At 36.5% G+C, this 144179-nt stretch overlaps 1 protein-coding gene across 2 annotated transcripts; it reads left to right on the plus strand.

Annotated features, from left to right (window-relative positions):
* The first annotated feature begins 13669 nt into the window (after positions 1 to 13669).
* Positions 13670 to 97433, plus strand: LOC130146679 (cadherin-7). 2 transcript variants are annotated; one of them, XM_056333084.1, is made up of 13 exons: positions 13670 to 14254; positions 23105 to 23509; positions 54116 to 54410; positions 61880 to 61999; positions 64323 to 64490; positions 65842 to 66029; positions 75754 to 76007; positions 79822 to 79958; positions 81907 to 82028; positions 83476 to 83593; positions 85652 to 85903; positions 88598 to 88739; positions 93789 to 93869. In XM_056333084.1, exons 2-12 carry the CDS (start codon positions 23300 to 23302, stop codon positions 88696 to 88698), a joined length of 1965 nt encoding a protein of 654 aa, XP_056189059.1. In that variant the 5' UTR covers positions 13670 to 14254; positions 23105 to 23299; the 3' UTR covers positions 88699 to 88739; positions 93789 to 93869. The 2 variants fall into 2 exon arrangements, with proteins under 2 accessions (XP_056189059.1, XP_056189058.1); XM_056333083.1 differs by lacking the exon at positions 88598 to 88739 and having other exon boundaries at positions 13671 to 14254; positions 93789 to 97433.
* Positions 97434 to 144179: the final 46746 nt, after the last annotated feature.

Here is a 144179-nt window from a genome sequence, read left to right on the forward strand (position 1 = left end):
TAACACCATGCAACTCGTCTATCTATTTCCCACTTTCACAGTATATTATTTTAAACTATTCAGTAATTAATACAGCCCTCCTCCCTGGGAAAAAATTGCATGAGAGAGCTCATCATCAACTTGTTCTAGACAGGTAAAGAAATTACACTATGTTCACATGATATACACTTAGAAATGTTCCTGCAAATTTACAACTAGTTCTGTGCCTTGTTCTATTATTGCACAGGAATTGCAATACAGATTTAGATCCAAAGCCTACCCTGAGCAGTGTCTCTCTAGAAAATGGCTAGTCTCGGATGCTTTAAAGTTCTGGAGCACCCTCCATAGGCACTCCATATCATATAGCCTGCCCCCACTTTTAACATTTTTTGTGTTTACAAGCAGAGACTGAGCCTTCAAGCTTGAAGTGCTTCAGTATGTCTCAATATACAAAACCCTAATATTGATATCTTGTGTGCAAAAAAGAAAAGTTCTCCCAGTAGAGGTGGGTTTAGAAAAGTTTTTGGCAGTTGTATACAGAGGTAACTGAGTGAACCAGTTGGCTGCCCTAACTCTCATGATCATGTAAGGGATGTTCAAGGAATAAATGGTGTGTGCAAGCTAACTCCAACACTTAGCTGCTTTTCATTCCCTAAAACCATCATCACCTTCATTATCCATCACCTTCTTTTCAGCAAACTAACTTACATCCATGTTCCGATTTTTACTTCTCTGATGTTGTGTTTCATTATATGAGGATCATAGTACAGCATAACCTTATGTATCTATGCTAACCCTTTCACTCATAAATAATTTCTTTATTTTGGGCTTAAAACTAAACCAACATCAAAAACATTCATAATCTTTTGGTTTATGTTTCATTTGGATCATTTTTTGATAGATCTTACAGATACTATCCAAAGGCTAAAAGGATACTGCACAAGTGGGAATGTGTGAACCCCTTTTCTGTGAAAATATGACTGAAGTTGATGCTGAAGTCTTATGTTCCTAATTTGTTGGCATTTCAGTCTATATTCACTGTATCTTTTGACAGGCTCTATTCAGTTTAAAAAAGATGGAGGACAGTAGATTCCTGTACAGTAGAAGGCTTTTTACTTTGTAGAGAAGTTAATTACCTTAGGCTTCTAACTTCATTAGGAGACTAATGGCAGTCAGTGGCCTCAAAGGCCATCAGAGTGAGACCTGTGAAGTAAACTGAGATAATGAGTTATCATGGTTGTGCTCTGTAGCTGCACAGCATTACAAGTATCACCCATGCCTTCAGCATGGCCATATGCAAATGGGTGCCAGAGGTTCCAGTTAGCAAATAATCGTTATTGAAAGGAGCCCCATGAAGGGCTAGAAATGGATGGAGTGAGTGCAGTTTGGCCTGAAGGGTTCTCATGGATCCATAGAGGGCTAAATCTCTGATTTGCTGTCCAGTTGTCTTGAAGGTCCTTGGTTTACCTGAGATTGCCAACCTACCCACGTAAACACCTCATGTAAACACTAAATTAGGAAGGTGATCATCTTGCATGCCAGCTGCTGCCAGTGAAAACTGTGGTCTCTGCAGAGAAGGAAGACACTTCAGAGCTAAATGCTTCCCTTTGGTTTCCATCAGCTTGCTTCAGGTAGAAAAAGAAAGACTATGCTAATGTTGTAATTTCCTTATAACTTCTTTCTTCCAGGTAAATTGTCAAGGACAAAACTATAACACACTGTATCCTTTGGACCAGAACATCACTGTACACCCAGTCTCAGTGAAAAAGTATAGAAGAAAGATTTGAAATAGTGTTTTGATTTGTTGTTCCTTTAATTTGTAAGGATACTGGAGAGCAATGAATGCAGTTTTGTGCAAATAAGTCTTGCTCTGGCACTGCTGTGTGAAGACACTCATTTCTGGGTTGTGAGCTGGAATACATTCCTACTCTGTTTTCTGTCTTCTAATTAGTTTTTAATCCATAACATGACTGTGCATCATCCCCTCTTATTGCTTAATATCCTCAAAAGAAGAAATCTTTAAAAGACTCTTGAAATTCTAAATCAGCTATATTGCTTGCTTCTGTTATATATTTTGTTAACTAACCCTTTCATAATGTAAAAATCTCTGTAACAATAATCTTTGCAGTATTTTTTTTCCTTCTCATCTCCTTTCAGAGATTCTTATGGACCTTTGGTCAGTGATACCAATTAGGAGCTGTACATATAGAGAAGATCAGACTTAGCTCTGTACAGTTCTTGCTTGTTTCTATCAGTACTGAAAGTGCCTGGACTACAATAAATGTAATATGGATAGAACCTTTAGTAAAACATGGCATAGCAATAACCACCCACAAATTCTCTGTAACAATGAGGGGGTTTAATTTTTTTTCTTTAGTAACTTATCTGCTTAAATTTTAAGGGCTTGAGTATTTGGATTTTAGGCTATATTCTGCTGCGGCCTATATACCACCTGAATATTTAGACTTGTACCCTCAAAATGAATATATGGGAACTGATATTAATTTTTTAAATAGGATTTGCTACCCAGAAAGGGCAGGCTCAACCTTTTACACACTCAATTTTTATTTTTTTTTTCATACATAAGAAGAAACAGTGTAGAAGACCAACTGAGGACTTGCTTCCTTCAAAGCATGAATTCAGTCCATTTCTGTTCCCTGGTGCCTGGCTTATTAAAAAGCCTATCACCTCAGACTGACAACTGGCAAATGCCCATACCCTTTCTACTGTTTTCCTCAGCAGTGTTTGACACTGTCTGTCATACATTCCTGCTTACATGCTGTACAAATCTGGCAAGTGTAGGCAGAAGCATGCTGAAGTGACTCTGATCTTTCTTGTCAGATTAATCCCAGAAGGCTCCATTTCCTTTCCAGAAATTGCCATTGAAGAACTTGGAAAGGCTCAATTCCTCCCCCTTCCTCATCCAATATCTATACTTTGGGAAACTATGACTTGGCAAAGGCTTGGGCAAAGACCAGCAAGAAGAAAATATACCCCACTAGCAGAATGAGATAAAAACCAGGTAATATACCAGCAGATGTGCCCAAACACCTTTTATATTGAGCTTCCCAAAGAAGTACGTATAAAGCTTTGAAGGAAACTTAAAGTGTAAGTTTAATTTGCTTGCTTGTGCCCTCCTGTCCTATTTTTTTGTTCTGCAAAATTACATATGGACTTGTGCTGTAAAGTTGATCAGGGAAGCCATCTATGTGAAATAAAACAAATTGGAAACTTCTCTTAAAAAAGTATTTACTGCTTGATTTAATTTGAAGCACTGAACTGATCTGTTTCAAAACATAGCCTCGCACACGTGATGTTGCCCCAACTGACAGGGACCTGAGAGGCAGCCCTGGGAGTAGGAAGAAATGAGAAGGAGAATGTCTCAGCTGGGTTTGTTGTCAGTGACACTGAAACACACAAATCAACCCCTTGCCTAGCTGAAAACCACATCTTACAAATGGGAGTGAGTTTACAGATGCAGCTCTTCAAAACTTGTACACTTAGTATATCCAGTGCCTTAGAGAAAAGAAAGCTTTAAGAAACACTGTGAAGGGGATTACATGATACACATATTTATTAACTTATTTTTTAAAGGAGAAAAAGAGGTGAATTTTCTATTGAAGATACAAGCTTTTCCTGGCCTTTTGTTTTAAAACTCTTCTTTGAGCATAGAGTATTTTGTTTATTTCTTTTCTGTATTAAAACAGTAGTAAGCAGTAGGATGAAATACTAACAAAGGAATATTGAGATGTACTTCAGTGTTGTGTAAGTAATTCAAGGAGTTAAAAGATTATTGGGTTTTGGTTTTGGTTTTGGTTTTGGTTTTGGTTTTGGTTTTGGTTTGGGGTTTTTTTGTGAAGCCATGTATCAGAGGCTCTAGCATACCATTTGCACACTTTCTTTTCTACATCTCAATGTTTTTGAGTCAATGGGCAGATTTTTACCTATGTTTTCCCTTAGCTTCTGTTTCTATACCTGCTAATCGAGTAAATAGTAAGACTTTTTCCTTTCATCTGCACCTTGCTAAGCTACCTCATGGATAACTGTACTTCAAAGGTCACATGTTATACCCAGTCATTACATCTAAATGCAGAGCCAGAATAAATGCTGTAATTCCAAATTTCCCTGATCTTAAATTCATGGGTTTATGAATTAACATAAACATCCATTTTTTGACCGGTCTGGTAAAATTACCTATATATCCATAGAGATTTTGCTTTCCTTTCAGAGGCATCAAAGAGTGCTTCCTTTTGAAGTGGTAAGTGCTTGGTATCATGGCTTAATGCAGTACTGTTTTGTTTTGTTAGGCCCCAGCCTCAGAGAGCTGTTGGTCTGATACTTCACACAGCAGAAAATACTGTGATCTGATATCTGGGACTGAATCAAGTAATTGCAGGAGCTTGACTGCACCAGGGAAAGGGGGAGGGTTATGCCTTCATCTTCCCCTGCTAATGCCTGCTGTGTGGTCTTATCTCATTTGGTAGATTGGAAAGAATTTTAAAAGAAGTAAATACCAAATCTTCATTATTTTTTTTACTTTTTCTCCAGAACACCCCGCCACCCCGCCCCCCAACCCCCTTGGATAGCAGCTATGTAGCAGTTTCCAGTCACTTAAACAGGCTGATAATATTGGAGGAAACGGCAATGGTTTTTATTCTTCTCTGTAAATGAATCTCAGAAATAGTTTAGAGAACTTGCAGATGGTGTTTCAAACAATACTGGGGGCTGGGTGGTGGTGGTGGTGTACAGAGGAAGAGGGGAGCAACACAGCTGATCCTGAATCACATTTACATCAGGAATATTCTTCCAAGGGTTAAACAGCGAGATGTTCCCAAGCCTGAACTGTCAGTGTTACTATTTTAAATGTTCACCAATTAAATAATTAGGTGTAACTTAATAAATGTTTGAACACCATTTTCTCCACTCTTCTTTCAGTCCAACTGTCTCGTAGTTTATGTCACTATGGCCTACTTTTCAGCAAGAGCATGTCTTAATATTGAGTGTATCAAATCTGATCCTACGGTTTATTGTGGGCAGCCCCAGTTGGTCCTATTCTAAGGCTTTCCCTCCCTTTCTGGTGAAAAGCACTTGTACTGTGGCCCTGCTGGTGGCCTGAATCACCTCAATTTGTTCTAGCAATCAGAGGCAGCTGCTCCATGTGAAAGGAGTGTGGACCACTGAACAGAGCATTAGGAGTGACCTCAGGCTGAATGCAAAAAGCTCAGCCTTTTCTGCAAGGCCAGTCAAGCATGTGCAAACAGATTTGCTGAAGTACAAAATGGTCCAGTGATTTAAAGCAAGTTTTCTTCTCTCTTTCTCTCTTTTTCTCTTTCAGAAATGAAACAGGATAGAGGATAGCCTGGGTACAATCTTAGCAACATCTGTTGCCTTTCACTAGGGTCTCAGCCAAGGCCAATATCTATTCAAAGAGGTACTGACATTTTACTGAAAGAGAAAAAAGCCTTAAATAGCGAAGCGTTTGGACATGTTTCCCAACATGCACAGTTGGGTCTTTTTGTGGGTCAGAATGCTTTTGGAGAAACACTTCTTCCCCACAAACCCCCACCTCCCCTTTTCTAGTGAAAGTTTCAGAAAACAAATCTTCAGCAAATTACAGAGCTCAGCGGGCTTATAGCACTGAAGAACAGTTACATTTTCCCTTGATTGCTTTTATTCTCTGAACCAAGGGGTGGTTGACAACTGAAATCTTAAACACACTTAAGAAGTGTGAAGGAATTTATGCTTAAGATTGTTTCACACCTGTTACTTTCTAATTTCCACATTAATTTATCTTTTAAAACAACCAGTAATAGCAGTGGAGCAACTGCAGCATTTTAGCACTGCTGCGATGACTGATATTGTATGAAGATATATTGTGTAAAGTTATTTGTTATGTTTGTTTTCCTGTGTGCTCTCCCCCCATCCACCATAAACATTAATTTCGTCCAGCACTTAGGAAGAGGCAGTTACCTGTTTCTCTCTCCCTTTTTTCCTCACATAGCTTTTCACAGGCAATTTTGCTCTGTCCAACCATGACATGCCTTCATAAAAATGACAGATGAAGCAGCTGAGTAACTGGTGGGTATATTACCCTCCTGCAGGCATCTGCTGCTCAAAAGGCACCTATTCTTTTGTTGGCCTTGAGACTGAGGATGTATATTGCATCCCATAAGTAAAGCCATTCTTATCAATTTCAGATATTTTGAAGATAATCATGATAAATTAAATAAAAGCTACTTAAAAGAAGTCTACTAGAGTTATTCAATTATATAGATTAGCAATAAAGATTTATATAAGTACGAATTTTTAGAAATAGGAGATAGTATTAGAATCCTCAAGAAGAAATTTTGCAATGCCTCCAGTTTTACTGACTTTTGGTTGACCAGGCCATGGTCATTAAGTTCAGAGCAACATGGATATGTATAGATGAAAACAGCTCCATGACATGAGATGACTTAAAGTATCCGACTTATGTGTGTATTGTCTGCATGTGCAAATTAAATTGTTAATATTTATCTGTATGGTGATAATTTACACTGAGATCAATGTGTCTGTGCTCTGTGTATGTCCCATGATTGACCTGAAAAAGCCTTGCCTCAGAAAATTCACAACAGCATGACATAAATGACAAACCTCTGTGACTCAAAGCAAACCAAAAGCAGTGCTTTTTTTCCCAAAAAAAAACACCAGGGCATGTAAGACAGGTGACACTAAGGTCAATGTTTCTGAATGATTAGACACAGCAGCCTAGTGACCAGTGCCTGATGTCTCCAAAGGCCAGGCTGGAGGAAATACACTAAGAGTGAAGGGGATTGAATGGCTTTTTCTTCTTGTGCTAGGGCACTATACTGTTAACCTGCCAAGTATGGGAGGAAGAAGGTTCCAGAGAACTGTTATCTTTTTTTCACCTGCCCTCAGCTCTTTTGTTTTTTCCTTTATACATACAGGCATGGGTAGGAGGAAATAGGAATTAATCAAGCTCTGTTTTCATTCTTGCAACACAACCATTGGTGTAATGCCTTGGGACCTGCATCTTCATAGCAATGAACAAACATTTCCACCACCTTCTGTAGGAGTGGGACAAAGTGTTGTGTTCCATACACTGAGTTAATTTTCTAACCAACAATTACTTAGATCTTTCAAAAAACTTATTCTTCCCTCGTTGAATCAAAAGATGTTTTCCCACTGATTTTAATGAATGCAAACTCTGTCCCAAGAACAGGTAGCAGCTGGATAGGATTAAGGGATTTATAAAGTTTTTGACATTTTAATATAAAAGTAATGCCTGAGTTGTCATTCCTAAGGAATAAAAAAATTGATGGATACATTAGCTGGGTGGAAAATTGACACATCAAATTACGTCTCCTTTGGCGTTCTCACCAAGTCATTGTGAGAGTGGGCAGTTCAAGTTGATGAAGCTAGTTGAACTTTTTCTCTAGTTCACTTGGAAGGTATAGCCATATGCTTCCTATACAATTGTTTACATGTCATTTGAGAACTCTTTATCCATAAATATTCAGGTATAGGAGTTTAGCATTTAGGTTAACATTCAGACATGAAAAGTTTGATTGCCTGAAGGTGAAAAAGAAGCTTCACCAGCATGTTCCTCGTTTGTGGTGTTTCTTGTACTTATAATGCTTAGATTGTACATTTTGTAAATGTTTAGGGTTTGGGGATTATTTTTTTTTTGCTTGGTTTTTACTTTGGTTTGGGGCAAGTTTTTGTTGTTTGGGTTTTTTTTTTCTTTTTCTTTTTTTTTTTTTTAAACTGAGAGTGAGCTTGTCCAATAATTGCTGTGGTCAGGGGAAAAATATAAATAAATAAAATTTGCTTCCTTAGCTAGTGTGTTCACACAGGGAAGGTTACGAGCATCTTGAATACTAGTCATAATGCAGGAGTATACATAATTTGGGTCTATTATTCAGAAAAGTCTTCTAAAATTGCAGCTGTAATCTCTGCTTTTATTCATGCAAGTGTTCAAGCTTGTACTGACAAACTACATAGAAACACTGAAATCTGGTTTGGGTTTAGAGGTCAGTGGAGAAGTTATTCACATTAATTTTGTAAAGTTGATCCAGAGTATAGACACTGACTTGAAGTGATACATCCTGCCATGTATGGTCAGTTACTGGTTTGTGTATATATTGGCATTTTTCACAAGTAACTTAGCTGCAGATTTTTTGATGACTGCTAACAGTAGCAGCCCCCTGAAGTCTGTAAAACTCCCCACAGTCAATTTGACTTCCTATGTATAACTTTTCATAGAATCAGACAAATGTTTTGAGTCTAGATTGCTATTCCTCTGAAAAATTGACCTTAGTTGTGCCACAGTGTGAATGCCCCGCAGGACTGAGCTTAATATTTAGTAACAACTTACCTAACCTTATCTTTTTTTTTTTTTTGGCATACAGAAAAGAGAGGAATGCTTATCATAAAAATGGTGATGTTTCTCCACCAGCAGAATCATGCTGGTATGAAGCATTAATCTGAGACCCAAGTGTTTGTGAATTTCTTTATTTACAGTTGTGTTCATCAAAAGATGCTCATAGATGTTGCTGTGTGAGGTCTGTTTCTACAGACTTTCTACTATAACTTGACACCATTGCAACATTAATGCAGGTCCAAGTATACACAGGTAGTTTGCACTTTGTTTGCTTGCACTTCTCAGAAACTGAACTTCTGCTCCTGCTCTGACACTGCCTTTCCTAGCACTTTTGCTTGAACAATTTCCTTGAATGAGAAAAAAAAAAAAAAAGGCATTTTAAAGCCTTCTTCCTGCCTTTTAATTGCCTTATAATATGCCTTATCTCATTTCCTAGCTCTTGTTCTTAGCTTTTTTTTTTTTTCCTCCTCATGTTTTAAAAATAATCTTTTAATGCTTTTACTCCCAGCATCTTTCTTGGGCTGCTGCTGCTTTTTTTTTTTTTTTTTTTTTTTTTTTTTTCCGCCTTCCCCTGTTGGTAATCCATACTTCTGCAGAGCGCTCAGTGCACTACACTGCCAGCTTTGTCCTGCCGTATTCCATCTCACTGCTGGCCAGCTTGGTACATCCACTTATAATATGATGAATAGCATCTGGAGCCTGGCCACACAGCCTACATTCTGGTCTTAGGGCTTTTTTAAGCCATCTATCCCTGCTTGTACAAATAGCCCATTCCTGTGTGGCCATAATGAAATTCTCCATTTCACTTTTCAGTCTTCTGACAGCCTACTTGCCATTTGCCACCATCTTCTTGTGAGATTTTCAAAATTCTTTCCATGCAGTTCTTTTTCAATTGATATTTCCTGGTGCTGTTCTTACTGCTGTGTGACTAATAAATCACCAACAATAGCAGAATCTTTTTCTTTTCATTTTGGAGCCTCCTTATGATTAAAGAAGCCTGTTTTCTGTCTATTACCTTAGGCAATGGTAACTTCTTCTTACTTTTACAGTCACATTTCCTTAGATTAATGAGATTTACTTCTGAAGAAGAATACCATTCTTGCAAATATATCAGTGTCCCAAATTTGCCAGTATACGTGGGCCAAATATGTTATCAAACGATCATGGAAACTCAAAAGAAGATAAAGAGGAACCAGAGAGGAACAGGTTGAGCCATGATGGTAATATTGAATTGATAAGGTAACACTTCCTAAATGGAGTGGGTGGTTGTGGTTACATAAAGAGACCTCATAAATTCCCCAACTGAATCACCACTATTGCTACTTGCTACAATTTAGTTCATGTTTATCTTTTTAGTTGTCGTATGTTTAGAGGTTATTCTACAAATTATCTGCTAAAGAACAGGTTGCTGAATTTTGGGGGTTATTAGGTAGGTCCCCATAATTACTGTGGCCCCACAGGGGCTGGGAAAAAAGACTGGAATATAGACAACAATGTAATTGTCTCCAAAAATAAGTTTAAATAGGGAATTAAGTCATAACTAAGAGGACACAGAAAAGCAAAGACATTCCTGTGTTGAGTATCTTGTTAAAGGCGGTGAGTGTCTTCAATTTCAATAAGCCTTTTGTTTTTCCTTCTGCTATTTGTAGAAATGAGAACAAAAGAATACTGAAGACAAGCAATGCTCAGTTCTAGATTTGAATCAGAGCTAGTGTAACCACAACAATAGATAATGATTTCCCATGTGATACAAAAGGTGAAAAATTCACATCAGAATTATAGCCACCTGTAAATAATGTCCTGGACAGCAGAAGTCCTTACCTAAGAGTCATTTATAGAGGTGTAAGTACTTGTACAGGGCAACCATGTGCTAATGGTATTAAGAAGTGTTTTTCTTTAAAAAAAGATCTTAAACTGCAAGGTCTCCTACTTGTCTCATGAAAGCCTAATATCACATATACATTTTTAGGAAAAGTAAGGAAAAGTTAGCATTCTGCCTATGAGAGCAATACATTCTCATACTGAAGGAACTCTGCAAGCTGTTGCTGAGTGCATAATGGAAGTTATTTCTGCCCACACAGTCAGTGAGTTACCAGCATCCAGGTAGCAGTTAATAGACATTGCTTTTGTTCAGAATGTATATTATGAATGTACAGGTAGAAATGCTAAAGTTGAGAGACTGTCAGTAGCTCAGAGGACTAATGACAACTATAAAACTTCTCCATTTTCTGTCTCAGGTCAAAATCCTCCCTAAGCAGTGGCCACCAAAGCTGTCATTGTCTAAGGACCATTTGAGAGCATGTTTCAGAGTAGGTTTGGTGGTCCTAAATCTGCCTATGGATCCACTATACAGAACAGCAACACAACTCATACTGTGAAAAGGCACCTTTGACACTTTCAGAAGTGAAAAGATGGGAAAGGTGCCAGTACCAATATATCTTTTGATGCCTGCAGTCAGTCTTTACGGGGCCTACCTAAGAGACAGTCTAGCATTGTTCGTTTTTACAAACCGTAGAATTCCTCCAGAAGCTGTACACCCGTACATTTCAAGATGACTAAATGTACTACAAAACATATAAGAAAGAAATACAACAACACTGTAAGTATGGATTAGAGCCAAAATGATCCAGTCAGTGTATTGGAATGGACTGACTCACTGGCAAAAACTCACAATCAAGACAGTCAAGAATAAATTTTATTAAAAATATATACATTTGCTTATGTTACTAAAAATGGTAGCTTGCCAAAAGTGACTAAGAATAATTGCTTCTTTATATTTTATTCTGCGTGTGTAATGAAATTAAATTGGTCTGCTTAGTCACACTTCTTGCTTGGAGTCACTTGGCTGTTTTGCTCCCATGAAAATCAAAAGGTTTAATAAATTTTATTTTGATATGGCAGCATAAGCATTTAGAAAAATAATCTGACAAAAATATCTATCCTGTTTTCAACATAGTAAAAATAAGTTCAAATGTTTTCACAAACATATAGTTTAATGAAAGGTCTTGCTTGAGAGAATATAGAACTTTGGAACATCCTTGAGAGAAGTCTGCTAAGGTAGTAAGAACATCATGAAATACTCTGCGAAGGACTACGCATGAAAGCTTTTTAATTGGGTGATAATTGGCTATTCCAATTCTCCATTAGTAATATCTGGATCAGAATCAAAATTAATGAGAAAGAACCCTTCCTTTATAAAGATTTTCAGTGATTGTAAAACTATTTAGTCTCTATTTTGAACCTGAAGAGCAAAGAAAAAAATTCAAGATGTTAAGTAAGGTTTATGAAGCTAGCAACCCCTTGTAGATTCTTTTTTTTTGTATCAACTTATTCCCAAACAATGATTTTTTTCTCTCTCTTTTTAAACTGTTCTATTTTCACCATTGAAGTCATAGCTACTGAATTAAGTAGGAAAAGATAAGGTTTCCAAGTACTGGGTACATCTCAGAATGAAAAAAGATAAAGAAGAGGTGTTTGTGATATTTAGTGATGAAAAAAGATAATCTGTCCTTGAACCTTGTCCTCTAAGGATCAGTGCAAAGAGACTTTTTTGTCTTTTTTTGTCTATTTTTTTTTTTTTTTTAATGAACTTGTGAAAGATGAATTAGGGATTGGGGGAAGGAGTACAAAGGAAAGAAGAATCCTTAATTACAATGTTAAGCAACTGTGTGCAATCATGTTTCAGGATTTTCTTGCCTGAATAAATCTTATTAAGTTGTAACCATGCACTCAGGCACTCCATAACTTGGAGAATGAAGATAGCTTCTAGTTGTTCTCTTTAAACCACTTCTCCAGTTCACAAATGCCATGATGCTGAATTGTCTCTCCCTGATTAGAAGGGTGACATTGGAAGTCACGTGTCCGAAAATGAAGCTTAAAGACAAGGAACACATAGCAGTTACCTATTACATTTATTAAAACACCCATGCATGTTTGCATTTGTGTATTCAAAGGCTACAAACAAACACAAGAAATTAAAATTATTTTAAAAAAAATCCTTCATGATCTAAAGCAATTATTTTGTAGGGTTTTTTTAAGTGGCTTTATCTTTACATTATTATGGTTGACATCACACTTCACAGTATAATGTATAATAGGAATGAAAATTAATTATAAATGCACATGATTAGTTTGTTCATATTGTGTTGGGAATGCTTTTCCAGTAAAGTTATAAATCAAAAGACATTGGCCAAGGCTCATTTCTTACCCTTGCCCTTGGTACGATCCATTGTTCTAAAAACAGTAAGTGTTAAAAATATTTTTGCCTGTGGAAAATGTCAGTTCAGCAGCTCCGCCAACACTTGGAACCTCTGCCTGCTTTTTTTGCAGGAGGCGTCCTGACTCCTGGCCGATCACGTTTCAGCCGCAGGTCTGTTTCATTCCGCAGACCCGGAAGGCTTCAGCAGTGCTGAAATGAGGCAGAAAGTTTGCGCTGCCGCTGTCCCAACCGCGCGGCGCCCCAGCACCGCAGGTACTGACCTCCCCCAGCGGCTGGCGCGGGCGGCCGGGCTGCGGGGCTCTGCGGGGCTCTGCGGGGCTCTGCGAGCTCTGCGGGGCTCTGCGGGGCTCTGCGGGCGCTGCCCGGCACCAGCCCCGCCGGACACCGCGCCTGCTCCGCCGGCGGCGCGCACAGCCCCTCCGGGGGCACGGTCCCTCTCCCCACCATTCCTTCTATGAAAGCACTTGGTTTATTTTTTCAATGTATCATTTTTTCATCCTTTCCGCCCACCTCACGCACACACCCCCACCCCCGCCCTCCGGTTTAAACAGGGGGCGGGTAGGAGGGACGGCAGCGCTAGGGAGGGCAGGAGGCAGCCGGGGGCTCGGGGGTTCAGGTCTCCCGTCCAGGTGGGCGGCAGGTCCGTGCCTTGCCCCGGCAGAGCCGCGCCGCGGCCCCGGGACCCGGAGAGGGGACCCCCGCCCGGCCCGCTGGCTGCCCCGCGGCCCCCGGCTGGCCCCCGCCGCCCCGGGGAGGGGGCCGGGGCAGGAGGGGTGGGTTTTGCAAGTGGAAGCAGAGCAGGCTGGGGAAACAAGGCAAAACTGGAAAGCAGGGACCCCGAAAGTTCGGATTAGTTTGGCGACTTTGTCTTCACGCCTCGGGAGCTCAATTGATCGCGGCTTGGGTGGGGTGGGGGGTGGGTGGGAATAAAAACAATACATTCTTAAACTCTCTCCTTCAGCTCCGCGTTTCAAATGCAAATGGAGAGATAGATTGCTTCCCGCCCCACTCCCTAGCCCGGCTCCCAATTCTTATCCAAAGGACTCCATCTGTGTATCCTGTCAAGGAGGAGGAGGAGGAGAAGGAGGAGGAGGAGGAGGAGGAGGAGGAGGAGGAGGTGGAGAGGCGGGGAGGGCAGTGGGGCCGGGCAGGCTGCTTGCTCCCTGGATCCCTTTTCAATAGCCACCGCTGGGTCTTCGGGAGGTACAAAGAGACCCGGTGCCCCCTCCGAGCGCCCTCGGACGGAGCTGGCAGCCGGCTCCGGTCGCCGAGCGGCGATATCCCCTGCCCAGAGCAGCATCCCCACCTCCTCTGCCTTCTTCCCTCCCTCCCCGCTCCTTCCCTCCCTCCTCTTCCTCCTCCTCCCGCAGCCACGATCCGCATCCAGTCGGAGCTGGGCTTGGCACCGGCACCCACTTCTCCCGCCGTGTGCCCAGCGGCTGGCCGCGCCGTACCGTGCGGTGGAGGAGGAGCGGAGCGGCGGCGGCGATCCTGTCTCCGCGGGTGCGGGAGAGTGCGCGGGCGGGCACGCAGCCCCCATGCCAGGAAGGCGCCCCGCCGCCCGCCGCCCGGCCCCCGCCTGGGAGCATCCCGCCAGCGCTTCACAGAGCCACCGCCGGCCCTTGGGATTAAAATACTCATTGAGCTGGGCAGCCGAGGGAGAGGGGCAGCAGGTAAGTGCCGGCTGCACCTGTGCCTTTCCTCGCATCCCTCTCCCTCTGCCCCTCCCGCGCAGGCAGCGGGAGAGCGGAGTTGTTGCGGGAAGGGCTGTGCGCGGTCCGTCTCCCCGCCCCGGCCCCCGAGGTGCTCCCGCGCGGCTGCGGGGCCGCGGCTCTGCGGCGGCAGCGGGGCGGCGCGGCCGCAGGCGCAGCGGTAAGTTTCGTTTTCCCCGGGGCCGGGGCCGGGGCCGGGGGAGCCGGTGCCGCCCGGGCAGCGCGGCTGGGAACGGCTGCCGGGGCGCCGGCACCAGACGTGGCAGGGAAACCGTGGGAAGAGCGAGCGCTGATGCTGTACGCGTGTGTGCACCTTCTGAAAAACGGAAGAACAATAGCATCCCCCTGACTCTTTGGAGAAGTCTCACAGACAAGCGGGGAGGTGGGGTGGGGGAAGGGAGGACCACAGACTTCTGCAAAATATCGGCAGCACTAAGTCCTGACTACCTCGGTCCTTATCTCGGTCCTTTCTGCCAAACCAAAGCGGCTGTCTTGCTTGATCTCAGAGTCCGGCGCTGATGCTACAGAGCAAAAGATTACCGAGGCCAGGAAATTTCCCAGAGTTATTTCCCAGAGCTTTCCTGCTGTTATGTCACGGATATTCTAGAGTTAGTAAATGTTGAAATGACGGGAGCTTATTTCTTTGATTAGTATTCAGCTGGTAAGGCTAGCTCTGCAGTGCTTGGCTGTCTGATACTGACCCTTCTTCCTCCGCCCCGTCCCCCCATCTGTCTACATATCCACGCACGGGCATGTCCTGGCTTCCTGTATAATAGGTTGTGTGCACTGTGATCTGGATCCTCAGACTTCTAGTTGCTAAATGGAGGAAAAGATACGCCCTTTTGAGAGAAGATTTAGCCTTTATTGCACTCATGCTTTCAAAAGGTGAGGTAGTTCAGGTGAGCCAGGGTTCTGCAAACACCCCGGCAAATCAAGGGATTTGGGGAGGGATGGGAGACAGAGACTAGTGAACCATTCTGATTCTGGGAACTGAAATGTTGATACTTTAATCTTTTCTCATTGCAAGGATAAAATCTTGTGTTCTGATAGATAACTTCTCAAGTCAAAGCAGAGACTTGAAAGGGCAGTGTATACTTTATAGTCTCTCTAACAAGACATAGTGCCTTGCCATTTTTCAGCTAAAATATAGATGATTGTACAGCTTTGCAGAAAATAAATCTCTTTTCCAGGACAAATAAGTAAACTCTTAAGGATGCCAGTTTCTGAAACAGTCTCTTCTTGACAGTGATGTGAGACTTTACTTTTCTACCCTTATCATATTTACTAATTGTCCCTCTGTTATATTATTTGAAGTTTGCAGGGAATTGTTACTGGTGAAAAGGTAGATACTTTGTTTTTGAAAAAAGATAGGTCTGCATAATCTCAGATGAAGAGTTATACGGCTGGGCAATAGCATGAAAGTTGCGTTAAATAAATTAAGTTTGCTTAAAATATATTTTCTGAAGGTACAACAGGTCAACAGATAAGGATCAGCAGGGAAATTATGCTGATTGCTCTTAGCAATACTGTAACAGCTTTGAAGATGCAAAAGTAAAGTGAGGGCATTTAGAAATAATACAACTGTGCCTCATTAGAGCTACTTCATTGCAGCGGGTGGAGAAAAAAAGAACAAAAACCCACTAAACAAATTCAGCAGAACTACCTAGGGACCAAATGTGACATCCTGTTTAAAGTCCTTGTACACACTTTTCCAGCTTTCCAGCCCGCAACTACCAGGGGATCTAATCTAGACACACTTCTTTTTTAGGGTCATGAAGGCTAAGTAAGATTTAAAAAACCAACTGCAATGAAATCCACAGCAAGGGGAGAAAAGTAAAGGAGCTAAAGCTAACTCCGACAACTTTTAGTGTTAAGTATGTGAAACATCTTGGATTTGAGTACTCAATATAGATTAAGAACTACTTGGAATATTAGGGAAATATCAAAGGTAATAATGTGAGCTACCGTCTCATGTTAGAAGTGTGTGTCATTTAATGTGAATACAAATACAAAGTTCAGCAATGTAGACCATTTTCTTGCAAAAAGCCATTAAATATTGCAGTTTTAATCAGAGAGCATTTCACCCTTATAATGGGAGACTTTACTGTAATTAAAGGCTGATGCAGGTCATTAGAATTGCGTTGAGTCAGATGACATCCTCACAACTCTCTTAAGTCTACTTTTATTGATTTAATAACAAAGCAGTCTTGATTATTTGCTATTGATTTAATAGCAAAGCATTCTTGTACTTCCATATAAAAGGGTAATTTGTACAATTGTATAACTGCAGATTATCCATGAATTATCTGATGAGAAGAATGGATATAGCATCCATGCAGGTTTTCGCCTATCCTTTATATTTATAATTGTGTGTGTGTGCATGTTGTGTCCATTTTTTTCTATGTGTCTCCAGCAGACTTGACTGATGAAAACCATTATTAATGCAAAGCCTTAGGTTGTTCTGTTCTAAGTTAAAGTTTCACTTTGGTATAAACCTGGCTGAGCTTTTTGTCAAAGGTATTCAGCTCACAAATTGACTACAATGTGCAACGAAAATAGAAAATACATTAAATTTCAAATGGTTTTCAGATGAATATGCTGTTTGGGGAGTCCATCTTAGTGACAAATTGGCTAGTAAGTTTCTGTGTATGTTTTTGGGTATTGGCTTCAGTATCTGATGTGTTCAGTGGTTCTTCATTGAAGGCCTATCCTGAGACATTCAGTTTCCTTTAGTTTATCATGTACATTATTTTTTCATGTATGTTTTCATGCTACTACTGGATATTGTTTTGTTGTGGCAATAAAAATCATTAAATCCTAGCTGAGGAAGGGTGCATAAAATAGATGATGGTTACTTCTGTTCTGCCTGTCAAACCAGGCTCAACTCTAAGCAGCAATACAGGAGTGCCTCCTCTGGGAATTCAGCAGTTCTGCAAGAAAGTCATCCTTAGGTATTATGTGAAGTTCCTCAGCTTAAATGAGGCTGCAGAAATTGAGCTTGTTGCAATTTAAATATTTGACTTGATTGGTCACAGATATACAAATACTGCTAGCCTTTCTTTTCAATAACCGATCAAATTAACATAATCCTTTTCAGCAATTTAGATCTATAAAGTGTACCGTAACAAGGTGAAAAACCAACGAAGTACCTTCGCGTGGAGAAAATTATATTTTAAAAAACCGCAATTGTTTCTTCTGTTAATTTTTCTTGGGGGGAAAAAAGAAACCTACCAACAACCCAAACAACTTAGCACTCCAGCCACATACAATCTTATGATCAACCGCAGAACAGTATGAAAGACCAAAAGCTGTTGCCTGGTTTTCTTTATGCATTTTTTGAAGCCATATCATTTACTGAAGTGTGCCTAGCATTTTCCTGTTGTTTCATCAGGTCCTTTCACCTGAGTCAGAGGGTATTTAAGACAGTTTAGTGTAACATTAGCCATATGTTTGGAGCAGTGATAGTTTTTTACTTGATAACCAGATGCAGACTGCCGGATGTGCACTACATTTAACAGATCTCCCATGTGAATATTTAGGCCAGTTAGTGGCAAGAGGCTGTGGTCTGTAGTTGTAATGTCATCAGCACAGGGAGTTAATAGGTTTCATCATACTGCCTTCACTTACAGAGCGTCATTTCATGGAAGGGTCCCCACCTCACTTGTACCATGGCACCATCCTTTTTACTTTTTTTTTTTCCTTTCTTTCCCTGAACAAAGTGATAACCAGACATTGCAATCTACACCATAATTAGTCATATAATCTTCTCTAAACCCTTTCTTTTAAGGATCACATCGTTCCCATGCCAGTGAAGGATATCCTTCATATCCTAGATATCCTGTGATATCTAGGGTGTGTGTGACATAGAGGAGCTGCAGGGTCATAACAAAGGAACAAAATTCCATAAAAAGGAATTTTCTCTGCCACAGAAAGTGACACCCTTTCCAATAGGTAAAATTGAGTTTCAAAGCAGAAATATTTCATTGAGGTTAGTTCAGCTGGGGCTGTCAAGGGGCTCACCTGCTGATTCCACTGTGTTTAAGGGATCATGGTTCAAGATCAAGTGGCAACAGTCACCCTCAGAATTATCTCAACATGCAAGGTCTTATTTTATTGAATGACTAAAGCAGAGAAAAAACCCAGGCCCCAAACACAGGATAACTGTGCACTATTGACCAAGCTAAAATAAGATTTACCAGCAAATGTCTGGGCTGCACTTTCGGAGACACTGAGGTCCAGGTTTACACAGTAAATTTTGCAATAATATAAAAAAATTGAAGCAATCTGATGAGACAATGATGCGGGTGGTAAGAGGGAAGCAATAGGAGTGGAAAACTCTTCAGTTATACCTTCAATGAATGCTTTGCACTGTCAGCAAGATTTCAAAATAGAGAAATGTAATCCAGACTGGTGGAGTTTAGTAATGGAAAAGGTTTTGGATTTCTACTTCTTCCTGAAGAATTTTGCACATTGGAAAGACATTGGGGTAATATATGGTGAAGGACAAAATTTCCTGTGCGTGTTGAAGAGTTTGACAGGGAAATGACATGGTTCATAGATTAAGCTGGCACTGTGACACTGGTAGCAACGCGTGAGTGGAAGTCTGCAGGAATTTGCACTTTGGCTGCAAAGGTGAGGTTGTATGAAGATGATCCCAAAAGCCTTCAGCAGACTGCCCTAAAAGGCTGGGGAAATCTCAGGGGTGGGGAAAGAGGGCTTCCATGAGGGTATCTAGGAAACTGAAGACATGTTTTGTCCCTATCTACTGGTGGTGCTCACTGCTACATGCAAACAGTAAGGATTAGTCTCGATGTGTTGTTTTAGACATTATGAAGCAAAATATTCAGAGATTTTCAGTGGGTGTAAATTACCCTTAATTGCTTGCAGTGAGGGGAACTATTCCTTAAAGCTGAGGATCTTATTCATGATCTGAATGGTTTCAACAAATCAAGATTGCCCTTCAGAGACAGTGCATAATAGTGCCTTTTTGACACCAGCAGATTATTTTGGTGGAGTAGTAACATTTTTCAGGTTAGTAATGTTCACCAGAACACTTCTGCTACTAGACTGTGGCTTAAATATAGTTCAATTTCTATACAACAGATGGGAGAAAATATAAGTTTTAGCATATATATTGAATTATTTTTTATTTTTTATTATTTTTTCAAATGTATAATCTTCTCTCTGATGTTTTATATATCAACTATCTATTTAAGAACACAAACATGAAAGATTAAATTAGATATTTAGTGGACATTTTTCACGGGTTTGCTTTTTTTTTAATTTTTTTTTACTCATAATTGTTCACATAGCATGTTGCTGCTCTGGTAAGACATACTATATGCACAGTTCAGATCACATAACGTACTCTTAATTACACACCAATTTTTGTATTTTATGCATTTCATATTAGTGATTGTCAGGACTATATGCAAGGTAAATAGGGAGTACAAGTTTAGATGTGAATGGTAGAGCCTAGTACTTTTAATATACCAGTAGACAAATTAATTTCATTTTTAAAGCCTAAATTACCTTTTATGTAGGCAAAGCATGAATAAGGAGACATAACTGCATTTTGCCCCAATTTGAGGAGGGGAGTAGCATTTTGAAGATCCAGAAACAAGATGTAAAGGTGCACTTATGTCCTAAGGTAATTAATTACATCAATTACAATTGAAAATATTTCTCACTTCTCTGTACTCCAAGTCCTGTTTGTGCACAAAGTGATACCATTTTATAAAAGAATATCTTTAAAAACAAAATACAAAATGGTTGCAGGTCAATTTTGCCTTCTCTTCACACTCAAGCCTGTAAACGGAGATGACAGAGAAGGCACTGGAATCAGAACACTGCATGCCCTCAATCGCTGTCAGTGCTAGTCATATTCACCGCTGCAAGTGCAGCCCTGAACACTGAAGTTATACCTTGATGAGGAAAAAAGAAGACCCCATCACCTTTTGGTTTTCAGTTTTATGAATGCCGTGATGTTGATTATGTGGTCTTGTGGACTTCATACTTAGGGACTTTGTAGAACAGGTGACAGTGAAGTGTTAGTTATGCTTGGACAGAAATACAATATTTCATTTTTTTAATAAAAAATCCATAAAATATGTATATGCATATCTATATCAGTAAGAAAGGTAATTAAATGCAATTTAATAAATAAATATTCCCAGAACAGAGAAGATTTTAAAACACCAGACACTTTTACTTCTGCTTTAGGAAGTATCACACTCAAAAGGCAATGTGCTGAAAGAACTATAAATAAAAACCTAAAAAAAAACCAGCTCTAAGAGGAATAGGAAGACTTACCCTGAAGAAGGGGAGGAAGGGAAGGAAGAGTGTTTCAGAGCAGAAAGTGCTTCCACAAAGCTGAATAAAAAGAATTGGAATTCTGGAGACTGTGTGGTGAAAGTGTTTGAGAATGAGTAAATGACAACAATTTTTTTTTCCAGGGGGTGTGAGTACTCTGCTTTTCATCAGATTGTGCTGTCTAGCATATGGACTGTTTTTCAGTTGGTATTTTGGGTGCGTTTTTCTCTTCTGTGCTGTGGTGTGTGGCTGGGGACCATGACACTCCATATGGTGGCTTTCATATTTTCCTGCAGGTGTAAAAGAAAGGATATAAGAGAACACTGTTCAAGCTAAAGGTTAGAGCAACTCTAGGTTTGAAATGTCTGTTCAGAGCAAGAAGAAGACATTTCAAACTGCTTAGTGGAGACTCTAACATATTGTAAATGTTTTACTGACATTTCTTAAGCAAATCCATTTCGTATTTTTATCTGTTAAATAACAATCTGCTGCGTCTTTGAAATAAACTGACAGTTTATCAATATCAGATGTCTTTAACATGGTGTAACTTAGACACAGAGAGGGAAAGTAAAGGGTGCATAAACAGCCTCTACTACAAACAATGCTTATGTGAACTGAGAGGTAGGAAGCGAACACAGAATCAAGGCAGCACAGCTACTCTCCTTAACACTCATGGCAGACCTCTCAGTAATTACTATGTCATATGGTCATGATTTACCCAAAGGGCCAGATCAAAACTGAGCTATGACTAGTTGGGATTAGTCATTTTAAACTATGCTCTGCTAGCGAGCATGACACCTGTGTGTTAATCCCACTGCAAAAATAATCTTGGTATATGTAGGAGAGATGTCTTTTATAACCGTAATATCACATTTTGGAAATTAGGGTCTTTAGGAAAGCTATTGCTTGTTGTCTTTGTTTTGCCTGTAGGGAGACAGTGGATTTTCACATATGGAAGCTTTCAAATTGCTGCTGCTTAGCAAACACGCTCAGTGGGTTTGTGGTTTATCCCACCAGTCTCTAAGCAAAGCCTTTCTGGTGCAGGGCAGTACCACAGAAGGGATTATGATAAAAAGGCTTTAAATACAGTCTGTAATCAGAAGAGCTTTTTATTTGTTTCATGTTTCTGCCCTCTAGGTACCTTTGGCGGTGCGATGCATAGGCATTCTGCAGCTAAAAGGGCCTGACATACTGAAAACAGCAGAGATCACATTTCACTCCATTTTAATTGTAGTGGGTAGGGATATAATGATAATCTATCTAGAGCATTTAATGTGTATGTGACTTAATGTCTAGCCTTTTTAGTTTCATTAAACATAGAAAGGATGAAATCTTTCTTCCACAGCTTTCTAAGTAGCAGTGGTTCACTCCAAGTGAATGCCTTGTTGTCTGTTTTAATTTCATCCTCATTTTCACCTTGTGTTTGGCACTTCTGAAATACTTCTCATCTCCCTTGTTGCTCACTCTTGCTTATTTCAGAGCAAGCATTGCTTACCTGGGGTTAATGCAGGTGATTCCCCTGAAAGATAAAGCTATGTTTGGTTCTGCCTGACAGAACTTATACTTTTAAAAAACATTGCACTAAGCCTACATTGTCATTTGGCCAGAGAAGGCTCGAAATTGTAAAACACAGAAAAAACATTGAATGTTTGGGGTTTTGTTTTTTTTTTATTGATTGGCATTTTTTAAGTGAGTTGAGTTCTACCGGTTATTAAATGATCAAAATTTCAAAATCAAAACATACCAGATGCACAAAAAGATAAAAATTCTATGTGTTAGTGCTGAAAAATCATTAAATCAAGGTTTCATTGAAAACACAAAATTACATTATACTCTGATCTTTCTGAACATAATTGTGTATTGATATATGAACTAGTCTAACATGCTTCTTACTGTGCCTGATATTTGCTTTAGAAATGTAGTAAAAATTAATTGGGAGACTCTGAGTGCTTTTAACAGGTCAGGTTCAGATAAGAACAAACCATAACATCTGGTGTACCGTGACTAAGAATCAATCACATTGTTCCGATTCATCTTATACTCCTTTATTTTACTTTTCAGTTATATAGAGGAGAGTTAAGCTAACATATGTCCTTGCCATTAATATAACTTCCTGCCTGTAGCTGGTTTGGGATTATACCATTGTAATGGCAAGTAAAGCAGACTAGCAGACAGAGGAGGAAAAATCAAACCAAGTAATTGTAAATAGCTACAGTTGTTTTGATTATTTTAAAGAAAAAAAAAATAAGCATTTGTACTGGGGAAACTGGTGTGTTAAGAGAAGAGTCACAAGTAAACTTTATAGCTATGCAGATGTATCAGCAGTAGTAATGCCATCCAAACAGTGTGCTCTAAAGTCTGAGACTTATGTAAACTCAAATGTGTTGCTGACAAGAAAAATCATAAATAAACATTTTTGATGCATTATGTGAAAGCTGCAAAAAATTTGCATTCTGAAAAAAAAGTTCTGACAACTGTTCTTGTTTTTTTCCTGGATAGGTACCTGTTACACCATCTCTTTGGTGAAGGCTATTCAGCAGTGGTGACTTCTTCCAATCGACCACTCCACAAATTATTATCTCTGGATTCCCAGCTGACACCCTTCTGGAGGCTAGAGCTACCAAGACAACAGGAATTGTGCCCACCCTTGTCAAGGTTTTTTCTTTCACAGGGGAAAAAGAAAAAAAAAAAAAGATGAAGTTGGGCAAAGTGGAGTTCTGCCATTTTCTGCAGATACTAGCTCTTTTCCTGTGTCTTTCTGGGATGAATCAAGCAGAGCTCTCAAGGTCCAGGTCAAAGCCTTACATTCAATCAGGGAGGACAAGAACCAAACGCAGCTGGGTGTGGAATCAATTCTTTGTGCTGGAAGAATACATGGGTACAGACCCACTCTATGTAGGAAAGGTAGGGGATTTAAACAAACTTTGTAGGGTGGAGATGCTTGCTTTTTGATGTGTTTATATAGTGCAACCTGAGAACAGTAATTCTCTCAGCATGGTTGACTTAAGCTAGGTTGGGACAAGCTTTCAGTTTGAAAAAAACCCCAAAGTTTAGCACTTCAGAAGAGCAACACATTACATTCCTGATTCCTCTTGCAATTTTCATTAAGAAGTCTACTAGCTATGCTTCTCTAAAGGAGTATGATAATGAAATTGTTCTACCACCATTGATTGAAAGAATATATTTTATTATGAATATCAGATGTATTTTCTACATAAGAATAGAGGAATTTGATGATGAATATTCTTTTTTAAGAGCTAACAGCTAATCCCCAAAAATAAAAGTTCTGTGTTATGTTTTTGCTCCCTAAAGAACAGCACTACTGAAGGCAAGACAGAAAGAATCAGGTGTCTGGGGGTGTGACAAGTGAAAACGGGGGCATGTCTGTATTACTGCTTTGGTTTGACATGGCCTGGCTAGCAGATCGGCACCTTGGGGACCTCACTGTCTCCCGTGCATAGCACAGCCTTGTGGCTTTACCTTCCCTCTGATGGGCACCAGGCCAGTACAGAGCAAGCCCTTACATCAGGGCATCCCAAATGGCTTGTTCTGAGCGCCTGCCGCTGCACGTGGAGCACACTGAGCACAGCTGTGAATCCGGGCCTTAGCTCATTTACTGCCTTGCACTGGGGGGTAATATGCTTCCTTAAGTAATTATGACGTGGAAAATAACCCACCCAAACAAAAAAACTTCTTGTGCTTCTGTTAATTTTATGTGTAAACATCTTGTTGAAAGAAAACCCCATTTTTCTATATAATATCAGAATCAATAAATGGAGTTTCTCATTCAAATATAGCAAATGCGTAGAAAACCAGGGAGTGACCGCTTTTGACAAAATGGCATGCTTACAGAAAAGGAAGTACTTTGAAATCCTCTGCTTCAAATAGATGAGTGCGATGAATTTAATCTTACTTAATACATCCTACTGAGACAAAAGCCTTGATGTTTGTGTTAACACACTTAAGCGTTTAGAATTTAATCATGCCAACTGAATAATCAAGTTAAATGGGGAACTGCTCTCACGATTACAGCTATGGTGTGTTTAGGTGCTTTTCTGAACTGGGTCTGGTACTTTGCACAATTGAGCCCTTAAGAAAGATGTGCTAGAATCAGAAATATCATCTCATATTTCAGTGGTCTTGAAAGCTTTTGTTAAGTTTTAGGTTATGTAGTAGTTTCCATTCTGATGCCATGCAGCTCCTGTTTGGCTTTGGGATTTGTGTTTTAGGCAAATTTGTTCTCAGGTTGGAGCTTCTTTTGTGCCTCTGGAAAATGGCATATTTGGCATTCTTGCCCACTGATAAAAAATGGCTTACAAATTAGAATTTCTTTCCTGGCAAATAAGCATCTTTAAATACTCAACTGAAGACTGGTTTTGACCTGTACCAATTCTCATATACATTCAATTGCTGTATTATGGCCAAAGGTGCTGCAGAAGTGCTAGAGCACATGTTATTTGCATATATGTGGTTATTTTTAGCTTCACAGTCTGCTCTTTCCTGTCCTTTACAGGAGTCCCAGCATTCATAAGCAGACATCTTCTGAAAAACAAACCTTTTTTATTGAAACAGTCTGTGTCCAGCCTGCTTTTGTATCAGCAGTATGAATTGTTGGCTCAGGAGCTCAAACTTGTACAAGCAATTCATTTTGTAGGAAAAGCAGATAAAAATTGGTACTTGCAAAAGGAAGCCCATCTTCCTGGAAACAGAGTCCTTGCTGTTAGGTGTTAGATAAGACATGCCCAGTTCCTAACCTTCTCACTGGAGAGGCTTTTTACTCTGTGGTTCCTGAGGTGCAATCATGACTGAAGCTGTATTCACATGCAGGGGAGCAAAAAGGTGAAGAAACAGTTTTCTTTCTGTATGTTAACATATTATGTGTAGCACCACCCTGGAGTGAGCACCAGTTGCCTTCCTCCCTCTTTTTCAGGCAGGTAGGTACTAAGAATACTGAGATTTGGATAGGAAGGTTGGTTTTTTTGTTGTGCTTTTTGCTGGTGGTGGTGGTGGTGGTGTTTTTGGGGGGGTTCTTTCGGGGTTTTTTTGGGGTTTTTTTGTGGATTTGTTTTTGTTTTTGTTTTTGTTTCTGTTTCTGTTTTTTTCTTTTTCCTTTCCCCTTGGTGCTGAAGCTACAGCAAGGAAAGAGCTTGCTTAACTCACTTCTCTCATCAAGTGAAGTGGAAGCAGCAACCAGACTCTGCCTCATGTTCTGCAGAGTGCTTTGCTCCTGGGGAGTTCAGTCCTGCACTGCCTTACATTCAGGATGCTTTGCAGGGTGCCAATCTAACTGCACATCCAGGAGTGAGGAACCTTCCTCCAGATTTTAAGTGCTGTGAGATAAAAATGTCTCAGAAACACTCAGGCAAATGGAGATGCAATAAGGAATATTTTGTCCTCACCAGTTCTACAAAGCCTAGGCAGTTCTGGTTGAAAGGCAGCATTCAGGGAAGGTTAGGGTTCCACAGCAAATCATTCAAGAGTCATGATATATCATGATACCAATGATGATGATATCAATGATGATATATCAATGATAGATCAAATAACAATTCCATGTTCAGCATTGTTGTGGTTTAACCCCAGCTGGTAGCTAAGCCCCACACAGCCACTCGCTCGCTCCCCTCCAAGGTGGGATGGGGGAGAGAATTGGAAGGGTAAAAGTGAGAAAATTCATGGGTTGAGATAAAGACAGTTTAATAGATAAAGCAAAAGCCACGCATGGAAACAAAGGAAAACAAAGAATTAGTTCAGTGGTTCCCATGGGCAGGCAGGTGTTCAGCCATCCTCAGGAAAGCAGGGCTCCATCACGCTTAACAGTTGCTTGGGAAGACAAACACTGTAACTCCAAACATCCCCCCAACCCCCACCCCCCCACCCCCTTACTTCTTCCCCCAGCTTTATAGCTGACCATGCCATCATATGGTATGGGACATCCCTTTGGTCAGTTGGGGCCAGCTGTCCTGGCTGTGTCCCCTCCCAGCCTCTTGTGCCCCCCCAGCCTGCTCACTGGTGGGGTGGGGTGAGGAGCAGAAAAGCCCCTGGCTCTGGGTAAGCACTGCTCAGCAATAACTAAAACAACCCTAGATTATAAATATTGTTTCCAGCACAAATCCAAAACATAGCAGCATACTAGCTATTGCAAATAAAATTAACTCTCTCCCAGCCAAAACCAGCCCAAGTATTAACTCTGTCCTCCTGGGTGTGCATTCTGACACCATAATTACATGATCAAGCAGGGTAAAATCCTATTCCTTTTAAATAATGTAACAGGATTCCTATTCACCTCAGTAAGCTGAGTCTTTCACTTAAAATAATTTTTCATTGTTCTCATGTTTGTTTAACAAGACTTCATATCCCTACCTGAGATATATTACATCCTTCCTTCTTGCATGCTTGACATCTACTTATTGGCAGAATGAGTTTTGTTTTGTTTTGCTTTTTAAAATATTCATTTTCTTAAGGCGGCAGGGTCCTGTTTCTCATGTCACTCAGGAGAAACCTCTGGAGGACTTCCATTAGTTTTACACTAACAGGAGTCAAAGGTGACTGAGGTTTTCTGCCTTTTTTTTTTTTTTTTTTTTTTTTTTTTTTTTTTTTAATATAGGTCTTTCCTCTCCATGGTATGAATTTTAATCATCTCAGATTCAATCCTGAGTAATTCTGAATGCCTCTTGGGAGGTGCTTAACAAGTAATCAGATTGTGGACTGAACCATATACAATTTCTTTCTGTCCGTCAGCATAGCATATGTTATATTCACTTAAAGGGCTGAATCATTTAACTGTTTAGCCCTTTTACCTGTTCAGGTAGGCACTGTTATCTTCCAGATATGCCGTGCTGGAGATGAGACAGTTAACTATGATGCTAATTTAGCTAGAAGCATAGGTGGCTTCTGTTTTCCAGAAAATGTTTACTATTGCTTGGTAATCTGTTTTGTGAAATTCCTTACTCTGTATTTTCCATATAAATGACTTTAATGGAATCTATTTGGGCATAAAAATAATAGTACAGAACAGTTTTAAATGATTCATTGCACAAACGCCTAAAATTAGGAAAAAGTGGATGCTAGTATATTGAATATTTGAAAAGCTGAATACAATCTTGTAATTAAAGTCTATATAGGTACACATTGGCAAAAAAAGGTGCAATTTAAAATGTTGATGATATCTTTTCAGGTTTTGTTATATAACTGTCAGACACCCTGTGTCTGAAAACTGTCAGGGTTTTTCTTGTTTTTGTTTTATTTTTAAATTATTTTTATATGTTCTGCTGCAAGAGCGTCATCTCCTCAAAAGCACTACAATGACAAAAAGTCTCAGCCAGTAAAACTTTTATTTTTCTTATTTAAAAAATAAAAATAAAAAATTAAGAAGCCACAAATAAACCTGAAGAAGTGAAATAAAGCTGTGAACTCCATGTGAGATGCTGATTAATGGCTGGCTTCACTGTTTTCTTTTGGATCTAAACCAAAACTCCTTTTCCAATGGCTCTAAATTTAATTATAGTTAAAGACAGGGACAGTTTCAAGCTTTCAGCACAAACCCAAGAAGTTAATATGTAGCTTTGAGAAACTCACTGGTACATCTCAAAAATAACACGTGGATTTGGTAAAGGTGCCCTGCATGTAGTTGTTATTCATAATGTATGGGGAAGGAAAGCATAAATCCTAACCTCCACTGTCTAGATGGTAAAATCACAAAAAAAAAGAATGAGTGGACTAAAAGCACATAGTTTGTTAGAGCTCACAGTCAATGCCTTCCAATGCCATTTTACCTGCCTCTTTGTTTGTCTTCTATTTTAAGTTAAAAAGGCTTGTTGGATTCAGTTTTCAAAGATGGACCAAAGTGTATAAAAGCGAATATTTACATTATTATTTTCTGGGTTAGCACAGAATAAATGAAGCTTAGAAAATAATGCAGTGAACCTAAAAATTTCCTAGAAAACTGATGCATTTAAGAGAATTTACAGGTTCACGCCAAGGCAGAGTGGGGAAGGGTTTTCCAAGCAGCAAAATACGAAGAAGTGTATGTCATTGTCAGCATAGACAGTGGGTTATTTTTTCCAGCCTCATTATTTTGGAAGAAAAGAGGTTTTTTGTGTCTGTTTTTTGTTTTTTTCAAAGGTGTTGATGAATGTGTCAACAGGGTGACAGAATTATTCACATATGATATTTATCTGTGGTGTGACCTTATATCAAGCCATACACATGTAGTCAGAGGTAGGGATATTTTTCTGGATCATAGCCTGACTTTTTCAGATGCAGCTGAAGACTTTTTGACTGACTTGGGTAATAAGTGTCTTTGCTAAAATACTTTAAGGGAGTAAGTACTGTGGAAGTGCAAGCCACTCACTCAAACTCAGACTGATATGTGGGAATATCAGCTGCTGAGAAACTGAGGGAACTTCACCTGTGATGAAAGACCTGAGGATCTCTGAATAGAAATTAATCTAAATAGCTTTTCATCTCTCTAGTAACTACACTACAGCAGTTTTATGACACTTTGGGAAACGGGGTGGAGATGGGGTGAAATCAGAAAGGCTAAATGTAGGTAGAAGGCTTGGCTGCCTCACGTGCAGATAACAGAGCAGGAGATGGGTCGGATGAAATTCCCTGGAAGTGTCTGTCCCTCCCACTACATCTGGAGGCAACTCATGGGGATCTGCACTCCCTGCCCAGCCTCAGCCTGGGGTCTTGATCCATCTATTGTGTTTCTCTCCAAGTACTTTTAGGGACAAAAAAAATATGTATCTATACAAACCAACTATTTTTCATCTGTCGTTGTGGACACTATGCAGAAAATAAAGATGGCATAATAACTCAGAGAGAAACTTCCCCTTTGATATATTTTTTGTTCCTTTTCTATTTATGTTATCTTTACTTGTAGCATATTTTTTGAGGCACCATTGTTCTATATACTCCCAAAAGAAAATTTATGAAAGTGCAAAAGCAGATCTGGTGTATTTCTGATATTTATCCATCTCAGGAACTCTGTGGTTCTGTGCTGTGAAAAATTGATAATGGTTGACCTTTGAAGTAAAATGGGACATGCCATTCCTGTCAATGCTTTTTCTACCACAAGTGCTGCAAATGAAACAAATTAACACAAAATATAGTCAAGTCCTGCTTAATGCTTTGTGGATTGAATAAGTCTTGGTGAAAGGATGCTTCAGCTGTACAGCAGTGGCATGAATTTACCGTCTCAGCTTGTATCATGCAGTCACTAGTAGCACACATTTTTCTTCACTGGATAGTCACTGTGGGCTTTGTGTTATTCCATGCTTTTCTTTATTTGGATTACCCTGAATAACTGAGAACTGACTGACAATCTGAATGCTTCCTACTTAGCAGGCAGGGCTAAAGTGTCTCCAGGGAGAATGGTGAGATTAAGGCCCACAGGAAGAATTATCCAAAGGGATAATCTAAAATCTACTGCATTTTCCTGGTTGATTTCATTAGCCTGCACAGCTATAGTGTAATTTCCTCTTTCCCTCTTTATAGGAAGTCATCTTCTCACATAGCTGAACAGATACAGAAATGGGGTTTATGCCAAGGATTTAAAGTGATGACTATTTCACATGCTCAAGCACTGAAAGACAATTTGTGTGTAATTTCATTATTAGAAGTGATAACAGAGTTGAGAGACTTATGGTTGGATACCAAACCAGAACATGCAGCTTTTTGATCTTTTAGTATAATATAAAACATTGATCCTTAACATGTGCCATTATAGAAGATGAAGGTTAGTGAAGGTGATGACAACATCTGTAAATTAAGTAGCCTTCATCGCAGCTTTTTATTCAATGGCACAGCCATGTTATTTACATAATCCTGTAATACCAGTTCTGTATTTCAGTAGACTAATAGGCTCTACCTGCAGTGCTCTGCTCTGAATTTCTTTTGGGCATTATTTAAAACTATGTTTTATGGGTCTCTGACAAAATAGAAAAGCAAGAGTAAAAGCTAATTTTGCAACTATATGTAGATGAAAGTCTCCCGTGTGCTTGGCTGGTTATCAGAAAATGCCTTCTTTTCATGAGAGCATGAGATTTACTGTTCCGATGTCAGTCAGGCTCATGCTGCTTCAGCTGACTTTTTTTTAGCCATGTTCTAACATTCCTTCTCCTTTTCATCTGCTGAATTTGTTTTCAGTCCTCTAGTTCATGCTGTTGGCTGTCATCAACATCTAGTTTTACCTCTGTCCTCTAGTCTCACAGTTGTGTATTAATGATGTTGGAAACGCAGTGCTGTAAAACTAGGGCTACCAAGAACTGTGAGTATTTGCATTATTCTAAGGCTAAGAAAGTCCAGTCATGAACCAAATTCCCACTGTGCTAGGCACAGTGCAAGCAAACACAACCCCTGCCCTGAGGCAGTGGTCTCATAATAGGCAATAGCAGATTAAGAAGAAACATCAGAATCCAGAGAAATACAGAAATGTCAGTCAACATTCCGAAAATAGCTTGAGAACAAGAGCTCACTACTGTTCTTTGCTATGAAGATAGAATATTATTTGTTCTGAAGACAAGAATCATGCAACATTTTTTAACATTATGAAGAGATATCAGGGAGTTCTTTCCTGCCTTTATTTTCCATCCTTTAAGAATGACAAGTTAGTTAAAATTCGTAACCACAGATCTATTTGATATCTGTGTTAGTACAAGGCTACTTCTTTTTTCAGACCAGTGAAGATAAAAGATACTTTTCCATTGCTTTCAAAAGATCAAACCGCATATGCTTTAAGGTTTTACATCTTGTAGCCTGCTATCACACTTCCTTTTCCATGTTGCCTTTTCTCTTATACCTGTACTGTTAGACATAAATGTCTGTCTACAGACTCACTGGGCATTCATTCCATGCATTTAGTGTTTTCCATGTGTCACAGTCTAAAAGTGCTGCCAGGACTATTGCTGCCCTATCACAAATCTGCTGAATTTCTTCTTTGCTCTGCAGTATTGGTTTTTGGGGTCTTTTGTGGTTTGGTTTTTGGTTTTGGTGTTGGTTTTTTTGTGTGGGGGGGTTTGTTTTGGTTTGTTTGTTTGTTTTGTTTGTTTTTAATATTACACTGCACTTCTCAAGTTCCTTGTAGTTTTTCTTTTTCTTTCTTTATTAATCATTTAATAGAATAGTACCTGTGTACACGTCGGTTTTCCAGTGCTAACTTTTACTAGTTAAAAGGGGTGCCTGGGACAACATATTTAGAGATCCTTAAAAAAACAAGGAATGATTCCTTCATGACCAATACATTGACTTTTACAAAAATATACTGGTGATAAGTCCTGGAAAATCTCTGCAGTGTAAGCTTTTTCTCTCAGCATTATGTTTTTCCTTGTAAGAGGTGGCTGAGCTAAGTGCTAGTGGTGGAACTGCTGAGAGAAGAAAGAAGTCAATACACTAGGTCGGGGTCCTCAAACTTTTTAAACAGGGGGCCAGCTCACAGATGAAGTGGCAGGCAGTCATCTGCGGCTGCTTGGTTTCCCCCCCAAACCCCTGGCGGGGGTGGGGTGGGGTTTCTGTAAATACGGGGGGCTGGATTGAGGACCCTGGGGGGCCGTATCTGGCCACCGGGCTGTAGTTTGAGGACCCCTGCACTAGGTTGTTCACTTGTCTTAGAATAACTATTGGCTACTTATACTACCAGCATCTTCTCTGTCACTTTTGCACTGGAAGAGACACTTACTGTCACATATATTAGAGACCAGTAGTTCTTAGAAAAAGTTGTGGAGTTTATACTGTTAGGACATTTTCTAATTCTGTCCCAGCTGTCCAAATCATGTTCATGATATGAATACCAGCCTACACCACAAGCATAAGTGTCCTGGTCTCAGCCGGGATAGAGTTAATTTTTCCTCCTAGTAGCTCATACAATACTGTGTTTCAGATTTAGTATGAGAATAATGTTGATAACACACCCATGTTTTAGATGTTTCTAAGTAGTTCTTACCCTAAGTCAAGGACTTTTCAGTTTCCTGTGCTCTGCCAGTGAGCAGGTGCACAAGAAGCCAGGAGGGAGCAGAGCCAGGACAGCTGGCCTGAACTAGCCAAAGGGATATTCCATACCATAGAATGTTGTGCTTAGTATATAAACTGGGTGAGTTGGCTAGGAGAGGCTAATTGCTGCTCAGGGACTGGCTGGGCATCAGTCAGTGGGTGCTGAGCAACTCTACTGTGCATCACTTGTTTTTCTTGAATGTTATTCCTCTATTCTTATCTATTATTACTATTATTATTATTATTCCTGTTATTATTATCCCTATTATTATTCCTATTAATAGTATTATTATTTCTATTATTATTTATTTCTATTATTATTATTAGAATTAATAATCTGTTCTTATCTGCATCCATGAGTTTTAATTTTTTCCAGAATCTCTTCCCCATCCCATCAGGGTAGGGAGGGAAGGAAGGAGGGAATGGCTTTGTGGTAGTTGTCTGCTGGGGCAGGTCATCACAACAAAAAGTTTGAGGAGATCGTAATGCTTAGTCCGTCATTGCTTCAAGGCTGTAAGAAGGAGGATCAGCCAGTTAAAAATGGTGTGTGTGTGTGTGTTTACGTGACATTAAAAATATGTTGTCAATACCTAACTATAGATCAATTGACCTCAATCTGTAAATGGGAGCCACCTCAACCTTCCCAGGCTAAGTTGTAAACTTAACTAATGAAGAAGCTCCATTGAGAATAGAAGAGCATACCGTGAAAAGATGCTGATCACTAAAATCAATAAATATGCTTATAAAATTATACAATATATTTAGGATCAGTTCTTGTAGATGTTTTTGACTCAGCTGAACCAGTAAGTCTTATTCAAGTATTTGCTGGTGCTACAGGCCTGTGCTGTTGCAATAGTAATATTGTTATTTACGTGGGTGTAAACCACATAGTATGGTAGTAGTACTCTGTAAGCCATAAACCATATAGTGAAGAATAAACATGATATTATCTTTCAGATAAATAGGAATACCAAGGCAAATATAGCTCTTTTGGTATAGTACTTGATGTGCAATGATTCATATGCCAGAAGATACAAAATATGCCTTACTGGCTCAGTCTCGGGCTGACTTTTTCAGAATGCTCCTGCAGGAGAAATAGGTAGTTCTAAACGTTCAAGAACAAGCAAAAGTTTTTTAATCTGTTGTTTATTAGGTTGTGCTGTTCATAAAGTAACTGGAGATTTAATCCAGCATCTTGACATCGGTTTTGCCAACCCTAGAAGGCCATTTCAGAACATTAATTTTGGAGTATAACTATTTGGCTATTTTAAAATTGATTTTTTAACTGACTTTATTCTGTAGGTTAGTAAAAGGGAAATACTGAGGACAGATTGATAACAAGTAGTAACATATTCTACATTTTGACATTGAAAAAATGTGCCTTCCTTTATATAGTGATATAGTATTAGAGCACTGAAGTCCTGCCTTGTGGTGTTTAATATAGATGAGTAGGGTGTATGTTGAGAACTGCTAAAGGCGGTCTGACATAATGTTCTACCTACATCATAGAAGATTCTTTGGCCCTCTCTGAGTAGAAAGAAGTAAATTTCCTGTATTTTTTCAGGTGATATAAGGAGATTTAACTGCATGAATTCCACAAAATGTTGCCGTAGTCATCCCATCCCATTTAGTTTTCCCATTTCTGTAAATCATGAGCAATTGCCTTGAGGACTATAGGGACATGCAATTTTGTTGCTGTGGACTGTGTGTAAGAAGAATCAAGACCACAAAGTTATTCTCCATTTGAAATGCTTCCAAAATATGGAAAATCTGGTTCTTGGATACATGTGTAAGGATAAGCTGCTTAAACATTTCATACTGAGGTACCAAATTGTAACCCTGCTGACTAGGCAATCAAGCAATTAATTTTCTTTACAAGGTAGCCAGTCACTGTGTTAAGCAAAGTTTAGCTTGTTATTCTAAGACAATGGAAAATTTTCAGACATGGTGGGGAAAAGCAGATGGTCAGTTCTTAAGTCTCCATAAACATGGTATAAATGCACTTCCATAACTTAGCAAAATACCTTACTTGCCTGTCTTATATGATTTACACACGTTTTATGGGCAGAGTAGGCATTTTGGGAAAGCACTTGGCATATTATTATGTTTCTTTTCTAACTTGAAGGGCTGTAATGCTGCATAGTGTTTGTAGTAAAAGCTGTTAAATAATTCCTTTTGCTCCTGCATGTTCCTAACCTTCATGCTTATCTAGACTATTGTCTCCCAACCCATCTTTTACCTTTTACCACTTAACTGTTGCTTAACCAAGCAATACATATTTCACACTTTAAAAGGTTTCCTCATTAGTCAGCATTGCAGTCCTGTGTTCACATAAAAGGCTCTTTTATTTATTCCCTCTGTTGTTTTTTTTTTTTTTAATATCTTCCTGAGAGGAAAAAGCTGTGAGCAAAGGCACTCTATTACACCTCCAGCTAAAAAGGAAATAATCCAAGTGAAACTGATATTTCCTGTCTCATTGTATGACTCAAATCACACAATTCATATTTGTTTCTTTCTTTGCAAGATCATGTCCACTACTACTCTGAGGATCTCAAAGCCTTGTTGCTTTACTGTTCTATTCTTTCTGCTGAATCAAGTGTACCTCTGAGTGCGTACCAATCCCTCCTGAAAAATTTGGAGAGCAAAGGATATATTGCTTAAAAGGTTGTTTCAATTTTTCTGTTTGACTGATAAACTGAATTAAGCCATGTCAAAGGAGAGTTTGTGGAGAAAACCAGCAGGAACTGGGGTGATAGCAGTGATAGAATGCATACATAAATGTGTATATATGTGTGTATGTGCAGGAAACAACAGAGGTAGCTTACACTGAAGTATAACTCCCACTTATACTGACACATTTATTCAATTCAGATTTACCTTAAGAAGGAAAGAAAATATAAAGATTCTAGTCTTAATGATTTTAGTATAGGAAAAAAGAGATTGGGAAGGTTTAAGAGAAGAAAAAGCATCCCAAAGAGTAAGTGTAAGAAAGCGAGAACCATGATGAACAATATGTTATGTTTCTCCTCAATACAGAGCCTGATGTAAAGCTGAAAAGAACATATCAAAGCAATCAATTAATACGTTAATTTAGATTAAGGTGTAACAATCATATGTATAGGTCTTGATTCCCTTTTCTCTTTGCTAAGGATGTTATATGTGTGATATATGTGTGTATACAGGGCATGCAATGGTTTAAATCACATCAATCCACCACACAGGGGTTCTAGAAAGAAGGCCTTGTAGGTACCAATGCTAGCTGACTTAGTTATGTTAACACAGATGGGAAAGGAGGGCAGCTAGCCAGAGATGCAGTAACACCTGGGTTTGAGAAACTTGCAGGAGGCTAGGTCTGTTAGCTAGCAGATGCAGTTGAAAGGGTCAAAAAGGTAAGTGAAGCTTATTTGTAATTGAAAGAGGAAGTTGCCATGTATAGCAAGGTAATTTGTGATACAAGAGAACAGCAAAACCAAATATCATCAGGACAAAAACTCATAGAAAAGTGATTTTGTGTTTCTTTTCTGGGAACTCTGAAGCAAATGATAGAAAAAAAAAAAGATTTAAATATTTCTTATAAAACAGTACTGGAGAGGGCTAGAGAATTTGGAAATAAACAAACAAACAAACAAACAACCACATAACAACCTAATACATGAGCGACATAGTGCCAAACAGCACAGGACAAGAAAGAAAAACCTTCCATCCATAGAAGTTCCAAGAATTACTGGGTCAAGATAGAGCGTGGATGAGCAAAAAAGCAACGTGCAAGTCTGGAGGAGACCAAGCAAGTCTGAGCTCTCAGCAGATGGATGGAAGGCTGTGAATATGTGCAGCTGTCAGGGCAGCAATTGGGCCATGTCTAGACTGTTTCCAAATTAAGAGTTGAAAATCAAAAGGATTAATGCTCTGGTCTACCACTAAGGAAGGCAGCCTGCACCTTATAAAGTAAATTTGTTTGGGAGTTAACAGGATGAAACAATAACACTCATGGGTTTTCTAGGTCTTTCTGAACCTCAGTAGACACCTTTCCTTCTAGACTGGTATTTTGACATTCACAATTCCATGTAACTTTGTTTCCTTCAATCTATTTGCAGGCTACATGAGATTTTTTTCCTGCAGACTAATTTCAATGTCCTGTCAAAATTAGATTTTGTTCCATAATATGTAAGCCACAGTATCACATTCAACAATTTCCCTTCATCTGTTAGTTTAGTAAGTAGAGCTAGGTAGAAGATAATGGTCCGTTCTGCTAGTCTGATGGCAGAACCATCTTTCCAGAACTTTTTTTTTTGCCAATTTTATTTCTAGCATCACAAATTACAATCAATGACTGCTTTTCATGTGCGATGATACAGACTGAGGACCCAGGTGCTTTGTTTTGCTTCCCAAATATCCACTAAGCAGGCAATGAGGCTACGAAGAAGACAGATTAAGATCACCTTGATGACAGGTCCTTCTGATACCTTTAGAGATGTAAGGGTCTGTATCTGCAGACTATACTAAAAATTCAAGATATTTACCTTTGCTTCTGAAATAATTTTGTCTTCTGTGTATTAAATACAGTGGCCTGCCTTCCATTTCTGACCATTTCAGGTGTGCTTTGTACTATGCTTAAACTGCAAATATCAATTTGGGACACAGTTTTGGACTGTAACAGGATGAGCTAACTGGTTGTGGATCAGATTCAATTCTCCGGAAAATTACTTTGTTAGGTAATTAGCAAGATACAGGGAGAACCTGCTGCAGCTTAGCCATCAAGGTCAGAAGAGTTAAGTTTATTACAGTGAACAAAGTGGTCCACGATATCGCAAATTTTCCTGGAGCCAGACACTCCTGCACCTGTAAATAGCCTTTACTGATATCAGAACTCTAACAGAACAGATAGGAGTGCCATTGTAGAAAGTAACAGGTGAAACCAGATCTTTTTTCCCCATAATTACTTGGACCTATTGAAAACAAAATACAACCAAAGATGAATATTACATTTAGTACTTTCCTAATGTATTTTCAAAATCAAAGTACACTTTTGGTTTTGTTGGTGCCAACAGAAATGATGCAATAAAATAAGATCGATTTTCTTAAACCCTGAAGCATTAAGATACTATTTAATAATGTTTGGTAGAGGATAACATTATTTTATGAATGATGTTTTGGAAGGCAAAGTAAGAATTTTTCTGTTCTTCATACTCCTGAAGTTGTGTATCTCATTGGTCAATAGACCTTTCCTGATGTTTTACTGTAAGGTTGGGCTCAAGGAAAACATTCAATATTTTTAGGTTTTTTACCTCAACTGAATATTTAAATGCCCTCAGGGTAAAGTGTGGGACTGTCAGAAGAAGCAACAGTTTGCCACGTGGAAAAGGCAGCTCAGGGCCACAAGTCTTCACAATGATTTAGAAACACTGGGTGTCTTCACCAAATACCATATGATGGTCTAATACATGTCAGATTGTTTACAGAGTAGCAGAAAATTTGTTCTTAAAAGTGACTGTAGAAAATTTTACTTCATTACTCAGTAGATGAATTCTACATGTGAGTCACACCTGCATGTTCTGGTGATTTATTTTTTTTTTTCTACTTATTACTGCTATTAGTCCTGCTGGGCCAACACAGCTGAGACAGCAAACTGCATTCTATTATTTCTTGAGTGTCATCCACAGACGTGTTTGCTATGTTCCGCTGACTTACACCTGCACAACCCAGTTGTGAGCTATGGGACCATACATTTTTACAAAGAGAACAGAATCTGAAAATAGCAGGGGTTTTACTTACTTATGTAACTGGAGACATAAATCGTCTCCTGGAAAGAAAAAGCTTGTCTTTACAAGACTTAGTCAAGATTGCAATATGAGCAGTTTACTTTATGACTTGTCCACTGAGGCTCTTTGAAATGCAAGTCACAGAACACCATTGCTGGTTTTTATACTACCACTTTTCAGCATGCAGCACATTAAGAGAAAGCCTGTTTACTGTCTTAATGTCTTTTTTTACGATCAAATTGTTTTACTTGGTTAATTCAGTTTGTTGTTTGCCAGTTAATATTGAATTCATTAGATTTGCCATTGAACAACCACTATCCTTCCACTTGTAGCGCTGTTTTTTGTGTACGTATGGACTCAACAACATGGCTCTATTACTGAACGGGCATGCTTTCTCTTTGATAAAAATTGCAGGATTTAATAGGGTATTCTGATTCCTTTACTCTCTTATATAGCCATTGTTTTTGCCTTCCAGTCTTTCACCTGTTTTAAAACTAGCTGCAGAGCAGACTGAAGGGTATTCCTTACCTTGTGCTGTCATGAACACTGACCACCAGTGTTTGACTACTGTGAACAGCATACTTTAGAATTACTCATGTATTTGTCACTGAAAACAGACATATTAACCACCACCCCAGACAATCTTTTTGCTTTCCTGTAAATTTTATTGAGCAAATACAAATAGAGATTAATGGGGAAAACAGAAGAGGAAGAAGCAATAAAAAGGATGTAAGTAGGAAAAGAATAAGCCAATACTAGACAACCACAAACTCCCAGAAGAACAGGGGATCTGTGGGATCATTAGGATGACAAAAGTTTCACTAGTTAAGAATGTGAGGAATAGAATGTGGTTGAAGAAACACAATAGCCTTTGAAGATGTATATAAACTAGAGACAGGTGGGGGATAAAAATTCCAGCTATGAACTACAAATGAGATTATTAAGTAGAATTTTCTGTCACTTCAGAAAGTTTGACCTTAGTATTTGAAATTCATATATCCTTGATCTTCATTAGTTTGACTAATCTGCTTGTGACTTTTATTTGTGTTATTTTCACAAGCTAGATTTCACCTGTTCATAAGTAATGTAACTTTTTCCTGAACTGTCATTGTATTTAAATGAAATTTTGCACATTTTTGAAGGGGAAAAGTACAGAAAAGTAACATAAATAAGAGATTTCTACTTTGTGTGCAGAAACAGTTACTCTTTGGAAAAATATTTAATGAATTTAACATTTTCCTTTTAAAAGAGATAACATTTTTTGCCAGTACCTATTACGTACAAGGGTCAGAACTTTATGAATGGGAATATAATTCATTATTTGTTTTTCTTTAAAAGTATAGGAGCAGATCCTCAGTGAATGGAAATTGCTCTCTCCTTTCAGTGCACAGAGCTGTGCTGATTTACACCAAGTCATATAGAACTTCCCTAAGGGGGGGATATTTAGCACAGTTTGTTAAATTAAGTGATCATTTTAATGGACCACACAGAAGGTGTGAGACAAAAGTGAAAATGCCTTGAGTATAAAGTTCTGAACATTACAACTGGTGACAGAAGGCCTATCAATGAGACAGTAATCCTATAAAAATACAGAAAGATCAGATTGCTTGTTGAATTAGAATTGCTTTAATATGGATGCATGCAACTGGATAGCAAAGGAGCTGGAAACTTTCCATCTGCTTTGTATACAAAGTGATTAGATTGTGATCACTTAGTCCAAGAGGATAGAAATGATGCACAATTCTGCCAGGAAGAGACATGCAAATTGGATCAATTAAGCTTTGAGAGTGCTCAGACAATCTGGTAGAGAAGTTTACATGCTGTGTCAAGTGAAACTTAGCAAAGATCAGTCTTGAGTGCTGGGGGCAAGTATTACAGTGATTTAAACTCTAATCTCCAAGAGTAATTCATTGGTTTTGGATGCAGTTATAAAACCGATCAGATACTATAATAAAATAATCAGATACTATAACAAAAGTTCCCTTTAGGAGACGTTTGATGGGATACACAAGAAGCATGACAGACAAATTAGTAACAGTCATCTGAGTTGAAACATTTGAGGTAGATGAGAGTAAATTCTGAATGGCTGATTGTGTTTGCAGTTAATGGAATACATAATACTAATAACTCCTGTACCTTCCTGTTGACCACAACGCTTCAGAAGCAGGGAGTGTTCTCATAAGGAAGTCAACGTCTCTTCTATTTTTTATTGAATCAGAGCTCACTCTGAAGGAGAACAATGTGAAAACGATCATTAAGTAAGAATACTCTAATTTCATCAGGGGCCATCTTAAGAATTTGAACTGTGCACCCTGTGCAACATCTTTAGGGTGGCAAAAGGACACATAGTTCCAGATAATCAGAGGGGTCTTTATGTAAATTGAAAGGTCTCAATATATATGAGGTATGGGAACCTTAAGAAAAGAGTTTCTGAAGGAAGACTTTTAACATTTTCAGTAGAATCCAGATGGCTGTCAGAATTAGAAACAGGTCTGCACAATTTGAATTTTAATGTAGATTCAGCAAGTATACATGACCAATGTAAAGTAACACCTGCTATTTCAATATTTTCTCATCATTTGTTTATCAAGGGTGCATAAATTGATTGCATTGTCAGCATTTAATGACAGTGAGTAAGAAACACAGCAAGAATGTGTTCTGGTGAAAAGATGAAAAAAACAGACCAAAAAAATTCTGGGTTGGTATCAGTATTGTACATAGCAAAACTCATATCTATGGATTTTTTTGAAAAAATATAAGTGAATTTCAGTTTTAATCCATAAATATCTTCTCTGTCAGAATATGATTTAAGGAAACAAGGTGTAATGACTGCATTGGAATTTGATGACATTGTCTTTACTAAACAGTCATCATGCTCACCAATGTAGAAAAAAACATCAGGAGAGCACTGTCCTTTACATACAGCTGTTAAAATCCTTCTAAGCTGGAAGGCTTTACAATTAAACTAGTATTGTTCATGTTAAGGCAATTTGTTATGGTTTTGAAATACTAATATATTTTCCTCCCCCTCAAATGTTTTCTGAAAACCAGCACAAAACATAGGCATTAAAAACATTTCTTTCCCAGTCCTTAATCCTATGGTAAAAATGCCTATCAAAATATGAATTACTATCTGGAGGCCAGTCTGGTTATATCTGAAAGCCCTGGCAGACATGTACATTGGAATGGTTACCAAAAAAAAAAAAAAAAAAAAAAAAAAAAAATCAAACCTTTTAAAGTATTTATTCACAAAAAATCATTTAATCATTTTATGTGTTCTGAACAGTTTAAGACAGTCTTTCAAATGTACTTATTTTCTGTGCATACTTCAGCTTGTTCTGAATACTGAAAAGCTACAGTGAGAATTTATGTAATGGAATCACTTAAGCTTCTGCTTCTGCTTCTTACAATTAGTCTATGTGATGGACATTGCCCTTCATTAAAGCACCCTTCCTTTGCACGGGGATTAAGGCTCTATTTCAGAAAGGCGCTTAGGCATATGCTTAGTACCAACTCTCATGAGCGTTAAGTAAGTCCTGACGTGCTGTACATGGATAAGAATGATTTCTTAACTTAGAGAATTCTAAATCAGAGATGTAATTTGAAGTAGCACAGTGTTACTTTGCCTTACTCTTTGAAGTAAATTTTGAGTAATGGGCTGTTAATTAACTAACCAGTGTGTACAGGTGGATGGATATGTATTTTAGAAACACTTTTGGTTAAAAATCAATGTGAGAAACCATCTTCAGTGAAATACATAAAAGTAGGGGGAAAAAAGAAAGAATTGTCTTATAGCCTAATGAAAAAAACCCTAACTTATTTATCATTCAGTGTTTTACCTTTGCTGAACTGTGGTGTTAGTAATCAGTCACAGTAGTGAATAGAAAGAACTACAGAAATGTTAAGGGGTTTAATCAGGCCAGACTGAAATAGAGTTTCTAAATTAAATATAAACACACTGACAACAATAACTTGTGTTTTAAGATAATAAGTTAACCAAGGGATTCTTCTGCTCTTTTTAAGTGAACTCATTTTAAGACACAAAGCAAGTGTCTGTAGGAAGATATGTAATACTGCACTTTTATTTGGTCATGTATTCGTTTTTCATGTTATATTGTCACACTAGCAATGAACCTCTAAGACTTTCCTATGGATTTTCATTGCCACCCTTTTCATATAAAATAAATTACTCATTTAAAAATTTTATAGTAATTTTTTACGTTAAAGATTATTTGGGTTGTATAAAACATTTTATAATATATAACCAATATGATCATACGAAGAACTGTCAATTTCAAGTTGGCTATAAATCTTTCAGGACAGTCAGCACGAAGTATTACATTTATCCAAACATATAAAACTTTATAAAGAAAGACAATAGGGATTTAATTTTTTAAGAAGCAAAGCACAATAACAAACACTTGTGCCCTGACATTTGTATTATAATTTCTGTCCATTAAAAATGAAGAGGTAGACCAACATGTTAACTCTGCTTTATTTTAACAGTTTCATAAATATTATTTATCAAGTCCTTAACTGCTTTCAGGGAAATGTGGCTGTGGACCCAGTTAATTACATGTTTTTGTATTGTTAATATTTCATCATTAAAATGATCAGATTGTGCTTGTTTTTGTAGTACTCTATAAGATTCTACAAACACAATTATTCACAGTGATTCAACTGCTTTACAGTTACATAATTTACCCCTGTGTTCTAGTCTGTCAGGGTTTCAGCACTTCACACTAACACACAAGGTAATAGTATAAGTGGATATTTAGTGTCGTTAAACTTTCAGGAGCAAATGAAATTTGAGGAATTGATACAATATAAAACCAAACCAAACACAACAGAAAAAAAATCTACACCCTCTGGGTTTCTATTCCTTGGTACTAATGTTCTTTGGAAGCAGGTTCCTATAACAAAAATCATTATCAACCAAGCAATGCTGCAAGCTATTTTGGATAGCTGGAGCAGAAACAGGATAATCACTCTAAACTGTAGATCAGTAGTTTGACAAAGAAGAGACAATATGAGAGGTATAATTTCCACTCTAAAATAAAGACGTTCAGTATAAGTACATATGTCAGAAAAGACTTCAATACCAAATGAATTTTTGTTTGTAAATTTGGTGTTATTGATATGGTAGTAAACAAGAAGTGTGTGGGGTTACTTTTCCCTCTCAGTGCTATTACAGATAATTCTTTAGATTACAGAGTTAGATATGAAAAAATACACCCTCTAATATACTCTCATTTTCCATTTCTCATTTTCATTTTCTCATTTCTCATAATCCTAGGCCTGAATATCATGGCTACATAGAAAAAGCAATATGGCAGAAACAACTTTCCAATCAGCATATTTGTGTTCTTTTTTTTTTTTTTCTTATTTTCAAGAACGGGGAAAAAGCAAAATCATTCATTTTGCATTATTGCAGGTGTATAAATTCTGCTGCTGCTTTTTTTGTTTCATCTTCCCTCTTTCCCTCTTTCCTGTGCCATAAGGCAAAGTTTATTCATGCATTCTTTGGTCATAAAAATACATTAATAAGACTTAAAAATAATGAATAATCAATGAAAGGATTAACATGTTTTCACAATGTATAGTGTTATAAGAACATGAGTTATTAATTTCACTACAAATATATATGTATTTATGCATATATACATATATGTATTTCATTCAAGAGAACTGTATGTTCAAGAAACAGTCCTTTACTGAATGTATTATAATTGTGCAAGCAATTGTTTCATGTGTAGTGGGGAAGTAATTTCAGAAGAAGAATGAGTGAAATTTCTTGAGGGCTTTGTTTCTGTTAGCTGCTACACATGCACAAACTTTTCAAGCCTATGGACATCTGCTAGCCTAGAGATATTCTTCTATGAGATATACTAGGGTCACTGGTATTTATTCACCATGTTAGATTTTTTAAGCTTGATCACTTTCATAGAAGCTATATATGGAGATTGCAGGGAGAAAGCATTCTTACACAATTGTATTACACTGCTGAAATAGAGAGTAGTGACTTTAAGAGAATTTTGTCTTATAGCTTCAGTGATTCTTGGCAACAAAATAAATCAAATCACTGGACCAGTAAATACGTTGGTTTAGCATATAGCAGCAAGTAGTATGGTGCATTTTGAATCATGTGAAAATATTGGTATGTACAGAAGACAACTTAGTCACTTTTCTTGGAGAATAAGAAATACAGAGACTCAAGTACAGCTGGTAAGAATAAACATTCAGGATTTTTTAAATAGAATTTCACTGCAGTGGTATTTTCACATGACTTAATTCCGTTAGGTGTTTGTACAGATGAGGTTTGAGTCATTGGTTTCTTGAATCAAAACCTAAATCTATTTGGGTAAAAAGAAGTGTTTTTTTTATATGGTAATTCACATAGCAAATGCACTACTGTGTGGCTTGGTTTGTCAGTGATGCAGTTCTGTTACTGAAATACTCAGAATGAGTACTACAAGGAATAAATACTGATGGACTGAGAGTGGTTTGGTAAATAAAACACCCCAAAACAACAAAGCTAAATATTGAACAGATCTGTAAGGATACCAATGTGCATGTTGTTTACAAATTCTGTGGTCTGTTTCCCTATTCCAGATTCTAGCAGGATAATTTCTGAAAAGCTTGAAGTGTGTGCGCGAGGGGAAAGCAGGTCTCTTTTCCGCACCTATTCTGAACATGTTATGTTGCTTGCAGGCTCTTGGTGGTGCTACAATACAGTATTGCTGCCCCCCCCCCCCCCCAATAAATATTATGCAATTAGTACGTGATGATGCACAGTATACAGATGGCTTTTACTTCCCAAAGCTGCCAAACTGTCTTTTAAAGAGTGTGAATGACAAATAGTCATTTTGGAGAGTGACATGTCATGATGATGGCCCATTAAAACTCCTCAAGAATACTCAGCCAGCTACATATGCCCACTCAGCTCCATCTACAGCAGCAGCTGCTTCTGAGTTCCTCCTGTAGCTGCACTAATCTTAATGGGCTGGCTGCACAATTCTCTGTCGCCACAGGGCATTTCGTGTTCTTATTAAAACGAGGGGGTGGGAGAGGAGCAGATTTGTGAATACAGCATTTGCAGAGATCAGAAAAGAAGAGGACAGTATAAGTAAATGTGCGTATGTGTGCATATGTGTGCATGTGTATGTGTGTATATATATACTTGTCATACATGTGTACATACATTGTATATGTATATAAAATCACTATATCATTGTCTATATAAAGAGCTAAATTATGTAAGTGTACGGAGAGAGGAAAAGAACACTATAGACAGAACTGGGTGTTATTAAGAGAAAAAATGTCATAAAAATGTGACATGGTTGCTCTTATCACATCCAGTTTTCAGTATTTCCTATTAATTATTCAACTCACTAGCCTTTAGACGACAGTATCTCTTTATCCTAGAGGAACCTTTCATCTGAACTTTGTTTTCCACTTAGAAGCCTTGAGGGTTTACTTAGATACTAACTGGAATGTTATGAAGTGTAAGATTTAGAATTTTGGTAATTCTATTTTGAATTTTGTTTGAATAATAACCATCAGGGAACTAAAGAAGTTTCACTGTTCTCTTTCACGTTTAACCCCTCTTTTTCAAATGGTTGAAAAAATTAAATATTCTCTTCACTTCATGTGGCTGAGGTGATAAGGTTATCCTGCTGGAGCATAGATCAGTCACCTAAGAGTATAAGGGCTATATATTTTTTACTAAACTCTTGCACCAACATTATGAACCTTTTATTGGGGAGACAGTAAGGGGAAAGAAATTAATAGTAAAGCCTAACTGCTTATTCCAAGTTTGATCATGGCAGAGAATAAGTCTGAGTAAATGAATAAAATTTATTATTTTATTTCTTATGCACAGAAACATATGTTCTGTAACAGCAAAAAAAGTTCAGAAGCTACATTAATAGTGAAAATAAGGATTTATTTTATCTTTTTTTTTTTTTTAAGAATGATACCTAGTTCATTCAAAACAAGCTGACATTTATGTTACTCTTCCTGTCCATCCTTTATGTTTCTTATGTTTCTGGTTCCAGGACTTTAGAATCAACAACAATTTAAATTGTACCCTCTTTTCTTTTATTCTTTTTTTCTCTCCCCCTCCAGAGTAAGTAGGCTTTTTTTGGGGGTTTTTTTTTGGTTTGTTTTTTTTTTTTTCTGGGTGTGGAGTAGTAGTACACACCCTTAGTTAAATGACACCTAACCAGATTCAGGTTACTAGCCTTTTTAATCCCTGTTGCATTAAAAAGAGCAGGAGAAGAAGATGTTGGTAAAGTTATACAGCTTTACTCTCAAATAGTACTCTAGCCTAACACTGATCAGTCACTGAAGGTCAGCTCCACTTACAACTCAGCATTTTCTTTCATTCGTACTTTTTATTTTTCGTTACTGTTTTATCCCATTTCCACTTGTCATTCTTCCTTTTGCCTGTCTCCTTTTTTCTTCCTCTAGCCCCATCTCCTCTGCTTTGTCACATTCATTTGAGGTCTTTCATCAGTCTATTCTCTATTCCAGTTCTCTCCTGCTCCTTCAGACCTGTCCATGTTCTCATCCACTCTGTTTTTGTTTTTATTTTTTTGATTACATTTTTTTAAAAAAAATCCTCACTTTCCTCTCTTCCTTCTTTATCCTTACTTTTTCCTTTTTATCCTTATTATTTTTTCTCTTATCTTATGCTTTTTAATCATGCACCTGCATGAATACCTTGATTGTAGATGAAACTTTGTTCTCACAGGCTTTATATAAACTGTTGACTATGAAGATCTCAGAGGTCAAAATACACAAAATGACATATGATTTGCCTACAGGAGGGTTATTAAGGACAAGCTGTAGGATGGTACAGCTGGTACTCCCAAAAAGACATGCCCGGGGTTTATCCTGAGTATGAAATACGCCAATATGATAGGTAGTCTCTCATTATCTCATTGCCTTTGTGGTGATCGTGGGTAGATATATTGGCTTGTGGTCATTTGTAGGACTCTAGTATTACCCTTGGTAAGACAAAAGAGGATTTGGAGACAGTCTGAGTTCAGGCAGCTTATATGGACATTGCTGGATGTGAAGAGATCTCAGAAATGACTTGGACCTTGGTTGTCTCACCAGCTCTTGGGTCTTTGGTCAACTCTGAGCACTCCAGAAACAATATTGGGCGTTTTAGACCAATACAGAATGGAAGTTTTGCCTAGGCTGACTGGGTTTTGAGCAAGCCTTTCACCAGCTGCTTGTGTTAGATAAATAGAATGTGGTTATACTGTGGTCTGCAGCACGGACCTTCTTGTATTCCCACATGACTGCCTCTGCACTTGCCTGACAAGGAGAAAGTCTGCAGGCAATAAAACAGTGCATGAGATTGCTAGTATGTCAAAGTGGCAAACTGCGCCGCTGTGGCACAGTTCTCTGTGCCCCTACCCTACTAAACTTACTGCTGAGACAAGAAAACTCTGGCAGCATTACAAGCTTATTCCTTCTTTTCAAACTCTAATTAAAAATATTAAGGTTTTGGGTATAGCTATTTATATTGACTTGATCTCTTCTCTGTATTGTCCATTATGCTGAAAGCACTGAACATAGACCAGCAACTTTCCTTCTGAGCCCTGGCTTGTACTATAGTTTTACATAAATTAATAAAACCAAAAGCAAACAAACCCCCTCCAGGACCTCCTTTATCACTTTCTCAACATTTCTTGGAAAAAAGGCTTTTACAAGAAAATCATTACCTGCTGAATAATACTTTCACTCGTGTCTGGGTGTGAAGTCAATCATATAAATCACAAGCCTTTGCTGACATCAATAAAATGTTGAGGAATCTGTCTCTGTCCCACAGGACTTCTGTAATGAGACTGAAAAGGAAATTAAAGCAGATGTCTGAAGCTGTTGTTATTAAAATATGGTTGCAGTTTACAAGACTGAGAGTTTCATAGATCCCTCTGAAAACAGCAATTGTGTTAGTAACTAATGTGTTTGTGAGGCCCTTAAACACTGGAGAAATGTGGTATGTGCGCACATTGGATTTTACTGAAATGTTAACTCCATTGTCTACGCTGAATTTTAGTTACTATTTGAATTGAAATTGTTCCAAATCAGCAATATTGAACCCTTAGTTACCCTGCTAGATAACAAATATAGTGTTAAACTTAAAAAAAAAAAAAAGAAGAAAAAACCCAACCCAAATGTCTAGTATTTCATCCTAATATTTTATTCAAAACAATCACATGATATCTGAGGGAAAAGTGGTTTCAAAACCACAGTAAATACTGAATCTAAGAACAGAAGTTTTGAGAACCTGGCTGTTGCGATGAATAAGATTTAATAGAAATAGACAAATTAAGTTTTTGTTACAAATCACCTACTTTCTTCCATCTTGTGGCAATTACATGTTTAATCTGTATACACCCAGAAAGCTTCCTTTTGATGTCTTCCCTGAAAACAGGGAGGGCACGCTGCATATGAAGACAAGAGTGTCTTCCTCCCACAATCAATTCTCAGGTGTTTTGTGATAGTAAATTGTTATAAAGCACAAAGGTTGCTTGTGGCTTGGTGCACTTTCTTCCTTTTGCCTTTTTCTGCTTCCTAGTCCCTCCTTGCTTTTAGTGAGAAGGCAGCAATAAAGCTGCAGTTGTGTCAGTTCTGTATCACCAAGATCTATGGATGCCTGCACAGTCACGAGGAGGCAGTTTTCATTCCTATCCTCCCTTTCTAGTTACTTTCACAGTGAGAAAGGAAAAGGTGCAGGCAAGGTAACTCCTTCCTTGAGAAAACTTTTCAGTTGTTCTGCAAATGAGTGCACATTTCTTATGGTCTCAGGGAGCTATGGGGCTAGGCTGTACTGAAGCATCTCTTGTTTGGTCTGTCTTTCTCTTTCTCACCATTTCCTCTGTGATCCAGCTGATGCTGAAAACCTGGCAGCTCCCCAGGTTCTCCCTGTGTTTTTCATCCTCACCCACAATCTGTAAACTCCACAATGAAACATTAGTCATACTGCCACTAGGAGGAACAACTGCAAAGATGGATCTCTGGGGAAAGAAAAATGAAGGGAGGCATATAAGCACTGCACCTGCTTTAAGGAAGCCTGAATTGAAACTCAGAAATGGCACACCTCCCATTCAAAGTTCATACAGATCAGTGGTGGCCACATAAATTGCTTTTAATGCAGTGCAGTATCTCTGCTTACTGATAAAAATAAATGTCCTTCCATACTGAAAATACTTCATTAGCATACTTTAATGGCAAGTGATGCAAAATTACATCAACTTTGGTCGTACAGATCTATACCTACTAACAGAAAAAAATCCAGAAGCTATTGAGTATTAGGGATCTTGAAGGAAATGTTTTATTTAGGTTCATGATTCTAAGGGTCTGCGTAAACATAAATGCATTAGGTGGAACCCTATACTAAGCTGCACTGCTGCAAAGCTAAAAAATGTGAGGACAAAATTAAAGGAGTTGGGGTAATAGTTTCTTTACTACTAAGCTGATTGCTTCCTTCTTTACTGTGATGATGGTGAGACACTGGGCCAGGTTGCCCAGAGAAGTTGTAGATGCCCCATCCCTGGAAGTGTTCAAGGCCAGGCTGGATGGGGCTTTGAGCAACCTGCTGTAGTGGAAGGTATCCCTGACCATGGCAGTGGGCTTGGAACTAGGTGAGCTTTAAGGACCCTTCCAACCCAAACCATTCTATGATTCTATGATATCCAAACAAGCATTTTCTAAAACTAAGAGCAGTTTTAGGAGTTGGGCCTAAGAAGATATGAATGCTTCCTTTTTAGGTTGAGTTCAGACTGTAGAGGTTACTCAGTTAATGATCTTAAAAAACCCAAAACACAACAACAACAACCAAGTGCAGTTCTACACACTGACCTTCTCTGCCTCCACAAGGCTTGTATGGCTTTTCTCATTAGATTTGTTCACTCTTTGCTAACTTTCCTAGAACACCAAAAGCTATTTTCATATTAAAAATACATCATCTCTCTGAAGAAGCTTGCTGCTTCCCTTTTCTGTTCTCATGTACTCTTCCTTGTACCAGATGTATACAGGGGACACCCAACACAATGCTCTTAAAATCTCAGGGTTAAATGTATTTATTTCTTAACAAAGAAGCAATAGGATCAGCATATAGTAATTGGATCATGAATCTCAGATTTGATATAAGGTTACATGAAAGCCAAGGCAAACTGGAGAATGCCCATCATGGATATTGTGTGGAGAAAGCAATGGGTGAAATTAACTGGAAGTATGCAACCGTCTTTACCTATAGCATTCTTCTCTTCGAAAATTTATGGGAAGAATTTTGCTTACAATATTCATTGCAAACTACTTCCGAAAGAATTTTTTTCTGGGATGTTCCAGAATGGGATCAGGTGAGATTTACCCAGTGAATCCTTGAATCCTCCGTGTCTCTTGAAACAAGAATTTTGAAACTGCCTTTGTCTTGATCCTCCCTACTTCTGAAGTCCCAGTCCCCATGTGCAGCTACAGACTGAGCTGCAGTTGTGTCGCCTCCATGAGTGTGGGAGGAACGGTATGAATGTCACCTCTGTAGAATGTGTGAGAAGTGATAGACAAGCTAGTATATGGCACTGCCATAGATGCTTTCTGGAGCCTTCCTGTAAAGTACAAGTGTTCTGAGGACTAATATAATTCTATATAATTGTTACTAAATTAACCACAAGAACAAATAAAAATCCCAGGTCTCGTTCTTAAATGTACTACTTCCTAAGAAAAAAAAAAAGGGGGGTGGGGGGGTGGGACACCCCAAACCAAATAAACAAAAACAACAACAGCAAGAACATGCAAGGTATTTTCTAAAGTCAACGCTACAAGGAAAATATTAGTTCTTACTTCTTAGGTTGTTAAAATAAATAGCTGGAAGGCAGGTGGTTTGAAGTCACATTTGGTAGTAGTAGAGCATTAAATATGGTGCAGGACTGCTGCATTCAAGAATGTTGTTCTTAGTTGCAAATCACTGATGCCTCTACATTAATGACTTTAATGTAGAAGCATGCAACTGCCTCTGGAATAAAGGTGCTGGAACTAGAATAAAGGTGTTAAAACTGCAGCAAACATACACCTGGATCCTGTCAGCCTAGTTTATTTTTGCTTTGTTCTCTTGTACTGTACTTTTAAGTTATCTCAGATGGACACTAAACTACACATAAAAATGGTGAAGAAAATTCTTTAGAGTGCTTTACAAAGAATTGATTGTGCTCTAGTGCCAATCTTGAGCTCTATTACCTTCCTGGATTTCAGTAGGTAGGGAATGGTGCTTTACTAACTTGAGCATGGGCCAGCATTGTATTTTAAAGGCTTAGTAGAACAAAGTTTTAAGAAAAGATATAAAGAAGTTTGCTGTCCCAGAGCCTCATCCTTGGAGTAACAAAGGTCATTGCTAATCACTTTAATAAACCATGAAGTAGCAGTTTTGTACTAAGGCATCATTCCAAAAAGTGGCTTCTGTTCAGCGTTTCACTCCAGGGCACCAGACACTGTAGTGTAATCCATGAGTTGATTTATGGACCTCAGAGGGGGAGTCCTTAAAAAACAATGCTAATCTGTGAGCCACTGAGTGAGCAAATGGGAAATGCTGAAGCTACATCATTTCTTCTTTCTCTGGGATGTGAAACCCTTACTCAGTGCATCTTTGAGGATTTACACTTCTGGCCTCTCCTCTGAAGGTCTCTTTTCTTTCAAAACACTGCTAGAAAGATTCAGAAAGCTGAATCACCAAAAAGACAAAGGCATTGAAACTTGGTCCCATAATTTCAGTTCTTGGGTAATGTCATACTCTGCCTTTCAGTCTAGACTGTAGAATTCTGGCTGTGTAGGGGGACCCACACAATGTCTCTGTAACACATGGGAGACCTGTGCATCCGGAAGTAGATCTTATTAAAAGAAAAGAGGGGGGGGGGGGGGGGGGGGGAAAGGTAAACCAAAACCAAACACAAACCAGACAAATTCTTACTTGCACAGGCCATTGCTTTTTTTTAGGGGACATGGCTACTTCTCTTGAAAAAGCAGCAAGAGCCCAAACTGCCAGATTTGTGAGATGAACAGAGATATAGTTTATGGAATAAACCAACAGCCATTTGGGCTGAGGAATACGTAGTGCTGCAGATCCTGAAAGACCCTGCATGTGAGACATGTTTTACCTTGATCTGCTTACAGTGTCTACATTGACTATTCCTGAGTCTGCTGAGAAGTAGGACTTTAAATGTTCAGGGAACTCCACCAAAGAAATCCTGGGCTCGTTTAGGTATCTCAGAAGTAGCACAAGAATGAGGATAAGCCACATTTTGAAATAATGTCTGACTTAGACACTTCTGTTTTTTGACCCAGTCCAAAGCTCAGACTCCATTTCTGTCTTAAAAGAGAGAGGGAGTGCACTGTAATTGCATAAGTATGAGCTATCCAGACAGTGTAAGTGAAATAATGTGTAAGAAATAAGCAGCTTTTTATCCAGCTGAAAAATTCAAAACTGATCATGAATACTTCCCTGCTGAAATAGGAAAAGGCTTTGCAGCTGTGCTAAGTTATGCCTGAGATAGCAATTTTCTGCATGTATTCTGGCAGTGATTACTATCTTAGCGATACTCCCAGCTGAGATAAAAAAATTGTTGGAGGAAATTATGATGATGATGACAACAGAGTTACCTCCAAACTCAACATGACATGGAGTTGGGACAGGTACAAAATAGATAAGAGACGTAAAGAATCCAAACATCTTTAACAATGTCCTCAGCTATTATCAAGTATTAATCTACTTTTTAACAAGCAAGCAAGTACTTCAGCTTTTACTGATGTTCTTTTTACTTGTACCATATTAAATAGATATTGTGCGATTTACCTTAACATGATATTCAGATCAATTACATTGTTCATGCAAGTTTGAAAAGTATAGGAGAATTGTTTGAGTTGGTGTTCTATTACAAGAAGGTGAGAATCAGTAGACGTAAAAGAGCTACAGAACCTGTGGAATCTTGCTCTGTAACTTAAAATAGCTTGCATGATGAGGAAGAAAGTTTTTTTTTCTGTACATCTGTCGTGCATTTTGACCTACTAAGTTACAGCTGTTCTGTGTCTGCTACAAGTAGCCCCAGGGAAACTACACTAGACTTCAGGTGCGGTGTAGTTCAGCTGGTGCCAGGACACTTCTTGGTCTTTCCGATTCCGCATTTTTCTGAAGTTAGATAATGGAAAGCAAGATATGGAAGTGAAGTTACTGGTCCATCAGATTTTAGTGAGTGATCTATCAACCAATCCATTTTAATTAATTTGCTATGTTTTACTGCTCTACACAGTAAAGACTGAGGAAATCAGTGTCATTTCCCATACATGCACAGGAGCAAACACACACTGACATTGAGTTTATAGCGACATTTATTTGAAGTCTCACCCTTCAGTAGGATAATAAACTGAAACCAACAATGTACTTAAATTCAGCTAAGAATAAAGTCACAGTTGTAATCATATGTGTGCATATGTGTATGTGTGCCTATGGAAAACTCTGGTATAAGAAGACAATATCAAATGCATTTGAAAATTAGATTGTTTGCAGGAAAGAATGAAATTACCTTGCTTGAAAGAGCAAGCTGACGCATTCTAATGGTCTCTCACATGCCTTGCACGATAAACATTTAGCTTATCTTTTCAAGAACAATAAAATTTCATGTACTACTGCTCGACATAAGAATTATTTTTACATATCTCCATGCCACTGACTCTCATTTTCTCATCAATTTTTCACCAGCTTCACTCTGATGTTGATAAAGGAGATGGTTCCATCAAATACATCTTGTCAGGCGAAGGGGCAAGTTCCATTTTCATTATTGATGAGAACACGGGGGATATTCATGCTACAAAGAGGCTGGATCGAGAAGAGCAGGCCTACTACACACTCCGAGCACAAGCGTTAGATAGGCTGACTAATAAACCTGTGGAACCAGAATCTGAGTTCGTCATTAAGATTCAGGACATCAATGACAATGAGCCAAAATTTCTGGATGGTCCTTACACTGCTGGAGTTCCTGAGATGTCTCCTGTGGGTAAGTGCAAAATACACTGTTGGTGTTGCGGGAAATTTGTTCCTATTGCCTTTTTAAAAATTTCATTATTTTTTTCTGTATCACACTAAGCTATTTAATTATCTATGAGGCACCTGCAACAGATATTTCAAGATTTAACTGGAAATAGCATGCTAGATTAAGTATTTACCCTTTCAAAAAATGTGAAACTCAAAGAGCTATGCAGGGATTCAGATAAGCATTTTATGGTGTATTTCTCATTCCAGTGCCCAGGGACTTTTGTTTTATAATTCTCATTAACAATAATAAGTTTCATACCTATGCTACAGCACTCAGAGGTGGTAATTTATCATTTTGTTCAGATAAAGTCTGTTCTTAAAAAACTCTTCACATTCCTGCAATTGCAGAGCATACTTTTTGGGGTAAGTGTTGCTTATATTAGTAACAGTTTACTGTGTATCTTTTCTAATACCGAAATCCAGCTCTCTGGGAAATATATACAAGCAGCAGGGACTGGGGTACAACTTGAGAGAGTTTCAAAATTCCCGTGGAATCAGAGAATGGCTTTTAGAGCCTTCAGACCCTCTGTTGGAAAACAAGAAATGCTAATTTTTCCTAAGTTTGAGTTAGGGAAGAATTTCAACATCAAATCCACTCTCTCTTCATTTTAAACAGACCAAATGCTCATCTGCGGTCAGGCGCCACTGTTCTTTTCAAAGCTGACTGATCCAAACCAGATAGGACTTTGCCCCAGAGACTTTTTGGTAAATTTTGCTTTAACTTGAAATTATAAATGCAAGCATGAAGCTAAAAAAAGAAAAGTTAATCTACTTCAATGGAAATTTGTGTATGGGAAGTCTCACTTCAGGTTAAGAGAGTTATATGGTGAATGAAATTAGAATTCTCTTTGCTTGATTGATTTTAAGTCATAATAAAATTTGATACTCTTATAGCAAGACTGCCTATATAGCATTTGTTATAGTTTCCTTAATACCATCTCTTGTGGTTTTGGATGTTAAACAATACCTCTAAATTAGAGCTAGAGAGAGAAAAAGAATCTTCCCTACCTAAATACCCTGCAGCAATCATTAGTCAACATTGCTTTTATATTTGAAACTCAGCTAAGAAGCCAAGAGTAGATAAGTAAAACATTGCTAATGAGTTTTCTATTTATTTATTTTACTAAGCAGTGAGAATAGACACTATTTCTCATTTGATACTTAGCACTTATTCATTGTCACTTGAACATTATGTGGATGGCTGAAAAGGCAATAGTAGCCTTGGAAAGAAAGATGGGCACCACAGCTTTTGAGGTGTATCGGGGAAGAGGTGAAGTTGTTATGCAGTGCTGAGAACTTTTTACTGCTGTGCTTTTGAAAAACGGAGATAACCAAATAATCTCAGACTATGAAACCTAAATATTCAACACTTCAAAGATATGTTCTGCAAAAAGTATATATATTTTTAATTGTTGTTTTAGTTTAGAATCAAATTATTTAAGTGAACTGTAGCATGTAGCAATTATTAGATTATTGCACTTTTGTCTTGTGCCCTGAAGAGCAGTATTTCCACATTTCCCTTTCTTAGGGAAAGACAATTACTTCTGTCTTGTCCTTTGCTGGCATATTGACATATGGGCAACAACTACAGACCTAGGTAGACGTACATACATACACAAACCCATGGCTCTACCCCTCACCCATGCTCCATTTCTTCCAAAAATATATTGGAAATCAAGCTGTGGGGAGTGCACAGTCTGCAGTGGAGAACATAAGGCTCATTTTTAAATGAGCTTCTTTTGCATGTTGAATCTTTAACACATAAATGACTGAAGGATATTCTCTCCCTTACAGACCACACAGCACCAAATATACATTCAACTTAGCTGGAATGTTATGTAAAATTATTAACTGAGACTTGTGCACTCTCTGGGATTTGGATCTACTAAGGGCAGTTTCATCTTCATGAGCCTCCTGAAACTCTGCATTTTAAATATCTTCATGGGTACTATCACAGAACTACTGAATACTGCATTTTTAATGATTTAAGGATTACCATGTAATGCCTGTGTGGCACTTGTCTTACATGGTCACATCCTTTCATAGTTTATTCATATAGCACAATTTTTAACTAATCACGTAGAGCATTCATGAAATATTAAGGAGAAACAAAGTATCTCTCTCCTATTTTGCTTAAAATTATATCCGTGACAAGGATTTTTAATTGGATATTAAACAAAATGAAAGAGATCACAGGATTATAAACTTAAATTAACTACAAAGCTAGGAGAACTATAACCTTTAACCTAAAGGGTGGTTATTCAAGTATAATTATTCTGTATTTTATTTGACAAATATTTTAGGGCATTATCTAAGGCTAATTGAAGTCAATATTTTCTGTTATTTGAAATGACTTCGGGTCAGGTTCAAATTATATTTGGGTCAGGCCCAATTATATTGATTATCCTGGATAGGGTAAATATCTTGATGGCTTGTAATCTATTCATAGCAAGAACTTCAAAGATATGGCTATTCTGAAAATCATAGGGCTTTTTTTTAAAAAAAGAAAAGTACATCTTTTACTTAAAAAATCTAGAAGTGTTTTATTTCAAACAAACAGATTGCAAATTATAATTAAAAGAATATTAAAAGAGTGTTCCTGTAATGTTGAGCAAAAAAATAGCTTATGTGAGATACTGATCTGTTTGGCTTATAGCTGAGGGAACTGGGGATAAAAATCTAATACCCAACATAGTTTCGGTTTTGCTTAATCTTTACTCTCCAGACATATCAACAGCTTTGCTGCTACCCAGCACAACAAATATATTTCTTGCCACATTTGTTATTTCTGATTGATATGGACAGAAATATTTGACTTTTATATCAAAGGGACCCCCCCCAAAAAAAAACCCCAAACAAAACCAAAAAAACCCAACAAACAAACAACAAACCAACCAAAACAAAACCAAAAGCTTTATATCAAACTCAAATCTTTGGTAAAATTGGATAGGAGATTTTGAAAGCCTGAATGAAGGGACAGTGTCTCTCTCCAGTCGCAAGCCCCTTCTTCTTCACTTTATTGGACCTTGCTGCTGGGCTGAGACTGGTCAGGCTTTGTCCCTAAGTTGATGAGGCTGTAGGAGGAGAGGGAGGAGGTGAAGAGGGCAGAAACTGCCTCTCCCTCTTCACACTCCTGGAGCGGAAAGACAGCATTGCTGCATCAGCTCTGGGTGAGGGATGGTGGCAGAAGCACAGAAACACCAGATGTTATGGAGCAGAACCAGACTGGGTTGTTGCATGTAAGGATCAAGCAGGTGTTAGGGATAACTTAATAGTAAAGGTGTTTAATATTTCTAATAGCAGTTAATATCACATAGAAAAGTAATGCCATCATGGAATTTTGTGTATTACACATATTACACATCATTAATTGGTATCAGTCAATGCCTTTAATAACTGGCTGCCATTAGAGGTCTATTTTTATTTTTTAATATGGCTACAATTCAATTGATAAGGACTTGTCCAGTTTCAATAATAAGCATTTGTTCATCTAGTTTTAGAAACCGGTTTTCCCTTAAATGATCAGCAATTTAGGAACAGAAGTCACATAAACATTTCTTAGACAAGTTTGTTTAAAAACTTCAGTAAAATACCACACGTTACTGGCAAGCTTTTTAAAAGGGTCTGTGCAGAAGTTTCTAGAACAATTAACTCAGAGATTTAAAAAAGACCCCTTTGAAGGATCTCCAACTCAAAATAAACTTCAGCAACCAGTTTACCTTTATACGACCCTGTCACAGAAAAGGTTGATCTCTCCAACATGTCAAAAACATTGCTGAATCTCGACTTGGTTAAATTGAAATACAAATAATGCTTTAAATTCAAGGTCCTCTCTGCAAAAAATCCTCCCTTGCTTTTGCCTTAATATCAGAACTTAAATAGGTCAAGTTCTCAGATTACTGTGATTCTGTAATATTTACCAATATATATTAAAGGTTAGGTTAAAAATGGCAGCTTAAACATTCTGGAAAAAAACCCAAAAATCTATGTCAGCCATACAAAATTCAGTGTCTTGTTAGGCAGTATCAATAAAGAAAAATGTGTAACAACCTTTCATAAGCAGCGGGCATTTTCCCTCAGTAATTGCTGCAATTGCTGAAAAGTTTATGAAGTTGCTACATGCTGAATTATTTTTAATGAACTGATATTCAAGCTTTGTTACAAAGACATGATTTTAGAGAAAAATAATTGTAGAGGAATCCATATCTGAGAGGGAAAGACACTTTTTTTAGCAAATAGCCCCTATTTATTTTTTCCCCGTATCAGGCACACAAACCGTAATTTTTAAAGTTGTAGTTGTGAAGCTACAAGTTATAACAAGTCACTAATGAAAGTTTGGGATAGGGTTAATGTTCTGTTTACATCTGCAGTCTAGGGCTCTGAACAATACTGCCATAAACAAGATTTACTGGGACACTCATTTTGTTGGATGGACTGAAGGTGGGGTGCCGTTTATTGACTGTCTTATGTTACCTGTATGGACACGTGTGACAGGTGACCACCTGTGTCATTAGGTAGGGCAAAGTGTTCAGGAGTAAAAGGAAGACTTAATTTCAGTGCAGCAACACAGTCTCCTCTTGTAGGATGATGTACTTGGAACTACAATACAACTACCCATTCTTCCTCAACCTATGAGTTTCTTGACTGTCCCCGAGTATCCACAGAGCTATACTGGTTACTTGTCTTTTTTTTTAAAGGAAAATAAGCATATAAATTGGACATCAGTCCATTGCAAGAAAAATTAGGACAGCTTTGCGTTGCAATGAACGTCCTCTAAAGGAATTTCTGTTCTTCAAGAGAAACCTGCTTCCTCTAGGAAAATCTCTGGAAATTGTCACATACTGATCTTTCCATGCATTATTTTTCCTTGGAACTATTTCCTGCACATAGGACTTTTCACACAGTTAACACACCTTATGTTAGCTTGCATATTCTTTTTTTTAAAAAAAATATATTATGCAGAAATCTCTCTCATCATTGGACTTCTGTAAACTCAAAGTTTTTTCTGTGCAACTGGTAAAGAATGACAATAGCAGTGGTTTTAAAACATCTTACCCCAATCAGGGTTGAGAGAAATTAATTAGCACAAAGGGACCACAAAAGTATCATCGTTGCTGATTATACTCAAGTGGGATGAGTGCAGAAAGATTTGGTGTTAGAATTTAGAATTTCTACCTAAGGAAAATAACCCAACAAACTCTAGAGGATCTATGTGTTTTAGGAAACAACCAATTCGATTTAGATAATCTCACCGGTTTGTTTGCTACATCAACAGTTTTTTACAGCACACAAGCACTTCTAAGTTTGCAGGATTTCCAAAATGTCTGTGTTGAGGTTGTAGAGCCTGTAGTTTCTTTGATCTTGTATTGGTACAGAGTCCTTGAAAACGGCAAGAGCAAGGAGCAAAGATGTAACTGTGTGTGAGTTGTATAAGCACTTTTGCCAATATTTGCAGACAGTGTAAGCTTCATTGGAGGGCTTAGGGACTTTGTAAATGTGGTAAGCCTGGCTTTCACAAAGAACACAGGATGTCAAATAGTCATTATGGTACCCTTGTACTCAAAAGCTGGAGAAACTGGCAAGTTTAAAATAGGTCCCTGTATGAAATTACATTACAGAGTAATCTGTAAAATCAGTTTGACATACTGAATAAAAGCTCTTAGCTACTGGTGAACAGAAAATTGATGTATTTGAAGTCCCATAACTGATAAATTACTTGATGGATTAACTACCAATTTTCTTTTTAAACTTTCCATCTACTTAATAGTTGCATGTGAAATTTCAGGTTGAGAATAACCTTTTCCCTGTCCAAAAATATTAGACAGTCCACAAGAGAGAAAAATTGCATTTAAAATAGCGTTGCAATCATAATACTTTGTCATGGATACTTTAGGAGGAGAGATCAGGAACATGGTTTAGCTAGGCCATAACTTAAGTGAATAGTTATCTTATGAATGATCATTTATTGTCAGAATTCATTCAAGCAGCTTCCATCCTTTGTCATCTGTACCATTTTATGGGAGGCTGCACTAAATCCTCTCTCTCTCCAAACCTTCAGCCTTGTCCGAGGACCCATTTATGATCCTCTACTTAACTGAGACTTGAGAAGCTGAGGAAAATGGATGGGGGGCATACTATATCAGACATGAAGAATTTCAGAACTTTCTTCCTGTCCATTTCCTGAAAAAATCCAAACAAAACTGACAAGGATACAATTTATGTTAAGTTCACCCTGGACAGTTGTTATTGAAGTTTGTTAAAAAAAAGTAATTTCTAGACATGCTGCTCTCATTTTTGCATGTCAAAAATAGGTTCATTTGGAAAATTAACTCTCTTTAACAAATTTTTTTCTCTAATTTTGTGTCTAAATCCAGTTTATGAAGGAATCTGATCCTCTGTTGAAGACCTTGACTGGGCATCTGCCAAATTGCTGCAGTATTAATTCACAGCCTAACCTCCAAATGCATCCCTAGGGTGTTGAATGCAAAGTCTCAATGTTCCAGACAATCTGCCACTGAGAAAAAAATAATCCTTTCCAGCTATCAAGGGGTGGTGACCATGGCCAAGGCCTTGGCTCTCAAGTGTTCCTTTATTCTGCTTTCAGCATACATCATGGAAGCTGTTGTACAGAACAAAACAAATGGGAACTGATGTAGAGAACATAATGAAAAGGAGCTTGATGCAGAATGAGATCCTTACAAAATATGCCCTTCTTGCTGGCCAGTTGACATTTCCATTTCTTAGTCCTATCAACACAGAGACATTTCTTGCTCAAGAAATGTTTATGCAGCAGATTATTACCATAACTGATATTAAAGTATTGTAGATTATTGAAGGAAATGCATACTTTTGAAAAGGAATTTAGAGGCATCTCTCACCAGTTTTTTTCTGAGCTGAAACAGAATCTCTTCAGCCATTACTTTATACAAGGGTAAATAATTTTATAGATTAAAATTAATTGTATGTATGTGTGTTCAGTTCTCAAAATATATAATACTTGGATATGTATGTATATTTGAATCTCTGACTTCTCATTACAATTTTAACATGCAGACTTCTCTCCAAAGGGAAACTATTACTGTATTTCAACCTTAAGCATACTACAGACATCACCATAATTTAGGAATTGTTGTTTGCATACCCTCCACCAACAAAAGGCAGAGCTAGAGAAAGGCAGCTACTGAGGGAGGTGGTTTTCATTGCTGTGAGTCAAAGGCTGAAGCTATTTGGGAGGACGGAACTCCATAATAACGAATACTCCTGGTTTACAAAGAGGACCTTATACTCAAAGTTGAATAAAAATGGAATGATGAAAAGTTGTGAAAAAGCCACCTCACACTGTTCCAGATACATATTGGCGTAGCATATTGAATAAGTGTAGTTCAGATTTTTGGATCTTTTATGTACAATAGTCCCTTAAACATTTTGCAGGTACCTCTGTGGTTCAAGTGACAGCCACTGATGCAGATGATCCTACTTACGGCAACAGTGCTCGAGTGGTTTACAGCATATTGCAAGGACAACCTTACTTTTCTGTGGAGCCAAAAACAGGTAACTTTCCATAAACTCTTTGCAGTAATGCTGAGAAAACAGAAAATGTGCATTAAACTTGATAGGAACTTACTAATGTGGTGTCTTGGTTAATTGAATACATTTGGATTTTGTTGATCTTTTGATCTCTTATTCCTCATAGTAGATTATGAAAACCACATATCTCAGCTATGTGATAAGCAGACAGTGCTACAATGGAAATTTTTATCTTCTTGTCAATCTACCAGCTCCCTGGTCTTCTGCCTGTTGCCATCTTTCTGATCAATGAAAATTTCAAGATGTTGTGAACAAGTTTTCTTTGCAGATGTTTGTTTTAGAAATATCTAAGTGTCAGATGGCCAGATTTCCTTAAGTATAGATTTATGGCATGATCAGCTCTCCATTCTACTCTTCAAACTGGTTTTGTTGTGGGTAATGTATCTTTTCTTTATTAGTTTGAAGAAGAAAGCACTGTACTTCCTATCTTTAGCTAAAATTTTGCTGCCACTTTCAAAACAAATTACTAGTGGAGCTTTTTGTTACTGTTTTCATGAAATTTTGTGAATATTTTAAGCCACAACAAGATGCAACCTTTAATCCTATGTCAGTTCAATAAACATTACCCATTCTACTGTATTATTCCAGAGAGCAAGAAAATAGGTTCTCACTCTGCTCAGTTTGAGTCAGTGCCTGAACCATCACTTTACACCAACACGGAAAGTAATAATAATCTTAATTTCAGAGGTGGACAAGTTGAGACAAAAGAGAAACAACCTATTTACTCTATTTATTGTAAATAATCTGTGATGTGAATCAGACCTGTATCCCAATGCTATGACCAAAAGGTCACACTCTATTTAACATCTAAATTTGCCGAAATAAGTACTATAATTATCTTCATATTGCAACAGGTCCATCCTCATCAGGGATATATAGCACTTTCTTTCACCCTCCAATGAGCATGATTTATAGTGGTTTTACCTCTGTGTCTCTCTCTCCATGTGTTTGTATGTACAATATATATTGTCATAATGACTGCAGAAAGCCCTTGAACTATAATGTGGTAGTTTCTGCTAAATCAAAACCTTGAGGGACTCCGACTAAAATGTTTGCATACATTTCCAGTTTGATGTGATGATAGTCATATTTTCTGTGTGCATGATAATTAGCTTCCAAATGATTAGTTAACATTGTCTGCAATTCAACAATGATAGAAAAACAAGCAGGCCAGAAAAAGCAATGTGGAAACAATAATGTTATGAAAATTGTATATTAATTGTATTTTAACATGTCTTGTAAAACAGGTGAAATAGTGCCAGACAGTCTGTTTGTGAAATAAATGTTTCAACCCAGAGATGATTAATAGCAAGTCCCACATTCATAAGGGAAGAAAGAAATAAAACTCTAACTAAACATTCAACAAATATCAGATGAAGAGATATGTGTCCCAATGTGCCTCTTCTTTATTTAGTTTGTTTATGTTTCCTTTGCTGCTGACACTAAGTGCTGGTGGAGTAAACAGCTGCCTCTCTGGAAATCAGAGTTAGTAGCTGTACTGCATACTGAGCATGAAATATTCATAAAGTCGTCAAGTTTTGAGAAGGCATATTTATTTTCTGAACTACATCAACAGAACTGAAAGAATAAAAGATGGAGCTTTCTTCCAGTTTTCATTTCAATTAATTACAAATTGTATGCAGATCATCAAATAGACATAACAAAACCTACTTCAGATATTATAGTATTTCCATCAATAAATCAAAAATCTCTTAATTACACTAATGCTTTAGAAGTTTGTGTTGTTAAAGCAAATATATTGTAAAATAAGATAATTTCATATAGATGCAGAGTGTGGCAATATTAGTATAACAATATTAGTAAGAGTTAATGTGGTGAATGACTATTCAAGACATTTTCAAATTATTCAAATGAATCTTGCCCTTGGAATCTTAAAAATTAATACAGAATATTCTGACCATCCTAGCTCTAAAATAGTGGGAAATTAAACACAGAAGATGACATCGTCCAGAGAAGGGAGTACTACCCAAGTTATTTTGAGGTCTGTAGTTCAGGGAGAAGATTTGGAAAACACAGTCATGCATGGCATTATCCAAAGAATCTAGTACTAAGTAAAAACTTAGTGGGTGGGGTTTGGAGACTACTTAAAAGAAGCTTGTAGGAAGTCAGTTCAGTTTGTAGTAAAAAACTATGATATTGTTGTTGAAATTAATTAATTCCTCTCTTGTTGCAATCATGGATCTAGCACTACCTCTTAAAGGTAAACTGAGGTTTCACAGTAGCTTATTTGCCTGTGCAACCTTTGACACAGCTTGTCTCACTGCAGGTGTTATCAAGACTGCCCTTCCGAACATGGATAGAGAAGCCAAGGACCAGTACCTGCTAGTTATTCAAGCAAAGGACATGGTCGGGCAGAATGGTGGATTATCAGGGACTACATCTGTAACTGTCACCCTGACTGATGTTAATGACAACCCACCCCGCTTTCCAAGACGTAAGTTACTTTACAAAAATATGACTTGTAATATTTTTCTAAACATTGTCTTTACATGTCATGCTATTTATAAACAAAACACGATCAGCTTCCGTGTTAAGTACTTTAAGAATCACTGTCAGCAAGGTTGTTTATCTTTATTTTACATTGGAAGAATTGTTTTTCTTTACCTAATGTTTCAGGTCAGTTGAAGTGGTGAATCAGGTGCATTTATTAATGTATTTTACTTCCTCTCTGTGGAGAAAAAGACAAAAAATGGTATAACTTAATAGATATTTAGCTTTTGCCAGGTTGACTTCAGGATGCATAGTTCTTTAACTTGACTCTGTAACCTTCATATTCCTTTGGCATTTTAGCAGAATTTCTCTTATAAAGTATTTCCTAAGGAGTTAATCACAGAAGAGTTGGAAAGTCATCTTCCCTCCATTTACTTTCTTTGACCAAGGTAGCTCTCATTCTAACCAAAGAAAGGAGTACACAGTTGTATACTCAAACCTGAAGAGCTCAGTTTATTACTAGCATTCTGTCTGGGGTGCTTTTTTCTTAAAATAAAATAAAATAAAATAAAATAAAATAAAATAAAATAAAATAAAATAAAATAAAATAAAATAAAATAAAATAAAACAATCCTTGCTAAGTAGAATTAAAGTAATTGAAGAATATAATCACATCTACTCCAGCCTCACCTTCAATGATATAAAAATTGACCTGTACATAATATATTTCGTGTTATTTCAAGCCACTGACTGCTTAAAATAATAATAGAATAACTGAAGTTATTTTTGAAGGTGAGGGTGTTATTGGCTACCGACTGCACTCAGATACCCTTTTGACAGCATATATATAATTTTCTTCTTGAATGAAAAAGCTGGAAATTTCAAGAATGCAGATGATGCACTTACTGTTAAAGAAATTAATATATATCAGTTTGTAGTCATATTCAGATTGCAAAACGCCTGATCAAGATATACAGCTATAAAATAATAAGAGTTTATATTGATATTATTTGACTTGCCTTTTTTCCTCTTCTGTGGAAAACAAAGTAAAAACTTGTTGAATTCCAACATGTGTTGGAATTCTGTAGGAGGCATTCATCTCACGATTTGCACTTAAGTTTTGAAGTTCTCTCATCATAGGAAGAAATTATGCCTGTAGTACTTAGAGTCCATCACAAGGAAAACAGCAAAAAAACCCCCAAGAATTCTATTTTAAACTGAAGAATATATTCTGGTAGCCTGAGTAAAATATTCAAGTGCATGATTTAAAGGAAAGTAGATTTTAAGAAGTTTAGATTTTTTTTAGCCTACAGTCCCAGAAGACTCTGAATTAATCAGATTTTTGAATTTCACAGGATCGTATCAATATAATGTCCCAGAGTCTTTGCCGGTGGCTTCTGTGGTGGCCAGAATAAAAGCTGCAGATGCAGATGTAGGACCTAATGCAGAAATGGAGTATAAGATTGTGGATGGTGATGGTTTGGGAGTGTTCAAAATTTCTGTTGACAAAGACACCCAGGAGGGAATCATAACAATTCAGAAGGTAAGTCTGATTTTTCTCACTGATTCTGTCTGGATCTATGCAAGATAAGAGCAGGTAATGGAGAGTATGAACTTTTGTTTCTAAGAGTCTTCTCTACTGTAAAAGCAGATCCATTGGCATATTTCATGGCATATTTCATCTTGATTTCATTGTGTACGTGTGTGTGTGATCTTAAGCTTTTTAATGACTTACAATTATTGTGTGGGGATTTTGGCAATAGCTATATTGTTTTCATGAGTTTTTTTAAAAGCTCCTGCACATACAAGTTCAGATAGGAATCTAAGCTTTAATCTCATTTTTCCTTGTATTAAAAAGAAAATGTGAAAAGGTATCTTACAGTAAAAATTTAAGCCCCAAATACAAAATGGATCCCAAATGTAAAAAAAATTAAATATCTAATTGTCTTTGGCTGAAGTTGTTCTATTCAAAAGGCACATATTACTAATGTTAAGATTATGCAGCAGCAAGATTAGTTGTTTTACAAGGTAATGTTATAAAAAAATTGAGAAGATGGAAATAATTAAAGAAATATTTTTTTTTCTTACTAGCTTTCTATATGTACAGTTAGAAAGCTAACACCTTAAAACAGAAAAAAACCATGTTTATAAAAATGTTAAAACTCAACATTCTAACCTTGCTGCAGCACATTTTGGACCATCCTTTTACAAAATAAAAGCCTGTTGAAATATTTTGCAAGAAAATTTAAATTTGGAGAACAGGAAAAAACTCCAACACCTTAAGACAGAAGAATGTCCTCTCATATAATTTCATACTCTTAATGTGTGAATTCTTGGTAATGACCGTACTGAATCAATAGCCCTAACTCTGCTAATCAATTTAATACTTACTAAAATGTGGAACTGACTTGGTGTTTTAGAACATATGTAAATATGTTCCTGAACAAGGACCTATGTTTGTAGTTAATATTATTCCATAGAAGATTTTTCTTCTCTATATACTTTTTAATCTCTGTAAACTTTACATACCAGGTGTGGAAATTGTTTGCTTTGGGTGTTTGGGTTTGTTTTTTTTTTTTCCTTCCTCTGGTGCATCAGTTCCTTTCTAAAGCAATATAAAACTTCAGTAACATTTCTCCTTTGAAAGAAGTCAATACTGCAGGATGTTGCAAAGCAATGGGCTAATTCAGATGCCCTGAACACCTGCTGAGAGCTGGTAAGCTTCCATAGATGTCACATTAAATGGAGAATGTTTAGCACCCTTGAAATATCAGGCTCTAATATGTGTAATATGAATCATCTTTTTTCAAAGGAAGAACATCTATCTTAGGCTTCTTGCAAACTGTGCTAATTTCTGCTTAGCACGTTTGAAATACAAGTGATGAAAAGTTAGTCTCTTTGTTCAACAGCCAACTTCATCAAAGCTCCTTCAGTTTGCTTATTTAAGGTTTTTGAGCAAAGATTTGGAAGAAATATGCCTATCGTAGAGGCAGAGAATTTGCCAGTGTCGCAGCGAGCAACACTGAATCAGCTGGGGGCTTCAGCAATCTAATTTGAGAACTAATGTGTTCATTTGAATTTTTAGTATGCTCTTGTAGTCATGGTGTTTGTTCCTGGAATATTCTGATTCCGGTATTGTACAGTGGAAAAAACAATTGCCATTTATTATTTCTGTAATCACATTAGCTAGGGAGGTGAACTGGACTTCCTAAAAAGTGCTCTATGAAATAGCTATTGGACCACGTTAAAAAGGTTACAAAATTTTGACCTGATGAAATGCTCCAATTTGCTCATAATTTTTAAAGCTAGATGCTGCTGTATTTTGACAGAAGGACTCACACTTTTTCTCTGCAGTGTTAGAACTTTTCTCTAATTTTCCTGTTGTTGCTGAATATCCTCTGCCACACCCAAAGGTGAGTGCTAATGCTGAGGGGCACCTGGCAGACCTCTGGATGCCCTTAGTTCTTCATTTGGAGTCCAGGGAACTTAGTGCCTTGCCCAAAGCTGAGATATCCTTCCTGCCAACCCTGTAGAGGACATTGGCTGGGAGGGAAGAAAGTAAGTGAAGAGCTCAAGCACAGTGGCTAACAGACAACTGCACCTTGTTCTTCGCTGGAGAACAAGTACATAGAAGACCGTTAATGACAGTAAACGCAGGTTAAAAGGGTGTCAAGGAGTCAGGCAGAGATTATCCCTGGATGATAATGTGTGCTTGTTAGAGGGGAATCAGGGAAGAAATTAAATCTGCAGCCTGGAATCTGCCTACATATTTTACTATCCAGCACATGACATTCCGTACGCTTCTGAGGGCAGTCAGCTCTCTCCTTTTCATGCCCCTGAAACCAGCTGAGGCACTGAGAAACAGCTCAGCCTCCAAATGCATGCCCATCATTTTAAACTTGTGTGTATTTGTATGCTGAGATGACATGTCTGTGTACACATCAAGCAGTAAAATGCCAAGGCAAAGACTTCTGAAAAGGCACGCTTTGGTTCTAAATGCAAATGCATACTTTAGCTTTGCATACTTTTGCTGCAGTCCTACATACAAATCAGCAGGCTGGCCATGAAATTCACTGCCAGTATTTCTGAGCAGTTGAAGGCACTGCTCCTTTTTTTTTGTGTGCTGACTGTTGTGGAGAAATTTTGGCACCTGGTTGTCGGAGTTCCACACACAAACTGAGGATTTTACATTCTGTTTTCAGAAGGATAACTGTTTTGAGACGATTTGAAAAGTTTACTTCCTCACTAAATCTAAGACTTTTTTTTTAACACATAAAAAGCAGCAAGTAAAAAAAAAAAGTTTTCATAAAAAACCCACCCTAAATTAAGAGCAGTGTAATTTAAGAATTTGGTGAGCAAAGCAGGGTTTTTGTATGCTCTAAGTGGATGCAATATGAAAGAAAATACCCAAGGATTAAGGCAAATTGCAAACAAATCATTTATGTGTATAAATTCAGGAAAATGAACTTTTTAAAAGAAGAGACATACCAAGAATTCTGATATTAGAAAATGTTACATGGCTACGTAATTCCCAGGATTACTTGTGTATAATGGCCTTGACTAATACATATACCGATTTGAAAGGTGGCAAAATTGGTGAATGAGATTTGGGTGTGTTTACTTTTTGGTTTGGTTTGTTTTTCCCATGCATTTGAATACATTTCTTCTCTGCACCCTAAGATGCAGAGATTTCAAAACATGAAAACTCAGCAGAAAAAAAAATAATTGTGGTTTTACTCTAACAGTGATATTCATTGAAATATGGAGTGTATTCTTCCCTCCTTTATATCTCTTCTGCACTACTAAATCCAGGTATCTCTGGCTTGCACAGTTTATTCAGGATGGAGTTTTCTCTGAAGAGTTTAGGAATAGTGCTATTTTTCAAATAGTAGTAGTTCTGCTCATAGTTTTTGAAGCCATGGCAGGACTGGGGATTACATGTTCCTGAACACGCGAGTACTGTTGCTGCCTAGTGCCTAATGTCAGTATATACTAGCTGCTAGACTACATCTCAGTTCAAGGTAACGTTTTGACGGTAGGCTGGTACTCTTAGAATGACTCCCTTGACCATATGTGATCAGACGAGGGAGGAATACTTTCTCTATGTCTTCATCCACTTTGTCTTCCTTCCTCCAAAGAGTAGAGTAGGATTGTACTACCTTACGCAGCACAACTAAGGAGCATGCATGCTGTGCTACTGTACATTATTTGCTGCTATATGGTTTTTCATATGCCTGTGACACCTTATTTTCTTTTGTTCTGCTTAGGATGTTTGAATCTGGATGAGATGAATGAGATGTCAAGTTCATGTATTCCAACACATTGCTTAGATATATGTTAGAAAAAAAGAAACCAACCAACCAAAAAACCCACACCTTTTTCAAAGTATTATTTAGGACAAGGACTAACTTTTGTTCATGAATTTATGTCTGAAATAATAAGTGGTTAAGTCTGGGTAGAACTGAGTTTTTGTGAGATCAGTGAAGCTAGAATTTAATCTTATGACAAGAACTAGTAAAAACAGTATTGAATCTTTTACTTGATTATTGGCACTAAAAAATAATATAATACATTCTTATGTATACTTCTTATGTAATACATTAACTGAATTAATTGACTGAATTCATATGCAAAAAATTTATCCAGCATGTATCTAGGAAGCTATATAAAAGTGTGTCACTTGTTTTTGGGATGCTATGTTCTATTTCCAACCTGCAATAGGATGTAAAAAATCCAGAAGCTGGTATAAACTACAAGAGAATAAGACTCATCAGCACAGTTCAGCGCAGTATTGTCTGCTTACAGGAAGGTGGGAAAGTGGTGGGAAAACTAGTGGGGGTCTTTTCCTGTAACCTGCTATGTTCATACAATTTGTTGCCTAGTAGTTTCAAGTCACTGTGGAAACCTTCCCTTTTTTTTCTTTTCATACTTTCTCTTTTTTTTAAATAATAATAAAAAACAAATGAAATGTTCTTACTTATCAAGTAAAATAGAAGAAAGCTCTTCCTTTATTTTTATCTGGTACAGAGCAGTCTTAAGATACCATCTACTCAAACTTTGTGCTAGAGTTCCGACGCTGCAAATAACCAGAGTGTTTGGCTATTCTCCACCCCATAGGCACCCTGTCTGTAGTGAATTCCTAAGTAAAGCTAAATTGGTTATGTAAGTTACTTTTAAGCAGGATTTAGGAAAACATCCACCTTAGATGACCTTTTCAGAAATAAAAATTACTTTTACCATTTTTGAAGAGGAATTGGGCATTTATATTTCTTAGAAATATTTGAAAATTGTATCCTGGTTCACACTGTGACTCAGTTCTCCATCTGTAGAGTAGGTTCAGTTCCTTTCTGTGGTTTAATTTGTAAGTTACATTTTGCTATCGATGCTCTGTTAGTAAGAACTCAGATCATTTGCATAGCTACATTTCACAGTAGAGAGGGTGTTCGGAGGAAAAGTATAATTTTTCTGAATATATTAGAGTTTTAAAAAATGTGTTTTGGATTTGTCTCTGGAGTAGCAACCTTAGAATTAAAGAAATGTTTATGGAAATGAATGATGAGTCAGTCATTTAATACCACAAATTCTGAAGTGTTCATGCAAACCTATATGTGTGCAATTTCAAAGGGAATTCATGTTGACTGTTCACAGAATCCTGATTGTAATACACAGGAATGGATCTTGGCTTCACTTTCTAAGCAAAATGCATACACGAGACCATATTGTTTGTAGTTTCTAAAGCACTGTTCCTAAAAATAGTGTACTGAACAAGGCATCGTATAAGTATAGATTTCACTTTATTCACAAAGTTGCAGGCTATAGTTAGTCTTCAGTAATAATAAAAGCTTAGTAGCAAAACCTCCTAGGATAAAAACCTGATAGATGATCTGTATCCAGCTACACCTTTATCAAATACATGATGCTTAAAGAAGTAATGGTAACTTAATAATAAAAAAGGCTGCAAGGTATGTTTTTATTATACATGTTATGTGACTTTTTTGAAAGTTATGAAATCTGATGCAAGCCATTTTGAAGTCTGTGGAGAGATTTTAGTGCATGTAAGGGCGGGGTGTGGGGTGTGGGGGTGTGGGGGTGGGGGGGGTGGAGCAGGGGAAGCCCAAAGACTCTCTCTATAGAGGGTGTTGTAATTTCTTACTGTAGCAAGTGATAAGCATTAAGATTTCCCATGGTACAGTTCTTGCCCACTTTGCCTTCATTTCTCCCCCCAATACACAGACCTACCACCAATATCACCAACCAATTTGAATGTTAGAGGGAAGAATGTGAAAATAGTGTTGCAAAGTACTTTTTCATAGAAATTGATGGCTAAGACATTATTCTAAGACCTGACTTTGTTCTGAGAGTAATACTGGTGATTATAAAAACGGGGGGGTTATGCATAAGCTTTTGAGTGAAAAGCTATCTTTCTATTACTGTTAACATTTCACCTTTTTTTGCAGCTAGAAATTTTTCTTTCAATTCTATATCAGAGTTTACAATGTAAGAACTTGAGGCTCCCATAGTTCCTTTGAGAGATAATGTGCATTTGTTTGATGTACTGCAGTTTTCAATATAAAACCTCAACTGGGCTTAAAAATGTGATTTTCACCTCTGAAAGGTATATTATTACAAAGTTGCCATACAATAAAAAATGAACATAACAAAAATGTTATAAGAATTTCATACCCAGCCCCTGTAATATAGGTGACTTTTTTTGTAATTTCCTTCAGACAGCAGAAAATTCTTACTCCTTAAAAGAAAAAAGAAGAAAGACCCCCCAACCCCCAAAATGAGAGATAGATTAATGGATCCTGCACAAGATCTAATAAGATAACACTAATGCACAGATATTAATGAAGCGGTCAAGCTCTATTCACTGTACTGAAGGACTCAAGTATACATTATCCATTTAACCTTCAATGCTGATGTAGTGATTTGTAGTCTGTTGACTTGGTATTCCATTACTGGACTCTTGTGCTTTTGTTATACCAGGAAATAATGGAGGTATGATCTGAAGGCCTGTTAAATAATGCTTTCTGTATAACAGACATCAGTGATAATTAGATAAAAAGGAAAAAAAAACCGGAAATCTTTCCAGTTCACTTTTTCAGTCTTTCATTAGTGTCTGTAGTATGTAATGTCTTTATTATATTATCTACAAATTGTTGAAACATTTCCACCAGGACAAGAACTCTTGCATACTGACCATATCTTAAAGGTTTTGTTTATTTTCCCAGATCACATTCTGCCTCAAACCTGGTCCCTGTTTATACACCATAGGATGTGAGGATATACCTTATAGAAACAGACTGAGGATGACTATAGCTTTTGTAGTCATTGTCACACTCCACAGGAGACAGACTCTGCTACAAAGAACTAAAATAAGACAATATTACTGCCCCTGTGTAACACAATGCCATTTGATGTTGTAAAACCCCTTTGCCAATCCATACTTCTCCATACTGTTCCCCCTGTATATGCACAGATATTAGATATTTTATTTCTTTATTGTTCATTAGCAAGGACCCTTACAGCTTTTGGCAACAATCAGCAGCACTGGGTACCAGAAGATATTTGAGGCAATTCTAGGACAGGATTCCTGTTGCTGAAAGCAGATGTTTACTTCTTCCAGTTATTGAGACTGCCTTACTAGTGACTGGTAAAAACAGGCATTCGTAAGTAGACCAGCTGATTTCTTCCCTAGAAGAACTTTGCTATACTCACAGTAAGCACCATATGGTGATTTTTTCAGATCTGCAAGGCTGTTAGAGAAGGTGAAACAAGCTTTTAGTAAGTAGGCCTGTTTAGTATACACATCTATACCATCACTAGTTTCATCCTTAATTTTGAGGAAATGCCTTTCTAATGAAAGTGGGGTTTGTATGTTCCCTACTAGTCTAACACTCCTGTAATCCAGTCAGATAAAGAATGGTCTCTACATTACAAGAATGAAATATGATTATTTAAATGTGTGTGTCAACCCTTATGATAAACATTCACATTGAAAACACATGTTTTTATGATTTCAATTTTTAATTTAGTCTCCTTTAATCAATATAGAAACATGGGAATGTCATTAATTAAAATTAATATTTCTTCATTGTTTTGCTCACTCTACTCAAAATTTATATAGTTTGTCTAATTACATATATTGTGCTTTATACATTTTATTAAATCAAATTTTCATAATCTTTTTTTCTTAGGATGACTGTGGTGTTGACACTAGTGTATCATAACAAGCTGTCTTGTCTGCATTCTCATGATATATTTCCATGTGTTTAAGTATCATTTTAATCTCAATCATCTAGTTTCAACAGGTATCACTTATTAATGAGAATGAATTAGCCTTCCCTTCTCTGCTACATATTTTTATACATTCTGACTGAAAATGCACCGTTTGCTAAAGGCTTTTTTTAGTTCAATAGATCTCAGCCTTTTGTCTTTGACATTCTTCAGGTTATAATTTCTTTAGTTCCTATGATGCTTGTATTGGAAAATGAGAAGTCTAAAGATATTTGTGTGCTTGGTTGTCTTCTCCTTAACCTTACTGTTCATCTGGTCATGCCAGATGCTTAATTGTTTGCACCATACAACAGAATTTCTGAAACATTTTTCATCATCCTAATACCACACTATATTTTCATTATGGCTGTGAAGTTTGTTTCATAGCAGACATATTGTACTTTAAACATAAACCCAAAATTAAAATTGAAAAAAATCCAAACATGCTTTAGTAATAAATACTGACCAGTGGTATCCAGTATAGTGATCACTATCCAGATAACCTTTCTTTTATGGCATATCTGTCTTTGGAGAGCTATGGATGCTACAGCCCTGATTCCATGCAAGAAGTAAGCACTTGCATAACATGAGGATCACCCATATTCCCTTTTGGAGAAGCCTTTTGCTGCCACATAGTGTTTATAAAAGTTCATTGTCTTTCTGAGTGTGATATGTTGCAGTTCATTTTTCATTTTTAAATCTAGACTGTTTACATCTGTATTGTAACTTCGGCATAATTACTGACTTTAACATGCTCATTTGGGATTTATCCTACTGTAACTCCATGGAGAACTTAGACCCTTGCATTTGTAGGTCAACAGATGTGTGTTTCACCTCTGCTGCTCCTCTGAGTGAATACAGGAATGTTTTGCAGATGCTCTCAGACTATTTTGAAAACACATTTCAGATCCCTATGATGTATCCAGGACCAGAATTGCAAAAAAACTTTTAAAATCTGTTTTATACACTTGGAATTATAGTTTGAAAAGATAGCTGAGTAACCAGACTGCAGTTTTAGGAATGCTTGGGTCTTTTGCTGCTGTTCCTTAATGATTAAATGTGGGATTGCAAAGGAATAGTTAGCTGACATTTGGGGCAAGCTGACAAACTAGGACTATTGATATAGGGCAGATAGTGTTAATATTTACATGTTTCCTTTCAATAATGGTCTGTGAGGTAAGATGCTTTTTTGTTTCCAAAATAATTTTCCTTATAGGGCTGTCCTCCAGATCACAGATGCCCTGTTAGTTGTGGGGGATAATTTTTAATTCCAAGGCACTATTTATTCCTAAAGAAATTATACTTTCATCAAAGAAAATTAAAGCAGAATGAAGATGGAAAAAATTAATGTGCATTCTGTTTTATGAGCAAAACAAAACAATCTCCAGGCTGCATCTCCATACAAAGTATTGTCATATAAACAATGTAGTTTAACAGATTGACACATTGTCTACACAAATTTATACTGATCTTGGAGTAATAATAGATTAGCCAATCCCAATGCTATACAAAAGAATACCACAAAACAAACAAAAACAATTTTCTGAATGAGGTGTTTTCACCAGTGAATATTAGATCAAGTTCTTATGTCTGGGTAGTACATCACATTGTATTGGACATTACCTTAGATATAATACGAATAAGGCAAAAAAAAAATAATTCATTCACAGTGATTAAATAATTGGGGAAATTTGGTCCTCAAAGAAGTCACAGGAAGTTTTGCCATTAACTTAGAAAATTCTTGTTTCATTCAGAGGGTAGAACTACCTCTACCATTAAACTCATTTGAGAATATTCACTAGTGAGACGTTGCAAATAAAGTTTTTAGGAAGCTAAAAAATAAGCCATCAACTATGCTTCGCCCATTGAAAGTGCTGGTTGGATACAAATGGCAAAGTTCATTTTGTACTTACTGACAGTTATAAGCGAAACAGTTTTGTGTCAACATCACTGGGTAGTAAAATTTCCAAATAAATTTACCTGTACAGGAACTGGATTTTGAAGCTAAGACAAGCTATACCCTGAGGATAGAAGCAGCCAATATGCATGTTGACCCTCGCTTCCTGAGTCTGGGACCCTTCAGTGACATGACAACAGTGAAGATAATTGTAGAAGATGTTGATGAGCCACCTGTGTTTACTTCAGTTTTGTACTCCATGGTGGTGTCTGAAGCAGCAAAGGTTGGCACTATTGTTGGAACTGTAGCAGCCCATGATCCAGATGCCTCAAATAGTCCTGTCAGGTAATTATAAGATGTCATAATTGTTTATTTATTTAGCCTTTGTATTGAAGTTGTTAATTTTGTTGTGGGGTGGTCTTTGCTTACATTGAAAGCAATTAGTTAGGTTTCTTCCTTTGCCAAGGGACATTGAGATGTTCTAAGAGATGGCATATTTTGACTTCTATACTCCTGAACTACAGAACCCTTGAGAAAATAATATATTTAATCTCTGTAAAGCAAAGAAAAGAAGATATAATTTCAGGATTCCAAAGAAAATACCCTCAACATATGAGTAATATTTACTTATCTCTAAGTTTTGGATGAGTCTATTGTTATCTATAACAAGTTATCTTCTCTTAAATCAACCAGGACTGAAAAGCACACATAATATATCCATGTCTCTGTGTGTACGTCCATAATGATTCATACTCTCAATGCACTATGCACAAGAAGTCACAAGAATGTAACAACATGTTAAATATTGCAAGAATGTAATAGACTCCTGCACAGTAGGAAAAGAAAAAAAAAAAAATAATCAGGGAAAACTCTTTATGTCAGGGAAATGTATAGGGCACGACACATCCTGTTTCAGTCAGGATGGTTGAAGGCAATAATCTTTTGGCTTTTGTAAATTCTGTCACAACCAAATATCTTTCATTTGTATGGGAAAAGATATGAACCCTGGAGACACATAAGAACTATGAAGGACCTCTTCCTTTGTCTTCAGTGTGTGAAGAACCTGTAAGCCTTCTGCAGTCTAACATCCAGATCATAAAGAAACCATAAGAAAGCACCAAGTATTGATCTTATTTTCCTGTATCTAAGGTCAGAGCTCAAGGACAAAGACTTACCACCTAAGTTAAACCAGTAATGAGTTGCTTGTTACTTTTCTTAAGCAGAGTAGTCATATTAATTTGTAAAGGAACATGCAAAAGGTAGTACTTCTGACTCAGGAATTTTGTGATTTTAAATATCTGCAGGAGGAGGAACACACACGATTAAAATGTAGTACTAATATTCATTTGTTTTTATTGTTCATTTAGGACATACATAAAATAGAACTTCACAGGTACAGAACTTGGTTGGATGTCACCTTTTTTCGTGGTGTTAAATTTTTACTTTCATGCATTGAAGATGAACTTGGAACTCTAGTGTAGCTCTGTAATTCTAATGCAGAAATCTTAAGCTGTAAAAATAAAGCATATGTTTCACTCCTACAGCTGACGTAAGTGTTCTCTCTCTCTTTCATTATATATCGGCAACATATTCAAAATAGCCGATTCCTATCATGTATAAACAAGTCCTAGATGGATGGTTGGCATGGATTTACTTGTGAAATTTATCTTTGCTGAAATCTATCTTTTCTGTGGCAGTGTTTTCTGGCACTGGTGTTAGCATCTGGTATATAATACCTGGTTTAACAGAATCATGTAGAGTAGGATTAAATCCAGTTCCATAAATGCAGTCTATGCTCAGAATGGTTTTGATTCCTTTTGACTCTTGTGTAAACATAATGATGAGTTTATTGGCCTCAATCTAGTTAATTTTTATGATTCCAGCATAAAAAATACGTATATCACCATCTTAACTAAAATCTTGAATATCTCTTCTGCTTCAAAGTTTGGAATTTGAGAGGGAGGAAAAATAAAAGTAGTGAGAGTTTATCTGTAGGCTTGCAAACCTATGTACATTGTTGGAGGCAGTGACAGGTCACATAATGTAAAGCTGTCCTGTATCTGCTGTAATATACATTAGAGCCAGATTCACCTAAAATTGGAATGTGTTATGGAGGATTAATGCATAATACTTTTCATGATCTACTTAAGAAGTTAAAATTATTAATCTATAAATAAGTATTCCAAATTCTAAACATTGGATTATATTAATAGTGATTAAAATTTAAATTTGTTACAATTCAGAAAATATTGAAAATACACAATCAGACACAATTAAAACCTTAATAATATGGGGGTGGGGAAATAATAAATATTTTGAAAAGAAGAGGCTATCCTTTATGGACCAATGAACTATTGATGTTTGAACTAGCTTAAATAAAGGATTTAAAATTCCTGCAGCTCAAAGATTTTCAAGAATTAATGGCTGCAAGGAATTAAAGGATTAAAAGTATTTAAAATAGTTTTTTTAGAATTTGAATATGGATGCAATGCTCGTAAATAAGTTAATGGAAAGTGCTTGCTTTCTATGCATGAAAATTATTTTTCTTGTTTTTTTCATAAGAACCTGTCATCCAGTTTATATAACTTGTTTGCTTTCCCCTCCCTCCCTCCTTCCTTTTCATTTCTTTCTTGTTTTCCTTTTTCTGTCTTTCTCATCTCCTCCTTCTCCTTCTCTTTCTTTCTTACTTTTTTTTTTTTTTTTTTAAGAAAGGCCTTTGGCTTTTCATGATGTGTAGCGATAGTCTGAATAATTGGTATGATATTGAATCCCAGATGTGGGACCTTCCAAGACTCACTACATAGCAGAGGTGACAGGCATAGACTCATGGGGAAATCTGACAGCCACAAAACAGCTGAAGAGCACTGCTGACCGAATAAACAACAGTGCTGGCATGAAAGAAAGTAAAAAATGAACTACAGTTAACATAAAACGGGGGGAAAAATTAAACAGGAGAAGTGAAAGAGGGCGAGCCTTAATCTGTGAAAACCGCTGTTACTGTTGCTCTTACAAGTCCTTACCCTGTCCTCTCTCTCGCTGTGACATAATACAGTAAACCAATTCTAATTACGTAACAAGCCTCTGCTCTAAGATTTTGCAGCTAAGAGGGACAGATAAAACCACAAAGTAGAAGTTGGTATATTGCAACACAGAACAAACAAATAGTATCATAAGATCATTACATCTGGGAAGTCCCATTTTTAAACTATTTTCCATAATCCTTTCCTTCCACATTGTTCAAATGATTTGGTTAATCTTACATCAATATAATCTATTATCAGTGTGACATAATTGTAATGATCACACTTGGTCTGATCTGGACATTTTAATTCATCCTGAGTGTAAGGAAATGCTCTGGAGTACATACTTGATCTAAATGAGAGTGCAAGAATCTGACTCAATATTAAATCAAATGTCAAGAACATTCCAGCTGTAAATCGAAATCTGCCTAATCAACCTTCCCTTTCTTCTGCAAAGGTTATAAGCAAAACACCCACAGGCATTTTGACCTTTTCCCTTATGCTATTTTCTGTTTGCTAAGGAGCTCATTTCCACTTCCTAAAACAAATTTGGAGGTAAAAGGTATGTTAAGCCAAAGAGTTAAGGGCATGAGCCTGTGTTTGTCTAATGACAGTAAAGCACCAGCACCTGACAGTGATGACATGCAATCCCTTGCCCTGCTCTGCATCATCTCTTTCTACTTCCCTGCCCCTTCAGCTCTGAGTGACAGGGGTTCTTCTGGTGATAGGAAACCCTGTGCTCAGACTGCCAGCCCCCATCGCAGCAGCGCCTGCCTGGTACAGCCATGCAGCAAACTTGCAACTCACCTTCTCCTTAGCTGGGGTTCAGGGGGATGTTGTTCCATGAAAAAAGGAAAGCTTGCCTCACAGCAGAGAGGAAGAAAGGAGAGGGGAATAACTATAACCTCACTGAAGAGGACACTGTGGGAACAGAGCCTGCCACTGTCAGCACAGGCTGCTGTGTAACTCTTGCCTTCACATAGAGCTTTGCATCTCTCAGCACCCCAGAGAAACTGGACAAAACAAAGCTCAAAATGGGGAAACAATGGAAACTCTTTCTCTCTATTAAGAAATCAATGAAACCTTTTTACAAGTGGTAATTGAACATAAATCAAAGTTTTCTTTCATCCTTCACCTAGGTACTCGATAGATCGAAACACAGACTTGGAGAGGTATTTCAATATTGATGCCAACAGTGGAGTCATTACAACTGCCAAGTCTTTGGACAGGGAAACTAATGCTGTTCATAATATCACAGTTTTGGCTATGGAGAGTCGTAAGTAACAATTTAAAAATCTTATTGGCTGTTTATGTCTAAAACTTCAGGCTTGTTGTGATCAGCTGCATTGAAAGAAATTATGGGAGTTTCAAACCATGGCTGACAAAAATAACTTCTTACTCAATGTAAAATAAACTTAAATGATAAAAATTAAGAAATACAACAGATTAAGTATTTGCTGTTTCCTTTGTCTCACACCTTGTGTAGTCTTTTGAATTCTGAAAAGATATGCCAAGTCAGCAGTCTCAGACGAAGTATCATTAGAGGAAAAGTGATACGGAGCGTGGAGAAGATCAGTTAGCTCATCTTGTTGATGACACTCAGGGTTGATTGCTGTTGGTAAACCACAGCATTCCTAAAAGGCGGGAAGGAAAGGGAATGTGAATGCTTGCCTGGTTTCACTTTCCTGACTCTAAGATAAGACTGTAGAGGATATTTTGTATTTGGTATCATTCTGGCATAAGATGAAAAATGTTGGAAGAATCAAACCCTTCAAGTACATACAACAACAATTCTGTTAATGCAAGTTTAAATGTAAACTTGTTCAGCTCTGAATATATTCTGTGGAAAGCTATATATTTTTTGCCATTATATTTGAAGAATTTATTTCTTCAAATTTCATGCTTGTTACTGCTCTGCTGGGCTGTGATAATAAAAGATATCAATTCTCTGACCTGCTATTTTAAAAATCCTCATTTCTTGCTTTCAATGAGGTTAATTTAATGTTTAACCTTAAAGCTAACATCTATCATTTAATGTCTGTGTGAATTTATCTTGTATTCTCAGGAGTAGAATTTTCGTCTAGGAGGCCAGCATGGAAACTTTCCTGGGTAGTAACAAAGCTGACAAGGTAGCCAAGGGGCATACTTGACACAAGTGAGAGTCTAAGAGCACAAGTAATACCTTACAATGCTACAATGCTTTAATTTATGTTCATGGCCTGCTTGCTTTTCAATAAGCTTAGGTTAGAAGAGGAAAAAGTTGGTGTCAAAATTGTTTACTCCTCTGGTATTTCAGATGTGCAAGAAAACCAAAAGCAAACCAAAACACTTTATGGTTTACATTTGGATGCATTGATTTAAATATTTATATTATTTACTAAAATGTGGCTGCAATTCTTGATAGAGAGATACATATTTGAAGTTTTATACAGTTTTTCCTTCTGCCCTGCCCTATTCCTAATGTCACTACTTTTGGTAAAAAAAAAAATAAATTACACAATCTCTTTTCTGTGCTCCAAAACAGGTGTATTCTAGCAAAATAAGCATAGCACAAAGTGATGTCCTTTGTGCTTAGTCCAAAAATACCTACTGTTTAAGATTAGATAATTGGACCCTGAACAGATTCATATTTTAGTTAGGGATGTACATCAGTTTAAGGATGTGATTCATATTTAAGGTGTTCAACATGTTAATGACAGTCTTGAAATACTTAGTTGTGTGTGCACTTTAAATAATTTTGGATTTGCTTGGGAATACAGCTTTCTCTTCTTTCTGTTATACATAGATGATGGAAATATATTTTAAACTTCTTAATAGTCTGATCAATCTGAATTGCAACAAAAATGTATTTAACCCATAATAACTGTGCTGTTCCTGACATGAATGGTGCTATTCTGGCTATTTATACCCCTTGGCAATGGTTTTATATCATCCTGCTCTTATCCTTCCATATGATGTGGTTCAATGCTGTGATTAGTGAGTCAGATTTTTGGTTTATCCCTGAGAGTAAAATCTTAGTTTAACTGAAGCGGCTGGAAAACATAAACATTGTTTCCACTAGGCCCAGAAGATCAAGACAAGAGCTTTCTTTGTTCTTCTAGGAGGGACTGTAGTTCATTTGACATGCATATGCAAAAGTAGAATGCAAATTAAAAACATACTGGCCCAAAGAATAACTTGCAAGGAGCTCTTCTTGACTGTTTTTTTGGCTCCTTTTCCTATAGCGAACCCTGCACAGACTGGGAGAGGCTATGTAGCTATCACTATACTTGACATCAACGATAATGCCCCTGAGTTTGCCATGGAGTATGAGACAACTGTCTGTGAAAATGCTCAACCTGGTCAGGTATGGCTTCATTTATTTTTTAATGTTTATTTTTATCAGATAGGCAGCTATTTCTTATGAAAGCCTGCCAGCTTTAAGATAAAATAGAATTGGCTTATGGCAGTAAAATTGATGCTTTGATGTAGAGGACAAGCAAATAGTAATCAAACCCTAACATCTTCGCCATACATCTGAAGAGAAAGACTGAGGTGTAAAAATTACTAGTTGAAGGTACTGTTAAAATCTCTGGCTTTCTTACTGATATAACAGACACATTTTGCTAAACTCACCTAATTCTGAATAACATTAAGAATATGTACTTCCTCCTAATTTTGCTGGGAAGTGGGAAGTCATAACATGGAGGTTATTCTGGGACTGAAGGCCTACCGTTCCTAAAATGAGTACACACTTTTATTTCCCTTAGCGTGGGCTAAGCCATAAGTCCCTAGCCATAAGTCCACAATTTCACAAGGGACATGTATTCCTAGCGTATTCCCCAGTGTTTTTAACTCCCCAAATGTCTTCCAAGTAGTCCTAGAGTCAACTAAGATTATCTGGTGTTATTTATCCTTGGTGTCTCTCATATTTGAACTTATCCTCTCTACATTGTAATATCTCAAAAATATGTATTTTTTCTCATGCTCTCTTCTGTCTCCCAGAAAACTACTAGACGTTTCATTCACATAGATACCACATGTTCCATGGGAGACATTGCACTTTTGTGCCTTGTCCCAGAATATTATCCTTCCTGTGGCAGTTGTTTATTGCACATTTCAGAACCATACCATAATTTAAATCCTTAACAGAAAACACTATTATCATTAGCTTGAGTTCATGAGAAACACAGAATATACATGCTCTTATTGGAGTAGCTGTTTGTTTTCCTTGTGATCATCAGAACTGTTAGCTCTGAGTATTTGTTCTTCATGGATTTTAAGCAATGCTGACACTGGTTTTAGAGGTAGATTTTCAGAGAATTTTAGAAAATAAAGTTGGAAAAACAATGATAATAAAAAATAAATCCTAGCAAATATTAATACACTCATGACTTGGCTTTTTATTTTTCATTATGTTAAAAAAGAAGAATTAAAATGCCCAAAAGCATAATTGTTTCCTTGCAAAGGTTTACTACATTGATTGCAGTCACTGTTAACTATCTAAAGGGCCATACTGAAGATACACTTCTTCCACTATTACGGAGTTTATGCTCCTAACTGTGGTGAATGACAGGACTTGCAGATCGTTGCTTTTGGCCAATAAAGTTGATACAGGGAAAGTAAAGAGTTGAGTCACATTTGTTTTTAATAATGTCTGTATGTGCTTAGGAGATTAGAAAACCAAAACATAGTATGGGCAGGACTCAATCGAGTGTTGATACTTTGGTAAGTAATAGAGGGTTTATACAATGCACATATAATTGTGCTTCTTACCATTCTAATCAACGAAATCACAATATACCTCAAAACAGGTGATCCAGAAAATCAGTGCAATTGATAAAGATGACCCACCAAATGGCCATCGGTTCTCCTTCAGTTTAACAGCAGAGGCAGCAAATAACCACAATTTTACACTGCAAGACAACAAAGGTAAGAACATTTTGTTTGGATTAATATTCACCACTAACACCTTTCTTTTTGAATATATCATGCTGATTATGACCTACATAAATGTCTATTCTGGTAAGGACATAAATAAAATTACAATCAGCCTACAAAATAATTTTATCTGTCGATTATTGGTCAAAGGAATCAAACTGTTTAAATCTTTTAAAACCTTGAGCCAAACAGAGAAGCTTCCAATCTTTCTTTGGTTTTTTTGTTCTTTTTTTTTTTTTCTCTGCCCAGAAGTCACTCGTCTCACATTTTTATTTGTATTTATAGTTTTTTATCTAAATTAGATTGTACCTTGGTTCAGTGACTGAAAAATGTCCAAGAATACCTGTTCTATTAATATAACTCAGGACATGAAAAACAAGTGCACAGTAAATCGAAAGGACTTTTTTTTTTTTTTTTTAATTAAGAAAAACACAGCTTTTCAGTAAGTGTACCGTCCATTGAAGAATGCTTTTATTAATGGGAAGTGCCTACAATATTTGCACAGACTTCTTATGACTATTTCCCCAAAGACTTATGCAAAGACTCCCATTGGCATCACATTTCTATTAGTCAAAGTATCTGAGAACATGCTTGTAATTAGTGTTCTTATTAGTTGTACTGCATAGTAAGGCAGCTGGGCATGTATCAGTCAGTTTAGTTATTAGCTGAAGCAAACAGAACTAAATAGACACAATGTTACTCTTGCATTGCTTTTTTATGGATCAGCACTAAACCAGCGCTGCAAAGTCATCCTTATTAATAAAACAAGAAAGACAGACATATAGTGGACTAAAGGACACTGTTTGTACCGACAGACTTTGAACAACATTCACCAAGTATAACATATGACCTAATAAAGTTCTCTCACACAGCTATTCACTGCCTTACCCTGCATGTACTTACTGGTGTGCTTAATTTTCTTCATATGAGCAGCTTGCAGTCTGAATCTAAAGATAATAATAATAATGATCAAAATAATAAAAATGCATTAGAATAAAACTCTGTTCAGAAATCTGACATTGTTACAAGTACTGTAAATTATTTAATGAGAAGACAGGCCCTCTTCCAGATAACTTAAAGTTTAGGAAAAGTAATAATAGACTTTTGCAATGCCATTAAAATAAAAGGAGTTATAAGATACAGGCAGCCGCAGTTGCCTCCTTCAATGTTTAATTTTATGCATATCCGTATGATGCTATATGAAGTGTTTGCATATTTTGCCAGATAGGCCATAATAGATGACACAATAAGATAACTTCACAGGACTATCAATATATCTGTCTATTAATAGATAGATAAATAGATGGATAAGTAGATAGATAGACTGAACAACCAACATTTTCTATACGTTCTAGGTGTCAACCTGTATTGAACACCGTGAGTTTCTGCACATATTTTCTGGAACACATGGACTTTCTATTCACTCAACTCAGAGCAGCATCAAACCACACATTTTAGACTGATTATATTAGTCATCTTCACTCTCAGATGAGGCTGAAAAGAAGTGCATGTCTTTGTTACATGTGCAATTACTGTATTTGTACAGCAACCTGTCTGGCTTTTCTTTTTGCATTAAAAAATATTTCACTCGCGTTCAAAACTTATTTTCCTATTAATATGTTCATCCCTTCCATTAATATGATACCTATATCTCTAGATAACTGAAATAGATACTTGGAAATTAGACCTGAAACAGGTATATAGATACTTAATCTGATCACTGAAGGGCAATTTCTTTTCTTTTTTTGTAGTGATCTCATCTTCAACTATCTATCAAGAGTGTGAAACTGTGAACATAACTAAAACCAAATAGACCTCCAATTTTGAAATATCCTTTCATGAAAAATAGGAATCTTTTTGTTTAATTGGTTATCATTTCTCAGCTGATCCTATCTTTGCAGCTTCAAAAATATATGACCACAAAAGATAAACCTGTTGAAATAACATAAATGTGTTTATAAAGTCTTTTAAGTGAAAGACTGTATTATAGGGCTTGTGTTTGAGAAAGGTAATTATTTTATATTTCCATCTTTTTTTTCCTTTTTCTAGATAACACTGCAACAGTATTAACCAGAAGAAATGGGTTCCGAAGACAGGAACAGTCTGTTTTCTACTTGCCAATATTCATTGTGGACAGTGGATCACCTTCACTTAGTAGCACTAATACTCTCACCATCAGAGTCTGTGACTGTGATGCAGATGGTATTGCTCAGACATGCAATGCAGAAGCTTATATCTTACCTGCAGGACTTAGCACTGGAGCCCTGATAGCAATATTGGCTTGTGTCTTGACACTTCTAGGTATGTCTTCTTCCTGTTACCTTTATTTTCCATTCAATATATACTAGTAAAAGAAAGGGCAGGGGGGCGGTGTGTGTGATAGTGTGCTTTGTGGAAGTATTTGGTTTAGCATACTCACCATATAACCAGTATCAGCGTGTGATTTTTTTTCAGAGATATAACTATTTCTGAATATTTATTGATTTGCATAAAAAAGACATTAAAAAAATGCAACAGATTTAGCTTATTGATAGTAAACATATTTAATTGAAATCTATAGAATGATCTTTTGTTACTTCTGCAACTGGTAGTGCAGCTGGATTTTATGTTGTGCAGTGAAACTGCAACTAGATAAAAGACAGTGGAAAACAGTGGAATAGTGTCAACATGTTAGTTTGGTTAGCATTTCTCATCTCATGCCTAGTCCTTGAACAAAATGACTACATGGGAGTAGTGAAGGCCTAAATCGAGGAGTAAAGATAAAGGATGCAGGTGAGCAAAAGTGCAGTTTTGCTTATTGTCAGAAAGCTCACATTAACAAGGGTACAGATTCAGCACAGAAGAATTTTCTTGGGTATTGTTATCAATGGAGAGATTTTTTGATTCCCTGCCTGTATGTATCAGTCTAAGGGAAAGGAGAAGACTGTAGTCTCCTCAGGTTGGTATAATCCCAGTAATAATTTATATGTCACTGTTAGATATCTAAGTAATTTGAATAGGTCTAATCAAGAGACTTTTGTCCACACTTCTATTCATGGCTGTATTTCAACAATGTATATATATCTCTTCTTATTGACTTTGATTCACCTTGCCGTAAACCATTAGAAGGAAATGTCCCTTCTGCTAAAAACATTTCCAAAGGACTCAAAAAAGGAAATGCCCTTACATTATTGTTACGGAGTAAGAAAAATCACTACCTCTGCAATGAACCTAGCTGATTTACTCAGTAGCTATGTATGGGAGGTGCCATTTCCAGAGTTTTCCATCTTTGTGACAAAACCCCCTAACACCATAATATTGTTTAAACTCACTCAACACATGGTTAGGCCAAAGTTTAAGGAGAAATAGATGCGAATCATTGCCAAAAATTTTAATTAACATTTTCTAAATATCATTTATCTAGTAGCATTTCTAGGCCATTTATACAAACAAATGAACTTTAGTGGGACATAAACCTAATGACAGAGCTCAAAAGGATATGCAAAAGATTCTCGCATATGAACTGGCATTGGCATCAATGGAAAAACACCTATTTAAAACTTTGGTCCAATGTACTTAGACAAGAAAAGTTCTGTAACTGTAGCAATTCACTTCATCCCAAATTGAAATGTCATGATTACTGTTATATATAAAAAGAAAGTTTCTGGAGGTTACATAAGGAGCTACCATAGACAGAACACAGCCTGGACTGGGAATGAGCTTTTCTTAAATAGGTTGCATATGTTTTAAAAGAGAGCATTGGTTGGAGACACAGCATATTACAAGGCAACAACATTCTTAATCTAATCACTACACTAGGGTTCAAATACAACCAATAAATCATAGATTCGTAGAATCATAGAATCATTTAGGTTGGAAAAGACCTTTAAGATCAAGTCCAACCCTTAACCAAGCACTGCCAAGTCTACCATTAAACCATGTCCCTAAGCACCACATCTACATATTTTTTGAATGCTTCCAGGGATGGTGATTCTACCATGTCCCTGGGCAGCCTGTTCTAATGTTTGACCACCCTTTCAGTGAAGAATTTTTTCCTAATATCCAATCTAAACCTGCCCTGGCACAACTGGAGACTGTTTCCTCTTGTCCTGTCACTAGTTACTTGGGGAAAGAAACCTGCCCCCACCTGCCTACAACCTCATTTCAGGTAGCTGTAGAGAGCAATAAGGTCCCCCTTGAGTCTCCTCTTCTCCAGACTAAACAACCCCATTTCCCTCACCTGCTTCTCATAAGACTTGTGCTCCAGACACTTCACCAGCTTCTTTGCCCTTCTCTGGACATGCTCCAGCACCTCAATGTTTTTCTTGTAGTGAGGTGCCCAAACTGTATTTGAGGTGCAGCCTCACCAGTGCCAAGTACGGGGGGACAATCACTTCCCTTGTTCTGCTGGCCAGCCTGAGTAATAGCTGGGCATTCACCTTTCTAATCTTCTCCCTGCATAACCTAACAACATCCTTATAGTCCTCCTCAGGTGCCTGCCCCTTCATTCAAAGGTGGTAATCTCTCATTCAAGAACTCTCCTTTATTCCGATCATTTTTAGAAGGTACAGAGCATGTATTTGGCAAAGAATTAAAGATAAAATCTCTGAATATATTTTTTGAATGATGAGCTATGCACTGAAGAGGAATCTTGTGTATAACCACCTTATAATTGATTTTATTTGTCAAAGAGTTGGACTTCCAAACTAAGCCATCTGAATGCATCACCATTGTTTTTCTAAATAGACATTTGTATGTGCTGTCATCATTTCAAATCAAAACTGTTCCTTTTGGGTACAGTTCAAAGCTGCAGGCACAGTTTAGGCTGTGTTTATATGTTAATCCTGGCTTTGAGTCCTGCATTTTGGTACTGTATCTTGCTGCTCTTTTGTTCCCAGTCAGGTGCCAGTCTTCACAAGGAAGAGGTGCCTAAACACCACTGCTGCCCTGTAAAACACCACTCAAGTGTTGTTGCTTATTTGGTCCCAAAGGCTTTCTTCTCTTATTTGTTCCTAGAAAACATCTTCTGGGATCAGCTGAATGGTAGTCCTGCCAGGAATTTACTTTCTCCTTTCCCCCTTTTTCTTTTCACATTTGTTCCTGAGAAAAAATCCTGAAGATCCATGAGTACAGCATAAAAAATAAGCTTCAGCTGATGGTGAGTGGTTCCAGGGCTGGGACCAAGGGATGCACCTGTTTGTGTGAGAGTTTATCAATGAAAAGAGGACACAGGCTACTGGATCAATTTTTCTTTTTTTTTCTGACTCAAGGTTAACACATAGTGTAAATCTGGTCACATTCATCAATGCCATTTCGATGTGAGTGGCAGTTGTAAAGCAGAAGAGGCATACGATTTGAATAAATGTCATGGATACACGTGTTCTGGCACTAGTATATTGACTTGTCAACAAGCTCTTAAATTCTTCAGTTTAGTACTTTGATATTTGTTCTTGCCCCATACATCTCTTGATCTAATAAATAGCCATTTGTCTTGACCAAGATCAGATTGTATCACTGGGATTTCTTAGTGATTTTTACTTAAGCAACCAGTCAGTTTTAGATAAGTTTTCACTGATACTGAGAATGTTAGTACATGGTACTAATTCTTTATAATTGGCTATAACATGGGGTAGACTATTCTTTCACACTAAAATAATCCTTAAATTTAAAACATTTTACCAAAATCTTTTTCCCTTCTCTTATTGACTGATGGAGATTAAATTCTAAATTTTATTCCACAAGAAAATTCCAGTACTTTCTTAATTACTCAAAACAATTTTATAATTATAAAAAAAACCAAACAAACCCACAGACCTCAAAATAGTGCTGCAATTTATTCCCTAAAAAACATATGAAAAACTACTTTATATTCATTTTAGACTGTACGTAATTTTAGAGAAGGAAATAGAAATTTTTAAACTCTTCTGAAAATTACATGGTAATTTTGTTCAAGGTAATTGGTTTTCCAGTTAGCATCTTCCAGACACAATAATTGCTTTTGTAACAAGTCTTTAGCACAAAATGTGTACATAAAATCACACACAAAAAGAATGTTCACCTGTAGATAACCCAATTGTATTTGAGGGTTTAAGGATCTTTGTATTGAAACAACAGAAAGCTAGGTTGACAAAGTGCTTTTTCATTATTTTATCTTCCATACTTCTGAATATAAACTATTAATACCACTCACTTTCTTAGAAACACTAAAGAAAGCCTCCTATTAGTGTGGTACTAGAGTTTACAAGTTAATTATACATTGAATAAACTTCAAAATTCAGATTTAAATTATTATTTTTTCAGTTGAAAGATGAGGAATTTGTTATCAGATACCACAATACCTATGAGAACCCAATTAAAACAGCACACATAATTGTATGATTTTTAAACAAGAAGAAAGAGTCCTATTCATAAGGATTTTGTTCTCTAAATAGGTAAAATATATACAGAATGTGATTATGCAGTATACATATGTTCGTTTTGGTCAAGTGATAAATTTATAACTGTTTTAATGTGGGGGTATCTAAATAAAGTCTTTTAAAAGGTGGTTGAGTATGCAATGCAGAAGCTGTTTTCTGAAAGCTACAGAGCCTATTAGGGTCACGCAGTATGGGCATTTAAAGGTTGCAGTCACTTTGCAAATATCAGTCCAAACTGATTAAACAACAGTTATATATAAGGCTTTTTAACTGGGAACTAAATGCAGGTTGCCTGAGGCTTGGACTCGGTAATCCCCAAATCTCATCTGACTGTACTGGCAACTACAAGGTATAACTTGGTAACAAGGTGTAATAGGTTATTAGTGTGCTGCTTAGATGGCTGAGGATCTCCAGTCTTCAGCTTTATGAATTATGACACACCTAAGGTATAAACCAATGTGTGAATTTGCTTGCAGCTGATGTGGCTTGTTGCTATAGTAAATGCCAGGCTTAAGGGTGTAGCATATACATGGCACGATAATGCTTGTGATTTAGCTCTGTCCCTTACTGTCTAGCTCTGCATGTAGGCTCCTTCAGGTTGTCTCAGGGCTTTTATAGCTTCCTTACAATTGTGTTGCAGTTGCCTTGAGTACAAAATGAAAGATTAATACTACAAGAGAGAAATATGCTCAGGTGAACTGAGCCTGACTTTTTACCAGACCATACCAAAATAGAAATATCATAATAATTCCATAAAGCACACTGCTAAATGGCAAAGCAAAAATCTGCTCTTGTATTCAAAGGTGTTTTTTTAAAGACTGTTTTAGGTGAGCTGAAACTATTGATATTACCATTACACCTATACTGACACAAGGATAAAACTATGTATTACCACAGCTAATATAAATACAAACGACATCTTCTCTTGGCTAGTGTACCTGTTAAACAAAGCCAACATTTCTAACAATTCAGGTAAATTACAACAAAAAGGTTAGTTTAGATCTATTTTTATTAGTTCTGGTTATTTAGTCTTTATAATTAGTTACTTCCAATATAAATTGGTTTATTTATTTGTTAAATCACATATGAAATTATTATTGCCATTTAATCTCTTTAGCATGAATTCAGTCCATTTAATCTCTTTAGCATGAATTCAGTGTACCATTATGGAGCCAAACTAGTGTCCTCGATGTGCAATATATATGTCTCTAAAGCTTTTCCATTGTATTACTTCTTCTCTAAAAAGCATAAAATTAGGTTTTCTAGATGTTCAACCAGTCACTGATTTCTGACATAATGTTTGATTTTGTGATAAATGTAGGGAAAAAACTTGCCATCAGTGAATGAGAGGTGGAAAAGCTTTAAAATCTTGATTTAGGTATGAGTGAAATTGTTTTGGGGCTTGTATTCATCTCTGCAGTTCCTGCAATGCAGCTAAAGGTTTGTTATTTAGAGGTTATTTTTTTTTTGTTCATGGCTGTTGGAAAAGCTAGAAATTAATAATCTCATAAAGCCAGCTAAATGCTAAAATATTTAACCTTTAGAAAGACTCCATATTTTTCTTGGCTTCAAGCAAGTGTGAGATGTACAAGGAACACTGTATAAAACATTCATTCTATCTTGGTTTTTATTGTACCTTTAGGCGGACCTGCCTACTAAGATTCATATTTTTCACTTATTACCAGGTACTTAATTTTCAAAATTAAGTATGTTAAGAGGGACAGTGATATGAAAATGCATTTGCACTTGAGTAAAGGAAATTATTAGTGGCTAGCTTACAGTACACTAAAAATTGTGGCAGTAAATTTAAAAAAAAATAATTGAAAAGTTATGTCAATAGCAATCTTGGCTTCAATGTATATTTGTACTGTCAGCAAGATAATTTGTCTTTCACTTGAAAATATCTTTTATAAGTGAAAACATTGAGTGCAATTGTCTCTATGATGACAATTTTATGTTCTCTGGTGTGCAATTTACTGCTCAATTTGTATTATAAAAATATCAGAATGTTTTGAAATTTCTCAGAAGCCACTTTAAAGGTCAAAATCTTGTATTGTCAAACTGCTTGTGTAAATGTTGTTCACAGTAAAATGCCCCATACTAGTGGCTTCTGAATTCAATACATAAAGCATGTATCAGGGAGACACCAGGGACAAAAAAGTGAGAGAGTGATGCTGATGCTGCAGTAATATAGAGTCACAAGGCATCTGTTAGTAGATGGATCATTAGATGTGTGCCTGGTTGCTACTGAAAAAGAGTGGAAAAAATATTGACTGATATATTTGTCAAAATGTTTAAAAAAATTTTGAAGTTGTTCCAGTTTTATTTTTAGACATGCATGGCTCCAAAGAAAAAATGGCAGAAAGTCCACCTTTAAAGTAATTTTCTGCTTTAGCCAATTTCAAATAGTACCATAATGTCTGTAGATGAATGATACAGTTTTCTGCATGTACAGTCTCTGAATGACTGGATTGTTCTGAACAAGAGATCCCAATATTAAATCATGCATCATGATGACTAGATTGATACTGCTTTTAAAAATTCCTCCATGAAAAGAAGGGTTTTCAAGAATGGTAGTTCTGCCTCATACAATTTATGGAGGCCACTTCTGAGATGATGTAAGGAAGCTCAAGCTTAATTTTATCTGTATCAGCTTTTGCTTTTCCAGATGTTTCTATATTTAGTTGGCATATCAAAGTACTGTAAGTAAAGATTGTAAACCTTAGACATATTCATTCACATAATCACATATTCTTATTGATTAAAAATAAACATAAAATCAGAAGAGATTAAGGTGGAATGACACTTTTCAACCTACTGTTATTTTTAGTCATAGCAATGCCTGCTATTTTCTAGGAGTATCATTAACTCAGCAAATGTTATCCAGATGCTACAATATAGTATTAATCATTTTCTAGGAGGATGATTCACGCTCCATCATGTCCCACAGATGGATGCAATGTTCATATTACTGGTTCCATATTTTGTTTGTCAGCAATGATGTTTCTCTACCAAAAGTGTATTTGAACAAGAGAAGCCTTAAGTTAGTTTCTCCCAGTTCCTTTGCCTGTCACTGCAGTTTAGTATTAGCTTTCAAGCTGAAAGAAACTTTAAAGATCAAAATTTTAAAAATAATTACATTTCTAGCACTGGGTGATCCAATAAACTCTAGCCCTAGCAGTTCTCATTAGATATAATTCATAAACTTTAAATACAGTACTTTACACTTTATAGGAAAGTGAGGTCTTATAGAGAGGTACTTTTAATCCATGAACTAAGACAGTCTTATTTTACACATTGCTTAACAATTCAGTGTTCTACAATCTATGATGTTTTAAATTTTTCTTTTTCAGCAGAGATTGGCCATATACTTTAATTCAGTCACTTCCCAAACCATGGTTGTTAAATTCTATTCAGTTACTTTATGAATGTGCTTTTATCACTTGGGCAATTAAGAGTTCAGGAAAAGGTCTTTTTCTTTATTTCATGTCTATGAGATTGTCATAGTCACACTGAACCAATCCTAAAATTTATGTTTAGTGGACAGCATAGGATATAGAACTAGAGATGAAGATGTTAATCCAGAATGGTTTTGGAAATAGATTCTTTAATGTCTAACAAGCATATGATTTAAAAGCTGTTTCAGAACCTGCTAGGTTTCAAATCTAAGTGTTTAAATTGCCTGCTGTTTCCTTGGGTCTTTGCCATATAAATTAATGAGTATTTCCACCACTAGGAAAAATATGAGGAAACTTTAGCATTGCTAAAACTCCAGTCTTTCTGTGTTCTAGTTCTTGTCTTGCTGATTGTCACCATGAGGCGAAGGAAAAAAGAGCCCCTCATTTTTGATGAAGAGAGAGATATCAGAGAGAACATTGTCAGGTATGATGATGAGGGGGGTGGAGAAGAAGACACTGAGGCTTTTGACATGGCTGCCTTGAGAAACCTCAACATCATCCGAGACACCAAGACCAGAAGGGATGTAACACCTGAGATTCAGTTCTTGAGCAGACCAACTTTTAAAAGCATCCCAGATAATGTCATTTTTAGGGAATTTATCTGGGAAAGACTAAAAGAAGCTGATGTGGACCCCTGCGCGCCACCCTATGACTCCCTGCAGACATATGCATTTGAGGGGAATGGCTCGGTGGCAGAGTCACTCAGTTCTTTAGATTCGATCAGCTCAAACTCTGATCAGAACTACGATTACCTCAGTGATTGGGGTCCTCGTTTTAAAAGGCTTGCGGATATGTATGGGACTGGACCAGACTGCTTATACTCATAGCCTTGGAACCTTTCTCGAAAATGCACTGAAGAATACTAAAACAGAAAACTCAACCTTACAGACTGAAGAAAGTTGTAAATATTTCTCCATTTTTAACCTTTTAGGTTTTTTTGCCTTGGTGGAGCATATCGTCATTAGACATGTCCTAGGGACTGCACTGACCACACAGAATATGAGCATTAGGTGGCATTTTTGATAAAAGAAAATGCTCAGCCAGATTCAAATAGATAGCAACTCTCAAATACCTGCAGAGGCAACTCAACTTTCAAGAGTATGTTATGCACTGTGACCTCAATGAGCCAATGATACTCTGTAGATGCCTTTGCAGTATTGCTATACCTAGAACAGAGTCTCAGGTATGAGAGAAGTGTAAGAAGAAACAAATTTACAAATAAAATATAGCATTCAATACAACATTACAATATATAGTATTTACAGATGAAAGAGCCTTTTAACAAATTTTCTTTACTGTGTTGCATGCAGCTTGCTAAGCCAAAAGCAGGGCAGATATGAAAACAGACAGAAGCCCAGCAGATCATTTTTTTGCTTCTCCCTGTTTGTTCTCAGAGCTTTTTAATTAGAAGCCTCTGTAATTTTCTGGGTAGGTTTATGAAAGAAATTGCTGTTTGTACTAAAAACTTCCACAATGTTTGTCATCAACTTAACAAAGTAGTTTGCAAACCACATGAAATAAGAAATATGGAGGGGTACTCTTGTGGTTGAAAAGTTTTGTGATGCCCATGTAGGTATAGAAAAGATGTTGCTATCTATTTGCTATTTTTTATTATCTCTTCTGATTTGTACAGGAGAATTTATCCTTTTTTATTATTTGACATAAAGTGTTATATTTATTTTGGAGCTCCAATCTCCACTAAATTCAGATCCATTTTACTGCCTCATGGTATTAGTCTTGTCAGAACATGCTGATTTTTCTCCAGTCTCAGATAAACGTAGGAAATGAAGCATGGAAATGGAGAAATTACAGTAAAGCAATCTCACCTGCCATTCATCTCAAAAAGGAGAGCAGCTCCAAGGACATGCAGTTGCTCTTCTGAGCCATTACAGAGTCTGAGACATTTAAAGAAAATATTTGTACATTGAATTTTTGGAAAGAAGACTACAGAGGTAGCTGGGAGTGTCTTTAATGCAAGATTTAATTTTCAAGGTTAAACATGCTATATGCTTCAAAGACTGTAAACACCTTATTTTTCCTCCTTCCCCTTGTCTTTTGCTGCTGGTGAATCACAGTAAAAGACTCTTTTTCAATTTCTTTCTTATGTTAAGCAATGTAATGCTGTTAACTCCAGAAATCATCTTTAGATACTGCTGCACATAAATATTTTTCCCCAAAGGTGTTAACTCACTACACATAATTTCTATACTGGTTCAGGAGTGCCAAAACAGAAGGACAACTGCTGTTGGTTAAAATACTGTGTGATTTTGAAGTAGGATTTCTTAGAATAAGACAACTTTTTTATGATTCTGACAATATTTATACTTCATCTTTCATGATTTATTACTAAATAATACAACATATATTCAAGTTAAATAGTGTTTTAAGTATTATTTCAGTTTGTTTTGTTTCAGATAATCTGTAGATGAGTTCCTAAGTTAGATTCTGCTCCTACAAGCTTTTTTTTCCTTGTACCTAATTTGAAATGACTTGACTTGCCTGCAATTATTGAGCAGCATACAGACTTGTTTGCAGGACTGTGTTTGTGAATAGAAGGTACGCCATAAAGGATGATGCTCACTCTAAAAGTGCTTCTTTCTGAAAGAAGGATCCTTGTACTAAAATCCTAATGTATGGGTGACACCAGGCTGGGAGGTGGGAAATTATCTTTAAGGCTTTGTAACCTTTGCAGCCCAGCATTATGAATTAATTATGTGAAAGTGGCCTTCAGCTCCATCAGAGAAAACAAAATAATATTATTCATCTGCAACAGATTTGAGTTACAATTTAGTAGACAATCATTGTTTCATTCAGTAGATTTGCTTCTAGTTGTATTAAATATATATATATATAGGTATATATATATATCTGACAGATTTTTGTAATAGAACTGGAAGATATTGCCCATGACTTTTAGTCATACATGTAAGATTTTCAATAAAAAAATTAAAAAAAAAAAAAAAAAGAAAATGAACCATGTGTATGCAGTTTCATGAGATTGAGATATGCTGTAGGAGTTAAGCAGGTATTAAATCAGCAAGGTGCTGAGAGAACAGCTTTTTATTAATCTCTTGTTTGCGGGAAGATAATTTATGCATCTGGATTAAGATGTCAAAAATACTGATTTTAGCACATAACATTTAAAGGAGATTTAAATGTGATGTAGAGTAAACAACACAATTCCCTTGTTTTTTCACCTTCTATATCTGTAAAAAACCAAAAAGTTCCCCTGTTATGAAACTATGTTAGGGTTTGGGGGGTTTTTTGGTGTGTTTTCTATGGAAATAAATATGTTTTACTCTAATGCCATAAAAAAATCTTGCATATATATGTTTTGTGTTGCCCAGTTCTAAAATAATAGATTAAATTTGTTGTTACATTATATATGCTTACCTACCGATTATATTATTGCAGTAAGAATGAAAGGTAGAAATCCCTTGTGTTTGATGACATGTTACTATAGTATATACATATGGTATTCATAAGATATGTACTAGCATAATATACATAGTATATAATGCTTTCCATAAGTCACCATGATTGTAGGCTTTCACAACTTGTAATCTGATTCATAGTCTTTCTTTGAGTTATTTATATCTTAGTTAATTATATTGCATTATCTGATGTCATAAAGTATATTCTACTGACTAAAAACAGTGTAAAATATAAGAGATATACTCTCTGTCCTGGAAAGTTTGTGAAATTATTTGAGCAAATGAATTAGAAAGGCCTTTTAAAAAAACTTCCCATTTTATTTTTTTATTTAACTGTCTGAAGAGCTCAAGTATCTAACTAAAGATCACAATTACTCTTTAAATAGTATGTCAAACATTGCAACTACTCCCATCTTATAATGAAATATCAACACCTCTTTCCTTCCATGATATGGCAACTGAACAGGCTTATTTTAAATTGAGATCTGCCCGCCTTCCCCCTGCACTGTAAGGCAATATAGGATCAAACAAGATGAGGCTTCAGAGTTTTAGCCCCTTTAGTAATCTATATATTTTGAATATATATATTTATATATGTATAAAATACATATATATTGAAAAATGTATGTTTTTAAGAATGTTGCTAAAAAATAAATATAAAGTTTACCCATTTGAAGAAGATTTATGGCAAGATTCCTTACTCTGCCTTGACCAGTGCAAAGTCTACTGAACTCAGCAGAGTTAAACTGTGGACATGCTGACTTATATTTTTTATTCAAAGGAATAGACTTAATGTACTTACTCTACTAAATTATATACTCACTAAGAGGTAGCACAGGCCTGCCTAAGCCTACTAGTTCTGATGGCTGGGTTAATTCAATCACTGCAGAACTCATTACATTTGAGGATACCAACCAAAACCTCTCCTTTTCCATAAGAATTAAGGGTGTGTGTGCTTCCTTTTTATTTGTTGTTTTCATTGCTGTTTTGAAAAGGGAGGCAGATTCATAGGGATTTTCCTTTACCCTACTTACTCTTCAGGTGCTGGAATGCATCAACAGCAAAATATTTCCTGTCTTATTTTCTTTTTAGAGATTTTGGATGAAAGCATGTTATGAAATATAAAATGGCAGCATCTTATTTTTATGGACAAGTACTCTTGTATGATATAAAGAAAAGTAATAGTTTGTCCTTCTGAAAATGAAATAAATATACCATAAAGCTTAAAATTACATTGACTTTTAAGATCATTAAATAGTTGAAAGGCTAACACAATTACTTATACCAAATCTATTATTAAATTCTTGGTTGCAGCCTGTCATGTGGCTGCTTGTATTTTTCTATATGTAGAAATTTTCTCTACTTTAGAATCTATGTATACCAATACTTATCTGAGACAACATTGTATTTAACTCATTAGTGATATTTAGATGGGGTCAAGTATATTTTTATTGGTCTGTGACACTAAGAGTGAGTTGCAAAAGATAGAAATTTCTTTTTATTTATTTGACAGAAAAAGGAATGTCTACAAGATAATCAGAGGTCTACAAGTTGCAGTCTTAACTATGGCATCACTATGTTTCCTAGATATATATCTACTTTTCCAGATATATCCTAACATATATTCAAACCCCAGCACTGTTTCTCCCACACCAAGAATTCTTTCTCTGCTCAGTATCAATGTAGTTAAAAATGTGTTATATTGTTTACTGAAAAGTTTTTTAGGGATATGTACCTATACTTAGGTTCTTTGAACTAGGAGAATCACAGCACACAACAGGAATAATTTATTTCCTAGACAAAGAGAATGAAAAAAAAAATTCCACATATTAATTCTATACTTGCTTTGTGATTATCATTTATTATTTCTCACAAAAGAGAAAAAAATGTCTTTCAATGTGATACGTAATATCTGTGAAAACATACCATACAATGGCAGACAGAAATATATTGGTTGAAAAAAACCCTTGATTTACCTAAGCGTTACATGACCCAAGATTGTCATGGAATCATTACGTATAATCAAACATAATGAAAGCAGAAAACAGCCTAGGAATTTCTTGGAAGTCAGAAGAAAATCTGATTTGAAGTCACAGTGGTATATATCATATACATGCTTATTCTCTTATCTCATATGTGAACATTTCCTAAAATTATATGTATATTTAAACATTCCACCCACACACCATTTATTTTAAAACACTTTATTTAACCAGAAAGTATCAGAAAAACTTAACCCTACTTTCAAAAACTTTACCTATCCCTATTAATATCTGAAGTGGAAAAAGATAGTTTAAACTTAGACAAAACTTTTAAAACTGCCTCCACAATAAAATCAAATAATTTTCATATTTGACCCAAAATGCTTTAGAAGCTGTTAAAACTGTTGCACAAACTACTATTTCTACAATGTTTTAAAGCTTTAGGCTTTTTTATAATAAAATAGTACCGTATTAGAATTCATATTCCTAGAAATGGCATAAAGTTTAATGGAGTTTAACATTTGGTTGATTAACTAAGGTCATAAACCTGTTATTCATCATAGCAGCAAGCTGAACTAGAAAAAAGTCAAGGATTGTATTTTTTTCTTCTACTCCCAGCATCTCTGCTAAGGTCAGAATTTCTTTTCATTGTACATCAAAGCAAAATCCTGTTGAGTCAAGTTAGACACAGTAGGGAATTAGATCTTTGTCTCCTCCTCACAAAGGCTAAAAGGCTATTTACTAGGTCATTTGATTCAATCATTCCTGTCTGATGATGTCTTGACTCCTAGGTCATGTTACCTGGAACCTGTGAAGTTGTTGGGTGGGTTTTTTGGTTGTTGGTTTTGTTTTTTGTTGGGTTTTTTTGTTGTTTTTTTTTGTGTGTGTGTGTGTGTGTGTGTGTGTGTTTCGTTTTTTGTTTGTTTTTTGGTTGGTTTTGTTGTTGTTGTTTTTGTTAAAACTGGTGTTCTTGGTGAAAAGTTTACATTTGAATGAGTTGACTTTTTTCTTTGGATGTTTAAGTTTTCTTTTTCTTTGGTCAAAATCATATCAGCCAGGTATGTCCTGACTTTTCCTCAGTTTTGACTTCAAACTCACCTTTTTCTTTTCTGTTAATAGCACAAAAGAAAGTCCTGAGATGTTCCTTCTCTTTGATATCAAGAAGCTATGGAGAAAAAGCAAAACATAGCATCAACAGACTGCAGTGAAACTAATCTGTCACTTTCTCTAAACACAAGCTCACAAACACTATGGTTAGGCTGCCATTAACCATTCAAATCATTACATGGGTCTAATCTCATGGCTTCAAAATACGCTGTCATTTTCTGGTGCTACAATTAGCAATTGCTACACATTTACCAAAATAAAATTTTAGAACTGTCAAGATTTGTTACCTGTAGATCAGTTTCATCTTTGTAATTTATATCATGGTCTTGATGCACAGAAAAAGAAGGATACGTTACAAAAGTAAAACATTACAAGAACAGAATGCCCATATGTGCACTAACTTTTAATGCAGTGTTTTATTTTTTTTATTTGTTTATTTATTTAATTTAAATTGCTTTGCCTTAGTACTCCCTAATACATTGATAGCTTTTCCTCTCATTGAGACTAACTACTCATAAGTTAGGGTAAGTGTGATATCCAGCCAGACATTCAAGCCACATTATACCATTCAAGTCTGATAAGAATGGTCAGTCTGAATTTTAATGTCCTTATATTTCCTTAATGATCAAAACATCTTTTATTATTATCACACTGTTGAAATTACATGTAGAAAAAAGTATTTACTGATGCACTTAAAAAATGCTGGGTGAAATCCTGATCATGTTGAAGTACTTGGCAGATGTCCCTATGGCTTTCAAGACATGTCAAGATTTCTACATTGTTAGGGAAACCAATAAATGACCACTTAGAACATCAAGACAAGAAGTTGTTGCTTTGAGCTGGATATGCTTTCTTTTTACACAACCTCTTCTACAAACAGTACCCTTGCTCACAAAGATCTTTTGTGTGCACATGCTAAATACAGACAGTGTTAGAAAAAGTTTACACCATGAAGTACTGATAGTGAAATACTGGCTGGAGAAAAAACCAAACCAAACCAAACCCCTTTCTCCCTAAAATTAAGAACATACAGAATTTCTGATCTATAAAAATCAAATTATTATACTTTTCCTCGGAGTGAGTGACCGTCTGTAGCTTTACTGACTTCCATGACTGTAGATGCAATCCAAATGAATCATAGTCTTGTTTTGGAATCAGTTCTCTCACTGTTCCTTGATATTTTATTAACATAGAAAAGGGCTCAATTAAAAAAAAAAAGACATAGATATTAAAAGTACCAAGCTTTTCCTGGTGTTTTTATTGCTACATACATGACCTAATGATGTGAAAAATAACATTTTAAGAGATGCTACTGGAATACAATTTTCTCTGAGCTAATAATATTTCAATCCTGTGGAACAATATCTTCCAGCAGCCTACAGTACTTGCCCTGGTCTCATCTCCTTATTCAAATATAAATAAAGAACCATTAAGGAGAGACATTAAATATCTAAGTGATAAGCTTGATAAGAAATTTGATATTCCTCAAAATATTGTTTTCCTAGTGTATGTGTGAGGAACACATGAATGGAGCTCTCATAAGACATACAACCTGTTGATACAGTTACTGTTTCTGGATGGATGTATTTCTTTTCCCCTTCAGTTTCTAGTAAAGTTTGACTGTAACACATAGAAAACAACCACAGCAATGAAAAAGTGCAGTATATTTGCTTCCAAGGACAATGTGAAGATTCAAGCACTGTAAAAAATAATTTCTTTAAAACAGGTTAGTGAAAAGATGAACATTTTGTCTCCCCCTTTCTCTTCTCTCCATCCTCTGTCCCCTCAAAGATAGTATGGGACACTAAAGCTTTTCCTCCTCTGTAATTTTGCTTTTTGGGGTACACATTTAGGATCTTTTATAGTAATATGTAGAAAGTGAATGGAGACCAAGACAGTGTCAAAGTCAAAGCTTGAGAATTAGGAAAAAGATCTAATAGTTTCCTACTCTTTTTGCATGACCTTGACAAACTAGCTTTGAGGTAGAATTATATGTCTTTCAGAGTAAGTTATTATATGATAACAAAATAATATGAAAACCTGATACTTAGTAACAGTTTATCATGAGAAATAGATTAATATATTATATATGACATAGGTTTTTACTAGACTTAACACAGGTCAATATATTTCATTTGGACTCAAAGATTAATGCAGACCATCTTGGCTTATGCACAAAGCACTTTCATGAAGAGATTTTAATTCAAATAGCTACTGTGGAATGCATGGTTATTTCAACATTCAAAACCCACATTCCTCGGAAACAAACAGAGGTAACCAACAATCCAGACTTCTTGTCCTTCTGGGAACAGGTAGATATAACAGAGAAGACAGGAAGGGGAAGCTTTTAGAATTTAAACCCTGTGGTGAATATGTATGTAAATCAAGCTTACTACAATGGAAAGCAAGACAAGAACATCTTTCAATAGCATGCATTCTACTCAGTTTCATTTAGACAATTATTGTCATCTCTGTTAAGAGTTGTCTTACTTTAGTTTGGCCTTTGTGTACTACAAAAAACACTAAGTCAGGAACTGAAAAGATTTCTGTTGTCTTCTGGTAAATTTGCATTCATGAAGAGGTAAAGCAAATGCATACCAAAGCTGTGGCTGACTGGCAGTCTGGAGTCTGTTCTCACAGTATAGTTAAGACATGATAAGCAGACACCATGCTGAATGATAATGTCTTGCTGTCTCATTCTTCATCCTTTCCTGTATACATCCACTGCTCATCTTTATCTATAGTTGCTATTTCCTAGAGGAAAGTTTTGTAGTTTTGAATGCTCTCTATGGTGCTTCATACAATTGGTCACAGATGATGATTAGGCCTTCTAAACAAAATAGCAATACTACTGTTACTCTTACTACTACTGCTAATGATGCTGCTGAAAAGAGACACTGTTGGCCTTGGAATCAGAATATCAAGTTATCTACCCATATTTGTCACTGATCTGCTTTGTGACTGATTTATCTGTCTTTGTCATCTTTTTATATAAAGGCCTGCAGAGGAACAGACTGTTTTCAGTTTTAGAGGATGAAAAAAGTATGGTAACATCTACGTAATAAGTGTTTGTTTGTTTGTTTTCTTTTCTAAAATGAAATGACGTATACTCGTAGGTAGAATTCAGTCCTGGCATAAGTCTGGAGTAAACCATTCCTGACCCAATGACAGCAACAATGCAATTTCAGTGTTGTATATGGGACGGCAAGGGAGCATCAAGAGACAATGAGCACTCCTGAAAATAATTTGGCATCAGGAAGGCATATGAATGCAATATGATATCATACCAGAGGTTTTCTACAACCAGTATTGTAGAAAAAAGGAAAAGGTTGCCAATATTTTCATTTCATATATCTTGTGTTCCATACAGTTTCAGACAAAGAAAGAGATTGAATTAATTTGCTTATTTATTCTATCTTTGAAGTAAGTGTTCTCTCAAATCTACAATGAAACAGTGGCCTATAAACATATTGGAGGGCTAATATACTTTGTTCTGAGGTAAAAGAAAGCTTCATATCATTCTGTTGAGCATACAAGTAGGTAAAGACAAGTACTTAATGTTTTAATACAGAACAAGCCATATTGCAAGTAAGCAGGAAAGGTTTTGAGAATGTATATTCCCCTCAGTGAATTTACTTTGACAGCTGAAGCTTATTAAAATCCCTTCTTAAAGTAAAATATATATCTTTGTAAACCTTATGGTTTAACTAATATGAGATTAATAAATATAATCTTTATTGATATAGAAGCTCCATCTGAGGAAGGAAAATTAATTCATCCTTCTTGCCATTCAATCATAAAAAGCCTCAATGGTTTTGTAAATTTAAAAAAATGTCCTCCCTTTGGAAATAAGAAATTAAAGGCCCCCTCACTAGTAAGATGTATTGGCAAAACAATGTGTTGGAAAAGCTAATGGTCTTGAACAGACTACCTCATTGAATAGTGTCTCTAAAGTTTACTGCCGTGTGCATCAGGAATCACTGCTCTGTTTGTTAGGAAACCAAAGTGGAGGCAGCTCAGGTAAGCTATCATCAACTTCAAAAACTAAACAGATTTTGCTCTTTCGTTTTACCTCTGCAGTCCGATGGTGGATGGAAATGGAATAAAGCAACTGATACATTATTAATTTTAAAGGTGAGCATACTGTCCAAAAATATTCTCTGTGAATAAGTTATCAAGATTCAGGTCAACAAAGCTGGACTGCTCAAATTTTTGCTGAGTGAATTAAAAAGGATGCCAATACACTGATACCAATATTGTTTCTAAAGTAAATGGCATCTCACAGAATGTGTTCCACTGTTTGCTTTGAACATATTTAAATGAAAAAAAAAGTCAGGGAAACAGAAGACGTAAGAGTTCAAACAGCTCAAAGGAGACTTTTTGTAACTACAGCAGATATTTTATTTGTCACCCAGTAGCTCAGAATTTGTGCAACAGAGTGGCAATAATTTTGTACTAGAGCAGCAGTGAATTGACCCAGAGAACAATGTGTCTTTCAGTGAATGAGGCCAGGTTCAGATCTTCAAAGGTATTTAGAAATGTGATCAATGTCAGTGTGGCTGTTAAACACCTCCAAGGGCCAGGATCAGAACTGTTCCCTCATCTTCTAAATTCCATGGAGACCAGAGATCTGAGCACAACACTTTTTAGACATTGAAATGTGACAAGACTTTCTACCTTAGGAAATCTAGTTATAAGAGAAAAAAAAAAGGTTATATATAACTTTCATATTTTTATATTTTGTTATTATAGTGAAAGAGATTGTACCAGTCTTTTATCTACAAATAACTGAAGCATTGCATGGAACTTTGTCTGCACAATTCCCATTAAAACTGCATAAGCTAAGTTCTTGAGAAAGTCTCCGTGATTTTTCTTGGGAATCCTTGGTAGTTCACAATGAAGTGTTTTAGCATGTATAATTATTTTTTCAGTTGCTATGCCTTCTTTCTCCACCTGCTGTGTGAAGAACCATACAGTAAATCAGTAATAAAGCTTCTCTTTTTACTGTATTTTTTTAAAAGAATCTAAACTTTTGACACTCAAAGTGAGTTGAAGTGTAAAATTAGAATAACTTGTGTTTAGAAGAACAACAATCTAGCTGCGCTTAGGACAAAACTCTAATGGCTCCTGAAATATCCTATTCATGTTTTTTTTATGATTTTTCTGCAAGTAATATCCTACCGACCTTTACATTACAAGACAGAGAACAAATTTGGTGGGTTTTATACATATTGTCCAAGGACCTAGAGACATGTGCTACTTACTGGCAACAGGCAGAAGAGTGCCTATGTGCAAGATTATGTGATGTTAGAGTAAAAAGATGCAACTTTAACCAGCTTGGAAACAGGACATCTTCTTTATAATGGAGTGTGTTCATCAGAGAGCTGTTAAGTATGAATTATTAAACTCAGTGCACTTCAGCAAATGTAATTGAACACAGGAGACTAAAAATATAAAATATAGTCTTCAAGCAAATAGATTTAACTCTCTCCTAGCTCTAAAATAGATATAAAGTGTAATATTAGCATACAATTTAAAGGTCAGTTAGCAGTGGTAGTCCATCAGTAATATGTAGGTTAGCCATGTTGGTAGCCTGAAAAATAAATGACTTGTCACATGATTTTATAGACTTCTGTTATGCCCATACTCCTTCACCTTTTTCTGTTATTTCTCTCTTCATTCCCCTTCACTTCTTTCCTCCTTTGATAAATCTATTTGATTATACAACCTCTTAATTTCTAAAAGGTTAAGATGTACTGGGTACTCTCACTGTTTGGGTTGCAAAATTAGATTGCAGCAATGGGTTTCATAATCAGTGCTTCTGGTAGTGCTTCTAGATCCACCTAAAACAAAACTCTCTACCAGTGTTTACATGTGGTCAGGATTTTGCCTATTTCATATAAAAGATAGGCAAAACCCATAAAATAAACACACTGCTTGATGTCTTCTCCTTCTGCCTGTGTATTTGTCCTGGTTTTGGCTGGAACAGAGTTAATTTTATTCTTGGTGGCTAGTGCAGTGCTGTGGTTTGAATTTGGTGTGGGGGCAGTTTGGTTGGGGACTTTTTGGTTTCTCAGGCCTTGCTAGTATGAGGGATGGAGGGGCACAAGAAACTGGGAGGGAACACAGCCAGGCTGGCTGACGTGGACTAACCAAAGAGGTATTCCATACCATGGGACATCATGCTCAGTATAAACCTGGGGGGTTGACCAGGGCTGCCGATCACTGCTCAGGGACTGGCTGGACATTGGTCAGGGGTCAGTGGGGGTGAGGTGTTGTATTGTTCGTTATTACTTTTATTTTCTCTCTTCTCCTTGAATTTCATTCCTCTCCTTTTCTTTCTTTTCATTATAACTGCTGTTATTATTATTATTGTTCTTTTGGTTTTATTTTACCTCAGTTGTTAAACTGTTCTTATCTCAACCCTCTAGTTTTACATTGCTTTCTGATTCTCCTTTCCACTCCCATGGGTGTTGGGGGGAGTGAGTGAGTGGCTGCGTGGCATTTAATTACTGGCGGGGGTTAAACCACAACAGTCTGCTATGAATTCTAAAAGAAAAACTTTTCAAGAAACCGTAGCACTGTGTAGAGGAAAGGACAGAGTAGGAAAAGGGACTTCAGGTCTCAGGAACTTAATAACAAATTAAGAAGAACCCCTACCGGTGTAAACTGAGTTGTGAGTGGGAAGGAGATGCTAGCCAATAATATTTGAAAGACATTATATTACTCTCAGCTTGCTATAAGGGAGCCTATGTCAAATGAATTGTGTTTTGAAACTAGGTTATAGAGAATAAATCTTCACATAACTGCTCACCTTTAATTTAACATCTTTGTTGGCAGTCTCAATAAAGACAAAAAGTACAGAATTAACCAACACACTGAAACTTCCTCTCTCTTTCCATCTGATTTAAAAATGTTCCCTTTAGGTATTTTTTTTTTTTTTTAAATAATCACAGTGGTAAAGAGAACCTGTACTGGCCATCACAGAGCAAGATCAAGAAGGCTTCAGCTGTTAATTCAGCATTTTTGTAATAGCATTAGAAAAAAAAGAAACTAGTTGACTAAGCAAAGATAATTCCGGTTAAGGTCAGGCATAAAGCCTTTCTGATATTTAATCAGATGCCATGCTCAACTTTCAAAACTTCTAGAAGTTATGTTCAATTCAGGTCAAAAGTAATCATTAAACCAGGTATGTATTTAGTTAGAATTTAAATTCAGGTTTTGACAAAGTTCCAATGTCTTCCTTTCTTACATCTTCTTTTCTTTAACCTGCATGAAATTGCAGATATTTACTATATTATAATCTCAGTAAAATTCTCAAAGTAACAAGTAATGTGATTAAGAAACAATGAAATTTTCTAATTGGAAAAGTCGGTGTGAAAGACCATACCTCAAACTGGTTGTCTCAAAGTTTGTTAGCTGAGCTTCTGCAAGACTGAACTTGAGAATTGTGAAGAGATGAGGAGCCAACATCTGCCTGACACCAGCTTTCAGCCAGGGGCAAGGGGAGACCTCACCCCTGTGACACCAATTTAATGTTCCAGTCCGGGGAGACCTGAGCCGGGGAGATTCTTTGTTATACCCGGAGTGAGACTAAAACACAAGCAAGGTAAAATGCTGCTAACCAAGGAAATGTATTGTGCATTTATATAAACAAAACATTCATGTGTTGTGGTAAGAAAATAGCTATAGGAAAGAGAGGGAAAGATAGGAAAGAAGGAAACCTAGCAAGCAGTTGGGACAGAGTTGCAGGAGATAGTCACCACCATGGATCCAGCAGCATCCCGTTGGTCCACAGTCTCCCTTCACGTTGGTGGTGAGGGTCTCCGGATCATTGCTTAATTTTTTGGTGGCACAGTCTTTTACCGGGTGTTCAAGGGGTTTTTTTCCCAGACAATGACATGTATTGCATTCCTCCTGTGATCACTGCATGGAAAGCGGTGATCTTCCCTGTCTAGGCACCTTCCTCACAAGGGCAAGGCCTCCCCTTGCCCCTGGCAGAAAGCTGGTGTCAGGCAGCTGTTGTCTCCTTATCTCCTCACAGTTGTGGAGTTCAGTCTTGCCGGACCTCAGCTAACAAGCTTTGAGACAACCAGTTTGAGATATGGTCTCTCACAGTGAGAAGAAATAAAATTAAATACCTTAATAAAATGCCTTTCTTTCTTTCTTTTTATTTAAACATTAGACAGTGATTTTCCTCAGTCATTATTCTTGGTGTAGGTGTGTTTAATATTTTCATTAGAGATCTTCATGCAGGAAATAAATGGGTGCTCTGAGACATGCAGGTGATACAAAGCGGGAAGTATTACCAAGTTGGAAAGACCTCATCAATAAGTGGAAGAATTGGATGAACTCGTGGACTAATCCAATGGAAATTAGATTTAATTTAATAATACAAAGCACAAAGATATATACTTCGGGATTAATGAGAATCTGAGCCCATATGTGTAAACTACATCAATTGTATGTGTCAAAGAAAAGGATAAATCTGAATAGATTGGTGAGTAATAGGATGACAGCGTGACAAATGCTAATGATATCTTGTGATGTATCAAGCAAGGTGTTCTCCGTACAAGTAGGAAAACATTTGTAACATTTTGGTAGGATCTTACTCAAAATCTCCTATACAGATATATCCCAAATGAGTATATATACTCATCTGATAATGATGAAATTAACCCAAAATAGGTGCAGAAAAAGACTATAAGAATGACTATGAGAATGGAAAAATCCCTATGAGATCATGTTAGAAGAAACACTAAAACAAATGGGTTTTGGTTTTTTTGTAAATTTTTGGACTACTTTGTAAGCATGCAAATATAAGAAGGACAAGAATGATCTGCTTTAGAAAGCAATGTTATGTATAAGAATAAGGATATAAAATGGTCATGAATAATTCTGTAATCACAATTAGTAAGGTCTTTCTAAGGAAGTTCCTGGGACAATCTTTCTAGTGTTTTTGTCTTTAACGCAAAAGTTGAAAAGATTAAAGAAGGGACCTCATATGAAAAAAAATACATCAATATTGACTATCACGATGAAGGACTGTGTATTCAACTCATTTCAGCATTCAAAGGCTGTTGAAATAAATTTAAATATTTCATTGATCAAAAATATGGACACTATTTGGTACTACACAGAAGTTACATGTTGCTGAGATTGCCTTTTAGATGAATAAATTGGCTTTTTTTTTGGGTGTTCTGTTTTTTACACTCCATCCTGAAAAGCACTTGGAGAATGATCACAAGCTACTGTACAGGTTGAAAAGTAACTAGCAAACACGACAATTTTTCAAGTGTCTGCATGGTATTTCTTGCTTAAATACTCACGTGATCATCACATAAACATTAAATTAGTAGTCAGGAAGTCATCCCAGATTGACTGGCAGAAAACATTGGAAAGTTGTTTTGATTTGCTCTGCGGTGTCCTTACCTAGAATGTTTCATCTAACAAATGCTCGCATTCTTCCAGGAATCTAGACCAGTGTCAGTGTCCTTGACATTCTCAGCTCTATTTTCATATATTTCTGTAGCCTTTGACCTGATGTTGAAATACTGAAGTTTTTCGTTTGTTGAAAGAACAAGCTTTATGACTTGTGAGATGTTTGGCTAAGGATTTTTGGTGCCTTTCCAAGTAAATGTTCTTTAATCTATAAATGGTGGGCGCTGGGCTCTTTTCCCACTTCCCCCTCCCCTCCCCTTGCTCCCTAGCTTTATTGCCATATTTATTTATCAGTTTCAGTTGGATCATTGACTGCTTTTCAACCTGTTAACAGAAATAATACCACATTGTGTGTAGTTCTTGTTCCTTGGGGACTTGGGCCAACATTCTGGGTCCATGTTACTGAATGGGCATAAATCTGATCTGGGATTAGATATAAATCATGCAATATTTTAAAATTTAGGATCGACATTCTAAAGAACAAAATTCTAGCTGTTATAGTGTCTTAAACACTGCATATGTATCTACCTACAAAATCACCGGGTTTAGTTAAGGAAGTTTGACTTATCTTTTTTCCCCTTTACTGCTATTTATCTCACCTTTCCCAGTTTCTGTCATTTCTGGCTGAACATTTAAAAAATACCTGTTATGATTGCCCTATTATATGTCACTCAAGACCAATTTCCCTGTAGTTAATTGAGAAAAAGACAGCTTACCCTGACAGGCTCTAGCCTCATGATATTTGCATGCAGGAGTCTTTATCACTCAGTCATCAGAACTGTTGCTGCTTTAGATATTATTGTATAGAAAAGAGCAAGAAATTCAGAAGACATCTCCAGTATTATTCTGAACTGTGCTCCAGAACAGAAATGGAGGGAAAAGTAAAGATTTTTTGTTAGGGGGAGGTGGGAAGATAAATTGTAATTAAGCAAAGGGAAATGCATAATTTTAATACCAAGGAGGAAACATAAGATTTTCATTTCAATCAGCAGTATTTTATAGTCAAGTAGCATTTTTATAGTAAAAATAAACAAATGTAGACCAGTGGGGAAACAGGCTTGTATGACAATATTTTTTTTATTTCTTAATTTTTGTCTTCCCCACTGCTTTCTCTGCTCTATCATGATAAGAAAACAGTAGAAAATTGTAAATTATATTTTCTCATTTCTTTTGCTGTCTGTTTTAAAGCAGTGTTTAGTAATTTTAACTAATAGCTTTACAGAGTGCATATTTTTGAAATAAATGTCATTCATCTACAGAAAGCAGAGTGCCTTATTAGGTTCACTGACAGCTGAGTCATGCTACCTTTAAATCTGTAATGCAATTGTCTCCCCTAATTAGGGAAAGATCAATGTAGAATGAGAATAATAATCACAGTGATAAAACTTTACATTTATATTATGTGTTGTGTGTGAAGAATTCAAAGTATTTTTCAAGCTTAATAGCATTTAGCCAAGTATTAGAAGTCTATTTACACAGAAGCTAAGAATCAGGGCATAGACAATTTAAGTGACTTAGCCAAGGCCATACAACAATTCAATTCCAGTAACAAAAAAAAAAGATTCTATAAGTCTCCTTTTTTCCTAGCTAGACCTCATTCCTGCCAAGCACCTGTCTTACAGACAAATACCCTTGTTCTCAATGGTGAAGTGAAATGAAAGGAAATGAAGTCACCTTGTGTGATTTTATAAGCTGACCTGTCTTGATGAAATATTGAATCCTCTAAGGATGGTGCATAGAATTTATCTTGCTGGTCCTAAATACATTAATAATATTCTTCTACTCTTTCTCCTATAGAAATGTTGGATAGAACAGAAATGTGGCAGTATTGCCAGAGGTGCATCCTGACAGTCCCATCTTTTGCAGCTGGGTAAACTTAAGAGTAAAAGAGAGCAGATGTGATAGCAAGGGACTGACTGCATTAAAACCTTAAATAAAAAGTAAATGGCATTTCAGACAGAGATATGAAAGAAGTGAAATACCTTCAATCTAAACATACACATGCAATCACAGTTGTTTCCGAGGTAACACAATGTGCCTTTCCGAACAGTAATTCCCCAAAGCAGGTGTAAATTTCAAGGGATGCGTCAGTGCGGTAAGACATTCAAACCCTAACATTTCTAACACCAGCAGTTAGTTATTTTAGGTGAATTTTTCCTTGTCACAGGCTTTTGTATAATCACTAGCAAAAGTTTGCCAGGAAAATAAGTGCAGTTCTCGGGCAGTCTCTATCACTGCTTCCTGTAGAGTGATCTGTGCTTCTGTATGTTGGTATGAACAAGAACAAAAATAGGTTGATAAGAGAGTCCAGAGGAGGAAAAAAAAAAGAGTATTTGATTAAGGCTTCACTGCCTGACAGAACAGTTGTATATAAAACATTTGTGCATATTATACCTTTACAAAACTGGACACTAACCAGTAGTGTATGATGCTCCATAGGCAGGGAATCCAATTCTTTACTGCCTGAAGCCTGTGTAATTTCTTATAGCTTTTCAGAGTGCATGTAAAATACCACCATTCTGATCATACTCAGTTCTTTGCACACAGGATGATGATTACCTAAGGCAGTATGGAATCAGACCAAGAAAAACAGGGAAGAGAACTCTTTCCATATGATCGATATTTAAGCAAGAAAATACAGAATAATAACAAACACATGCATTTTCATGAGCCTTCACCTTTTTTTTTCACTGTTTGCAATAACATTAATCACATTTTAATTATGAATTCAGGCAGGTGTTAAAATATTCAAACTCTATAAAATTTTCCAATGGATTACTAATGCAGTCAAACTCTTTAAAATTACATTTTTGTACCATAACTATAAAACCTGTTATTTAATCTTCTCTGCAGAAGATATTTTTTAAACGTATGCACATGTTTAGAAAACTAGATTCCTACTAATATTACACTTGGCTACTATCATGTACCTATTAGTACTTTTCTCAGAGTGCTAGTGAACTAAAACCTCTAGCAACACATGGAATGAATATGGAACATCTACTTGTTAATTTTTTATAATCTCTGAGTATACCTTGCTGCACCTTAGTCAATTTGTCACATACTAAAAGGGTGGTTTACAGTAAAGGATTGTAGATTTGCAATGTGAACTGCTTTTGTGGGGTTGTTATTGCATGAAATCCCACAAAAGCTTTTACAAGATGTGATTAATATTTTTTTTCTCAGTCATACTTATATTTTTCATTCGCAAATTGAAAGTAGAGGCCTACAGTCAAGGGAGATATGACTGGCTGCCTTTCAGCATTATAATGGAGAGTAATAACCTGTCATTCATATTCTTCTCCCCCCTCACACACCCTTGCTTTTATGTGGCAATAATTATACCCTAGATGAAACTGCAGAGAATATAAAATATCTGTGTTCTGTTGTACTTTTGAGAAATAGCAATATATTTATGTGAATATTTTTTAATATTACATCAGCATTTTAGGTAAGAATAAGATTATGTCAAAGAAACCTTGAAAATTTGGAGAGATATGTCAGGATACAGATGAGATTATGAAGTTAATAACCACAAGAACATAAGAATGGCCATAATTCAGACTAAAGACCTTGTAATCAAAATGGGAAATTAGTACAGAAGAAACCTAGCAAGAAGAGGACTTGCGGAAACTTTCACAAAAGACTTTCCCAGGCTTAAGGTGAGAATTGCAGTTCTAGAACTCAATACAGCTGATATGTCCTTGTCTGTACTACCCAACTGAAAGTTGGGAATGGAAAGTGCTTTCACATGCTCTTCTTGCCTTTTATCCCAGTCAGACTGTTTTCAAAACAGTCTGTCTGTCATTGTATAAACATACCACACTTCAAAAACTTTGTATTCTTTAGTAATGATCAGTTTACTAGTCAGAGAACCATGGACCATTACGAGTTCACTCATATTCCTCAGCTGTCACATCTGACCAAATGGTAATGCTTACCAATTTGCATGGTTTGCTTAAAAGCTATAAACACCATACGATTGCATTTTGAGAAATGGTTTAAATCTCTTTTGACACAAAAGAAACAAACAGAAATCCAAAGAAATTATTCCACAACTTTCATTTGTAGGGAACTACACTAAAATCATTAAGAATGGTGTGAACAGAGAATCAACAGGATTTTTCTGCTACAGAAACAACGAAAGGAAAAGCAGGAGAAAGTGAGGCCTAGAAGAACAGCATGTGCTGATAGCACATAGATTATCAGGTCATCATCAAGACCTACATGCTTACCTACATGTTGATTCTCAAAACATCCATACCAATAGACGAGTAACTGACCAAATTCTGAAGACTTGTACATGTTGGACAGGATGGAGAGATTAATCGCTAGAGAGTCCAACAGACACGCAAAACCAGCACATAGTCACCAACCTAAAAAGAACTGAGGAGATGATGAGTAGCTGGTATTCCTTGAAACCTGTATCCCAACAGCTTTGGTCACTGCATGCTGGAGAGGCTGCTAAAACACAAAGTTCCTGGTGCCTATGAGTATGTGAGCATGACCGTAAGTGTTAATGAGTTAAATTAGTTGGGGTTTTTTTGCTTGGTTTGGTTTGTTTTTTAAGAAAATCATGTTTCCCTCCTAGAAGGCCTGCACTAAGTTTTGCTATATTTTTGCTACTAAGTTATGACATTACTTCCTACCTACTATATTTGTCTTTTAATCTTATTTTCTGTTTTATCATAGATCTTCCTTCTGCAGAAGCTGAAAACAAAACAAAACAAAGCAAACAAAAAACCAAACACCTCAAATAACCAATCAAGATGTGGTCCCTAAACATTTATTTCACAGATAGCACTTTCCAGCCACAGAGGTTTAGAAGAAAGAATGAGAAAAATGGAAGTACAGAAGTTCCAAAAATGCCTCCCTTAACAGCCATTAAACAAGTTGTGTTCCATCAGAAGGATCCAATTCAGTCTGGCTTTTGGTACTTCATAAATCTTGTAGGACTCCTGAAAATCATTGTGTGGAAACCAGTAAAGGTTGAGTGGTTAGTCTGACTTGTCCATCTACATAGGTCACAGAAAATTTAAAACGTATCAAAGGTATAGATTCAAGAAGGAAAATGTATTTCTTGTTTATTAAAGTGAAAAAAGAAGTTGAAAGAAATAAATCTACAATGGCTTTCGCAGTGTGAATTGCAGCTGTCCTTTGCATAGCCAGCCAGCTTGGAAAACCATTGCAAAGGGCCAGCAAAGGCCACTCTTCTAATCAACTTCAAGGGACATCTTGTTTCTAAAGGGAGGTGCATAGATAAAGTAAATTCTGATCTTAAGGGTAATTGTATCAGATCATGAAGGTTGTACTGCAAAAAATGTCTATCTGACAATTTTAAGTATCACAGAGTGCTGGAGAGACTAGACAAAATATACTATCTCTGTGTTAGTTCTGGAAGTCCAAAGTGAGAAGAAATAGAAAGAAATACCTTAATTAAATGTTGGTTTTTTTTGCCTTTTTTTTTTTTTTTTTTTTTTTTTTTTTACTATACAGCAATTTCTATCAAGTCAGGTATTTCTAGGCTTTGCAAGCTATAAATGAAGTCTGTACATTAATGTCTCACACTTAATTAGTAGGTGACAATTTGGAATGTTAGCCACCAGCTGCTTATGTGTCCAGATAATTTCAAAGTAATTAGGGCCTCCTGAATATTAGTTCAGGTTAGCTGTTTATCACTGTATAGTTAGTGTTTGTTGTGGTTTAAACCCCATCCGTAATTAAGTGCCATGCAGCCACTCACTCACTCCCAACTCACCCAGAGGGATGGGGAGGAGAATCAGAAAGGAATATAACATTCGAGGGTCGAGATAAGAGCAATTTAATATTTGAAATAGCATAAAATGAAAGACGAATAATAATAACAACAATAACAGTTATAATGAAAAGGAGGGAGGGAGAAGAGGAATGAAATCCAAAGGGAAGGGAGAAAAGAAAACAAGTGATGGACAATACGACTGCTCACCACCCACTGATAGATGCCCAGCCAGTCCCTGATCAGTGACTGGCAGGCCCTGGCCAACCCCCCTCTCCAATTTATATACTGAGTGTGATGTCTCATGGTATGGAATATCTCTTTGGCTAGTTCATTTCAGCTGTCCTGGCTGTGTCCCCTTTCAATTTCTTGTGCCCCTCTAGCCTTCTCAGTGGCAAGGCCTGAAAAACTAAAAAGTCCTTGAATTAATATAAACATCACCCAGCAACAACTAAAAACATCAGTGTGCCATCAATGTTGTTCTCACACCAAAGCCAAACCACAGCACTGCACGAGATAGTAAGAAGAAAATTTATCCCAGCTGAAAGCAGGACAGTGTTCTTCCATACTATACTGCCCATTAGTTTCAACACCACTGCTATTTTCTCAATGAAAGGGAGGGAAGGAGGAAAGGAAAGAAGGAAAATCATAAAGGTAGGAAGCAGGCATGCAAGACTGAAAAGCTATGAGGAAATTTCAGATTATTAGTGTAATAGCTAGGAAACTTCCATACTGGGTGGAGAGGCAGGGAGAAGAACTGTTGGTTTCAGTTGCAGCTTTTTGCTTAGATATTTCAGTGATTCAGTACTGAATGATATCTTTGCCTTGATCCAAAGGCACAGAGTAGCCATACTGACTCCACTTGCCTTGGAACATGTCATTGACAACCAGATGTATGGACCAGGCACAGACTGAATTCTGATATACTGAAGGTTTTTTTTCCCATGTAGAATAAAAAAGCAGATGAAGACAAGAGAGAACCTGCAAGTCTGAAATTTAGCTTTGTAGCCAACGAAACAACAGCAGCAGTGTTCTCCAGCTGTGCTTATTACTACAGCACAACAGTGAAAATTACTGAATTTCTGTATTTATAGAAAACCTGTGCCTCATAAATATCCAGCTGTGTTTTTTTTTTCCAAGTACGATATGGGGCCGTTTTTTATAAATATAGACATTTGGTAGAAATATTTTGTAACAGTTAAAATGCAAAATTAAGTTATAGAAATATTAAGCGAATTATTTATTTATTTTTGATACAGAAAAGTGCTGTCTTTCAGAAAAATCAATATGACTCATTGCCATTTTCAGTGTACACACCACTGATCATGTAGTGATTTTTGACCATGAGGGTTATATATGTGCTGGTTTTATTTAGCGATATGTCTTGACAGGAAACAGGCAGATTAACATTTTCGATCATGATGGCTAATATGCATAGTCAATGACTGTACTGGCTATAATGCTGGAAACCCTGGCACCAAGGAATCTATCGGCGGTGTGGAGCTGTACAGGTAGGATAAAATAGAGACATTGATTCAGATGAGATAGGGGGAACATTTCAATTATTTATCTGCAAACAACCACAGCAGCAGCAAAATCCTGACATAACACAAGATGGTTAACTTTGAGCTTGGAATAGATCTTATAGTCACCAAGGTACCTCAGAGGCAGAAGGCAATTGTCAGCAATTAATGGCTTGTGGATTTAAGAGAAAATCAGGGCATCAGCATTTATGCAGTGAAGGGTAGGAAAGTACATGGGACCAATCTAGCTGACAACTGCAGGGAGTTTTGCAAATGTTTGCAAGAGGCTTCTTAAGAAATATTCATCTGAAAATGACTATACCTATAAATGGATTATGGTATCTAAAATCCCACATGCCTTTTATTGTCAGTTCTGGCTGCTGGTCTTCTTCCATCTTGTCTAAGAAGATTTACCTTAAAACATTTGTCCTATTTTAACAACAGCAGCAGCAGCTGAAGAGAAGAAAAACAACAAACCCTCTTTTTATGCCAGACAAACCTCCTTCTTTTTATTGGTCCAAATGGTTCCAAAGGCTGTTTTTGTATAATGCACAATGTGTGTGTGGCTGCAGTGGCTATGTATAACACAAGTACACAAAACCGGCAAGGTGGATTTCAGTCTGCTGCTGCTGAGCTTGCTCCTTTTATTGCTCTTCCCTCTCTGAAATAAACTGCTAAGCTTTCAAATGTTGTCCTGCCTCCATGTAGTCACTTGACTAAAATGGCTTTTAAACTTTCACCTGCTAAAGCTCTTCTTTTTCAAACAGCACTGAGGAAACCAAAAGCAATAAAAAAACTGGCAGGAGTCCCAATGTCATCCAGAGAGGGGGAAGGGGAGAGCTCAGGGAACTAAACTGCTGCTCAAAGTGTCAGCAATTAAAATTAATTGAGAATAATTAAGTAAATCCCATCCTCTTGTTCCTCTTCAGTGTTTATTTAATTTTGATATTAGTACTATAGTAAGTTTATGGACAGGCTGAAAACAAGTTGAAAGTGGTCTGCAGTTTCATTCCAGGTTCTTTGTAGGAGTGTGTCAGGCAGGGCCCAGCAGCCATGGCCTGTCCCACCCCAGCCAGCAGCAGGGCAATGAGGGCACCCAGGCAGCCCCAGCCCCGGACAGTGCGCACCTCCCTGGGGACTGGGACAGGCAGGGCAGGGCTGGAACATGGCCTGGAGGATGGGCACCCAGCTTGGTGGAGCCCAAGGCAGGGCTGTGGGACATGGATGGGCTGAGGCCAGTCCAGGGTGTCCCCACAGGGCACTGAGGCCTCTCCCCTGGGCTCCAGAGGGACAGGATGCCCTCGACTATGCCAGCTCTCAGCTGACATCAGTCTCCAGCAGAGTCCTTTGTTCTGGGCCCTGCTGTGCAACACTGCTGTGACCATTTCAAGGAAGTCTTGTACAAAGGTCTTTTACTTATGGTCCAGACAGGCTGCCCTCCATCCCTGTTTCAGGCAGGTGTGACATGGGGTTCCCTTTTCTCTCCTCTCTTCCAGAACAGATGGTCTGGACTTCTGAGAGAAGGCTGGTCTCTGACAGCATGTGGTAGCTGCTCTGTGTGAGGGTCCCAGGGGCCTCAGCAGAACAAAGAAAGTGCAGGTTGTGGTCATCGCCTCAGCCCAGGGAACCCCACCTCCATAAAAACCTGCACACAGAAAAGTAGAAGATTTCTGGGAAATGACATTTCAGGAAGCTTTGATAGCAAACATGTTTTTATATTATTAATTATGAGAATCTAAGCACAACCAAGACATAATCATGACCATAAAAGAAAACTGTCCTTGCACAACTGAACACTGTTCAATTTTTCTGTTTTCCAACTAGGATTTTAGCAACTGGAAATCAAAATATTTGTTCTGAAACTAAAATGGGGGAGAATACAACACTTCCTAAGCAAAAACACTTAGTGGGAGAAAGTGAGACAAGGCTGTAGTGACAACTAGTATTCTTAATGAGAAAAAAATAGCACAGCTTCTTTATAGCTAAAAGTGGAGCAAACCTCAGACTAAGGACAGGCTGGTAGTGGCTGTTAATGTTCACATGCCCTTCCCCAGCTTCTCATACCCCTGGCGTTCCCTTCCTGGGGTCCCTTATAAAACTTGTGGGTGTCTCAGCTGTGACAGTAAACTCTTGTAGCCCACCAGTATAAACCAGATGAGTGACATGATCCAGAATAATTGCAAGCTTTGGGAACTTGCAAATGTGGAAAGCACTCTATCAGATCACACCTTGAGTTTAACTTATGTTTATTGTTTTTACATACTTTCAAACTTGATTTGTATTGAAAAAGAAAAAAAAATGTTTAGCATGTGAGAAGTAAGAAAGGTGTTTCAGTTTGCAGAACAGGGAGAGGTAATCATCACCTGAGAAGCGTTAACAACTGCACTGGAGAGAGGATGCAGTAAAATGCATACAGTGTAAAAAGAATAGCCCTGCTGAGCTTTTGATTTTAAGTATCAGTTTTTGGAGGTCTGGGGGGAAGGTTTTGATGGGAAAAAGGTTTCACTGAAAGTGGATAAAAAAGTGAAAAAAGATTACCAAATGTGGATCTGGATTAGCACTTCACAAGATATTAATTATTGCTTTTTAGATATCTTGGTTTTCAACTATAGCCAGTATCATTCCCTAGCTGCTGTTGTTAATGTTATGCCTGTGCTGGCAACAGAATCTGCAGTATTTCTTAGCAATAGCTTATCCTCTCAGTCTTGTTTTTTGAGATTTTTGACCAATGAATTTTCTCTACTGGAAAATGCTGTCTCATCAGGTCTTCCTCACTTTTAAAATGTAAACTATTTTCTCCTGTCCTTTGATTCCTCTAATTTATTTCCCAGATTTCATTCTGAATCAGAGCATTTCCTCCAGTCACCTGGTGTGCTGCTGGGCTTCTATTTCTTTTGCATATAACGTCAAGTACCAACATATTTAAAGTTGCTCTCGTCAGCATAACTCTCAGCATTACGAGACCTAGTTGTACGGCACAGGATTTTTTATTACACAGTACAAGCTGGAGCTAACCTAATCCCTTTTAAAGATGAATTACAGGTATAGTGGAATGGTGAATGTGGGCTAAGTACCCAACCTTCCTCAATTCACAAAAAATATGAATATATGTATAAGTACATAAGACTTGTTAAAAGACTGGCTTTTTGGCTCAAGCTGTTGAAATTCATGTTAATAGTTTTAGTATTTCCCAGTCTGTCTGCTATTACTGTTATCATTATTGACAGTTTTTCAGAACTCAGCTGGACAAGATTCTGAACAACTTTATCTCGGCCTGAACTTAACACTGCTTTCAGCAGAAGGCTGGGCTAGGTGAGCTTCAGAATTTCCTTTGAACCTAAACTTATTTATGCTTCTATGAATTATAATGAACTTGATCAGGACAGGCCTCTGTTCAGTAGTGAATTTAACACTTATTCTCAAAACCCTGTGACTTTGCTATTTTTGATTTATTTTATCTCAAGTTTTAAATAACTCACTGAAATTCTACTGTATTTTACATCTAGTATTTCATCTAACACATTGTTTCCTTTTGCTTAAAAATTAGCTGAAGAATAGAGTTGAGACAGCAATAATATATTTACCACTTTTCTTCTGACTTCCCATAATTATATTACTTATTCATTTTGCAGTGTTTCTCCCTTTGACCCTAATACTGCTGTTACTATTCTGTGAGCAGTCACCTCCATTTCATCAGTTACTGGTAACAGGAACAGCTGTCATTCACAAAATCTTTCATAAGGAATTGTCCTTCGGGAAACTAACTGACATTCCAACAATTTTCTTAAGCTATTGATCTTCTTGTGCTTTTCTCTCCACATCAGACATAGAAGCTTCATACTTTTGAGGATACTGTAACTAGGAAAGCAATGCAGCACATGTTTTTCACACCAGATTTCCCCTTTCCTCACTTTTTTTTTAATGTTTCTGTAGAGTTTTCCAACTCCTTTTACACAGTCTTTGCCAAGCAATCAAGTCTCCCTTGAATGTATAAGGTTTTAAAAGCCCTAGAGATACCAAAGGAACATTTCCTCCTTTTGGGACACCTATGAATCACATTTTAGGGTTACTATCTAAATGTTCTTAAAATTGGAGCAAGTATGCTGCAGAATTAGGTTAGGAGGAAATAAAGCTATAAAGAGCTCATTAATTTATTTCCTAAAACAAGAATATTAAGTAATCTCATTTTATGCATTTTCATATCCTGTCACTCAAAGCAGGTAACTATCAAATGTTTTATTGCATTCCGAAAGATATGCAAGAGAGACATTTCCTTTGTTAGAGATAAATATTGAAGGTCTTATAGATATCTAGGTATGAAGAAACCCTCATTGAACATGGAATTAGTAGAAATCTATCCTATGTTAAGTTTTAAGTAAACATATAAGAGTAATGTTAACCTTCAGTGAATATCAAGATGATTAGGTTTCTTGTACTTCCTAGTAAAATCATTGGGATACAAAGATTTTGGAAGGCAGGCTACTTCTTTGGGACAGTAAATATAGGCAGGAACTCAAGACTGCAAATCCTTTTATTTGTGCAGTACCTTCTTCAACAGTTTTGCAGATGTCTGTCCTTTTGACAAATAACCATCCTCCTACACGATCACATGCAGTAATTGTGTTGGCAATTACACTTTTTTAGGTGCAAAAAATAAGCAAATATTTAAAATAACTTAAGGCTCGCAAGAAAGGCTATTGTTTGTTCTAGCTGCAAGCAATAAAAAGACGGCAATGTGAGAAAGCTGCATGTAAGTGTAACAAATCCTGGTTTTTAATAATTTGCACTTTCCAGTTGCAAGATGCAGCATGTATCTGTGGAGACCAGAGAATGTACCACCTCTAGGATTTTTTAACAGGCATAATCCCACCTTATTTACTGTTACTTCTGACCTGTTAGCAGCATTAGAAAATCATTATTTCATATGTTTACAAGGCATTAAATATATGTTTATAAAATAAAGGGGCTTGTATTTGACTACAGACATGATTTAGAGAGGGTCTTGTTATATTTTCTTAGATTTCTAATCTTACAAAACAGTTCCCTTCCAAATGTATAGAAGCTGTGAATGCTACCCATTTTCTTAACAGCACCTTGCAGTTCTCATGCTTGTAGTCACTGAACCAGAACTGAAGGGTTTCTGAATAAGGCTCACATGACTATGCAATAAAAGGAACACTATGTTCATGTCCTGTAAAAGTGATGTGAGGTAGATAAATGTTCTTTTTAGGAAGCAGCAGCTTTTAATACAGTAATAAAGTTTCCTGTGTCTAGGTGCTGTAGTAAACTCTGGCAAGGGATATTTATGTAAGTATCCATTGATTAAAACCACCTACAATAAGTATTAACAGTGGTAGGTTTGCAGCAGAAATTTCTACAGATTTGCATCACATCTACCCTATTTAACAACTGTTCAGATTATTTTTTTGAAATTATTTTCAAGAGAGATTTTGAACTGCATGAGTAATAATTATAAGCCAAGACTAGTCTGTATTTGTGATTGAATCCCTCCTCTACTTGACCTCTGGACTCATAACCTCTACTCATTTAGCATGTTCTTTTCTTATATCACTTACATCAGTTTCTTGTCAGAAATTGTAAGTGCTCTGATTCAGTGTTCCTAGAAAGATAAAAAACTTTTAAAGTCCTTTCATTGTTAAATATTTAATCGACTTGATATGAATGTTTAAACTAATCCATGCATACACTTGTCACAGCACTCTCAAAACTACCCAGCTGCAACAAGGTCTTTTACCATCTCATTCCAAGCCAACCTCAATAAGTAGTTAGTACACCTTGCCCCAGCAGAGCCACCAATCCCCCACAAGGTCTCAGTGGTCCACCTACTGTTCTTGCCATTTCTTCATACTCTTCTGGCCAGTCCCTCTGCTGCCTTCTCCTTGTCCCTCTTCATCCAGGGCACTCTCTCACCTCCCTTTGCTTCTTCCAGGGGTCTCTTCATTGGCTACTCCTCTTCCATACCCCTATGAGCTATTTAACTACTTCACAGGAACCAGCCACAGCTGCACTTTATCCACATCAGCCATCCCACCACCCCTGAAGCCAGCCCACAGCTATATATTATCAATGTTAATTAACCTGCCTTCTTTCCTTTACAATTCCCCTCTTTTTTCTTTTCCTTTTTAACATTTCATACCTTAGATATTTAACACTCATCATAACCTTTTTACAAATAAACTTTTCATACAGTCCGGACAACTTGTCCCTGAACTCTTTTTTTCCCTTTTTAACATGTCATACCTCATGTTTTTACCAATCACCACAAACTTTTTACAAATAAACTTTTCATACAGTCCTCTATCATTCCTCTACAATTCCTCCTTTTTTCTTTTTTTTTTTTCTTCTTAACATTCTATGCATTGTGTTTAACATTCATCACAACTTTTTCACAAATAAACTTCTCATACAGTCCAGACAATTTTTCCCTGAACTTATACACACATCCCTTCTTCAATTTTATCTTGGGCTTTTCAGCTTCTGGGGGCTGATCACCTTTCATCTCATCTGCTTTCTTGAAATTTGGAATTTTGTTTTCTTCAGAGGGAAGTTCTAATGGGCTTATAGTATGTTATCCTTTTATCTCCTGGGTCACACCAGGCAGTAACCTGAATGAGGTTTTAACAGCAGTAGATCTAGAATACAGTACTAATACATTATTCTGTGTCCTGAAAAAATTTGTAACATCCTTGTGGTCGCCCATTTCTTCTACAAGTGGAGACACCTTCAACGAGCGCATAAACACCAGCAAGAATACTACCAGGCCAAGCAGTAGCAACAGTGGGAGCCACCTGTGGCACCATGCTGCTCCTGCACCTTCCCCTGGCACAGCCATCACCGTTGTCTGGCCATACCCACTCCAGACCCACTGCAGGCTGCTGCCACATCTGGCCATGTATTCTGCTGCTATCACCTGTTACCCTCAGTCTCTTAACTCCACAGCAGTCAGGCTTCCTTCTCTTTGATCCCGATGGCTCACCTTTACTGGTGCCTGATCCAGATCCCCAGGCTCTTCCCATCTATCTCAATGTGATCTGGATTGCAGGCTATCCCTGCCTGTCCCCGCTACATTGGGCACTGCCATCATTTCTCAAAACTTCAAACGTCCCCCAGCACAGCCATCACCACTGTCGCTGCTCATTACACTCAGTGTCATAATCTGATGATCCTGAGTTCAAGCCCCACATTGGACACTAATTGTTGTAATCGGAGTCTGACTCAGCCTCACACAGGGCACCAATAGATGCAGCACAAACAAACTAGCAGGCTGCAACAAAGCTTTTACATTGGTCAGATTCTACTGTCTGTGCTGTACCACCCTCCTCCAGAGATCAGACCACACTATCCTCCTCCATCCAACCCTTCTCCCACACTCCTCAGAGCTATTTAACCACTTAGCAGGAACGAGCTACAGCTGCACATCATCCATGTCAACCAACCCACTGCCTCTGAGGAAAGGCCACAGCTGTCAATCAAGCCACGGCCTTCATTCCTCTACATACACTAATACAAAACAGGCAGCTTCTCATCTCCAGGTGCCTGATGAGATCTATAACTATTAAAAAGGAATCATAGAGAGGAGACCTTAAGTGATAGACACTTTGATCACTCCTTTCTATTTCCAAATGCAATTCATAATCATTCATCTTTCAACCACTACGCAGCTCCAGCACAGACTCTCTTCTTAGTTAGGCCTGTTTCTGCTTATTCATATTGAGTAAGAAATTATATCCATGTGAAAACTCAGATTCTTCTTAATCACATCTGCTGTTAAAAAATTAATTTTATTTGTCTTTTTTGAATAACTAGGTTTTTCAAGACCATCAAGCAAGACCATGACATTTATGAACACCATGGGTCTAGAGTTTATGATTGTCCAAAGGCAGAAAAGCTAGAATTATTGAATTACATAGAGAGAGTAAGAAAAAAAAAATATTTAGGTGTTTAGTGAAAGAGTTTTCCAATATAATTTTCTCCTATATCATTAAAGTGTTTTGTAAACAACAACAACAAAAAAAAAGGAACAAAAGTGAAAAAGGGAAAACACACAAAGGAACCAAGAGAAAAAATTGAGAATAAAGAAGGGAATGATAATAACATTTGTCAGAACACAGTTAGAGTGAGTTAAAAAAAAAAAAAATATAAGGTGAAAGCATTACAAGTTTTCACCAAAGACCCCAGATGAAAAGGTTTGGGAGCTGGTGACCCAAATATAAAATAAATGAATGCAAAATGTTCATCTGTGAAGGACTGGAGATACTAACATGATGACAGTGATTAAGAAGTGAAAGTAAGCTGCTTCTAGAGCTGCTGATTGCAGCTATGTATATATGCCTACAGTTTGATGAACAGCAGCAACTATCCTGTAATGGGTATTTTTCTAAAGGCTGGAGGTTAGTCTCAGGTAAGACTTTTCTTACTAGTCTGTCATCAGTTTTTCATGCCTTTCCCATGAATTAAACTATCATGCCCAAAAGGTTCCAAAATCACAGGCTCAACAAATCTCCCAGTAGAAATCAAAGGACTATGAAACAGCTTTGAGAGCACTGAAAGCTTTAGGTTTTTGCTCAGGAAAACTTCAGGCACTGAGGAGTCTTCATTTTTATGCCAATTGTTGAAATATGGTTTGTAATGTCACTTATATACATTCATAAAAATCCCTACAATTTTTCTTTAAAAACTTATCAGGTTGGACTCATTAGGTAGGATAGCATTCCACCAATATTATACCACACCACCTTCTCTTTTTTAACTCTATTGCTTACTAGGTATACAGTGCTTTCTAAACATACAAGTAATTCTTATTAATTGCTTAAAGATACACAGAAAGGCAAGAATTTGAATTCAGATGTCAGGTCCTGAGACACAGCATGGGATTAGTACCCAGTTTTAAGCCTTCAGGTGATATTAGAGTGTGTTGTCTCTTGCTTATCAGGGCTAAATGTATTTGCACATGAAGAGCTTTAAGAACTAAGCCTCCTCAGCACCTCTTCAGGGAAAACATTTAGACCTTATTATTACCTATCAAGATACATTTGTTCTGTTTAGGGGTGATTTCTGAGCCACCCCACATCCCCCCAGACCCAGTGTTATCTATTTCTACACAGCTTCTCCTCCTCCACGCCCCGCCCCGCCCCCCCCTCCCCCGCTTCTGTCTTTGGTGATATCTTCTAAACCTGCTATATCCGTTCAAATTTAGCCCCTTATTTTAACTCCCCTGCTATGTTCCAGTTAAGCATGTTCACTTAAATGGAATAGTCACCTGTCCTTGTCATTAAGAGGCATCATGTATTAAGGAAGTTAAAAAGTACAAAGAGCAGCATATCAAAAAGGTTAACGGCAAATGAAATGGTGCATTTCAGTTGTTACTTTGAAACTTCATTAAAATTTAGTACCCATTATTGGTCTTTTTAAGATCCCAACTTTCATTGAATCATCTGATTTTGTCCTTGTAGTTTCATTAATAATTCAAAAACTTTTGTTTCCAACACCTCATGTCAGCATCTCTGTCAGCACCATGCTAATAATTTTAACTTCAGCTGAATATTAGAGGAGGGAGATCAGCACAGAGAGAATGAAACCTGAATTCCAGCCTTGCAGTGGTGATCAGTCAAAAAAAAAATAATGCATTTTCCATTGACAGGTACCAGCATGTTAAAGAAAACTTTGTTTCTGTTTTTTTTTGTTTTTTTGTTTGGTTAGTTGTTTTGTTTTGGTTTTTGTTTTTTTTTTTTTAAATTAACATTTTATTGTACACTACATAAAGCACGTGTTTGTACTGCAGGGAATATTTGTATGAAATTTATCTATAAAATGTGAACAACAGAGCACATCATGGAGATCTCTCATAGTGGTTTATTGCCAGCTAGTTAGAATTATATTGCCAAACATTTTCAATCAAATGATGAGAAATAGAGTGGGGAGAGGGAGAGAGACAGAGCGAAGGAGGAAGAAAGCAGCGCCTAAAATATTCTTATGAATGCATAAGCTACATCTTCAAAGATGCAAAAAGGATTAGTTTCAGTAAATATTGTAACTGGCTCTTATTCAACAAATATGAACATTGCTCACTGGAGGCTGATTTGTATTGTCCTCAAAAATATAATTTTAATAGTTATTGTTGCTCTTAAGAAATGTCTGTTTTTACCCTGCTTTGACAATTACAGAGAAACAGTATTAATCCACATTATTTCCTTATTTGTTGTTGTCTGCAAAACATGAAAAAAATAAGGATTTCGTGAGAAAATCGTATCATGATGGATACTCATATAATATTGTTTAGTTTCATAAATATAACATTTTTTTCAACTTTTATAAAATCTCAGGTAAAGAATAAATCTTTCTCAGTACCTGGCTTTGTCTGCTGGACCAAGGATTGGCTTTCTGAAGATTTTTCTGACTAAACAACATTCTAAAAACTTTCTTCAGTTTTGGCACTATTATGTTCATCAAAACCTATAAAAAATTATCTTATGTAAGAAATACCATCAAAACAACAGGCAGAGAAAGGCTGTTTGTTTCCCTCCCAAAAGGAGAAATGTTTCCTGTCGGATGTTTAGCTCTCATCTGCACTAAAAGAAATGTCCACTTAAAAATCAGTTTCCCACATAATCATTGACTAATATATCTGCTGAGAATTAGTACTGTATGGTAACCACTCAAGCCTAATATAAAAGACCAGCCAATCTGCACACAACATCCTTAAACATACTTGCAGAAACCAAATGTTTGAATTTAGCTTTCAGCTTGTGTCCTCACTGTTTGCATCTTTTGTATAAGCCAAATGTCATTGTACCTCACATACGGACATCGGGTTCCATTGCATTTGAAACTACAACATCTGCTGTATATAACTTCTATCAAATGAAACAATTACCTTCTGAGAAACTCTCTTAAGTATGCAGTACAAATCATATCACATAAGGTGGCTTCTCAAGAAATGATGAGTAGGTCAAGTCCTTCAAATAAAGAACCTCAGAGCTGAAGTTTCTTAAACATTATTATATCTTTCCTCAGTGTATAGGAAATGTATTATATTCATTGTGCTTAAACAGATACTTTTGGAATTTTCAGGGTAACATGAGGAGCAAACTGTTCTATGCAGTATGATATTAACTGGTACTTATAATGAAGAGATGGCATGTTTTCTGTCTGTGAGTGTTGGCTTGAGTTTTGCAAACAGAAGATTGGAAGTGTCCTGTCACAAATTTCTGGGACTTTTGTTCAGGACCTTCATGTACGATTTATGCTTGCTAATGATTCACTGCACCAAAGTCTTTTGGCATTATCTTCCCACTTTTTGTTTGTTTTCTCCAAATACATTCTACTGTATGATAGAACATGGAACTTAGGTATAAAGTCAATGGTAAAATATGAGTATCTTCATAATTTTTCAAATTACTATACCTCTGCTAGGAAATATCAGGTAATCATAACTGAAAGTTTTCATGGGTTGGCTTGATTTATTGACTTTTTGAAATTAGCCACAAACCGGCTTTGGTAATATCCAACCAGTTTCTGCTTTGATTTAGGTAGCTGCGGCTTTCATTGCCAGTGACAGGGAAACAGCCCTGATTTCTAAACTGTCTAATGGTAAGGCACTCATAACACAGGTGGACTCTCTGAGACCCTGATAGATAATAGCTTGAAGTGAGGTTTTCAGAATTTATGTTTCTGACTCTGCAGCGTGGTATCTAAAAACCTGGAGAGACTTGATTTTCTAAGCCATTTGCTATAGAATATTGGCCAGATACCCTGTGTGTCCCAACACATCAATGTGTGTGTGTGTGTGTGTGTGTGTAAAATAAATGTCAAGAGTCTCAGAGATTTAACTATATAAAGAATTTTGTGCCCACATTTTTTTTAGACATTACTTTCCAATGTCTTTAGAAGTATTTTTCAAACTGACTCTTAGAAAATAGGCATTTTTCTCCATAAAGTTTGGAATGTCATAAGAAAAGAATTCAGATTTGTGATTTTGTGATTCTTGCTCTGCTTTCTTTATATATCAGTCTGATCATTTCCCAATATTTCAATTACTTCCTAAAATGTTATTGATGACTATTTTTTTTTTCTTTCCTGGACAGTTGTGCTTTTTCTTTAGTGCATGCTCCTGAAAAAAATCTTAACAGTTACTTATAATGCCTTCAAGAATGAGTAGGAAAGCAGGGGAAGCATTTAATACCTCCATGAGTGTGTGGAGTATTTTTGGTGATGAGAAGGTAAAACTCTCCCAAAACTTTTTTTACTTCCTGTTACAGTTAGAGCAAGGCTATACACCAGCTATGATTCATCAAGTACCCATTTCATCAGCTTATAGGAAAAGAAATATTCACACTGAATTCAGTTGTAGAAAAAGTTTAGCTGTAACTGAAATAATTACAGCACAAAAAATGTTTTAAACTTGCAGGTTTTGCATGTTTCCTCCTTTTTAGTATAGCAAGGAGAGATGGAAGATTGGCATGAGTTTTCTCTGAAGAGGGAGTTTTGGGAAGTCTGTCTCAGGGACTAGGAAGACAGCATGCTATAACTTACAAAACCCCGTCTGACCGCCAGTCATCCTCAGCTGAACTGCTTTTATGCTTTCTCTAGAAAAAAAAAAAATAATTGAAAGACAGACTTTGGCATAACAATAATAACTAAGAAAATTATCCATGGAACTGTATGAATAAAAAAATACCTGTCTGAAAATGATGAGGGCCATCTCTGCAGCAGTGTGGCAGTGACCTGGGACAAGGCTACCATGAGGAAAGTCTGGGCTCAGTCTCCGTAGGACCTCTCCTCCTCCCGTGGGGACTGTGCTGGAGCTCAGGCCCTCAGCTCTGGCTCTCATCCAAAGTGTACTGCAGGGATACCTGCCCACTGCCATGGTCCCTGCAGGACTGCTCAGCCATCCTGGAACTGCTTCTGCCCCTGGTTTCTGGCATCAACCCTGTTCTGTCTCCCTTGCTTAGGAACTGTGAGAATGTATCCCACCTCCATAAAGATCCCTGCCCTACCAGCCGTACTGTAACGCATGGCTGCTAGCTCACCTCTCTCATGGAGCCACTTGCCCTCACTGTTCCCTGACATGTACATGCTCTGTGTAAGGTAACAGGTGGGATGTTTCACTCTATCTACATACTGAAAGTGTCCAAACTACCACATACACCAGCAGAAAGTAGAAAGAAGATCAAGCAGGCATCCAGACAGAAATTATGTAAAGAGGCAAAAGCATGGACAGCAGCTATTTTATCCAGAAATTTCCTGGATAGGGATCACGAGGACAGGAACAAGTGTGTTCAAGGCCAGGCTGGATGGGGCTTTGAGCAAAGTGGGTCTAGCGGAAGGTGTCCCTGCCCATGGCAGGGAGGTTGGTCTAGATGATCTTTAAGGTCCATTCCAAACCAAACCATTCTATGTTTCTATGAACAAGCCAGATCTTGGATAGAGTCTGTAAGCTGTGAAAAATGAGCAAAACATCTTCTTTCAGAGATTCTTCATCTAAATTTCAAACTTTTGTTACAAAAAATTATTGCTTTTTAGCTAAATAGAGAAACCAGACACTTTACATATTTTATGCACTCCATATTATGGGGAAATGAGATGCTAGCATTTAGAAGAGAGTTTATGAAGAGATTGATTAGAAATTTTTCAGTGAAATGTTTCTAACAATAACTGAATTGTCAAAACTGAAAATATTCCCAGAAAACTAATGTCTTGATTACAAACTCTGTAAAAAAATTGAGAGGAAACTTAAAATTCTCAAAGCATTCTACTTTTATATTCTTCAAGTAGGAAATTTACATTTAAAGTTGTAAAAGACCATTTCTATATAAAAATGGTTTCAGATCCTCTATATATTTTAAGTTTTAAACTATTCTCAGTCCTGGTATTCTAGTGTCTCTGATAATTCTGATTTGTGTTGGATTACTGTATTAGATTTGAAGGAAAGAGTAAATATTTACTTTGGGAAGAAATTGTCATGTATATTCTAGTTTCTTTGTGCCGTTGCTGTGCTATACTGTCGGCAAAATATTTTATATTTTATTAAACATGAGAAAAGGTAAAATGGCACAGAGATCTTTAGAAGAAAACACTGTTTCTTCTAAATGTCAGGATTTGGATGCTTTCAGAAAATCAGTGATACTAATTGGTAGCTTTTTGGGAGACCAAACGCCTATAAAATACTCAATATTTTTTTGAACAAAATAACAGATTTATTTATTTTTATTCAATATGCATTAAAATAAAGGAGTGGAGTGGAGATGTGATCATTTTTTATAATGTTTTGTGTGATTATACTTATATAATTGACATAATTTTAAGATCTGATCTTGTGATTATTACTCATGGACAAAGTAAAATATGTATGTAGGTTTCGTATCTTTCAAAGCAGCTTTGTACTCCATTTAGCTGCATCACAGAACAAAATTAATGTGCTTGTGTACTTTCTCTTCTGTGCTGTTCTATGTGTAAAGGAATTAAAATTTAAACCTCTTGCTTGATAAAAAGGAAGCAGCTGTTTTTATACTAGTCATCTTATCTAAACTGAAATAGTACTTTTCAAAAATGTTTTCCACAGCCTCTTCCCTGAAAATTAGGCCTGCAAAAAATTTAATGCCAGAAATAGTTTGGAAAAATAAGATTCTATACTGTATCTGGCAAACCAGCTTTTACTATACTGTGTGCTCACTGACTTTTTATCTTGCAGTTGTATTGAATATATTCTTAAACACTTCCTTTTCTGGGCAATGCCATCTTTTGCAGAACACACCATCAGTATGCCTTATTAATACATCATTTGCATGACAGATTCAATGGCATGCTGAAGCAACAGCTCATCAGAGTAGCAGCACACTGATGATTTATAACTGTAACATATCATCAGATTGAGGCAGACTAATAATCTATGATTTTAAAAAAACAACCTACAGGGGTATTATGCAGGAGTGGATTCAATTCAGGCACCAGAAAGAATGTATAACTTGTAAACCTTCAAGCCATTGTCACTGACGTAAGAGCTTTTGCATTCTTGAAGAGTGTCACATTATTGTCTCCTAGATGCCCTGTCCCTTTAGCGCGAACCCTAAAGCCCTACAGACATGCAAGGTGTCTGCTCACTAATACAGTTTCTCTGCCTTGTACTTCCTTAAGACAAGGACTGAACTATTCTCCAGGGTCCAATTTCACTCCCTTCTCTGCTATGGCTAATAGAGGCATAAGATTATGGCCCATAATGCACTGGTAATGTCCTTCTGAGAGAGGCTCTCAGAGAGTATGTCCTGAAATATGATGTAGTCAAAGAGGACTGTAGCGTTTATTATCACTAGTTACAAGGTCAAAGTCAATGGCATACAAAACATGAAATGAAAATTGGATACACAGAGAATGCGTTGCTTAAAGATTGTCTACTCAATATGCTTTTGTTATTGGAAAGCTTTGCTACAGAGAAGGATCAAATATGCTGAAAAAAGTTTGTAAGAGCATCTTCTAAGAAATTTAAGAACTGAATTTACATTTGGTGTGCTTACCGAACAGAAATCACAAGACATGAGGTAGTAAATACCCCTCATTTGGTCACAGTCTTAGGAACTTAAGAACTCTGCTCCTTTTCTGCAGAAGGCATTGAGGTACTCAGAAATTAATTCTGTGGGCATATCAATAACTTTGTTGAAGCATCTCATCCTTTTTTATTACACTATTACATTCTTACATTATCTTTGACTAATATAAAAAGATTCCACTATGTGCAAGCAGTTGGACATTTCCAACAAAGTAGTTGATTCATGCTAATTGAAAGCATCATAAAAATGAATCTTACAATTACTAAAGATGTGCTTCTTAATTTAAATATTTATGCAGTATTATCTGTTAGAAAGCATTAGCAGACTAAGATAACAAAACCTAAAAATGTTAAGAATAAATTAATCGTTATATTTGTACAAATATATAAACATCACATACAAGCGAACATGCACTTTTACACATATGGACACACAATTCATATAACAGCTAAGTTAAAATTATTTAGTACCCAAGAATGGAATAATATCTCACTAGTTAACTGACCCAGAGAAAAATATTTTCTGCATGACTTATGCAGGCCATTTAGGAACAAGTATGATGCCTACATATCTTCAAAGTAGTGTGCAAAACTTGGCTAACTAATCCATTTATGCTAATCCATTTATTTAAAGCACTTGAATCTAAATGACCTTTATGAGTCAGGAAGAACCTTTTTATGTTTTCACAGATTTTTTTCTACAGACCTTCCTTTATACATAATTTTTCTTTTTTTTTTAACCACTTTGTAATCACTGGAAAAAGTTAAACCATCTGGAGCTACCTGCACATTAACCACAGTGCTAACTATAATTTGAGACCAAAAAGGGACAAACCATACAGTTTCACCTCCTTTCCTGATTTGGATTTTTCTATCTACTACCAAGAACATTTCTTGTAATTCTAAGAAATCTTGATAATTTCACACTGGAGATAGAACACAGCCATCAACACAAGAGGTGTAAAAGTCTTTCTTCGTAAAGGGTCCCTATATCTGTAGATATACAACAGAATTTGTTGTGGGTTTTGGTTTTGGTTTTGGTATTTGTGGATAGGCTTAATTTTTGGTATATCTGCTTCTGGATTCTTCTCTTGGTGCTGCAGTTTTTTACAGAACAATTTCAATTAGTATATCATCCCAAAAGCAATGACACCTAGAGTCCAATGCCTCCCATAATCTCTACCTCTACCGATGTATTCTTTACAAAAACTATAGATCATGTTTCCCTTTGTTTAGCATCCACAGTTTATTCTTCACTTTGCTCCAACATTTCAGAAGTATTTAACTTGTTTACCATCGCTTTTCTTATACTTCAAAAGCAAAATGATATATCAAAATATTTGCCCTGACATGTTATTACTATTTCATATATATAACATATAATTTCACTGACACATTTGATAGGTAACAAAAAGTTTAGTTAAGGTATTTCACATTAACAATATTATGGAATGAATTTAAATGTGGTTAATTTTTTAAATTCAGTATGACTCTTGAAGGTACACTTTATTTTACTTTCCTTATTCTGTTTGGACTGTGAAGGTTTTTTAATCATCTGACTTGTATGTACCACCTTATGTTTGGGCAATCCTCCTGAAGAAAATAATTATTTGAAAGAACTGATATTACCTAATGCAGTCCCCAGTAAAACAACGAATACTTTCAAGTCTCATCTTCTGTAGCTATTCAACAGCAGGATTCCTGGACAAATTCTAGAGGTTGTCAGTGGAGGTGAGTTTTCTCAAGCAGTGATTCAGTTTAAATATTGGCATTTAATGAGAGCTTGTATTTTTGTCTTTCTGTGCTGTGTCCGACACATATTGCAGTGTCCCAGGGGTTCTGTAATGTCTCCCATTCTTTGTTATCTGTCTGCTGCCTTTAGCTGCTCTGGATTGACTGAGTGATCCAGGCTTTCATTGCTGTCCAGAAAAAAATGTTGATTTACTCTGCTTTTTCAATATATAATAAGCCCATTATTATCCTACTGATTTTTATATGTCCAGTAGTGCTAGATGAATTATTTAAATTAAAAACAACACTGAAAGAAATTAAATTATTCCACTGATGTTGGCACTTATATCAAACAATTTTTAATTACTAAGGAATTAACTGTACCCAGGATTAGGAACCTGCTGATGACAAGGACAAAGAAAGGAGAAACCCTGATATTCATATATTAATGAACAGTAATATATAATAAAATTTTAGCAGGAATTGCTATATTTGCCTAGTTTGTTTCCTGCTATATCTGTCATGACTTAAATTATGCTGATAGATCACCATCAAATAACATACCAGCATTCCATAGAATCAAGGAATGGTTTGGGTCGAAAGGACCTTAAAGATCATCTAGTCCAACCCTTCTGCCATGGGCAGGGACACCTTCCACTAGACCTATTTTGCTCAAAGCTCCATCCAGCCTGGCCTTGAACATTTCCAGGGATGGGGCACCCACAGCTTCTTTGGGAAACTGTTCCAGTATCTCATCGTTCTTATTGTAAAAATTTCTTCCTTATGTCCAATCTAAATTTACCCTCTTTTAGATTAAAATTATTGCCTCTTGTCCTGTCACTACAGGCCCTAATAAAGAGTCTTTCTCTATCTTTCTTATAACCTCCCTCTATATATTAAAAGGCTGCTATAAGGTCTTCTTGGAGCCTTCTCTCCTTCAGACTGAACAACCCCAATGCTCTCAGCCTGTCTTCACAGGAGAGGTGTGTTCCAATCCTCTGATTTTTGTGACCCTTACATTTAACCATGTAAGTAGCTCTATATTTTCCCTGTATCTAAACGAAAGACATAAATTTAATAGATCAAGACCATCTTTAATTATAAAATCCTTATTGGTCTTCTCGTTCCATTAATAACAATTTCTTTTCTACACACCTAAATATTAACATTAAGATGACTCAGCACATTCTATAGCTTTTTCAGCTCACTCTATTGTTATCCATGCAGGTACAGTATCAATTTTAAAATGTTTCGTGCCTCACCAGACCTTGTTTGCCCTTGAATTCTCTTTGCTTAACAAGCTGTTCTTCGTATTCTGGTCGAGTTCTAAGTGCTCAAGATGTCAGTCTGCTGATTGTGCCAAAATTGAAGCTGAATCAGCCACTGAAATTGCTTTGACATCTAAAATGCTGGAAACATTAAACTTTTCAAATCCAACGGAAGGCATTTCAAGATTATTTTTGGTTCCATGAATTCAAATTATCAAATTAATTAAATGAACATAATGTTCCATTCGGGAATGTTATATGTAGAACTCAGTTTTGGGCTCCTCAGCAGAAGAAAAACACTGATGTACTGGAATGAGCACAGGAGAAAGCCATCAAGGTGGTCAGAAAGCTGGAGCACATGGGATACAAGGAAAAACGGAGAGAGATATGTGCTTCTTCAGCTTTGGAGAGATCTTATTACTGACAGCAACTACTTCAGCCATGAGCACAGACAGGGTCAGAACAGACTTCCCAAAGTGCAGAGCACTAGGACAAAAGGCAATGAACACAGAAACATGGAAAATTCGTATTATATATTAGGAATGTTATATTTATGTATATGTTTGTTTGTCTGTTTTACCTTGAGGGTGGTCAAGTATTGGGACAGGGGCTTAGAGAGGTTGTGTCTCCAACCTTGGGGGTGTCCAGGACTTAGCTGGACACACGTATGAGAAACCTGGTTTGATTAGACTTGCTTATGTTAGTGGGTAAGAATAGATGACATCTGGAGGTCCCATCTGACCTTAATTGTTCTATGATTCTACTATATATATATTTTTCATTCTCAGAAACCTACCATTTGTAATTGTAACAATTTTTATTACATTTCATGCTGTACTGGGGATTGTTATTTGTCTGTGCTCCCTGTTTAAATCAACTAACTGTGCAAAACAGTATGCAATCAGATTTTTTTCTTTTCTTTTGGCTTTGTGCATGTAACTTTCAGGGGAGTAAGTCAAGTGCAACGTCAAAAAATACTTGAATTAGTGGCACAGAGAGGAGGAAAAAAAATAAAAATAAATCTACAGCTTGATTAAAGTAACTTTGTGTCACTTCCTGCGTATCAAAGTCTGTGAAAAATGAGGAAGGAATGACATTGCCAACCTGTGGTTCTGGAAGAGCATCTGGATCAAAAGCAGTGATGATGTGGGCAACCCAAAACCTGTTATGGTCTGAAGTCAGCTAGCAAGAGCTGCCGAAACTAATATTGCTGAGATCACTCAGGCTCCTTCTCAGTGTTGCAGGAGAGCAGAAGGAGGTCTCATTCATTTCCTAGCTACTTCTAAGACTGGTTTAGAGGTCCTATGGCTTTTGGTATAGCAAAGGCTTTAGCACACAGTTCATACGGATTGTGTTGGTCACAGTGAGTTTTTAGAGAACTAGAATCTGTCTGTTTGAGTTTGGTTCATCTCTTATATTTTATCTTGTGATATTTGTGTTGCACTATGGCAAATTATTGAGGAGTGAACATAAACCACTAAAACTGTTTCAGCAGCATTTTACATTTGCTTTATATTCACTTTGTGCTGATAGCATTATTACACAAAGGGAAGGACAATACATGATAAGGATTTTGATCTGGCTTTTTTATTTTTTTTTGTTAGTTACTATTAATAAATTCAGCATTAGCTAACATATGCCAAACAATTATCATAGTTATGGTAATTGATTCCTAGCCTGAATAAATGGGATAAAATTTAGTAGCTGACAGTGCTCACTTTTTCTAGTGATAACATTATTTTTAATGTAATAGGCATGAAAAGTACCAGTTATGCAGCCCTGCAGTGGACTGTCTTCATATCCTTCAATAAAATGCAGATACTGGTTCTAATATCTGCTTACTGTGTTTTGCTGTTTGCAATACATCCTGCTCTGAGATATGGCAAGATTATTACAACAGCTACATGTGACATGCTGGTTTTATGCTTAGGAATGTCATGAAAAGAAATGTACTGTCTTCCAGTTTTCATTTTTGCTTTTAATTCCAATGTTTGGAAAACTGTCCTTAATCAGCTTCACTCTTAAATGTTTTCTAGGGATTTTATCCACATATATTTAATTGCATGACAAAACGTAGCTCTAAGAAACATTTGATACAAAAATTAATTTCTGAAACATAATTATATTTTACCTATTATCTTTCAATGCACAGTGTGTCACTGTGTTATGCATGAAATATGAAAGATAAGAAAATATAAAGAAGGAACGTCTCCTGTAATGGGATTACAAAATAGACTTGTGTAAATTTAGTAATTGCTACAAGGCTCTCCTAAAGTGGGATGTTGAAGAAAATCAATAATTAAATTCTATAAGTTACATTATTAAATAGGGGGTGAATGTGATTTTTTTAAAATCTGTGTAACATCAAGGTAGACTAAATTAAGCTGAATATTTTGAAATCAAACATCTCAACATTGCTAATGGTACTGGTTTTCAAGTCTGTCATTCTAATACAAACCTACATTCACTCATGTCCCACTTCCCTACATTGATACAGGTCTCCATACATCAGAGGACAGCATTTCACAATTGCAATGATACCAGTCAAACTAGTATGATACTTCAGGTATATGTGTGCAGAGCATTAGCTCTGTAAGGGAGAGGGGGCTGTGACATTGCTTCCCATTACAGGCTAAACCTGCATTACAGGAAGTCTGTTCCATTCTACTCAAATTTAATAATTCTGGCCAGACACACCAACCTCTTGAACATCTTCTAAATGACTGGTGATGTTTAACTACCAAAATAAAATAAAATAAAATAAAATAAAATACATTTAAATTATCAGTGTTCAAAAAATAGAAATTTTTAAACAAATTTCTGTCTCCAAGTGATATTTAACGCCCATGGCATTCATAAGTAATAAAGCCATCTTCAATCATGAAATGTGAAGCTAGTTGGCATAAAGCCATTACTTTTAAATATATTTAATTACATTAAGAGTGTTACCTGCATTACCAACTGTACATCCATGACTTTCAACACTTGAGATACATAGTAAAAGACAACCAACTTTCCTTTCTTATAAGAAGTAAGAAAGATTAATCTTATGCAAGTAATTTTCCATTTAAGCAATGTTAAAACACCATCAAGGAAGAGTATTGAACTTGTTCTGCAAGGGGGAAACATGCAAAATACAGTACTATATTCTAAAAATTAATACATTTTTAGAGGTACTCACAGAACAGGAAAACAGATGTTATATGCATGGAAATTCTTTAGATTGCTTCAGGGTTTCAACTCTTTGCATTTAAGACAACACAAGATTTTTTTTTAACCCAGAACTATCCCTTCTTGCTACTTGTTTTAATTTACCCTGAAACATGGTAGCTTCTTGATAGCTATAGTGGAACATCAGGGATCCAAATTACATTACATTAAAAATTTCTGGGGCATTTATTTTCTGTATTTTGCTTACTCAGCCAGAAGTAAACTTGGTTTGGGATAAGTAAGACTTTTCTTCTGGACGGAATAGGTAGCTATTGTTGGAGGTGTTCTTCGTCTGCATTATTCAGTACTTCCTACAGGAATAAAAATAATTTTAAATAATACCTTCAAACAAATGGAAAAAGTGACTTCAACATATTCCTGACATATTTTGCACTTTCTATAGCACCATATATGTTTTTGTGGGTTCTGTTTCCTATGCTAAGATGTTTGAGTGTTCAGAAAGCTGTGAAAATGACGTATGGCTTGTGATGTGAGAGGGCTGTACTTTCAATATAAATTAATGACTGCTACAGAGCTGTTTATTATTACATTTGGTCACGGGGACATGGTCACTTCCGGTCATATGTTTCATGGCAAAAATATTGATGGCTGACCAAAATAAGCTAAAATGTGTATTTTTTTTAATGATAGAAATTATAGGAAGAACTTGAGTAACAAAGCAAATTTGTCAGAGTCCATACAGTTACTCTTGGAAAGTCCTTTTTCCTACTTCTTCAATTTGTTGTTTTGATGATTATTTTGTGTTACTGCGTGGATCCATAATAGAAAATAATATTTCAATTTAATGTAACTTAAATGCAGATTCAGTAATTGTAATTTAAAAAAGCTTTTGTGATTTTAACATTTTAAAAACATTGTTATATTCCGAGTTGAATTAATGGCAGTAGTTTATTTACAACCAAATTTGAAATTGAATGTTTGAAACTAAAAATAAATTTTTCACCTAAATATTATTTTAAAATATGTGAATATATAGTCTTATTAAGCAAGCTTAATGTGGAAAATATAGGTTTGACCACTTGATTAATTTCAGTGGAAAAATAATAAATCTGAAGTTTTGACTAGTTCAATTATTATTATTCCCAGTCATTTTGTTTTGAGGAAAAAAAAAAAAAAAACAAAACCAAACAACAACCAGCAAATCAAACCACAAAACATTAAACACATTCTTGGCAATACATAAGAAAATTTTAAAGAATTTTTAAGATGGAGTCTACTGTCTTCTCCATTTTCAACTTGCATGCTGAACCCCTGTAACTGGTAGTATATGCTTTTGTACTGTATTGCAATATAAAAAAATATTTTTACATAAACCAATATCAGATTAATGGTTGGTAGTAGAACAAATATTCATTACAATTCTCAAATGGTCTTCAACTGTACTAGCAATTTCAGGATAAAAAATACACTTGAAACAATGTCAAGAAGGCCTTATACATTAATAAATAGGAATAATTTTGATTACCCCATCTTAGCTAAACAGAGATAACTTCCATCTGGAAGGTAATATTATTCTGAGCCATCATTTGTGGTAACTACATTATACTGTTAGCCCCCACATGTTACTGTTGATGTTGCAATGATCTCTCAGTGATATTTTACCTTCTCTTGCATAATCCAGAGACTTATTCACCTATCTAATTTGAGAATTATTTAGTTATATCAGGAAAATCTTTCTTATCTCATGGCACTGAGTCTATGCAAACAAGCCTGTTAACAATAAAATTGTATCCTTGGATATTTTATACATATTGAAAGTGGAATGAACTAATTTCTCAGACTTCTTTTAAATTGTCATCCCATCATCTATTCAAAGCAGAGCAGAAACATAGCTAATATGGTTCTGAGTCATACTGGAAGGGATTTTCATGCTGAAAGAACATATACTGGAAAATATCATTTAACTCAAGGTAGAAAGGGCAAATATTTGAGTTCATTTTAAAAAATAGAGATTATATATTGGGGAGGGAATATTAATAACCCTTTTCCTGATAAAAATCTATACACAGTGTTACTTCAATTAGTTGCACTATACACTATAAATACTGAGTTTTGGTGAAAGGGAGTTGGAAAAAAATACCCTCACTCTAATTAAAAAACACAACAGGTTTTCTCTGTGTCTGGATTATAATTCACTTGCTTGCATATGATGCTGTCATGTATTTTGTTCCTGTTTCTTAATATAAAAGTTCTTACTGTAGCTTTCACCCATTCTGCAAGGACATTTTAATATAATTAAAAAAAAACCAAACACCAACAACAAAAAAAACCACACCCAAACAAACCCATCACATTTGTGCTACCAAAGCCAGGAGTTTTAATTCTGTAAAGGATTTTATGGCACTGAGAGGGCATGATGCAATTGAATATACAAAATAAAAGTTTCATGTTCTTCATCTATTTCAGTAGGGAGTATATTGGCTTGCTCAAATTCTAACACTGCATCAGACAGTAGTATGGCAGTCTCTGTATAGTAACTGAGTTTTATTATTAACTTTTAGCCTATTAAAATGTTGTTGATGCCAATGTAATTCTTTTGAAAGTAGTAAATGACTGTGAAATTCTGACTTAAGATTTTTCCACAATGTTCACATGTTTCAGACAGTACTCAAGCTCATTAACTTCTTTTTTGAACTTGGAATCAAATGGGTTGTGCAGAACAGGGCACTTTGATGATATAATTTAGATATGTAAAATCTGATAATTTTCTTCCTCACTAGTTCGTTTCCACTTAGGGCTCAGTAAAAGTAGATCTGCCTATCAAATATTCATTGTATAATGAACAATTCTATTTTTTGCTGATGCTTAAGCAAAATTGATTGAGCAAGGAAGATAAATATTCCTCTCTCAATGCAACTGGCTTGCTCCATTCTATCCAAGAGAACATGAGAACTTCCAGATTGAGGATCCCTAACTCATAATAAGAAACAGCTTTCTAGTTTCATAATATGGCTAGCACAGGCATTTATTTTTATTTTTTTTTTTTTACTATTTTAAATTAGTGGTAATTAATGAGACGTCACAGAGACTTTCCAAACTTAAATATGCTAGTACTCAATAGTAACCATTGGGATAGTGTAACAGGTTTTTATGAGACTGTTTTCTGCCTCAAACCTGACTGCAGTCTTGTCTATGGCAAATATAGCAGTAAAGCCAGATAAGCTGTCTCATATATGATCAACAGTCAAACACATTAAAGAATATGATTTTCACCCCTGTAGGTGAGAACTAAAGTTTAATTATAATTTTATTAATATTTTTTTTCTTAACTCTGGAAAATGCTTTCTGTCTGCTTGTAATCAGATTTGGCATCCAGATACTGTCAATATTAAGTTAATCAGTGTTATGGGTTGTCAGTCTGGAATTCTACCATGACTGCCCCCACTTCAATATCCGTCTTCTTTACTCAACACGTTTATGCCTTTAGTAATGCAGTTTATTTCTTTGATCTCGTCGTTATCTCCTCGCTTTCTGTCCAGTAAAAGCCTTCTTTAGCTACCTGAATAAATTTAGCTTCATGATGCACTGTACCAGTGCAAGAAAAGGTTTGAATCAATGATTTCTGTAACAAGACCATTAACTATGCATATTAATTCAGTTCCTATAGGATTTGTTTTGGAGGAAACAATGGCTGAGAGTTGCAACTGCTGAAAAATAAATTAATATTTTCATTTTATAGACTGCTTTGCGATGGCAGAGGGAAAAGAACATGTTAGATGGCTGGTAACTGAAGGTTATCAGACCAATATCATTCTATTCAAGCACATTTAGGTAATCTTGCCTAAGTAATTTTAATTTATTGTATGAGGGACATTTACTGTAATCAGAATAAGGGAAACACAGGCATGGGTCAGGAATTAGTGAGTAAAAATAGAATAAGATTGGCTTTTGATTGAGAATAGACAATATTTAGTGGACTTATTTTCTGTATTTTTAAGTGACTCTGGTAAGTTATGACAGTTAATTTGCATTCAGAAACGATGTGTTCAAAAATTTTTAACTGGTGTATTTAATTTGCAATGTTAAATACAATTTAAAACATAAGATTTCTGAGTGTTTCATCCAGTAAATATAATACCACTCAGGTTAAGACTGTAGTATTGGAGTTTTTTAATTCATTTCAGACACATTGATAGCACTTTGAATAGACACAAATGGATGTGTTTCACTGCATTCAATAATCCTCATGTGAATGTTTACATGAAATAATGAATAAAAATGCATATGATGCTAATATTTTCATCATGACATTTAAGACTGTATAAACATAGCAAGGTTTTCAGAAAGTGAATTAGCATGAAGTACAATTATAATTTTTAAATGTCATGAACTAGACAAATGCTGATTTCCTTAGTGAGATTTGAAATATACTCTATACATCATTAAAAGGAAGACGGAAAATTCAGTTAGTTTAAATTACATTGGTTTTAACATGGAAAATTATTCATGTTTACCATACACTTGGGATGGCTGAACCTCTTTGTAAAAGGAAAATGATATGTAACAGAAACTGAAAGATGGAATTAATAGAAAAGATTCAGTTTCAATGATACAGTGTTTAAGGAAAGGGAACTTTAATTTAGAACATACCTTGGAAAACAGAATTATGGTGTGGTGATATACCCTTAAGTAATACACTAACTTTGTTTATGAAATAGATACAAGAAATATAAGAAGAAGATGAGATTTCAGAGTTAACGCCAATAAAAGTTTTAGTCATACAAAGAACTAGAGGACAGTCCGATACAAAACTGTTGAGAAAACAAGAGCACAGGACTGGAGGGAACCTTTTGATTTATCAGTTCCATTTCTTCCTTAGATCAAGTATCGTTTCATATATGTTTGTTTTTCATAAGTTTTTGTACATAAATCTTTTTTGTTGATTTTTTTTCCACTGACTCAATATTCAATTAGGTATAAAACTTCTCATTCTCAGCCTAATTTTCTTCAGGGCCTTTTTATGTGTATACAGGTACTTTGTTCTTGTGACAATACAGCTCTTTGCTTAACAGTCCTGTAAAATCAACTTTCCTGAACATCTGTCTTGGATAATCGTTCCTATACACAGTAGTCCAGATGAACTGTTCTACAGCATTTCATATAATGACATTAAACCACTTTCTATCTCCATGAAAACTAATTCAGCAACCTGCAAACATATTTGACTCTCCTTGCATGCATCACATTAATATTTTATAGGCATGTAATACTCAGCTAGCAAGTTTGTGCCTTTTTCTTCTCTGGTCCTTTCCAGGATTGTTCTGTATTGTTGAAATTAATCTTGATTCTATTGCATCTCAAGATTTTTTCTTACATTCCTTTTCCCTGCTGATATCCCAGGCTGCTTCTGTATTGGAAAAAAATTGTGGTTGTTTCCTGACCACATTTCATCTACTCATTCTCCTTATTTTTACCATATTCACAAATAAAATATATTAAGCAAGAAAAATTCTTAAGGATTTTATAGCAACCTGCACCTTTTTTTCTTAATGTTATCTCTTGACCTTACAAATTTTTTGAGTTCTCAAGATGTTACATGTTTTATACCAATATGGAAAAGACTTTAAGTCCAGGTAAGTGAATACTGTTGGAGTTTTACCTTAAAATGTATTTTTCTTGTCAAATAAAATTGTTAGATTCATGTAGCAGCATCTGTCTTTAATAAACCTATATTGTGTTTTATTCTACTT

The sequence above is a fragment of the Falco biarmicus genome, chromosome 3, assembly GCF_023638135.1.
Source record: "Falco biarmicus isolate bFalBia1 chromosome 3, bFalBia1.pri, whole genome shotgun sequence".
NCBI lineage: Eukaryota > Metazoa > Chordata > Aves > Falconiformes > Falconidae > Falco > Falco biarmicus.

Coding starts and splice junctions, on each gene's coding strand:
- LOC130146679 (XM_056333083.1), top strand. CDS start 23,300: ATGAAGTTGGGCAAAGTGGAGTTCTGCCATTTTCTGCAGATACTAGCT. Junction 54,411..61,879: donor TCCTGAGATGTCTCCTGTGG/GTAAGTGCAAAA, acceptor AACATTTTGCAG/GTACCTCTGTGGTTCAAGTG. Junction 66,030..75,753: donor GAATCATAACAATTCAGAAG/GTAAGTCTGATT, acceptor TTACCTGTACAG/GAACTGGATTTTGAAGCTAA.